The sequence below is a fragment of the Equus caballus genome, chromosome 1, assembly GCF_041296265.1.
Source record: "Equus caballus isolate H_3958 breed thoroughbred chromosome 1, TB-T2T, whole genome shotgun sequence".
NCBI classification, from domain to species: domain Eukaryota; kingdom Metazoa; phylum Chordata; class Mammalia; order Perissodactyla; family Equidae; genus Equus; species Equus caballus.
In genome coordinates, this window is record NC_091684.1 from 100,291,125 (window position 1) to 100,419,253 (window position 128,129).

General features: G+C 49.6%; 1 protein-coding gene across 2 annotated transcripts; it reads right to left on the reverse strand.

The window, feature by feature from the left end:
• Positions 1-20,644: 20,644 nt before the first annotated feature.
• Positions 20,645-95,000, reverse strand: SH2D4B (SH2 domain containing 4B). 2 transcript variants are annotated; one of them, XM_023648921.2, is made up of 7 exons: positions 93,085-95,000; positions 90,914-91,064; positions 78,098-78,245; positions 52,117-52,333; positions 48,043-48,167; positions 28,807-29,027; positions 20,645-25,135 (listed from the first exon to the last, which is right to left on the reverse strand). In XM_023648921.2, exons 1-7 carry the CDS (start codon positions 93,183-93,185, stop codon positions 25,043-25,045), a joined length of 1,056 nt encoding a protein of 351 aa, XP_023504689.1. In that variant the 5' UTR covers positions 93,186-95,000; the 3' UTR covers positions 20,645-25,042. The 2 variants fall into 2 exon arrangements, with proteins under 2 accessions (XP_023504689.1, XP_023504682.1); XM_023648914.2 differs by having other exon boundaries at positions 48,043-48,170.
• Between the last annotated feature and the right edge of the window lie 33,129 nt (positions 95,001-128,129).

The following is a 128,129-nucleotide window of genomic DNA, read 5'->3' on the forward strand; positions in this document are numbered from 1 at the left end:
CTATCTTGGCAATTTTTCTGTAAATCTAAAAACTATTTTAAAATAAAAAGTTATTACATTAAAAAGAATCTAATGGGGGCCCGGCCTGGTGGCACAGCAGTTAAGTTCGCACGTTCTGCTTCAGCGGCCCAGGGTTCACCAGTTCAGATCCCAGGTGCAGACATGGCACCGTTTGGCACGCCATGCTGTGGTGGGTGTCCCACATATAAAGTAGAGGAAGATGGGCACAGATGTTAGCTCAGGGCCAGTCTTCCTCAGCAAAAAGAGGGGGATTGGCAGCAGATGTTAGCTCAGGGCTAATCTTCCTCAGAAAAAAAAGAGAATTAATTAAAAACGAAAAAGAATCTAATGGAAGAAAAAAAGTCTTTGGGGGTTGCCTAACACTTCTAAATCCAAGCCCCTTATCTTGAAACCGCAGCCCTTGGTGATCAGGCCTTCCTGGGGAGACAGAACCCAGTGACCAGGGCAGCAAGAATGGAGACACATGGGAATCCCACTTCCTTTCACTTACCCGGGCGACAGAACAGAATTTCTGGTGGAACCCTATTCTGAGAAATGGCTCAGGCTTGGGAACGGCCATGGTTTTGATGGGCAAAATATTCTCCAAGCCTTCCCAAAAGGAGCCTTGGCATGCCTTGGGGACATGTAGTCACAGATGGAGGGAGCCTTGCTGCTCTGCTCCCTAAGCTTGAGACCTAGGGAGGCACAGCAGCCCAGGCAGGAGCCCCAACATTGGCCTAATAGGGGGCCCCCCGCCAACAAGAGCATCGAGATATGGTTACTCGTGGTTGAGTCAGATGTTAATGGCCCACCTGGATCAGACGCTGTTCCCCACCGCTGTAGCCACAGATCATTCTCAGATGTCACCCTCAATCCGTGGACTTGACCAAGCACAGGACAACGGCCCCATGGGTCCTTGCCCGAGCTTTCTCCTCTCAGGTCAAGTTCCCAGACTTCAGTCCAAACTGACTCAAAGATTGCCACAATTTTATAAGGGAGGGCTAGAATGGAATAGACGACTTCTGAGAACATTTCCAGCTTTAAAAACTTCTCTGAATTTCTCCAAAAGTCTGCACAGCTGGACTCGTAAATCCCCCTCTGCTTCTTCCTCCACACTCCTTATTTTCAATTCCTCTGCAGTCCTGCTGGAAACAGATGAAATCCCCTACAAGCCTCCAGCTTTCTTTCCACCCAGACCCCCTGAGAAGAGAATGTCTGTGCTTGAAAACCCAGTGTGGGCTACACGGGAAACGCCAGGTGGCCACACAGAGAAGCTACTTTGCCAGTTACATTTCCCTCCACATCCCCCTCACTCATCTTTTGTCCAAGAGCAGAGAGAGGATTGAGAATGAAGAGGATTCCATCAAGTCAGGCAAAATTAATTAGCTTCAATCTCAACGCTGAGCTGCCAGGTCAATTTCACAGCGTAATCACTTGGAGCTCCTGCATTAACGGGACAATGTTGCCGCATAAGCATTCAATATCCCATTTTTGGCCGTGCATGGGCAAGCCTAAGAATTAGGTACGAGCCCAGCTGCCCTCCTTGCTTTGGATCTGGGGATAATCAAATTTTGTAGAATGTTTCTCATAGAGAAACACAATAGCTGCTGTCCGTATATTTTCCTCCTCCCACACTCACCTCCCCAGCTCTGGGAAGAAGTTGAACTCCTCCGTCTGGGCCTGTGGGCAAGGCTGGCAGGTAAATTTCCTCCTTTGAGAAGGTGGCACCGTAGAGCAGAAAGCACGTGCGAGTCCCCATTCTGCTCTTAACCAACTACGTAATTTCGGGCATTTTTGCTCCACCTCTCTGGGTCTCAGTTTCCTGTCCTGTAAAACAGAAGAGCAATAGCACAGCCCTGGGTGCCCCCAGGCCTGAGAGGAGAATCAGACCAGATTACGGAGTATTATTTACACTTTGCTAACTGGACAGTGCTCTGGTCACAGAGGATCATTAGCCAGAAAACAGCAGGAAACTGGAGACTCAGCTGTTTATGCATCAGCACTGGCCCACCCATGCTGCACGGCGCCTCCCAGCCTGAGACGCGGCTGGTGGCCACCGACGTGGGTGGGGGGTTTCTCCCCAATTGCTCACAGCTGATGTTCAAGGAAGGCCCCGCCCCGTTATTCCTCCGAAACAGTTAATGTGTCTGCTGTTGGGCCTTCAGCAAAACATCAGTATGTAGTTTATCTCCAATGGCTTAAGGGAAGAAACACAGCAATCCCATAATTAACCAATGAGGCTGACAAGACAGCTCGCACATTCGCCTGGACAGCCTCGAGGAATCAGCTCAGAGCAACCCCAGGATCTGGTCAGAGATGTACACAGGGGTGAAGCAGACAAGCTTCGGGGCCAGGCTGGCTGGAGTTTGAACCTTGTCTCCACTGAGGACCCTTCACTGCTCCCTCCGTCCCCAGCGTCCACAGTGAAACCGTGGTGCTTCGTGCTTAACTGCAAAGGCTCTGAGTCAGACACAAGTGGAGCCTCTGCAGCTTCACCCTTCTGAAGTTTCTCCCCCTTGAAGTGGGAATGATAATATCCACCTCATTGGGTTGTTGAGATGCCCCTAAGGCAGCTCCTAGCATGTCGTTAATGCCCGGTATGGCACTATATGGCGACCACGTGCTGTGGACCCAACTGCAGCTTATTGACGGGCTGACATCCATTTAAGAAAACTGAAGACACAGGAAGGAAAACGTGAGGGGACTGGGGGATTGCAGTATGTGGATTACACTTAATGGCCCCAAAAGCATAGAAGGAAATGAGGCTTGGACCCCCATGGGAGCCTCTCACTATGAGGGGCAGCAGGGTGAACTGGAACAGGGACACACATGACCCTCCTCAGCATGGCTCACCAGCCTGAAGACCTCCTCCACCACCTGTGCCTGACTGGAAAGCCCTGGCCCCTGGGAGGCCCTCCCTGTCTCAACGAAATCTTCTCTGAGACCAGGGGAGGCCCTCGGTCTGCCCTTGCCGCTGCCTAGCTCAATTCTGCATCTGCTTCCACACGGCAGCCCTGGAGAAGACACCTCGTCTCCACTGAGGACCCCTCATTGCTCCCTCCATCCCCAGTGTCCACACTGAAGCCGTGTCGCCTTGTGCTAACTGCAAAGGCTCTGAGTAGGACACACGTGGAGTAAATCTGGTTTGGACCTAGTCCAGTTACTTCACCCTCTTAAGACTGAATGCCTGTTCTGTAATATGGAGAATTTAATGAAGACACCTAGTAGGGTCTTGTGGGTCATGTGACCACCAGTCTTAACTCATATTAAGCACTTACTAAATGTTAGTGATTTTTATAAAATGGAGAATTTACAGAAGATAGCTCATAGAGTTTTGTGCACAATGCAAGCACATCTTAATGCACATTAAGCATTCCTTTAAATACTAGTAATTATTAGTCATTATTCTTGCTTCAAACCCTTGTATTTATGATTCTAACACCCTTAACTATTCTGGCATGTGTATATATATCTCAGAGGCTCTCTGAAACAGTCTCGTTTCCTCCTACCTCACTGGCTGACACCGCTCACCGTCCTTTGTTAATTCAGGCTCTTCAGATGCCTCCAAATGGTGGGCCCCAAGCTTTGTCCTAGGCCCTCAAACCTCCTCTGTACACTCCTGGCTTTTAGTAACATCCCGATGCCTGAGCCCTCCAAGCATTTTAGCTCTGGCTGGGATACTTCCACTGACCTCCAGACTCGTACATCCAACTGTTCGCTTCACATTTCCGCTTGGAACTTGTGCAGTAAAGAATTCACCTGCACCCCAGAACAGGCCTAGTACTTGCCCTTGGCTTCTGGGAGGTGGTCTCTGAGCCCTCGGAATGCCATGCCTCATAGGAGTGTCTTTGTTTGCCAGAGAGCCTTGGGTGACCCCAAACAGTCTAACAATGCGATTGAGGGTGGGGGGTTTGAGTTACGTGCCACCAGCACAACCAGAGAGACTGGAAACTAAGGTCAGCCCCGTGAGCAATGAGCCATGCCTACGGGATGGAGTCCCAATAAAAACTCTCAACACCAAGGCTCGCCCGAGCTGCCCTGGTTGGCGACACTCCATGCATATCGTCACAGCTTGATCCCAGGAGACTAACGCTGTCCTGGCTCCACAGGGAGAGGACGATGGAAGCTCCCTCTTGGGTACTTCTGGACTCTACTGTGGCCTCTTCTGTTAGCTTATTTTAATCTGTACTCTTTCCTTGTAATAAACCAAAAACATGAATGTAACAACTTTCAGTGTTTCTGCGAGTCCTTCTAGTGAATTAGCAAGCATGAAGATGGTTTTAAAAGTCCCCAAACTTGCAGTTGGTGTCAGAAGTGAAGGTGGTCCTCCCAACTGTGTGCCTTCTAACTTGGTGGTGGGCAAACTCTTGTGGATATCTAAAAGGCATCTCAAACCTAAAGTCTCCGAAACAGGAATCTTGATCAGCCCTTCCAAAAAAATAAACTAACAGTATTTTTTATATCTTCAAAACATGGTTTCTCCTTGCTCACTTCCATCAAACCAGTGGAAGGAAAATAGGCATGGTGGATTTTTACAGGCCGGGACTGGAAGTGGCAAGAATTCCTTGCACTCACATTCCATTGGCTGAAACTTAACCGGATAGTCACACCTAACAGCAACGGTGGCTAGAAAATATATAAGACTTGGGTGCCCAGAAGTAGAAAGGTCTTGGTGAATAGATAGCCACCCCTGCCGTGCTTCCCATCCATCTAGGCCTAAAGCTCGATTCCTTATTTCTGTTTATTCCTGCCTCAGGTTTTCCACTGCTGTTCCCTTTGCCTGGATCTCTGCATGGCTGGCTTCTCATCATTCAGCCCTCAGCTCAACTGTCACCTCCTCAAAGAGGGCTTTCCTGGCTGCCCAATCTCAGCGGCCTCCGCTCCCCAGTTACTTTCTGACATACCCTGGTTCAATTTCCTCGTGCCATTACGTCAGCATCTGAACCTGCCTTGTTGTTTCTGCACTTATTTATCACCGGCCTCTAGGTTAGGTTAGGAAATCTCTGAGTGCCTGACACTGACAGATCCTCACTAACACTTTTGAATGAATGCTTTTCTATAGACGCTCTGATTGACCAAACGTCGTCTGAACAGTGCCAGCCAGCCCTCCGGATGAGATCTCCATGGAGCAAACACGCCCATCTTTTCTCTGGGTCTGTTTTTCCTGGGAGAGCCCATGCTCGCCTGCGCATTGAGACTGAGACCCTCCAGCCTCTTTCAGGCAGGGCCTAAAGCTCTGCCTTGTCTGACTCTCCTTGTCTAGTTGCTGTTCTGGACCTGCTGGCGAACCCGGGAGTCCTTCCTGTTAAGACTTAATTTTATCTAAATGACAGAGTTTCTCTCTGAGGGTCTATTCAATGACCTACTCTATTGGTCCTCCCACCCAAATTGGGTCAGTCCATGAATTGGTCCTCCCCACCCCACACAGAGAATGGGAAGCAAAATCCTGTTCTTTCAGCTCCTTCTGTCAGCCTTGCCCCACACAACAGGCAGACCCTGTCCTTGTTCAAGTAACTCCAGAGAGACCTGAACAGGCCCTGAGCCCACCTGTTCTTGGCATCCATGGCGAGTCTCAGATTCCTAGGGCACTTGTTCTCCTGGATGCTGCCTGGCAAGGCCGGTGCCCCACCACAGGCTCCTCCTCCACCTTTTCTACTGGTGCCAGTCACTGGGCTTTGCCTCAAACACACGGCTCTTTCACCTGCCAGCTGTGTGACGCAGGGCCTCAGTTTCCTCTTCTGTGAGATGGACATCACCTCATTCGCAGGGCTGCTGTGAGGGTTAAAGAAAATAAGATGTGTCACTCACAGAGCCTGGCACGGAGCAGGACTCCAACGAGGCAAGTTCACAGCCTCAAATGGCACACCCTTCGTGGGTTTGCCAGGTCCTTCATGGTGCCAGCATCCGGCACTGTGTGTGCTGAGGATGGAGAGTTGACTGCCCCTCCCAGAGAGGTTCAGTGTTGGGCACGTCTCAACCATCGTATCATGCACTCGCCACCTCAAACAGGAGCAGAGCCCTCACGCCCTCCAGGGATGGGCTTATGGTTTATGAAAACGGCTAAAAACTAGGTTCTGTGAGCTCTCTGCCTGCACAAGGGTCAGGGGTCAGAGGTGAGAGCCAACCAGGGTGTGTAACAGACTGCCCACCCAGGAGTTCTTACTGAACTCTTCACCCCTCTGTCCTACAGGACCAACATCAGGTTCCAAAAGCTTCCATGGGGCAAGCAAGAGAACGTGCCAGCCACCCAAGACGTGGCCCTGCAGACAGGCCTGGACACAGCGTCCCCGGCAGATGGTGGACCATGCTGCAGGACCCGGATGCTTCCATTCGCTCACCACGAAGAGAGGCGAGCGGCTTCCAGACCTGCGCGCCCATCAGGCACAGCTCGAATGAAGCCAGGTCAGGACAGGAGCTGACAGCGGCCACCTCCCATCCTCCCATCTCCCACCCGCTCAGAGGCGTCCCTGCCCTGGGGAGCTGCCTTCCGGACAGCTGCAGAGAGAAGGCCTTCACAACGATGGCTCAAAGATGCTTCCTCCAGGAACAAAGGTAGCTGGGAAAGAATGCAAGACAAAAATCTTCTTTTCATTGCAGCATTTTTTTTCTTCTCCTGTAAATTGTATCTGAAAGGTCACTCTTCGCGGTCGACGGCTTTCTGAGGAACACACTTTCTTTCTGCTCCTCAGTCATGGGGTCTGCTTGTCACAAGACAGAGAGGCTGACGCGGTGGCTGCTCCTATAAAATCTTAAATTGCAACCACGTGAATTGCTATAATACAACTTCCTGGGGCTCTGAGGTTCTGGCCTTTTTAGAAATTGAATTTATTGGCCGCTCTGCTTTCAGATGCCCCTTGCCGATTCTGGCTTTTGAAAGGGGCCATAAACCCTGAGTGCAAGGCTGGTTTTCTGCAGCCTCCCGAGAGGCGGTGATCCTTGTTCATCCATCCATATGCTCATGGTGTATCCACCCACCCATCCATCCATCCACTCGGACGCTCCTCTGTTCCCACAACAGCGATGGGCTGAGGGCCAGGCTCTGTCCTGGAAAGTAGGGAGACAGCAGTAGAAGCACAGACGAGGTCCCCGGTCCCGTGGAACAGGCATCTGGGGCGGGTAGAGACAAGTAAACCAGCATAGCAGGATAATTTTTCAGGGATGTTGCTACAACCTGGTTTAGAAATAAGCGTCTTATTCCCCCAAAGAGATAAGGCTGGGTCTTCCTTTACCTGCTGGGTGAGGACAGGAAGAAGCTTTTGTTTTCAAAACTCTGGGCAAGCGGTACCACGCTGCCCACTTCAGGCCGCCCTTCAGCCCCTGTCCTCAGCCTAGCAAGGCTTTTAAAGACACAGCATCTGGGCAGGCAGGAGGCTGGCGTCCCATGTTGACGTTAACTGCTCCTGCTCTGCAGGTAGCTGGGGAGGTGCCTGTTGTCTGTGCCCAGTGAAGAGGAACTGGGCTGGCAGTCGCTTCAATCTTGGCTGCAGGTTAGAATCACTTGGAACTTTCGAAAGTCCCCATGCCCAGACTACATCCAGGTGATTAAACTGGGAAATCTGAGGTGAGAGCCGGTGGTCAGTAGTTTTTAAATCTCTGCAGGTGAATCCGATGAGAACAGCTGATCTGAGTGCTTTGCGGTGTTGAATGTGGGGGACTGGAGGAGTGAGGCCCCAGCCCCTCGGGATCAGCTGCAGGAGGTGACGGTTTGGGTGTCTGTCCCTGCTGGGAACCAGGACCTCATCGCAGAGGCCTCCCCAGTGAAGCAGGGACATGCTGGTGACTCAGCAAGGGAAAGGGCAGGGTGGCCACCATGGATCGTGACGGCCTCATGGCGTTTCTGTAAGGACAGCCCAGAAGTGGCTGGACCTGGCTTCCTCATGAGCTGAATCTCAGAGCCGGCCTTTGTGTTATTGAGAAAAGTCAGGAGATGGTCACTTTCATGCCTCGAGCGCCACATAAGTAACTCATCTTACAGGGTGACAAGTGCTGGGAGGGAGAGGCCCTGAGAGAGGGTCACCGAGCAGGCGAGTCCTTCCCTCCCTTTACTGCACCTGTCAGCCACCCACACCTGCCCTGCCAGGTCACAGCCTCTGGGCAAGGCTGGCCATGGTTCAGAGCCTTCGTCAGGGCCCCCAGCCAGAGCGACGCTTGAACCCCAAGGTGGAGGGAAGAGGTAGGTGGGACCCAGGGCTCCAGGCCACGGAGTCTTTGGACTGCTCCTTGACTCCGAGCCCCAAGGGTAGATGCCCCCCCACAGGCTCCCCTCCTCCCGCCCTCTTGTCCCCTCTTCTCCCACCCCACACTCCAGCCTCTTTCCAGTGTTAAAGCATCCAAAATGGTGGCCCAGCCACTTTTTCTCCTGCAAAGAGGCCTCTACCCCATCCCTCTGCATGTCTCCTCATGGCCGCTAAGCCCAGACCCCAATTTTCCCCCGAAGCCTATGGCTTTCAGAACCTTCCCCTGCTTACTACTGACTATTTTATAGAAATAAGAAACTGTAGACTTGGTCTCTGTTGGCACAGCCAACAGGGAATGGATGGCAGCTTTGTAAACAACTAAATCCCAGCTCTGCAGTGGGGCAAAGATTCCCACGGCCCCGTGCTGCTCAGCCTTAGCCGCTGTTGGAATCATCTGGATGGATATTTTTAAACTAAGATGCCTGGGTTCCCACCCCATAGAGATTTTGTTTCAATTAGTCTGCAAGGGGTGGGGAGGGTGGTGCGTGAAGACCGACTTTTAAGCGCCCCCAGGTGATTCTAATGTGTGACCAGGGTGAGGACCACTGCGGTGGAGCAGACCAGCATCCTTCCTGCCTTGTCATTCAGGAGAGCATCTCTGAAGGGCCATGATGGGGTGGGACATGATGAAATAAAGCCACATCATTTATTATCCTCCAGGAGGTCTGCAGGTTCCCCCCTGGTGCTCTGTCTGCCTCCAGACACACCTCCAGCTGGTTCAGGCACTGCAGGGGCTGTCCCATCTCTATGCAAATGCAGGTCCCGGGATAAATTATCTTTGCCTGGTGTACTTTTCAGTCAGCAAACCTTTTCTGAGCACACAGGGTAAGACATGCAACACGCGTACAGACCCAGCCCTAGTGCTTCCTCAGAGAGCCCCCATCCAGCTGTGGAGATGAGCCGCTGCCCATGGGCTAACCTGCACCCAGTGCCTGCAAACTCAGGATGGCCCACGGGCTTTTGGAGAAGGGGACAACAGCGTGTGCTACAGCAGAGACGGCTTCCTGGAGGAGGCAGGCCAAAGGAAGGATGGAAAGTAGACAAGGGGAAGGCCGAGGGAGTGCTCCTAAGAAGAGGCAACAGGGTCAGGAAAGCCGAGGGCAAGAGAAGGAGCCACTGTTTGAGCAGGAGACGGTGAGAGAGATGACGAGACAAAACCGTTCTGCGGTTCGTCCCTTCCCCTAACCCTTCGCTGCCGTTGACTGAGGCTGTGGTCACCTCCCCTCTGGAGTTCTGCATCTTCCTCCTCTGTCCCCGTGCATCCCTTTCAGCTGGGGGACATGGGTGGCAGAAGGACGCCCAACTGCTGAACCCTAACCCAACCATCACCACGTCACACCTGGCCAAGTTCACAAAAACTCCTTAGTATCAGTGATCTCCAGACCAGGTTCAAATGCCCGCCACCTATGTTTCCCAAACGTCCTTTTTATAGGCCATTTGTTCAAATCCAGATCCAGCGTCCACATGTTGCATTTGGTTGACCTGTCTCTTAAGTTTCTTTTCATCTAAAAGTCACATCCCCACCCCTATTTTTTAAAGCCGTTTCCGTTTTGAAGAAGTCTGGTCCTTTGTCCTCTAGACTTACCCTTATTCTGAATTTGGCTCATAAATCCTCATATCAGGTTTAATTAAAAAAAGAAAAAGGACAAAGAATCGCCAGGACAAGTGACAGAAATACTCTCTAGGTGAAGAAATAGAATAACCCCAACACCAGCTTCCTTAGGTACCCATCCTTCAGTGTGTGGTTTGAAGTGAGAGGGAAGAGTAGGATGCAATTATTCCCATCCTAAGCCCATTCATAGTTCCAGACTTCGGGAATGTGGTGAGAAAAATAACTAATGAAAAGAAAGGACACATCAGAGAGGAGGGAAATGACGCTGAGGTGTGAGCCAGCTCAGAAGAGGTGAAGAAAAATCAAAGGAGTGAAGAAGTGTTTCCAGTGGTCCTGTCCTCACTGAAACCTCTCCTGGGGAAGAGGAGAGCCTTGCTCAGCCGTAGCCAATGGCCGGCATGCCCCCTCAGGCGAAAATCCTCCAGCAGAGATGGAATCTCAGCTACATGCTGACTCATTGGACATCCTCAGGTGAATGCATGAACCACAGGTTCTGTCACCCGGGGAACACATCCTACTGCACCTGACACCAGGAGCAAATGGAGAATGGAGGACAAAGGGTTTAAAATGTGCTGAGCCAGAAGTCAATTATGAAAAAGTCTTCAAATCATCAGACGTCTACAGTTGATGGCGGAAGCCGGAATTCTCACCGACATTTAGCCAAAAAGGAAGTTCTCTCCTCTCAAGAACATACTCAAGAATGCAGTGTGTAAAGCTATAAATGCACCATGTATTTGCTGTGTGGATGGCAATTGGGCGAAATACGACTTTTTCAGATTTCCTGTTTGAAAAGCGCAATCCTGTACAATACTAGAAAACATGAGTCTGTGTCTGAAGTCATATGGTTTACACATCCCAAATATCACGAATAAAACATAAATTTTGATCAACTCTGTTAGAGGAAACAATAGCTTATCTTTTTAATCCTTTGAATGGAAAATATTCTGAAATGACGGTTATATGCAGAGATGATCAAAGAGTATGAAGCCAACAAAAGTAGGCAGATGAAGGTACTACAGAGGTGTGCAGGGTAGTTACTGAGTAGATGTGCCATCTTTCCAGGTTTGAGGATGCTTGTGGTATTGGGCAGCTTATTCAAATTTGTGTTTGGTTGTCATTTCTTTTCATACTTTAAACATTCCCTTTTGTACCTAAAAAGAAAGGGATAAAGAAGTGAAATTTATAAAATAGATGAATTAAAGAGTGATAATTAGCTTTGCACAGTTTGATTTAACAAAAAATTCTTTTAAATAGAGTGTTCTCCCAGGGCATTTTAATTATGACTTCACAGAACGTTACGGTTTGACAAGACTTTCCAGGTGATCTTCGTACCTCATTCCTCAGAGAGCCAGGAGGAATAAGGCCGAGCAAAGGAACCCAGTCCCCAGGTCACACTGAGTTAGCTCAAGGCAAGGGCAGAACTAGAGCCCGGCCCCACCCGTCCCCCTGCACAAGGCTGCCTGGGCTTTTCTGGGAAGCTGGTCCCAGCACTTACTCCAAAACACACATTGACAAATGCCCCTCTCGTCTGTGCCACACGCTCAGAGCCAGGTCCCCCGGGCCAAGCAGGCAGCAAGCTTTTCCACCAGAGCATAATTTACCCCACACGTCGCACCCTCCGTTCTGCCAGGGTCTGAGCTCCCTACCTCTCCTTCCTCTGCTGGAGAGGCTGCCGCGGCAGGTGCTGCAGACCCAACCGAGCATCACAGGCCTGGCCGCCCTCCCTTTTACAGACTTAGTACCTGGACATAAGGTATGGGGCTACAGTGGAATGATTCTCCACATACAGGAGGAAGGAAATGTTCCACGAGGCCCTGTCCTGTGCATGCTTGACTGGACCACGGCGACCAGAATTCCATCCGCAAGGTCCCAGAAGGATGGAGCCCAGGTTGTGAAGCCCAGAGCAGTGCCTTGAAATTCAACGTGAACAGACATCACTGGGGACCGTGTTCAAAGGCACATGCTGCTTAGCTGGTCTAGGATGGAGCCTGGGATCCCGCATCACTAACAAGGTCCCAGGCGATGCTGATGCTGCTGGTTCGAGGACCGCATGCTGAGTGGCAAGATTGTAGATGGAAGGCCTGGCTTCTGGACTCAGACGGGATGGTCTGAACCCCGAGTTTTCCACTTACCAGCTCTGTGGTCGCAGACTAAAGACTTACCCATCTTGACCCTTGAATTCCACGTCTGTGAGACTCACGTGTCCACACCTGCATCTCTGCATCTTGTGTAGAGATTGTGTCAGCACCATATACAAATACCTAGGCTGGAGTCCGACGTGTAATGGGCATTTGGTAAACGGTGACTATTACCATTCTGTGAATTTTCTCCCGATAGGTTCACGTCCTTGGTAGCTGACTGCTCTTAGAGGCCAGTAAAAGGCTTGATTTACACAACCATGTGAATGACAGCATCTCAAACTTACGAACATCACAGTTTCATTTCTCAGCCCCTCACTGCCAAGGGTGGATCCACATGTAAGTGTGAACCCCAAGGCTCTTGGTCAGTAGGAGCCGAATCCCAAGCAGTGGTCTCAGGAGCCCCTGATGAATGCATATCTCCGCTCTCATCCCAATGGGAAAGACACCAAAGAAACAAGATAGATGCCTCCTCGCCACGCAGGAGGTGAGCTGCATTTCACAGGCGCTCCAGGCAGACACTGGAACGTGACCTGCAAATAGGATCTGCAGAGGGCACAGAGCCAGAGGGATGCTGTGGAGTGGAGGGTCCGGGTCCACATTCCAGCATCAGTGTTCTGTCCTGGGGCTGCTTCAGAAAACCTCGTAAGTTATGAGCCTCACTTTCCACATCTGTACAATGAGATGATGAAAATAATGCCTTCGAATTAGACGTGGAATGTGACCTGCTTTGAAAATGGTCAGCCCCCTTGCCTGGGCCCCTCTTGTGCGAGAGGGTTGGAATGTAAGATAAATCAGGACCCTTTCTCCACAGCTAGTTCTGGACCCAAGGATCCAGGAAGTTAGAGGCAGCAGACATTAAAGAAATGTTCATTTGTAAATAAAATACACTGCAGTTTATTTTATGATCAAAAAATTTAGGTCACTAGGAGCCAGCCGGTAGCGCAGTGGTTAAGTTCACACGCTCTGCTTCAGCAGCCCGGGGTTTCACTGATTAGGATCTGGGCATGCACCTAGTGCCACTCCTCAAGCCATGCTGTATCAGCGTCCCACATAAAATGGAGAAGATGGGAACAGATGTTAGCTCAGCGACAATCTTCCTCAAGCAAAAAGAGAAAGATTGGCCACAGATGTTAACTTAGGGCCAATTTTCTTCACCCCCCCAAAAAATTAACTCACCAAGTGTTGAAGGCCCATCTTCCCATCTGGGTTACATTTTGAAGCAGAGTGACTGACACGAGGCAAGTCCCATCTCTGTAGCAAAGGCCATAAGACCTTTCTGCACTGGGCCCCACCGGCTCCTCCCTCACTCCGTCCGCAATAACGCCAAACTCCTGCTGCCCTTTTACACCTCCACGCCTTTTCTCATGCCCCTCCCTTGTCCTTTCGCTCAATCCTCCCCAAACTTCTGCCTCAAAGGCCAGTCAGCCACTTGGTTGCAGCAGAATCTGTCTGGGCGACGTAGGCAGTAAAACAGTGTATCTGAGGATATCAGGGAGCTCCCAGAGTCACCAAGGAGGCTGGAGGAAGCCGCTGGGCAGGTGGGTGGGAATGGAGAGAGCACAGTGCGAAGCACAGCCAGGATCACGGTGCAGAACAGCCTGGGACCACCACCAAGCCCCGGATGCCATCGGTGTGTGGACCGACACTGCCACCCTCTAGGCTGACTCCGCCCCCCACTGCCGCCATTGTCGATCCAGGAAATGAGCTTGTCAACTGCAAGGCCAAGCCCCAGACAGATGTGTCCAGTTGGCGAGTCTGGGGACTTTGCCCTCCTTGCGAGGGAGGTGGAGAGTGGGAAAGTGGGCTTTCCAACTGCTGTGGTGGGATGCAGGGCATGCATTCCAGCAAGACCCACTCAGGGGAAGGGCTCAGCTGCCAGGCAGCCGGAAAGAAGACCGACACTGCAGCTCCTCACCAGCATCATGGTGGTGCCCAAACTCCTCTGATACACTTTTCTCTGTGTGTGTCCCACACACATACACACCGTCCCTGAACTGTGCTCCCAGTACCCCTTGAACTTGATCATACGGTTTTGTATTTTTCTGCCTAGGTTTTTGTGACTGCCTGTGACCGTCGCAGGACAGGCCCCACAAAAGGAGGCCTTGAGGAGCAAACACACACAGCCATTTGTAAAGACAGTTCTCCAGGGATGATCAGTGAGGACGGGGAAGCAGGGCAGGAAGAGGAGGAAGCTGACCGAGGAAGCAGGGGACCTCAGACAGCCGTGAAGCAGAGGCTGGCTTCAGGCTGATCCCAGAGCTGAACTCAGGACGGCAAGCTCTTTGTCAGGATTGTCCCACCCCAAGGCAGGGGGCTGTACCCACACTCCATGCCCAACAGGCGTTGATCAATGGCAGCTGGGGCTGGAGAAGGAAGGCGGACACGTGAACTCCAAGGCACGTACCTGCAAAGCCGCTCCAGGTGCCCCAGCACAAGGAGGGTGGCAGGGGCAAGATATTGAAAGCCCGACACTGACAGCAGCGCTGGTAAAACACGGTCTGGGGCGGGGGAGGAACAGAGCTGACACTGTCTGCTCCCGTGACCCCACAAGCCTGGGAGCCCCCCCAAAAACGTGCCTGTGGCTGACTTGTCCCTCTGTTCCCAGCACCCCACACAGGGAAGAGCTGAGTGGCTGTCCAGAAAATGTCCACAAAGTGCATAAACGCTGGCTAGAGGGGGCATATTGCTTCCGGGCGAAAGGAAGCAACAGGGCCAAGTGCAGACCCAGATGGGAGGCGGGCAGGCGAGGGTCAGGGAGCTCCAACCCGGATTCACAGGCCCTTCGTCATCGTGAAAACCCCGGCCACACTGTCTCTGTCAAAAGAAAGAATTTCACAGAGTTTCCGAGGTCTGGGGAGCCCTGTCGTTAGGAGGGATCCAGTGTGGAGGGAACACTTGTCTAGAGGCGAACACCCTTTGAGTCCCCAGACTCAGCTGGCTCACAACCACCCGTCCCCTTGGGAAGAGGACAGAGCTGGAGCTAATCTAGGTGGCTTCCAGAAGTCACATACAATACCCAAAGGACACGGGTGAGTTATTACGGCCACTCACTCCTCTTCACCTACCAGCAAGTGGAAGGCAGGACCGGACAGGCTCATAGTCCCCTGATGGAGGTGCTTTCACAGGAGAGCCCCCGGAGAATCCATCCAGGCTGACTCTGGAGAGAGGGCTATTTTTAATCCAAGCCTTTGAAGTGGCCAACCTCAGAGAGAGAGCAGAGCCTGCGGGCAACCTGCCTCCCCTACTGTAGGATGAAGAAGCAGGGCGGAGTGACTCAGCCAAGGCTTGATTTGGGATGCTAGAGAGAGCTGGGTCCTTCTAGTCTGAGGCATAGATGGCAGCCCCAGGAATGTGGCAGGCCACCAAGAGAGGGGACCACCCAGTAAGGCCCTCCATAGGTCACACAGCCCAGATCACGTCATCAGCAGGTCAATGTTTAACAGCACCATTGGCCTCTGGATTTTAAGGGCCACTGTGAAGGTTAACTTCATATGTCAACTTGGTTGGGCCCCTGTGCGCACATCTGTGGTCAAACATTATCCTGGATCTTTCTGTGAGGGTGTTTTTGGATGATAGTAACATTTAAACTCTCTGGTGGACTTCGAATAAAGCAAATTGCCCTCCATAGTATAGGTAGGCCTCATCCAATCCATTGGAGGCCAGGATGGAAAAAAAGACTGACCTCCCCTGACCAAAAGGGAATTCTGCAACAGTCTTCGGACCTGAACTGCAACACTGGGTCCTTCCTGGGTCTCCAGCCGGATGGCCCACCCTGCAGATTTATATGTATATGGGGAAGGCCACATGGAGGTGCCCAGAAGGATGGAACCAGGTGGTGTCACAGAGTCCCCACATGTCTGGATAGAGAGCGCTCAGAAAGCAGGCAAACCCTTTCCTATGTGGCTTTGGAGCCAGGTCAAGACTCCCAGCTGGGACCATGTGAATCTCACGGCTGGGAACTAGATGGGTCCTGTCGGGGTCCAGCAGGAGAGCAGGACGGACCCAAAGATCAGATGGGTCCACACGCAGCAGCAGATGTTGACTGGAATGGAACATCTCCTGAAAGGCAGCCCCATCACCCAACAGGATAAGTCACAGTCCCCCAGTGCTGTAGGTCCATCCTGGGAAGAAGATGGGATTGTGAACTGACTGACTTTAACCCGAAGTAACCAAGTTCTACTCAGCAGAATGGGAACTTGATATACATTAGGTCCCATTACGGAAAACTGAAGTTGCGTTTCTTACACAGCTGCCTGAGTTATGAAGATTGTAAATGTCATCATCCTCCAGAGACTGTGTGTCCACACTATCCTGCCCCACCGAGGGGATACTTACCCTCAGAAACCATTTCCTTAAAATGTCCTGATGCAGAGGCCCCAGCTCAGACCAACGGTATCGGCATCTCTAGAGGAAAAAAATTGGTGGGTTGTTTGTTTTTGAGATCTCTGGATTATTCTCAAGTGAGCACAGCTGGAAACTACTTTGGATCTCCCTTGCCTGCCTGCCACGGAATCCCGTGTATAGACGATTTACTGGCTGGACAGACATAAGCAGACGATTGAGGACCCTCCCCTCCTTGCTGGTTTGTTTTCTGTCTTTCTGTGACAGCAAAGTTTCAAATACGGCCATATCGGACTCAAGTCCAGCTATGTTAATTTCGCTTCTTCTAATTTGCCAGAAGTCACACCATTAATGTCCTCCCGTGCTCAGGTTAACCAGTGAGGAAACGACAGCCATTTTGGACGGCCATCCCCTCATTCTGCTGAAACCGAGAAACAACTACGTGGAGAGACTGGACAGAGGTGCCTGGGGGGGTGGGACCGAGGTCCCCGTGTTCGCCCAGCAGCAGAGCCCTGGTTCCTGGCCCCAGGAGGACCCTGCAGGGACCCTGAGCCACAGGGCCAAGTGGAGAAGCCTGAGGGATGCTCAGAGTGTACTGACTCCAACTGTGAGCTTTCCTGACAAATTTCCCAAGCCCTTATTGTGACTTTGTCTTTGGAGACCCAAAAAAGCAGAGAATCTGCTCCACGGGGAAAGTGGAGAAAGTTAGAAGTGGATTAAACTTTTAAACAGAGACTGTTCAAATGGTCACAACCAGGCCAGAGATGTACCAAGAATGGGCTCATTGCTAAAAATGAAATGACTGGGATCCTGGAAAACCATCAAAAGCGGCGTAACCAAGGAACGTCAGGGCGTAAAGGATGAGGCACCCGCCATCCTGGGGTCCGGTGACCACGGCCGAGCCGTCTCTCTTCTCAGGCACGGAGGGAACCAACCGTGAGGGTCACCTCGTGGTGGGGGTGCCGAAACACTACAGCCAAGTTTAAAAGCCGGAGGTTGGGTAACGAGATGTGGCTTCTGCCTTCAAAGCAAGATGAAGAGGCCCGTTAACAGACTTCGCAAGGGGACTGGAAAGGGGATTGTGCTGGATGGAGCAGGAAAGCAGACGGGGTCGCTGCCTCTGCACATGCGAGAGGACTGAGGTTGGCAGGAAGAGCTGGGACGCCGTGGGACTGGCCCTGCCCCCGTGGCCAGAGGCCCCCGTGGCCCCCTCCATCGCGGATTACAGCAAGAGTTTCAGACCCTCCGGCCTCGGCTGGTCCAGTCCCGGGGGCACCTAGCAGAGATGAGGAGGAGGAGGAGGCTTGGGGAGGGCAGGTGTCTATTTATTGCACGGCTGGCTCTGGCCCTGGACGCAGCACTGATGCTCTCGCAAAGGCCCACTGCAGGTGTGTCTCCCCTGTCATTAGGGCCTGGGGGTAACAGCTGGGACGCAGCTAGGCCACAGGCCACTGTGCTTTCCATCATGGCTCCCCGACACCCCGCCCTCGTGAGTGAAGCCTCGTCAGAGGACCCTTTCCCAAGGCTCCCTCCTCCTTCCTATTAGGGCCCTGACTAACAGACACCAACAGCCCCTAGGTCTGCCTTTCCTGGCCATCCTGGGTGTCTGGAAAAAGACAGAGTACGCATTCAATAGAACACAAAAATGGTTCCATCTCAAGAAGTAAGAAACAGAGACAAGAGAAAAAGCCTATAAGAGCCTATGAAATGTGTCTCTAACTTTTTCTCCTTTTTGAGTCACCATTGTAATTTTGAGTACAATTGGTTAAAAATTAGTGTTCAGGGGCTGTTAAAAATTTCTCGGAGAAATGGTACCTCCCTTAAACCAATCACTGAATTCCTTAATTGAGGACATAAATCTCTATTGTGAACTCTGACGGTTTCTCTTAAGCGGCTGTGTGCTACGCCGACCAGCCGGGGCCCCGCTGTTTTATAGACGTGTCAGTAAGTGCTCTGAACACAACATACTCCTCCCTGGGTGTGCGCTGAGTAATAAAAGTGAAGTTGTTCCTAAAATGATGCTGCGTTGCTGTTTCAACTGGGAGTCTGCGTCTGAAGGATGTTTCTAAGGCTGAGCATCACTCATTAGTTCCTCCAGGGCCCATTTGTTCAGAGATCATCGGCCTCCCCAACAAATGGCAAAGTCGTTAATGGAAAACCCTGTTTGTTAGGCAGACTTGGGGAGGTGACTGTTCCTGAAACAACATGCTAGAGTCAGACCCTGGGCTCCCAGCTCACAGATGTTTCTACGGATTTAGTTATTTACTGAATACTAATTTTCGTATCTCCGTGTAATATTTTAGCTGTTTTGTTTGCTTATAAGCTTTACAAATGCTTCTTACCTTCCATAAATCCTTAGAAACTGGAAATGAGGGGAGAGACTTGATTATCCCAAAGAGCTTTCTGTAGTTCTGTTCAACATCCACCTACCAGTAGAAACATGAGGCTGCAAAGAATACACATTCCACACGTAAGGGGGTGGGTCCCCCCTCTTATCAAACTGCTCAGCAACTGCCCAGGGAAAAAAGAATCATTAAAGAATGAAAAGGCAAATGAAGCAATAATTACAGCCAATCTGGTCAAGCCAAATGGAAAACCCACCAAAAACCCGTGAAGATGTGAGAATAAACAGCAAACTAACCAGGGACATGCCAGCATAAGACACAAAAGGTAATCGGCAGTGTACAATATTGATTAAAGGAGTCGGGAAAAGATACAGGAGGAGTAACCAAGTTATGGCGGGTCTAGGCTGAATTTTTGGTCAACACCCAAGTTATTGGCACAAATTGCTGTTGCCCCAAGGGCTTGAAGAAGATGACTGAGAATCTGGGCAGAATGTGTCCCTGGTGATGAATCTGGTTGTGCAAATGTTTAGTTTGTATGATAAGGGAAGGGTAAATTATGCTAAAAAGCTCTATCAGGGCTTCATTCACACGCACACACACGCAGGTGCACAGCCCGCCTTTGGGTCTGAATGACCCGTGCATCACAGTCAAGGCTTTTTGCCCTGGAACACACACACGTAGACTCTTACGCAGCTTCGTGCTCCGTACCGAGCTTGTGCCAGTTGCTGCTTCTTTCTGGAAGCCTCTTTTATTCTTCTTCTGCCTTTTAAGTTCAGATTTATATTGATGACCCCCGAAGAATTACTGTTCCCACTATACTCTGCTGTCTCCTCCTGCCTGGGGGGCAGAGCAAGGAGGGGTGTCCACGGAGGGGAGAAGCCCTTGGGGAATGGGTTAAGGGTCCCCCATTGATGAGTCTGCTGGCTGCCTCGTTCTGCTCCTCAGGCCTCCTCTTGTCAGCCCCCATCTAGGGGGTCCCTTTGATTCCCGGGCTTCTGACATTGGTTGCCCCCAGGGTAAGAAATTTCCTTTCAGAGCATCAGCTGGCACACCTCTGGCTCTGCAACCTCACCATCCTTCATTTACACAATCTCCCAGGGGATGAGCTCAGAAGCCCAGCAAGTCCATGAGCGCATCCTCTGAGATGAGGATGTCAACGGACACACAACAGGGATGGACACAGCTGCTCTGAGTGCAGTCGACGGAGAGAAGACTTTCAGCTCTTATTAAGGGCTATCAAGGACCCCACGCTTTACAGCTGCTGTCTTTCTAAAGCCCACCAGCTAAAGGGCCCTCAGAACACATATGTGACCACAGCTAGGTTTATTAGCTGGGTGCAACAAGGGAGAACACATATCAGAGGGGCCGTGAAGAGCTCAAAAGGTGGGAGTTAGAAACGGCTACTCATTGAGATGGGGGAGCTGGAGTTGATCAGAGAATGGCCTTGGCAGGGATTGGTCAGAATCTGCAAACTGGGGAGTGGCTGGAGCACCCAGAACTCTCTAGAACATGAGTCATACAGATAGACACCCATATTCACAATGGTATTACCCACAACAGCCAAAAGGTGGAAGCAACCCAAACGTCCATTGACAGATGAGTGGATAAACCAAATGTCTGTAGACACAATAGAATACTATTCAGCCTTAAAAAGGAAAAGAATATCTGACACATGCTACAACATGGATGGACCTTGAAGAAATTATGCCAAGGGAAACAAGCCAGTGATAAAAAGACAAGTGTGTATGATTTCACTTAGAGGAGATGACCAGAGTCATCAAATTAATACTGACAGAAAGTCGACGGCTGGTTTCCGGGGGCTAGGGGGAGGGGAGAAAGGGGGGTTGTAGTGTAATAGATACAGAGATCCAGTTTCGAAAGGTGAAGAATTCTGCGGATGGATGATGGTGATGGTTTTACAACGATGTGAACGTACTTAATACCACTGAACTGGACACTTAAAAATAGTTAAAATGGTAGATTTTATGTTACGCATATTTTACCACAATTAAAGAAAAAGAGAGTCACGCAGAGTTACCGTTGGATCAGTTCGCCTGACGTCCTGTTAAAACACTCGGGTCTGCACAGCTGGCTGTGAGAGTCTGAGCTTAGTTTCTCCCGCGTGCTGTGGCTGAGTCCAGTTTATCTATTTTGCAAGTTCCTGGACAGTTTTGCCAAGTGGCGATTTCTGTTTCACGTCTCAGTTCCCCCATCTCAGACTCACTGCCGGCAGAGCTGTCTTTGAGTTTTTCAATCTCATTGGTTTGTTTGTTTATTCCTCTTAATAACTGAAAGTAGCAGATTCGAGATTCCAACCCAAAGCCTCTGTGACGCCCAGCCTGGGCTTTTCGACTGCAGGTTCCCCTAAAGGCTAAAGAAGGTCTTTGAAATCCGTGCCGTCAGTTTGTCCCTAATCCATAACAAACGCAATTCAACAGCGTCGACCGTTCCAGGCACCGTAAAACACACAGGTCAACGCGGCACTGCCCGACCTCCAGGACCTCACTTTCGAAGGGCGAAACAATGCTACACGGTCAACGGTAGGAAAGGATGATGAATTCTAGAGAGCGAACGACCCTGTGCCCACGGAAAGCATCTCTGCAGCTGCGACAGAACTTGCTTACATTTGGTGAAAACGCTTTGACAAAGAAATCAGCTTCCTTTTTGATTACTAGACATGAGATTCACATTTAAGACGGGAACTCTATTGGAAAACATAAGAGTTCCTTAGGGTCCTCGGAAGCATAAATGACCATGTGAGAATCTTTCCTGAGCGTATATTTAGATAAAGCGGAGAAAGAGAGTAAAATAATTCCCAGCATATGCACCATAATTGAAAGCCAGGGTCTGCAAACGTTTTCTGTAGAGGCAGGGCAGTGAATGTTTAAGGCTTTGCAGGCCACGCGCAGCCAAAGACACCGCATCAACAAAGGAGCGGGGCTGTATTCCAAGACGACTTTCTTTATGAACGCTGAAATTTGAATTTAATGTAATTTTCACAGGTCATAAAATATTATTCTTCTTTTTAATTTTTTCCAACCATCTGAAAATGTAAAAAACCACTCTGGGCCCTCAGGCTGTAGAAACACAGGCGGGTTCGGTAGGAACGGAATCTGGCCCGCGGCTGCAATCTGCAAACACCTGCTCTCATGCTCGCTTCTCAGAGTGTGGCCCATGGTCCAGCGCATCAGCAGCGCCCAGGAGCTTTTAGAATATCGATCCACCAGAGAAGCGGCCCTGGGAGGTTCTCAACCTCTCTGTACCTCAGTTTCCCCATGCGTAAGATGGAAATGATAGAGTTGCCTCTCTCAGCACGGTTGTGAGAATTACACACACACACACACACAGCTTCAAACAGTATTTGTCATTACTCTTACAAACCCTCACATTATGTTATTTTTCATGGCCAGCCTCTGAGACAAGCATTGTTTACCCCATTTCACAGAAGAAACTGTGGCCCAGGGAACCGGAGAAGCTTGTCCAGGGTCACAAAACAAAGGTCTTTCTGCATCCAGATTTAATTCTGAGGATAATGAAGAGTTCAAGGGTACCAAAGGCGGACACACTGCCCAGGCTCCAGGTCCCATGTCCACATGTCCCTCTTAATGCCCACTCCCAGTGGCCTCCTTCAGCCCACGCCCCTCAGAAGCTCCCCCACTCCCCCATCACAGCTCCCCAGCCCCACCACGCCAAGATCTCCTTGAATCCCTACCCCAAGCTACCCTTCCGTTCCTTAAAATTTATCTTCCCTTAAGTTGCAGAGTGCTTTTTACAACTTCTCTTTCTGGTTATAGATTGTAAATTCTCCCTCTGCTGGGTCTTGTAGCAGACTGTTTTTCATTCTATTTGTAGGGCTCAGGGAGAAAAAAAAAAGGAAAAAAAGGCAATTCCTTTATTTGAGAATCCTGACATTTATTAGCATAATAAAACTCTCAAGATGAAATTGCAGTTTTCCAGACAGTAATTTCATTTTCAGGACAACCTACAGGGAATTTATTTTAAGGCCAGGTAAAACCTAAAATATATGAGACATGCAGAAAGTGCAGGCCCCAAATAAAATGAAATAAATGTGTTAGGCATGGAAAACGCAGCTGTTGTCTCCCACATGTTAATTAGGGGTGACAGAAACAACAGCTCGGGGATTCAGGTTCTCAACCTGTCTTGGTTGGCTTTCAAAGCTGCTTTGGAACAAAAGCTTTCTTCTAACACCTTGAGAATCATCACATCATAGCCCCCTGACACGTCACCGCTGAGCACGATATCGTTGCTGCTGTCACTGTGTCGTCGTCAGCAATACCTTTCATCTAGACGGGCTCCCACGTTTATCATTTAACTGACCGGCCAAAAAACCTAGTGAGGCCCATACAGAAAATTTTCTTCTGTGATATGGAGCTTTAGTGACATTAAATGACTTGAACGAAGTCACAAAGTCGGTAAGTAGCTCGGCCAAAACTAAAATTCAGTTCCTCTGGGTCTAACAGAAAGAAGGTAATGACAATAATCATCAGCTATGGTTTTAAAGGGTGTTAGAGTTCAGAAAGCAGGTTCCTGCCATCACTTCGTTTTATCCGGTCAGAGGCCCTGGGAGACAGGCAGACAGGAGGGATGTCATGGACCCAGGCTGGTATTATTGAGCACATTTGTACAATACGTCCTCACCTGGCTTCCCCAAAAGGCAGAGCCTGCAGCAAATGCTGATGTGCTGCATAAATCTTACTCAGGAGTGCGATCTCTGGGAGCCGGAGGGAGAGAGAAAGGCGAGCGAGGCAGAGAAGGGGCAAGATCAGGTACTGATCTGGCCATGGCTTGGTTTCCTCATGGCTGGTTGCTGGATCCTGAACTGTCTTCTAAGAGGCCACAGAGAAGTGCCGCTCAGAAGAACCCCCCTGAGAAGGAGGAATGGAGACCAAGAAATCTAGCAGCCTCTGTCTCTCACTGAGCACAGGCTCACTGAGAGGTGGACCTCTTCCTGGCTGCACGGCATCTTATGCCTCTGCAGCAACAGGAGGTGAGAGGCCCAGAGCACCACATGGGACAAGGCACCACTGCCTGTGCTCACATGACGCTGATCAATACAGTGGGGAAAGCACAGCCCAGGCAAAATTGATGGCAGTGGGGATGACTGGGGTGAAACAAGCAGCCAAGGATCTGAGGAACAGGGGAGGCCCGAGGGGAAGCAGAGTATAAGATGTTTGATGCAGCCATCAAGTGAAGTAGACCAGTTCACCGACATCCAGAGTCCATTTGTCCTCTGACTCTCACCAAACGCAACCCTGCGATCATTACAACACTAGTAAGTTTCAGCGTGGGAATTTGGACCAGGTCTGCTTGATTCTAGAGCCCGTGATAGTCCCATCATAACCTGCTGTCTCCATGTATATGTCCATAAATATGAAACATGAGTATGCACAGACACCATCCCTGAGAGTTACTGGAGTTCTTGGGAGAGTCTTCTTGTTAATAAGAAGAACATACTCAGATTAAGTGGACAGTAGACTACGATCTAAAGGACTACAGGGGCAGAGGTAACCATCTGAGTACCCCACACAACGAGGGCCACATCCTGGAGGCCAAAGGCCTTACCAGACGTCTACAAACCACTCTTGGACTTATAATTCACCCCAGCTCTTAGGCACATCTGTAGGAAGACATGAAACCACTGCCTCAACATTGCAGAACAGAGCCAAGAGGTGATTCCCAGACCAAGGAGGGCTGGCAGAAGACGAGGAAAAAGGAGGCGGGGCAGATCGGTCATCAGTTCTGGAAGCTGGGGCTCAGGAGCCTTGGGTAATTCCAATGATAATATCAATGAGGATGGTAACAGACACCATTAAAGATGCAGCATCTATGTCTTCCATACAAAGCCTTTACGATATTTCTTCCGTAACCTCCATGACTTTATACACAGTGACAAATAGGAAATAACTTACTAGAAATCATGGCTGACTGGTGTTGGAAAACTTTCAGAAGAAGTGCATTCATTCAACAAACGTTTATTGAACGTCCACCATGTGTTCAATTCAGAGTTCGGCACTGGAATTACTTGGATTATTAAAACATGACCCATGTCCTCTGCGAGCTCAGTTTAGGGCAGTCATGACAAAGAGACTTCATCTTCTGAGGTCATATCTAAACTCTTCATGAAAGAGTTGCATCAGCTATTAGCAATTTCTGTCCTAGGCACGGGGTTGGGGACCACAAGCACCTATGCCATATATTTCATAGCCCTTGAAATATATAAATCTACTTGTTCCTCTGGATGGTGGTGGAGCTTTCAAAAGGCCATAAGGATTCGAGCTGGGAAGTTCTTAAGTGGAGTTCAAAATAGGATGCCCAAAGGAATCCAATTGATAGGGAAGGAAAAAATCATTCAAACAACAGGTGGTAGTCTGGTGGGCTGTCCCTCTGTCCACAAGGCTCCTGCAGCAACTCTCCCCCTGAAACAGTGATAATTTCCTCCTAAAAGGAAAAAAGAGAAAAAGAAAAATTCATTTATAATCCAGAAAGGGGAATAAACATCCACCCGAGAGAGATTAGTTCAAGAGAGAAAGACTAAGAATATCTATCTGCCTCCTCCTCACTCTAACTTATAGAAATGACAGGAAAAAAATATGCTTTTAAAAAGAAATGAATCCACAAAATATGGAAAAATCAGAAGGAAGGACATCAACAGAGCAAAAATGTTGAAGAACCCTCAAAAACCAAAAGGCATACAGGATGAGATAGTCAGAGGAGTTAAGGTGGGGCAGGGGCTAGAGGAAGTGTCAGCAGGGCAGACTGGGGGACCCCAGAGAGCAGAGTTCCTTGCCTCAGGCAGGTCAGGAAGCGAGGGGAGGCACGCAGTTCCTTGCGAGGCAGAAAAGATCCAAGAAATTCACACTCTCATGCCCAAGATGAGCTACCCACCATCAACCCAACCCTTACAGTACGAAGAGATTCCTTGGGAGGCAGAAAAGATCCAAGAAATTCACACTCCCATGCCCAAGATGAGCTACCCACCATCAACCCAACCCTTACAGCACGAAGAGACTGCATCTAGGAAACAGCAGCTGTACCCACTGATGGAGAAACAGGAAATCCACAGTTCAAAGACCCCCTTATAGCCCAAAACTTATAAACATTTAAGGAAAATCATAACCATAAAGGAAAGTGCTAAACTCAACAACAGAGCCGACTCCCAAGAAAATATCAAGCTTATAAAACAAACAGGAAGAGCCTCTAAGAGACGTGTATTTAATCTCCTCGGTGGAATGAGAAGATACATCATCCGTGAAACAAGAATGGGCTATTTCAAAAAACAGAACCAATTAAAGGAGCTGGAAATGTAAAAGATGCCCGTTCAAATTAAAAGAAAACTTTCAACAGAAGAACTGAAGAGGAGAATAGACACAACTAAAGAGCAATTTAGTCGCCGGAAGAATTGACACATCAATAAGAGAGACATCAAAGAAGAAAAATGGATGAAGGATATGAACAGACAATTCACAGAGGAAATCCAAGTGGCCACTAAAATACGAAAGATCCTCAGCATCAGTGATAATCAGAGAAATGAAGCTTAACAACAGTGATGGACAGTGTCTGCCCATCTGATGGGAAAAAATTAACATGACTGATCATCCCAGTGTTGGCAGCAGCGTAGGGAAATGGCCTCATCCACTTTTGGCAAGAGCATGAATTGGTGCTTTATCTTTGGAAAGCAATCTGGCAGATCTTTTCAAATTAAAACGCGCATAGACTCCTATCCAGCAATTCCAGTTCGAGGGACCCACCCTAGAGAAATACTTGCACACGTGCCCAAAGTGACACACACAAGCAAGTCTCGGCAGCGAGGTTTGTGACCACGGAGACCCGAAAGCTGCAGACGTGGCCTTCAGAAGGAGGACGGACAACTAAAGTGTAACATGCGTCCAAACCGTGGAATACCACAGAGCATTTACAAGCATGGGGTACACGTATGACACGGGAAGACCTCACGGATGTATTCCAGTAACAGCCAGCATGTCCTGATAACTTACAAACGTGGGTGTATTGTTTCAGCACTTTGCACAGAGAAAGCTCCTCGAATCTTCACAGTGACCCTACGAGGCAGCACTGTTACTAACCCATCTTACTGGAGAGGAGACCAAGGTACAAAGGTCTGAGCAGCTGCCCCAAGTTACACACAGAAATGAAGCTGAGATTTAAAACTTGGCAGCCTAATTCCAGGGACCATGCCTTCAAAAAATACACTCTATGATACATTAACGATGCTAAAAAAAAATCAAATTTCTGACCTACTGGTAAAGGATTATCCAATTATGTGAAAAATAACAAAACTATGTATTTCCTCACGGATGTAAATTTCTACATTAATGCCCAGGAAACACCTGAACAAGTATGTTACGAGGCAAACTGATAATTCAAGGTGGAGGATGAAAACGGAGATTTGAAACAGATGAGCCCCTCACCTCATATTGTGTTTGATTTTTTTTAGAATGTAATCATGAATTAAGCGTGTAATTAAAATTTTAATTTATAGAAGCTGGCCACCAGATCTCCAGGTGGGCATAAATGCGATCTCTCTTTAGTGTCAGGAACTAAATCGGCCGTCTCAAGTCTTAGATCTGGGAGAGAACACAGACCTTCCAAGACATCTTGGCAAGTGTTCCTCTGTGGAAACCTGTCCACAGCATCTCTGAGAAATGGATGTTTGCCCTTCGCTTGAATACTTCCAGGGACAAGGAGCTCATCACTGCTCAAACCAGCTTATTTTGGACAGAGGAAGCAATGTGGCATAGAGGAAAAAGCTCAAGCTTTAGTGGCACACGACCTGAGGCTTGACTCCTGGACCTGGCCGGTACCAGCCCTGAAAACTTAGACAACCTCCTGAACCTCCCTGCCTCAGTTTCCTGATCTGCAAAATGGGACTAACATGCCACCCTCAGAGCTATCATGATGACTAAAGGAGAACCTGGATGTGGAGCAACAGGCACAGTGCTCGACACAGAGAAGGTGCCATATCCACACCCCCTGCCCTTCTCTCTCCTGGAGTTGTCACAAGCCTGTTCCCAACACAAGCAGAATTCTGCCTTGACCTGGTCAGTCTAGTTTTCCAGTATTACCCAGTATTGGTAAATGGGTGAATTTCTATGAACTTATAAGGTCAGAGCCCTGGGGACATCCGTGAAGAAAAAGCAATGCAGATCCAAGAGTCCACACTATCACTATTACTATTGCAAAAACCCAATGACACAGGCAAGCAACTCTGTGAACTTTTTACAACTGCAAAGCTCAGGTGATGGTGGGTCCCTGAGCCACCACGACTCAGTCCCTTGGCATCCCTGGGTCCTGCCTCTGGGTCACCGAGCTCCCCCTCTGGCTTCCTCCCAGTTACTCCCAATGCCAGCAGCCACGTGAACACAGAAGTCACTTCTCTCTACACACGCTGTTTGGAAGGCGACATCCCTCTGGATGCGAGGTCCACGCAGGGAACAGAGAACAAAGGAACAGAGAACAAAAACAGTTCCGGGCAGTAAGGACTTCCACACCACGTTATGGTTGGCGTGCTGTTAGGGACACTCCCTCACTTAATGCTCATGGGCCCTGAGCTAAGTATTAGTCACACCCGCCTGCCCCATTAGGAAACTGAAGCTCAGGGAGATGAAGTGACCCGCCTGAGGCCACACACCTAAGTGATAAAGCTGTAGCTGGAACAAGAGACATAACTCGATGAGAAAAGCTCCTCTATCCACAGAGTTGCTCTCTAGGTTTCAGCTCATCTACGAAGCCACCAGGGGCCTGCCCAGAATGTCCTCAGGAGGGACCCCTGAGGATGAAGTTGGACAGAAGGCTGGTCAACCAGCTCCTGAGAGCTGACAGCAAGGAGCACCCAGGTACTCCAGGTGAGAGGGCGCCTGGGGAGCCTGCACCGTCAGAGGGCAAGCCCGACAGAACAGTGGGTCCCAGAGCCTGGTCTAGCCAACCTCTGGTCTCTTCTACCCGACACTGCATATCCCTGGGACCCTAAGGACCTTCTGGGGCTTCCTGCTCACTCTCCATCCCCACCTCTTAGCATGCCTGCAGCCCGGCTCCCCGTCCAGCTCAAGTTTCTGCCCAGGTCGTCTCCCCATGAGCCCCCCGAAGAGGGATACCTTGTGGAAATCAACAAGATCGGTGAGTGTGGCGTGGCGACTGGTGTCTACCCCCAGGAAGCTGTAAAAGTCCCCAGAGGCGTCCACGAGAAAGTGCTTGAACCCATTCTGCAGGCGGTAGGAGAGGGTGTAACCCCAGATTTTCTCACTGACCCGAACCAGAAACGCTCCCTCAGTCATGTTCTCCAGGAGATGCTCTGCATCTTCTCGGCTAATAATTCCTGGTTTAAAACAGAAAAAAAAAAATGTCAGCAGGTTCTGCCACCCCTGCACCCTCAGCCTCCCCCACTCACCCAGCCCCTCATCCTCCGTGGAGGGTTTGGGGAAGGGAGGGGCTTTGGGGGCTGTCTGGCTCTCGCCTCATTTCACAGAGGGCGCATCTTGGCCCAGAGCAACCAGGCGTGAGTCTGGGGACCACAGTTTCTACTAAGACCCGAGTTTAGCATGCTTTTCTCCAAATTAAGCCACACTAATTTGGATTAATTGGGTAGGCAAAGAATCGGTAATGAGGTGGACTTATAGCACCTATCGATTACAAATACAAGTCAACACACACTGCCCTGTGGACAGCTTTAGGAGTTCTGTTTTAATGACGAGACCAGGACGACTCTGGATTCCTGACTCAGTTGTCTCTCCAATACCCGTGAATGAGCGCCTGAAAACGGTATGTCCTCTTAAGAAGTAAAAAGACTTCCTCCGTCTACCTGTGGACGCTGGGCAAACAGTTTCCTAACAGGGGCACAAAACTGAGCTTCACTCCAGCTCAAAGGACGAAACTCGTTCAGGTTCTGCAGTCCTTCACGGTGCGGTTTCAAGTAGGAAAGGCGGGTCTGCCGTGGAGTTGTCGGTATGTCAGTGGCAAACCCCCGAATGCTTGGAGGAGCTGCTCTCGTCTGAGCAGGGCAGTTTACTGGATCAGGTCTGGAGGCCGGGCCGTGGGAAGATGCAGGCAGTCGGAAGACGCAGACTACCTGCCAACTCTGCCCCTGGCTCTCTGATCTTCAGCCAAGCACTCAACTTCTCCAACGTCCTTTGACATCTAAGTGATCATCTCAACCCTCTACTTCAAAAGCAAGTGACCATTTGGCTAATCAGGGTCTTTGGTTGTTCCATATAAATTTTAGGATTCTTTGTTCTATTTCCATGAAAAATGTCATTGGACCTTTGATAGGCATTGCATTGAATCTGTAGATTGCTTTAGGTAGTGTGGACATTTTAGCAATGTTACTTCTTCCAATCCATGATTGTGGAAGATCTTGCCGTTTCTTTATGTCTTCTTCCATTTCCTTCAGTAATGTCTCATAGTTTTCAGTGTACAGGTCTTTCACCTCCTTGGTTAAATTTACTCCTAGGTATTTTATTCTTTTGGTTGCGAGGGTAAATGGGATTGTATTCTTGATTTCTCCTTCTGCTAGTTCGTTGTTAGTGTATAGAAATGCAACTGATTTTTGGATGTCGATTTTGTACCCTGCAAATTGACCCTCTTTGTTAATTATTTCTAATAGTTTTTTGGTGGATTTAGGGTTTTCTATATATATAGAATCACGTCATCCACAAAAAGTGACAGTTTCACTTCTTCCTTTCCAATTTGGATCCCTTTTATTTTTTTTTCCTGCCTGATTGCTCTGGCTAGGACTTCCAACACTATGTTAAATAAGAGTGGTGACAGTGGGCATCCTCGTCTGGTTTCTGGTCTTGGATAGCTTTCAGTTTTTCTCCATTGAGTATGACATTGGCTGTGGGTTTGTCATGTGTGTCCTTGATTATATTGAGGTACTTTCCTTCTATATTCATTTTATTGAGAATTTTTTTTATCATAAATGGATGTTGAATCTTGTCAAATGCTTTCTCTGCATCTCTTGAGATGATCATGCAAAGGAATCCTGAGACAAAAGAACAAAACTGGAGGCATCACAATCCCTGACTTCAAAATATACTACAAAGCTACAGTAATCAAAACAGCACGGGACTGGCACAAAAACAGACACACAGAATAATGGAACAGAATTGAAAGCCCAGAAATAAACCCACACATCTATGGACAGCTAATATTCGACAAGGTAGCCAAGAACACACAATGGAGAAAGGAAAGTCTCTTCAATAAATGGTGTGGGGAAAATTGGACAGCCATGTGCAAAAGAAGGAAAGTAGACCATTATCTTACACCATCCACAAAAATTAACTCAAAATGTATGAAAGACTTGAATGTAAGACCTGAAACCATAAAACTCCTAGAAGAAAACATGGGCAGCACACTCTTTGACATCTGTCTTAGCAGTATCTTTTTGAATACTATGTCACACCAGGCAAGGGAAACAAAAGAAAAAATAAACAAATGGGACTACATTAGACTAAAGAGCTTCTGCCAGGCAAAGGAAACCAGGAACAAAACAAGAAGACATGAACAGGCATTTTTCCAAAGGAGATATATGGATGGCCAATAGGTACATGAAAAGATGTTCAACATCACTAATCATCAGGGAGATGCAAATCAAAACTACACTAAGATATCATCTTATGCCCAATAGAATGGCTGTAATCACCAAGACAAAAAATAACAAATGTTGGGGAGGTCGTGGAGAAAAGGGAACCCTCATCCACTGCTGGTGGGGATGCAAACTGGTGCAGCCACTATGGAAAACAGTATGGAGATTTCTCAAAAAACTTAAAATAGAAATACCATACGACCCAGCCACTCCACTGCTGGGTACCTACCCAAAGAACTTGAAATCAAAAATCCAAAGTAACATATGCACCCCTATGTTCATTGCAGCATTATTCACAATAGCCAAGACATGGACGTAAACCAACTTCCCAATGACTGATGATTGGATAAAAAAAATGTGGTGTGTATATATATATATATATATATATATATATATATATATATATACACAATGGAATACTACTCAGCCATAAAAAAGACATAATCATCTCATTCGCAACCACATGGATGGTCTTTGAGGGCACCATGTTAAGTGAAATAAGCCAGACAGAGAAAGACAAGCATTGTATTATTTTACTCATATGTGGAAAATAAACAAACTTACAGACAAAGACAACAATTTAGTGGTTACCAGGAGGGAGGGGGGGAGGATGGGCATGAGGGGGAGGATGGGCACAAGGGGTGCAGGGGCACATTTATATGGTGTTTGACAAATATTAATGTGCAACTCAAATTTCACAATGTTATAAACTATTTAGAGCACAATAAAAAATTTTTTTTAAAAAAACACAACCCACCAACTGGGAGAAGATATTTGCAAACCATATTTCTGATAAGGGTTTAATATCCAAAATATATAAAGAATACATACAACTCAACAACAAAACAAACAACCCTATCAAAAAATGGGCAGAAGATCTGAACAGACATTTTTCCAAAGAAGATATACAGATAGCCAACAGGCACATGGAAAGATGTCCAACGTCACTAATCATTAGGGAAATGCAAATCAAAACCATAATGAGATATCACCTTACACCTGTCAGAATGGCTATAATTAACAAGACAAGAAATAACAAGTGTTAGAGAGGATGTGGAGAAAAGGGAACCCTCATACACTGCTAGTGGGAGTGCAAACTGGTGCAGCCACTATGGAAAACAGTATGGAGATTCCTCAAAAAACTAAAAATAGAAATACCATATGATTCAACTATTCCACTGCTGGGTATTTATCCAAAGAACACAAAAACACTAATTCGAAAGAATACATGCACCCCTATGTTCATTGCGGCATTATTCACAATAGCCAAGACTTGGGAGCAACCCAAGTGCCCATCAAGGGATGAATGGAGAGAGAAGATGTGGTACACATACACAATGGAATACTACTCAGCCATAAGAAATGATGAAATCCAGCCATTTTCAACAACATGGATGGACCCCGAGGGTATTATGCTAAGCAAAATACGTCAGAAGGAGAAAGACAGATGCCATATGATTTCACTCATATGTGGAAGATAAACAAACCCACAGATAAGGAGAACAGATTGGTGGTTACCAGAGGGGAAGGGGGTCAGGGAGGTGAAAAGGGTGAAGGGGCACATGTATGGTGACAGAGAAAAAACAGTCTATTGTGGGCGAGCAACTTCTGTCTCTACAGAAGTTGAAATATAATGATGTACACCTGAAATTTACATATTATAAACCAATGTGATATCAATAAAAATAATAACAATTTTAAAAAGCACATTATGACTTTCAAGTCAGATAAAGAATTTAAAATCATTTCAAAACTGAGAAGAGCAGTGGAAACATTGGCTCTTGTTATCATCCGTTACTTCCGGGAAGAGGTGACTTGAACATTGTCTGTTCACACACCCACTTGTTCACCCTCTACACACATTCAGGGGGATTATTTGCTGTCAGTGACACAGCAGAGGGCAGAAGGTAGCTGGCTGCCCGTCCCATGGCCCTGAGGCCCCACATACTGCGGCTTCTCCCCATCTTCAGTGCTGCTCCCAATTCACCGAAGACCCACTCCCCTCCCATTCCTCTCCGACTTGACATAAGTGACAGGACTTTCCTCATGCCCAAAGCAGAGGACACAGAGGCAACTACACTGTCACCTGTCCCCCTTTTATCGACAACCAACACAACTGGGGGCCACCACTTTACTCCTTCCCCAGGACTTATCAGGAGGCAATCAAGCCAGCTACCCCCTCCCCAACCAGGCTACACATGGAGAAAACCTACATGGGGAGAGACAGAGGGAAGGAGGCGGGGAGCTCTCCCACCCAGGGCGCCTGAGGCATCAACACAGGATTCCTGGGGCTGCCCCATGGAGGCCTTGGTGCCTTCAGCCAGATGGGTGGTGACAGCCAACAGAGGGCCAAAAGGGCCCACCCAGAGCTGTCCAAAGACCCAACACTGCCCCTCCCCCCCCCGCAACACCAGGAGACCTAGACCCTAAAGGGGGCTGGAGGGTCGGGGAGAGGTAAGAGGAGACGGGGGAGAGTCAGGACTGGGAAGAAGAACCAGATGATGTCACCCCATCCCGAGTCCATGTACCCCAAGCTGAAGCCCAGCCTAGACTGGAGCTGGACCGGCCGAGCGTCACTTTGGGTGGGAGACTAAACAGTCCACTTGGAATATGACTAACATCCGACTGTGACCAGTACCCCCGGCCATGACCTCTCTGCCATCTAAAACCTTTGAAGGCCTCCCACTGGCCTCCAGCAGAGTCTGGGCTCAGGAACAATGGACGCCGGGCTCCGGGCCCCGCCCCTGCCTGCTTCTCCAGGCCCATCGCCCGCTCGCCTCATGCACCGCTCCCGGCTGCCCACCACAGGCCCCCTTGTGCAGCGCCTCCTCCTCATTCCTGGCCCCCTGGCCCAGCTGACCCTGAGTCCTCAGCCAAGGACTCCTCTCTTCTCCAGGAAGCACAGGCCGCCGGCTGCCTACAGTCTACGTTCGTGCAACTTAGAAAGAGACATCCCTCCTCTGAGGGGTTGAAATAGAAAAGGGCGGCTTTCTGGGCCAAAACGGCAAAGCTTACTCTTCTGCATTCCAACCCTTGTCCCTGCAACCAGCCCCCCTGGCAGGGTCCCTTGATTCAGTGTCCAACCTGCACAACCTTCACAGGAAGTCGTTTCCAGCTCAGGCTGCAGCACATCGGAGGCCCCCACCTTCTCCTGTGCCCTCTCCCCTTCATCCTTACAGGCATTTCCTCCAATAAACCTCTTGCCCTTCTGCTTCTTGGAAGACCCGAACAGACCCCAAGTGCCTGGGATGTTGGGGGGTTTGTCTGGGGCAGTGATCAAGCATGTGGACTAAAATCACAGCTCAGGGACCTGATCAACAGGTGGCCTTGGGCAGGTGACTTAAGCCCCTCTGAGACCCAGTTCCGTGTCCTCATCTATTAAGTGGTACTGATAATACTACCTGCATCACGAGGCTGTTTGAGAATTCGTTAAAGGAAACCATGAATGTGCTTATCGTGGAGCCTGGTAACACAACGACTATGTGACACACTGTAGCACATTTGCATTGGATACACTGTGTCTTACACATGTGCCAGCACTGATGTCACTTTGTGCTGGTAGCAGCGATGGGCATAGCAGTGGCAGGCTGTGCCCCCACGCCAATCTTCTCAAACAGAGGCTGCTGAGGGTGACGTCCTCTGAAGGGCACTGCTGGGATCTCTGGGCCCCAACCTGGGCCATAGAGTCAGCCGGGCCCCTCCCAGGAGAGTCTGCAGGCATCTGAGAGAATAATAAGCATCTGTGGATTCTGCCTCCTCTTTCATACTCAGCTGGAAATCCAAACTGTGATTTGGCCCAAGAAGAAAGGTGAGACAGCCTCACGGCTCAGGATGGCAAAGACCATTTCACAGAAAACCCAACCCCCAACAAAATGCCGCTGGTGGCCAGGAGCCCTGCAGGAAGCCTGCGAGGAGAAGCTGTCAGGTTTTCCCACCCCATTCGCTTTGCCCTCCCCATCTGCCTCTGCCCTGGATTGCCTCTAAGCCAATTGTCCTGGGAACTGGGCATCAATCTTACCCCACCCCACCCCACCTCTGCCCCTCCTAAACACTCTACCTCTTGGCCGAGGAAAGAGGGCTGGGCCTCGCCTCACCCATTCTGGCTGGGGAGTGAGCACTCCGTTGGGATCACAGAAACTTCCTAACTTGCTGACGACCAGGGCTGGCTGAGGGATGCAGCCCAACCAGCCTACGCTCCGGGGTGGCTGCTCCGGAATGATCATGGGAGAAGCCAACTGCAGATTCTTTCTGAGCCACTTCTCACCCAGGACAATCGGAGACATGTTGTTTCCAGGGAGATTTTCTCTCCTCCCTTCCTTTCTTCCCTTTTCCTTCCTCTCTTTAATAAACATTTATTAAGCAATCTCTGGAAGCCAGGCCCCATGCTGGGCACCTGGGAGTCAGCAATGAGTGACACACAGTTTCTGCTCTTGAAAACAAGGCTCACAGTAGCCGGTGGAGACAAAGGCCAGGTGGGCGTGGGCTCAGCTGCTGTGGTGGCAGCTAGGGGAGGCACCCCCCACCCCCCCCCAGCAATGAGCCCAGGATGGAAGTGTCAGTTAGACTGAGAGCAGAAAGGCCAGGACAGAGGGACAATGCAGGGAGTGCAGTGGGCTGAAGGAATTAGCACACGGTTCTTTGTCGCTCAAGCAGGAGCTGGACAGTGGTGAGATGCAGTGGTAGGAAGGGGTCAGGCCTCAAAGTGCTCTCCACGCCGTTACAAAGATTATGGACTTAATTCTAAGGGCAACGGGGAGCTACTGATGTTTCCCAAACAGAAGAATGTGAGAATGTTCGAGGGTGGAAGATGGATCGAAGGCGCATGGACTGGAGGCAGACAAGCCAGGGATGTGAGCTCCGAAAGGGCTTCCTCATCTACGGATTGCTCCAGAGCTGTGTTTCCACAGTTGTAGCATTGAAATCCAGCTCCCAGACCAGCAGGCTGCTGGAAATGGCTTCCATCTTGAGGCAGAGAGGCAACGGGACACACTGAGGGTGACAGAAGAAGCCTCATGCCAGAGTCAGCACGGGGCACCATCTGGGGACTCTGTGGCCCTCATCTCATTTCGTCTTCCTAACATCCCTGTCCTCATCCGTTCATAACGGAGGGTCCGCAAGACAAGTGACTTACCCAAGGCCACACAGCTACTAAGTGGTGGAGCCAGAATTTGAACTCAGGTCCTTGGACTCCAAGTCCAGTGCTCTTTGCCCTACACCATGACATCTCAGGCAGAGGACAGCAAGTGCAGTGAAAGACACAAGAAGGAGGGGACTAACGGGGCCTGTAGAAGTCAGAGCAGGCTCTGCAGAGGCAAGGAAGGGGGATGTGAAGGGGGCCCGGAAGGCCGGGCAGACTCTGTGTAAGCAGTAAGTGGTGGTGCAGGGATGAAAGGGGAGCAGAAGGGACAAGATGAGTGAAGAGTCACAGTGAAGGCTAAGAATGACACATCCCCGGACATTTAGATAATGTGATACAAGAGACGCTGAATCTAAGTGTCAGCCGGTTCAGAGACATGGAGACGGAGCTGAAGGTCTAAAGCACGTACAATCTGAATCCCGAAGAGCAGAGGGGAGGAGACAATGTTGAAAGAGCGAATGGTTGAGAATCAAAGACACATCACAGTGAAGCAGCCCCAAGCTCCTCAGAGTCTCACTCTGTCAACCAGACAAAAGGCAGATGACCCGCAAAGAGTAAACACAAAGAGGAAACAACCGGGCTGGTGGCCGACTTCTCAGTGACAACAACAGAAGCCAGAGCACAATGGGCCACTATTTCCAGTGTGCCGAGAGAAAAATTAGTGTGAGCCCACCTGTCAGCAAAGCCTCAAGCTGGCCCGGGACTCACCTCCCAGCCCCTCCTCCACTCCATCCAGGGCCCTGAAACCATTAGCTTGGAAGTGGACCTCAGGCACCAAATGAGCTGCTTGTAGTTCTCTGTTAAGGCTTCTCCCGGGAAAGAAAGAGACCCAGATGGGCCAGACACGACGTTTTACGTTTTATGGGTCTCAATTCATCTGACGTGCATATTTCTTAAGGCTTTCGCCGGTCCACGGCTCCTCCATTAGTGCTCAGTTCTTTCTCATTCATTTTTGTGACTTTCCTCTTTTATTGCCATACTTCCCAGATGATAGCATTAAGGAGGCTGGAATTATTAAGCTCTTCATTCTCAGTTTCTCAAAGCATCCTAAAGCGGCAGAGATTGTGATGAATGGGTTCAAACGCCTTCATTTTTTATAACTCCAAGTGAAATTCAACCATGGCTAACCGGTGAGACAAGGGTTTCACGGGACAAGCTTCTTGGTTCCAGATATATTCACGCACAAGAGGGAACATCCCGTGCCCGCGATCGTCTGCTCCAAGATGACAGGCCAAGTTCGAATAACTAATGCGGCCGATCACGACAGAGGGTTGCAACCACTCAGCAAAACGACCTCTGAAACTGGCTATGCAAGGATCCTGTGCAGCACGACCCCAACCGGGCATATAAATTTATTATGGGACTCATGCCAGTCTCGCCGACAGGCCCCACAGTGTCCCTAGGACAGAGGACAGGCGACTTCCCTCTCTGTGGTGGACATTGATTGGTTCCGCCTGCCCAGGACCACTGGCCCTTCTTCTGGCCATGTGACCAAACCAGACCCAGTAAGGGAGAATACTGGGACTAATCCTGGGACTGGAGAGAAAAGTGTACCCTCTCTTCTGCTGGATTTGAATCTAGGAGAACGCGGGCACTCGAGCACAGGCCCAGGCACTGCTTGAGAAAGAAAACAACGAGGTGAGTGGCAGAGCTGAGAGACGGAGAGAGGAGGTGCCGAGAACTTAAGCTCCTGGGATCAAGCAAAGCCTGAAGCTGCCCCTCCGTTTGGGTTTCTCCGTCAACTGAGCCAGTAAATTCTCTTTTTTGATGCTACAGGTTTGATTTTTTTCAGTTACTTGCAAACTTCCACAAGGGCAGAGAAATTATTGGTTTCATTCACCACATGCCCGTGTGTGCCTAGCACACAACAAGAGCTCAACATCAACAATCAACAAACCAATTATTTAAATGCCTCGCTCAGGATCCTGCCTCCGAGAGGCCCCGCCCAGGCAACATAACGATCCCAAATGTGGACAAGTCGGTTTCAGGCCATTTACTACATGAGGACTCTGCAGGCCGTACGGAGACCTGAGCAGCCCCCTTCAGGAATTCCGTGGGGGGCTGATGCCAGCCTCGAGGAGCAGACACCTCCCCAGCTGGGACTAAGACATGGCGGCTGAAACAGCTGGCAAGGCCCCAGAGACAGCTGGGTGTCTCCTAGAGGAAGAGCCGCCTCTTCCTCCTCTGGAAAGACACTGACCCCCTGGGTACAATGTGCCCCGGGACAGTCACTCAACCTTCGGAGCCTCTAGCTCCTCACCTGTGCGACGAAAATGGCTGCATCGCATCGCGGATGAGAGCGTGGACCATGCAGCCAGACTAGCAGGCTTGGGATCCTGCCGCCCCATGCACTAACAGTGAGCCACGGGCAGGTGGCCTCGCTTCTCTGCTCCGCTTCCTCATTGTGAAATGGGGCAGGTGCCAGAGGCAAGTGCACAGTGATGTTGAAGAATTAAATAAGTCAATGTACGTGAGATGCTTGGAGGAGAGCGGGCATCTGTGAGCCCTGCATACCTATTACCCCTCCAGAGAGCCATGTGGGGCACAAATGAAACCCTGAAGTTCAACGTTTACTCAACACAAAGCTGTCACAAAGCAAAGATTCGATACATTATCAGTTAAAACATACAAGCCAGCATGGCCCACAGGTGAGGCCAGCCACCCTGAGGAGCGGTCCAAGGTCAGGCGCCCCCCTCCAGGGATGCCACCGTCCCAGCGGTGCCTCTGTGCACCTCCCAGTGGACACAGCCCCACACAGAGCAGAAGGCCTGGAAGCAGAGCTGGGGACCAGGATCTCAGCCACACACCTTTGTGCAGGACAAAGTGTGCACATCCATATGGCAGCCCCACCCACGACCACCTCCCACAGCAAAGGGAAGCCCCAGACGCTCAGAGGTCCTCTTGGGGAGAAGCAGGGAGGGGAGGAAAGCCTAGAGGCTGGTCTCCCTACAGGGACCAAGTCAACAGAAAAAACTGCACCATTGAATAGGATGACGTTAAACAAAATGGACTAGAGTTTTATCCCCACTACCTGGAGGGGAAGAAGGGGGCGGCGATAATTCTTGAGATCCGAGAAATTGTGGAGAAGTAAAGGAACTTTGCTTTTTCACGTTTTCTTTGCACACAAGCTTGAAACACAGCTGCAGGAATGTCGATCCCACCCTGCTGTCTGCAGGGGGCAGATAGTGTCCCACACATCAAGACCACAGACGCAAGCCAGGCTGACCCCTCCAGGAAGCGGCCAGGGGCTGTCGCATCCCTGTGTAGGGGACGCGCTCTGCCTGGTGTGCACCTGGGGGCTGGTGGGGGAGCGTGAATCATAACAGCCAAAAGCAGAATCATTATTTTAAATGAAACCTGTAAGCAAGTGACTCTGGCAGGCGAATCTGTAAAGAATGTAATTACTAAACAGAAGGTGCTTTGAGTCTGATAAACTTTCAGTAATTAAGCGTGAATATTAACGTGAGTCCTCATCTCCAGATGAGGCTTCTCAGCTACTCCTGCGACCGGACTTTGTCCTCCAGTGAATGTCAAGGCCACCACATTCATTTCTCAGAGAAGCAGCGAAAGAACGGTTCACGGTGGGAAGCGGAGGGGAGGAAAGTGTGTGATCTGATGGAAGCCTCATCAGACGGGACAAGCCAGGCCTTCACCGTCCTGACAAGGGGCTGTCTGGCCTCTGTTTACAGCCCCGGCCACGGGTGCTAACGACTCCTGGACGTCCTTTATTCCATCTCAGAAAAGTAACTGCTAGAAAGTTCATCAGACTGAACCAAAGCCGGCACCAGCTGCCCAGCGTCCCGGCCCTGAGGCCCTTACAGGTCGGGCGTGTAGTGGTTTGAAGACAGAGCTGTGCCCCCCAGCCTCAAGTCTCCCTTCTCAGTCCTGTGAACACATGAGGCCGAGGGCTGTGGTCTGAGCAGGAGCCCCAGGGGCCAGGGCTGGGATGAGCCTGGGGCTGGATGGGGGAAACCAAGAGCACAGGGCCCGGAGCAAGGAAAACCCAAAGGCAGCTTCCTGGAGTTGAAGAAGGTTCTAACCTGTGAGGGGACCTTCCCCGAGTTAGGGAGGCAGGAGGAACCTTCTGTAACCACCAGAAATACAACGGGACCGTCCGAAGTATATCAAATCATTGCATCACCAGAAATCACTGTTGATCGCTATTCTGTGTGCTTTTTTAAAGCCAGATAGAAAATAAGAAATCAGTTCTATGAAATCAAATCCACATCCCCAGGTCCTTCAGCCTCTGAACTTCCCACACATCTTTGCTACCCACATCTGTGGATCAGAAACAAAGCACCCAGAAGAACATCCCAACCACAGGCGGGAGGCAGACCAGGCACAGAGGGTCTAAGCTCAGAAATGCAGAACCAGGGACGGCTGAAAGCAAAGAGTTCACATCTCGGGAACGCACTGCAGTCCACGCCTTCCTAAAGCAAAAAATGGCTCCGCTCTTCTTTGCAATCCTTTTCTGAGACTCTACAGCCAGTGCACGATTTTTAAAAAAAAGAAGGAAGAAGATTCCTTTATTTCTCAGTTGGAACAGCTTAAGCTGGAACTTAAGAGGAAAGTAGGTCAAGTGACCCACTTTTTTCTTCTTTAGAATTTTTGCATCTGGGATCAGACCTGGTGGAAATTTTCCCTCCCGAATTCTGCCCAGGAGAGGAAAGTCAGACATCGGACTTGACGTGACGGATCACGAGATGCTGGTCATGCCCCTAATGACCTATGTGTACCCCTCGCAGCTTTCAAAGCACCGTTCAAGATGAGTATCGTATTCCTAACAAAAGAAAGTTCAGGCTTGTGCTTTTTTACAGAAACCTCAATAAGTGTCACCTTCCTCTTGTGCGCTGTCATTTGATGTCACCTTTCTCTTTACTTCCAAGTGACGTCAGTGGCGTGTCCCAAGGGCAGGAGCCGCCACTTTCATACTTCCAGGCCTGATGTGCCTCCCCAAAGGCGGCCGTGGTTCCTTATTCCATACGACAAATGGGAGCATTCGCTGCTTGCCAGGCACGTTCTAAACACTTTGCAAACATCATGCTCTGAGTCCTCATAGCACCACAATGCAGTGGCTGTTGCTATTTCTCCACCTCCGTTTTCTTCAGCCATCCTTTCCTTAACATGGATTCGGTGCCTGAGTCCACACCGCCAGGTCCCCACTCCGGCTGCCACTTCTCAGCTGGTCCCCAAGCCTCACCCTGGGCTCGCATCCTCCCCCTGATCCTGGAAGCCAAGGCCCAGGGCTGAGCTGGCTCACTCTCTGCACCTTGGCCCCTGACTCCAGCCCCTGAGAGTGGTCCCGAAGAGCAACAGGGCATCCCCAGACTTTCCCTCCAGCTGGGGACGGCGGCAGCTCCACTCTGCAAGATCACAGGAGGAGGAGGGGTGAGACATAGAATAAAGATCTCAGGCTGTGTGTAAAGGAAGTTCAAATGAACATCTGGGGGGATTGTAAATCCAGAGGGGACATGTTTTTGCCCCAGTCTCCGTCCCTGGAGAGCAGTGTATTCAAGGAGCCGCCAGAATGGAGTCAAAAACCAGGAGCCAGGAGCCCTCATCTTGCCCCAGCTCCGTGCTTACTGCTGTGTAAACAGGGGTTGGTTTCTCAAGCTCTCTGGGCTTCCACGTGGTCTCCTGTAAAGGGCTGTCCATGCCCGGCTCAAGGCAGCTGAGAGTACCCATGAGACGGTGTCCATCAAACTGCTCTGAACAGCGACAGCCAGGCGGACATGCCAGACCACACAGCAGCATCGTGCCAAGTTCCACGCACGGTCAGCCCTGCTCAGCCCCCAGGCCCTTCCTGCTCTGTGCAGCTCTGAGAAGAGGCGGCCTCCCAGAGCAGCAAGGAGACGGGCCGAGCCAAGAGGCCATAACCACTCAGCCTCCGCCTCCCGGGGCACAATCTTCCCACCTTGCCGGGGGCCGCCTCCTTGCAGGACAGCCTGGGGCGGGGGTCTGCCCCCCGCCCACAGGACTCTGGGCAGGCCATCCAGAGGGCTCACCACCGCCTGCACCTTGGCTCCTGGCCCAGAAACACCACCGGCAGCAGAGAAACAACGAGCAAGGCTAAAGAGAACACCTGGGCCCTCAGCCCACAGGCTCCCAGGCACCCAGTCCATGGCCAGCCCCACACCCCGGCCAGCATTCCAGGTGCTCCTGACCCCCTGGGCAAACAGGAGGCTCGGCAGGGGCAGGGCCAGGGATCTTGCAATGATGCCGGCAGAACCCACCCTCAGAATCACACCGCATAGCAGGCGCCAGGGCAGAAAGCAGCAAGGCCGCCCGCTCCCCAAGCCAGGGGCCCACAGGCCGTCTACAAGGCCCCACAGTGAGCTGTAGCCATCAAGAGGTCCTTTCTTCAGAACTCCCAGCCCAGCCCCTGCTCCATCCTCTCTGATAATCTCCCTCAAGATAAAGTCCCTCAAGACAGGACTCCCGAGCCTGAGAAGAGGTGGCTCTGCCCCCACCATCCCACCACAAGGCTCCTCTTGTCCCAGACAGACATTCCCCCAGGGAACCGCTAACAACAACCAGTATGACCTCTATTTCCTTCCCATCCTCCGGACACATCTGGACACACTGCGGTCAAGAGCAAGGAGTCTGCAGGGCTGGGTGACTTCTAGAATCTCACCACTCTGTGACCAGCACCATCCCTCTGCTCTAAACGGCTCTGGGGAGCCAGGAGGCGGCGCCCATGCCACTTGGAAGCTCTCGCTTCACACAGAGAGCCCCCGAGCTGCTGCGCTCTCCGTAGACCGTGCTGTCTGCACTGATGGGGGCACCTCCTCCACGGCGAAGACCCCGCTTCATGCTCGTGAGAAACAGGATGATGACACCCACCCAGGCGCAGGTGAGGCCACGCCTGGGAGCCGCTCCCAGCACCTGTGCAGCATCCCACGGGAACAGGTCACCAACACCAACCGCACCACCGGCTGCACGGCTCTGGACCCTACCAAGCCCTAGGGACGCACACAGGACAGCCAGCGGGCTGTGGCCAAGACCGTCAGCCCCGGGGCCACGCTGAGACTGTTTTCTGGAAGCAAAGCTCATGAAGAGGAACGGGTTCCGACTGAGCCAGTGTTCAGACAGAGGATGCTCTTAACAATTTTAGATACATGTTGAAGTCCCAAAATAGGCTTTTTTCCCTCAGCCAAGCTTATGTGCAGTACTTTTCCCAGGAGAATTTCTGCATAACCAGAAGTCTCCCTTATGGCCCCTGGAACCTGACGACGGACAAAGGAGGAGTGAGGGATGACTTGACTGCTTTCTCTCCCTTTTTAACAGAGGAGACTTTATGGAGAAGCCCGTGGTCCCCGTGGGAAGCCATTTCCCCCCATCCCTGTGCTCTGAGCCCATTTCCCCAAATGCTTCCCAGAGGAGGCGGGGTCGCTGGTGGCCCACCATGGACTCAGGGGACATCATCACCGACACCGACGTGGCTCGTTATGGTGGACAGAGCACCTTGGTGGGATGATTTTCATAAGCATCCTGTGAATTCAATGTTCTAACCCCTGTCTCCCAGACGGGGAATATGAAGGACACCCCCAAGGTCACAGAGCTGCTGGGTCCTAGGGGGGCCCCACATCTTCAGACTCCTTGTCCACGTCACTCTTTGGATTATAGCACAACACACGCAAATGCGTCTGCGGGCAGGTAAGTCAACACAAGTCACAGTACTGTGTCATTTTTAACCCGCAACTAAAATCCAGCTTAGTCAACTTGGAACGTCTTACTTGGGAAAGAAAAGATTCACATTGGGGTTGTAATCGGTGGCGTTACGGGCTCCAGTTCTCCTTCCCGCCCTCTCCTCACACCCTCTGATGGACGGCTTTGTGGTTCCTCACACGACAGGAGCAGACTCCGCTCCCCACCCTCAGCTCGGGGATGTATGGTGGTCAGCGGCACGAGGTGAGGGGACGGTGTGCTGGTTCGAAGACGAGACGTCAAGATCCCAGCATGCACTGCTTGCTCTCTGGTCCCGGAGAAGAGCAGGCCGGGGCCAGCCCACAGGTCCCAGGAGGAGCCTGAGAGAGACACGGGGCAGAGCTGCCCCAGTGAGATGCCCAGCAAGACCAGCGGAGAGAAGGGCCCCCAGCCCGGCCACAGCAGGGCTGCCCTGACATTCAGATGGTGCAGGCAGCCTGCGGGGCAGCAGCCTCCCTCTGTGTACTAGGACGGGGGCGTCCTATCTGGGATTCTGTCGGGAATTCCCACACTGGGAGACAAGCTGGACCCTACCAGTCTTTGGTCCAGACTTTGGGACCTTACATATGAGCGAAGTTAACTCTGAAGAGTGTGGAAACCAACTTGGGGCTGCCACCTTTTTGCTTTTCTGAGCAAAGGCAACATACAAAAATACCACTGCTGGAAGCCAGCCCCGTGGCCCGTGGTTCAAGTTCTGCACGCTCCACTTTGGCAGCCTGGGTTTGTGGATTCAGATCCTGGGTGTGGACCTACTGTACTTGTTGGCCATGCAGTGGAGGGATCCCGCATACAGAGTAGAGGAAGACGGGCACAGAGGTCAGCTCAGGGACAATCTTCCTCAAGGAAAAGAAGAGGAGGATTGGCAATGGAAGTTAGCTCGGGGCCAATCTTCCTCACCAAAAAAAAAAAAAAAAAACCTACTGCCTACAATTACCATCAATTCATAAAAGATAGGACATTTTAACACTGAAACCAAGGAAAGAAGATCATCTTAGAACCACGCAGTCCTTTGCAAGCAAAGAAGAGTTCGGTCACCCTCCAGATGTGAGTTTTGTTCTTTCATTCTGTCACAGATCAATGAAAACTTTGTCACTGACTAGCTCCAGGCTGGGGATGAGCAACATGACCGCTTTACAGCAGAACTGTCAGAAGAATGCGAAGTCAGTTATATAAGCCACGAGAATGAAATCACTGTTCTGTCTGTCCTGTGACAACACAAAATTGTAGAAAACAAAGCTAAAGACGAGTTTGAGCATCTCCGTCCTGCCTTCTCCTCTGGCTGCCACAAGCCCCGTGGAGCGACCAGCATCCCGGCTACCCCCACCGCCACGCAGACGCCGGAGATGCTGGCGCCGTGCTCCCACGACGAGGACACGTGAAACAGAAAGGAAGTCAGCAGTTCCCACGGAAGCTCCCAGGGGCTCCAGGACAGGAGATCCCAAGACCAGCTCCAGGCACGTGGCTCCGTCACCCGCAAAGGCCAGCTGTCTTCCTTCTGAGCCCTAAAGGGCCACCCCATCCTTCTGTCAGATATTCGGAGGCCGGAGAGAGGGAAGGGCCCCAGAAGTGGACAGTGGTCACAACAGACTCTGTCATCAATGAAACCGTCAACACCCCAGATGCCAGGCCGGCCCAAGAGACAGGAGCGACAGCGGCAGGTGCCGGCTCCAGACAGAACCTCAGGAGCCAACACATGACTGGCCAGGCCACCTTTCAGTCCATCATGGGACGATCAGAGTTTCCAACAGAAACAGCCCCTCAGCCTGAGGGCCGGATAGAAGGCCACAGCCAACGCCCAGTGGGCATCAACACGGGTAAGAAATGAGGCTCGGCTGGCGGAAGTCACTGAGACTTTGGGTCACTCGTCACCGCGGCACAATCAGGCGTAATCGGACCGATACGTCGGCGGCGAGGGTAACTGAGCTGGAGAGCTCAGCAACAGGGGCCACGGAGAAAGACGGCGAGGGTCTCGGATGTGCTTCTGCGCCCCACCCCAGGCGGGTCAGCAGCAGACGGGAGGGCTGAACGTGGGATGCCTGAGCCTCAGCCCCGAGGAGCCCAGAGCCGACCGCGAACGCAAGCCTGACCTCGCCTGGGGCACTGGGCTTCCTGGCTGCTCCCAGCTTAACCTCCCCATCAGGCCCCATGGGGACTCACACACCACCAGGGCCCAGGGCAGAGAAGCGAGGCTGCTCTTCAAGACTGGAGAGAGCGGCGTCTGTCCCCCTCTGACACTGCACTGCACTCCCACCGTCATCCGTGGTCCCCAGGGATGCTTACAATGGCAGGTACCAGGGAAGACGGACCAGGTCCTCAGCTTTGCAGGCTTACACGCAGGAAGGGGAACAGACAATAAGCAAATTGCAAGATGAATACCCACTAGGTAAGCAGCTTTAAGGAAATGAGCAGGGCGAACTGAGAGAAACTGGAGAAGGTGAAGGGTCCATGGAAGGCCTCTCCAAGGAGGGGACACTTGAGATGAGAAATGAGAACGTGTCAGCCATGCACAAAGCAAGGGAAACAGTGAGCAGAGCAACAGCAAGTGCAAAGGGCCTGGGGTGGAGAAGGAAATGGCCCATTGGAGGAACAGGGCAAAGCCAGAGCTGTGGATGGACTGTAGAGGGGCCAGTGAAAGAGAGAGACCAACGAGGACACTTCTGCAGCCTGGACTGGGTGCTGCCATCACCTTTGGGGCCTCGGGCAGTCCCTTCACAGGGCCACATCGCAGCCACCCATCTGGATATGCCTGTGCTTCACAGCCGACAAACTCTCCGGGCTCCTGCAGGCGGGGATGCGGGTGCACACAGTCGTGCTCGCCGTGGCACAATTTCCTCTAACCCTTCCAGCTGCCTCTCCCAGAGCTGGAGTCGTGCCCAGAGCTCGCCTGCGAACGCCTCCCTCTCTGGCCACCGCGACACCGGGTTCACCTCTCCATCCGGGTGCAAGTGCGAACACACTGGCCAGGAAGCAGGTGGGCAGCGAACACGGCCAGGGGAAGTGCAGGCCACAGTGGGGGCGGCAGCGGGCAGGAGGGAAACTAGTCCTCTCTCTCCAGAGCAAGTCTCAACTGAAGCCGCATCCTGCCTCCATGTCTGAGGCCTCGAGGCGGTCGGATGGCTGGACTGGGGCCCTGAGGCTTGAGATGTACTCCTGAACTCGACCCTATGAGTCTCCTGTGACCTTCTGTGAACCACCCGCCCCTCCCAGGCCTGTTCTCTTGTCTGTGAAATGACGAGATCAGAGACTCCAGGAGCCTCCGGGCTCCAGGGTTCTGTGTAGACGCCTCCGGCCTCTTTGGTCAGCCATTCTGTCACCTAACCGACAGGCGTCTGCTCAGAGCCTGCTGTGCGCCGGCCCACGGCCAGCATCTGGGGCACAGGCCCAGACCACGGGGTGCCCTGCCCACCGGGAGGTCAGGGTCCACGACAGCTCACTGTCTTGTGAGCACAGAGAAGACGCCTCTGAGGAGCCCCAGACGGCCAAGGAGGCTGCGGGGCGAGAGGCAGGCTCGTCCCACCCGGCAGAGGGAGCGGAGCACCATTCGGGATGTGGAGTGAGCCCACTCCCAGACTCTGCCCAGAGACGTCGTGCCCCGGTCTCTAGGCCTCAGTAAAGGTCACTTGGTGTTTCAGCGTGTGCCCCCCAGAAATCCACACTTGTGCCGAGAACTCAGCACCCTCAGCAGCAAACAAAGGACAGACGCGGGACCTCTCCCCACTCCCCTCACCAGGCGAGCCAGGACAGCCGAGTCCCAATGCTGGGGGACGGGCCAGGCTTGGGGGCAGAGCGGACTGAGCAGAGGCTCAAGTCCCCAATGACAGAAGGCCTTCAGGACCTCCTCCCAGCCCCAGAGAGATGCAGGGACGTGGGAGTTATCTGCCCTGGGGGCCCTGAAGGCAGTCCTACCGTGGAACCAGGGGGCAATGGCTTTGGTGCTCCTCTCGAAGCCAGCTCGGCGAGGCAGCTGCTCCTCCTTAAACCAGCGGACGATGGCTGCTCTGGACACAGGACGCAGGGGGCGCTCCCAGGCCCTGCTGAGAAGAGAGAGGGGAGGGGGAGCATCGGGGAGGGAGGAGGGAGGGGGAGGGGATGAGGAGGAGGAAGGGAGGAGTGGAGAAGTGGAGGAGGAAAGAAGGAGGGTAGGAAGAGGGAGGAGGAGGGAGGAAGAGGGGGAGAGAGGGGAGGAAGAAGGAGGGGAGGAGGGAGGAGGAGGAGGGGAGGAAGGAGGGGGAGGAAGGAAGGGGAGGAAGGAGGAGGAGTGAGGAGGAGGGAGGAAGGTAGAAAGAAGGGAAGAAGGAAGAAAGAAGGGAGGAGGAGGGAGGAGGAGGGAGGAGAAGGGAGGAGGAGGAAGGAGGAGAAGGAAGGGGAGGAGGAGGGAGGAGGGGAGGAGGGAGGGGGAACAGGAGGCAGGGGGAGGAGGGAGGAGGGGAGGAGGGAGGGGGAGGAGGAGGGGGAGGAGGGGGGAGGGGAGGAGGAGAAAGAGGTGGGAAGAGGGAGGAGGGAGGGAGAGGAGGAGGAAGGGAGAGGAGGGGAGAGGGGGAGGAGGAGGCAGGAGGAGGGAGCAGGGAGGAGGGAGAAGGCCACGGTGAGATTGAACACCCAGGATGCCCACACTGGCTCCTGTGGAGAGAATTCGCTGAGTCCAGGAACTTGAAGGCACTTTGCACACTAGCACGAAGCACAGCACAGGACACGCCAGGCACACGCCAACCACGTGTTGAGCTGACATGCAGCGAGCATGCTGCCTCCAGCCCTGGGCCCAGCAGTTAAGACTTGGCTCTCACACCACGGCCTGGCCTCCCGATCAAGGAACTATCCCCGTCTGTCCGCTGTCACACTGTGGCGGCTGCATGTCACTGTGATGATGGAAGTTCTGCCACCGGGATTTCACATTCCAGCAGGTCCCCCATGGGGACGGGCTTCAGTGGAGCTTCCAGCCTGAGACAGACCAGGAAGAAGGACCTGGCCACCCACTTCCGAAGAAAATGGGCATGAAAACCCTGTGAATAGCAGAGAGCCCTGCATGATAGAGCGACACAAGGGGAGCAGATGGCACAAAAGACCAGAGAGATCCCCACTCTGCTGTCCACAGGCCTCCAGGAGCTGGAATTGACTTGATGGCACTAACGACAACGACGAGATCACACTGCGTCCATTTATGGTCAAACTACAAAAAAATACAGCATCTGAGGACAGGCCTTTGACCCAGCTCCAACAACCACAGCCTCTCCGTTTTCCCCACCGAGTGAGAGAAATCTGGTAAGCTCTCACTTTGCCGCTGTATCTGCCCCTGGAGCACTGGCATTTAGCACCCCCACTGTTGTCACCGTTTTCCATAAAATAAACCTCAGCTGCCACTTCCTTGCAAACCCCCGAACGAGTTCATATTTCTACTGCCTTAAAACAAACCCACTCACACACACAGAGCAGTGGAGGGTGTGAATTTTAGAAAGGATGTCACGAGAAAGACAGCAGGTGAGGTCCCACCACATGGCTCACAGCCATCATCGCGGGAGTCGGTTCTCAAACGTCCCCTTTCCTGCTGCCGCCTCTGGGCTCCCCTCACGCCCTCCCTCCAGCCCTGCTCCTGCGTGTCCGCCCTGAGGGACCGGCCCTTCTCAGTAACCCCAGATGCCGTTCCTCTTTATCAGGCAGCACAGGACAGCTGCCTGGCCTCTGCCTTCTTACTCGCTTCCCCAATAAATAACTGTGCTGGGGGTAGGGGGGGCGGATCCGCCAGTTTCTAGGACTCATTCTCCTTAGGAGGCAAGAGAAGGTTAGAAATAAGAGCAAAGGAAACTCGTTCACTCTTCTCTCTCCATTTCTAAGCAGAGAATCTGATTCACCAGAACATAAATGCCAGGACGGGATGCTCCACAGGGCCACCGGGCCAGAAGCCTCGCTCCTGGGCCTGGAAGCCCGTCCCTTCGACAAGCCGTGTCCGCAGCGCTGAAGGCAGGCCCACGGGGCAGCCACAGGAGCGAGGCTGAGGCTCGGCCTCTCCCGGGACCTGGATCTCACGGCCCCGGGTCCCCCCGGCTCAGGGTGGCGGCCACGGCTCCCCTTCTGACCACTGCATGCAGCAGCCTGGAGCCAGGGGGTCCCATGGTTCACACACCCGGGGCCTGAAGGACAAACCATCTGTTTCCTTAAAAACAGCAGGAGGGGAGGAAGGTTTTCTAAATCCTCAAATCCAGGAAACATAGAATCCGACCTCACAGAAGTCAAGAATTCCCAGGCGACAGAAACCTTCACGGCAAACGTCAAAAGACAAATGAGAAACTGAGAAAAAAGCTTATCACAAACAAAAAGGTCCTCGTCCCTAATATCTCAGGACTTCCTGGGAATGGATGAGGAAAAGACCAAAGGCACAGTGACAAAGCAGGGAGGGGCATGAACAGACAAGGAAACAACAATGGCTCCTAAATATGTACAAACCCTTTGCCCACTCACAAGTAGAAAAACAAATTTAAACCTCCACTGAGACATTATCTGACAACTCACTGCGGGCGAGGCTAAAAGGTGATGCGTTCACCGGGCCCACCCTGCGGACCACAGGTTGACGATAACCATTAGCACACCCTTGACCAGTGACCCCACCTTTGGGAATCTCCCCCACAGACGATAATTGTCTGTGTGTAAAATTAATGTCTACGAGGTTACTCATTAAGGGCAATATTGGTAATAACCAGAGATTTAAAACACCAACAATGTCCATTAGTATCGTCTTTGATAGATGAATTATGACACATCTCTGCAGTGGAATACCATGCAGCTGTAATGAGAAAACCAAGTAAAAATAAGTAGCTAAGAATTGATATGAAAAGACCTCCAAAATACAGTTAAATGGGAAAAAATCAAGATGCAGCACCATGTGCATAATATGCTACCTTTCATGCAAAAAAACTAAAATAAAACAAAAAACAGGGGCATAGAACTTTTTGCATTGGCAACTGCAGAAGGGCACTAGGAGGGTGCACAGACCAGGAAGGGCGGCTCCTGTGGGGGAGGGGAACAGAGGAGATGGAGGCAAGGATGTCAGTCAGCCTCTTCTCCATATGTCTTTTCAACCACTTTATGTGTTTTGGGAGTCGCATAAATGACAAGGGAGGGAGGGCGGGAGGAAAGGAAGAAATGCAGATGTAGTCAGCATGCCCAAAACGGCAGGGGAGGGAGAAGGGGAGGAGAACGGGGTTATGAATAATCCCAAATCCCACAAAACTCTGACAGCCTTCCATTATCTGGGGATGGAGGGACGTCCTGCGGATTAACCACGGCCAGGGAGCAGGCTGGCTCTTGGTCCAGCCCTCCCTGGGGCCGCAGCTGCTCACAACCATGGTGCATGTAGGAGCGGGGGACCAACCTTGGGGCTGGCCCAGGGCGGGCCCAGGCGGAAGATGGAGAGGCTCCAGGCTACCTCTTGACCTCTGTCCTCGCAACCATGGGCGGTCACTTGAGCGCCCTCGCCAAACCCCTCTGGAGACTCGCTGTGTGTGGGACCCTCCTGCACCGACCCACGCTCATCGGCACACCCGTTCTCAGAACCCGGGACGCATCAGACCCCCGTGGGTACAAACCGCGGCCGGCCCTGCTTTCCAGGCTGCAGGCCCTATTTAACCCCCCTGAGGTCTTACATCACAAGCTCTTCACCTGGGGTCTTGCGGACCTTTAAGCGCTTGAAAGTATACGCAAACATCTTGGAGTATTTATGTACGCACACTTTGGAGGGAAGAGCGCGCAAAGCTTTGTTTAGATTTTCAAAGGAATCCTAGACCCCAAAAAGGTTAGGACGCCCCACTCCAGAGTCAGAGACCTCCCATCCGGACTCCTCCCCTCCCGCTGCTGCCGGTTACACAGACTGGGATGCTGGGGCCCGCAGAGCGGACGACTAGCCCCAAATTGCACCGTAATTCGGTGGCAGAGTCGAACAGGATTTCCGCGCTGCGAGCCCCCGCCCCCGACGCGGAGCCCCCAACCCACCTGGCAGGCACGGCGAGGGGTCCCGGCGGACCAGGCCCTGACAGGTGGTGGCAGAGTCTGGCCTCCTGCTCGTGGCTCTGGCCGAGCTCTCGGAACATGGAGCTGAGGCCGGCGACCGTGCCCTTCTGGATGGCGCGCAGCGAGTGGCGCCGGTATTCGTCCCGGGCGCGCTGGGCACGGCGGCTCCGCTCCTCGTCCGCTGCCTTGGACCGACGCACTGGAAAGGGATGGAGAGCATGTTCGCCCAGCCCCGCCACCCGGGCTGTACACTGTGCAAGCAGGGGCTGGGCGCAGGCTGGGAGCCCCGGGACTCACCCACAGTCCCAGGACCCACCTGGATCCACCCACATGGGCTGCATGGAGGCTCAGAGCCCCGGAATAGCAGGGCAGGCAGAGCCCTAGCCAGCTGACCCCATGGCACTTTAGGGTTATCTGGCTGTTCCTGCCACCCTGTTCCAGGATGAGCCAGCAACCTCTGGACGGATCCATCTCCACGTATCTTCCTTCCTGGGAGTGCCCTGCTCAGAGTGGCCTCTCCAACCTGGTGCCCCTCCACCTGGGCTCAAGGGCACCTGTCAAAGTGTCGGCATGTCCAGACACCACCCCATCGCCCACATGACTGTAGGCTCTCTCCGCCTCAGGCCTGGGCTCTGGGCTTCCCTGCCATATCTCGTTGTAGCCTCTTCCCGAGGGAGGAGGGCACACCACTCTTTCTGCACAGAAGCCCAGCCTCAGGGAGGTCAGTAACTCGCCCAACGTTAAAGAGCTGATCAGGGGTAGGGCCAGGCTGGGAACGCAGGAGCATGTGGCTCTGAAACCCCCACATCTCTTCCCACCACACAGACCCCACCTCTCAAGTTTCCTTTGTTGTAAAATCACGTGTCTGACACCAGAGCCTTTCCTACAAAACCCGAAAGATCATTTAAGACGATCCAGTCCAAGCCTCTCATGTTCCTCATGGGGAAACTGAGGCCCAAGAAAGGGTAGTGATTTGCCAGCAGGGTCAGTGGCCAAGCCAGGCCAGGAACAATCCTTTCGGTGATCACAGGACGAGCTGTTGGGGACACTGGTGTCCCCCTTCTGACACCCTTTTTCTGCGGTTTCCAGCGGCCTTGGCATCTGGGGGGCGAGTGTGTTGGAGGGAGCGGGGAGAGGATCCTCTGATAGCTGTCACTCCACAGGTTTCCAGACCCCAAGACGCCCTTCTCTCCAGCCTCCCGGCTCTTTGTCTTTCTCGAGGCTGGGCCCCGCCTCAGCCAAGTGGCCTTGGAAAGACACCTATGCATCTGTCACTGCTTCTAAAACTCAAAAGGGAGTCCTGGACCTGGGAGACGGCCATGGGAGGGCACAGGAGGCAAGGCCTAGAATTAAAGCCAATTATTTTGTAGTCTGATTGCATCTTGTCAGGCCCCCGTCTGCCTCGAAAACCCAGCCCTTCTGTGGAGGACTCTGAAGCTGGCCATGTCCCTCTGATTGTGTGTGACCCGTGATTGCACTAGCCAAGCAGGTCACCTTCCCTGCCCCGAGTAAACCCATGGTCTATTTCAGTTCTAACCCCATCCACACCCACGCAGCGACACCTACAACCTCCCCAGCCAGAGGACTGGGCTCTGCTGTGTTTGGAGGGGCCAGCGGGTAAACAGCCCTGATCTACTGCTCAAGATGTCCGAGACCCTTCCTTGAAACATAACGTCCCCCAGGTCTGAGGGAGGCCGCGTGGAGCCTGACCCTCAGAAGGCATTTGTGGAACAGAGGTCACAAGGTCACACGCAGAGATTTCAGTGGCTGCGGGCTCCCTGGGGGCAGGCGGGCAACTCTCCTTGGCCCACTCGTTGCTGTATTCCGGTTCCTCGAGCACAGTCGGCAGGCGGTCCACATTCTGGGACGACTGTGCCGGGTCCTAGCTGGGTACAGAGACGACAAGAACAGCCCTTTGCCTCAAGGCACTCAGAGCCACGCTGGGGAAATAAGATGCATCAATACCCCTAACGCAGTGAAGACGGCGACTGGCAGAGAATCTCAGGGTTCAGGGGCAGCAACACTCCTGTTCCGCGAGGAAGCGGGAGCCATGGCTGAAGACGGGCATCTGGCTGGGTCTGGACAGGCCAACAGGAGTTTCCCAGAGAAGGAAGAGAGAGAAAAAGCCACCCCAGGGAGAAAACCTGGGTTCGGTGCCCCGTGGCCTGTCTGTAAGTTCCGGATCCTGCGAACGCCACGCCCGCCCTGCACAGTGGTGAGAGGCCCAGCAAGGCCAGGACACCGGGAACGGGCTTTGTGTCACAAGATTGCAAACTAAACACAGAGGCCTGTGCCCTACAGAGGCTGGCGACCTTGCTGGTGACCCCGAGAGACAGCGACGCTCACGGACGCCAGGCAGACAGGTTGCAGAAGGAAGTCACGTGCAACCAGGAAGTCACGTATAGGTTCTCGCAACTCAGCCAGGTGAGGCCCCTAGCCGCCATCACTCAGAGACGGAGCCCAGCCTCCCCCAGCCCTGCCCTCAGCCCGCTGTTCTCTCCCCAAAGCCTGCAGGGCTCTACGGCACCCGGGACAGAGGGTGAGCTCTTCCACCCACCTGCTTTCCCAGCCCCGGCGCCTCTGCACTGCCCCCACTCTGCACCTGGCTCCACAAAGTCCTCGCTGCTCTGTGAACCCTCCTCTGAGCAGCCGCGTCCATGTCGCAGTCCAGCCACCCTGCAGGCACCCAGTGAGGACCAGACCTCCACCAGGCCTTGGCAAGCCAACCCTGCTGCTGGCCTGGCTGTGGACAAGGACTGACGTGCGGTCAGACAGGGCACGGGCAGCTCCAGAACAGCTGTCTTGTTCTTTTCCTCTCCCTGCACCTTTTTTTTTTTCTTGAGGAAGATTAGCCCTGAGCTAACTTCCACTGCCAATCCTCCTCTTTTTGCTGAGGAAGACTGGCCCTGAGCTAACATCTGTGCCCATCTTCCTCTACTTTATATGTGGGACGCCTACCACAGCATGGCTTGATGAGTGGTGCCAAGTCTGCATCTGGGATCTGAACCGGCGAACCCCGGGCCACCGAAGCAGAATGTGCGTACTTAACCACTGCACCACCGGGCCGGCCCCCCTGCATCGTTTTTCTTTGATATAATTGACATATAACCTTGTGTAAGTTTAAGGCATTCAATGTGTTGATTTGATACGTTTCTATACTGTGACAATTGCCACCATAACTGACACGTAACCCGTCACATAATCCTCATTGCTTTTTCACGGTGAGAACATTTAACATATAGTCACTCAGCAACCTTGCAGCACGTACTACAGCAGTATTGGCGACAGTCACCACGCTGGGCATCAGATCCCCAGAATGTACTCATCTTTCAACTCAAGTCCATGCCCTGTGACCGCTGCCCCCCAACCCCGTTCCTCCCCAGCTCCCATCTTAGCCCCTGGCGACCCCCATCCTGCTCTGTGTCTGTGAGATCCGCTTTTTCAGATTCTACGCATACGTGACATCATGCAGTATTCGTCCTTCTCACTCTGATCTATCCCACTTGGCGTAGTGCCCTCGAGGTCCATGTATGCTGGCGCCAACGGCAGGATGTCCTCCTTTCTCGTGGTGAATAACATCCCACGGTGTTCACGCCACATCCTCGTCATCCCTTCATCCGCTGATGGGCACTTAGTTTCCGTCTTTTGGCTCCTATGAATATTCTGCATGAACACGGGAGGGCAGACGTGTCTCCAGTCGCCTGTTGTCATTCCCTTTGGATGTGTACCCAGACCTGGGATTGCAGGAGGACGTGCTAGTTTTGTTTTTAACATTTTGAGGCACCTCCACACTGTCTTCCACAGCGGCTGCGCCAGTTTACGTTCCCCCCAACAGTGCACCAGGGATCCCCTTTCTGCACAGCCTCGCCAGCACTCTATGCCCGCTTTCCTCAGAAAACCCCGAATGTCCCCAGGCCTCAGTCTGCACATCTGCAAATAAGAACGATGTGAATGGCTGCCTCAACGAGTTATTAGCAAGATTAAATAAAACATATAAAAACACTGCAAACTATGAAGTGCTTTGGAAAAGTAATGTCTTATTAAGTCCGGGCTCTGACCTTGATCCTGTCTCCAAATCTGCCAGAGCCTGAGTCTGAGGCCAGGCTGCCTGGGTTCAGACCCCAACTGCATTCACCAGCTGTGTGACACTGGACAAGTTACTTAATCACTCTGGGCCTTTGTTTCCTCATGAGAAATATGGAGATAGTAATAGTCCTCATAAAGTTGTTACGGAGATTAAGAGAGCAGATAATATAAACCACGTAGAACCGTGTCAGGTGCCTATTAAGCACCACAGGAAGTGTTAGCTGAAATTTTTATTTTCGTCAGCCCTGGGATCGCCACGGGTGACAGGGAGCCGTGAGCAGCTCTTGGCTGTCCAGGGTCGGGAGGCGCCGTGATTATCAATAACCTGGCATCTGCTCTGGGTCAGTTTTCAAGCAGCTCACCCTAAATGATGCTTCAAAATCTTAAAAGGTTGCTTTAGCTCCTTCTCAGAATCAGGGGACGATTCGGGCTGCGTCCCATGCATCTGCCAGAACTCATGGAGGGAAAACAACCAAGACGGACATCCGGAGCCACATTAGGAGCTGCCACAAGCATCCTGTGCCCCGAGCCAGCACATACGGGACTGTCCTTGTGCCCCGGAGGACCCACCACAGAGGTGAGGGCCAGACGGAGCCCCCTGCTTCCTCCCACGGCCACGTTCTGACGCCACGCAGACCTGTCCAGCAGGTGCAAGGGCCCGCACTGCACGTAGAATAAAGGGGCACGTGGCCGTTCCCGTTTCTAAGGTAGGTCCCCGGTCTCCTTTCTCCGTCTGTTATAGGGAGCGTGAGCTTCATCTCACAGAAACACTGTGAGGACGACTGAGACAGCACGAAAACGCTGAGGGCCTCCCATGAGAGCCTGGAGTTAGACAGTAAACATGGACCACCCGCAAGGAGACGCCACCTCCCACCCATTAGGACGGCTGCTATAGACAATTTTAATTTAAAAAAAAACAGAAAATAAGTGTGGGCGAGAATATGGAGAAATTGGAACCCCTGTGCCATGCTGGTGGGAATGCAAAACGGTGCAGCTGCTGTGGAAGACGACACGGCAGTTCCATAAAAACTAAACACACCATTACCATGTGATCCAGAAATTCCAGTTCTGGGGATACACCCAAAAGAAATGAAAGCAGGGGTTCAAACAAATATTTGTCCACCCATGTGCACAGCAGCATTATTCACAGTGGCCAAAAGACAGAAGCAAGCAAATGTCCATCGACGGAGGAATAGATAAACAGTGGAATATTATTCAGCCTTGAAAAGGAGGGAAAGTGTGACACCTGCTACCACACGGATGGACCTTAAAGACATGGTGCGGAGTGAACATGCCAGACACAAAAGGACAACACTGCATGATTCTGCGTCTGTCCCACATCTACTTTGAGTCGCTGTGTTCACAGAGCAGAGGGCAGAGGTCTCCGGGGCTGGGCTGGGAGGATGGGGACTTGTCATTGAGTGGGGACAGTTTCAGTTTGGGAAGATGAAAAAGTTCCGGAGATGGACGGTGGTGATGGTAGAACAACAATGTGAACGTGCTCCACACCACTGAACCACACACTTGAAGATGGTTAAAAGGGTCAATTTTATGTTGTACTTTTTACCACAATAAAAAAATGGGCATTCTGGCGTCATGAGCACTGCGCTGGGAATCAAAGACCTGCGAGGTGTCGCCGTCAGCTATGTGTGTGCCCACCTCCACCCCTCAGTCCACCCGTCTGTAGATCGGAGGGGACGGTCCCTTCCAGCTCTGCCCTCCCACCACAAGGACGCTCCCACCTGCCCAGCCTGGGTCCCTCCTGCTCAGTAAGAAGCCGGGGGTCTCCCAGTGTCTGCAGCCCAACCTCACGCAGACAGACCTGGGAGCCAGCCGCCGCGGGCGTGGGGATGGGGGTGCTGAGCATTCTGCCTCGCTCTGCTCCTAGCTCTCTGTCTAGCCTACGGCAAGTCTTCACCTCCCTGGGTCTGCGTTTTCCCTCCGTGGAAAATAAGGGCAGTGCCATCCTTCGTCCAGGGCTGCCCAAACTGCTAGGCTGTTCTGGGATCATGTCCTCATCCGGGCTCGAGGCTCCAGCTCAGTCTCGACACTGAAGAGAGACACCAGGAGTTGGTTTTCCTCTTCGCTCCGGAAACACAGCCAGGCTGGTCGCGGCAAGAGACAGGGTTTCTGTACACCATCGTTGGGCGGCCTGTGGACGTTTATTGAGTATGTGTGTGTTTAGCGCCCTCTCTGTGCCAGCTCTGTGCCGCACGCAACTCCAGGGGTGAGGGCACCGCACGATCGTCACCAGTTGGCACAAGTCCTGGAACAGCCTTCTGGCAGGTGGCACTGCAGCGTCTGGAGGAACAGGTGACTTTTTCTCAACCTCACGAGGTCACTACATCAGCCAGCTGCCGGCTGGTGCCAGGAATGCAGATGCCGCCAGGAGCAAGGCCCAGTCGCTGCCTCCCCGAGAGCTGACTATCTGGCAGGGGGAGCATGGGAGCAAAGGGTGAGGGGAGCAGCCGGTTGTGTGCACGGTGCTGTGGGGCCCGGAGGAGGGACCCTGATCCACGCAGAGAAACCCTGCGGAGAAGGGCAGCTGAGCTGACACCTGGTGGACCCCAGGATTCAACCAACAGAAGAGAAGGCATTCCAGGCAGAAGAGGCTCAGGGCCAGAGGCTCAGAGGCAGGAGGGAGCTGGGGCATCCCTCTTGGAATGGGTCAGCGTGGGGGAAGGGCGGCCCCTGTAGGGTGGGTGCAGGAGGCTGGATGAAGAAACAGAAAAGGCCATTTAGGAGAGCCACAGACGCTGGCTAAGGAATTTTAATGCTTTACTAAAGGGCGATGGGGAGCCACCAAAAGGCTTTAACGAGAAGAGCGGATGCCGTATGCACTTTTCCAAGCTTGATTGGGCTGCTGCGTTGGGAACAAATCTAACAAGAACAAGGAGGAAGACTCGGAAAACAGAAATCTGGGCAAAGAGCAAGGGGGGCCGAAGTGAAGACAGGGCCTGGAGAATGGGCAGGCGGGGCGTAAGCTCAAATACTCAGGAAGTAGGATCCGTACAATTTCCTGAGTTTGGGGATTGGTAGGGAGCAAAAGCGACAGACCTGAAGGACAGCAGGGTCTCTGCGTCCGACAGCCAGGCGATGAAGGACGCTGCGGGGGAGAGAGGACGGGGTTGGACGTGTGGAGGCAGAGGGGCCGTGGGGTTCCAGGAGGAAGGACCCACAGGGCACGAGGGTGTGCAAGATCTTTAGTTGCCGCTCTTGACGAGACCCCTCTGGTGAGCTTGCCCTGGTTCCCGGGCCCCTCCCCGCTGGGCCCAGTGCTCTATGGAATTCAGACAATCCAGCGACATCCTACCGAGAAGCCAAACTCTTCAAACTAGCATCAGTTTGCAGTAACCTTTGGGCGAATAGTATCACGTCCCGGAAAATTAGGGAATAATCCTGTAAACAGGAAAAGGCACCAAGAAAGATCTAAATTGTGCAAGTGTGCAGATGCGTTTAAGTTCGGCTCCATTTCCTGCTCCACGTGACCTGGGGCAACTTGAACTCCCATGTCTGTACTTTTTCTCCTCATCTGAAGGATGGGGGCCTCATAGACATAGATGAGATGGTATGTAGATGGGCTTGGACGGTTCCTGGCACGGGGTCAAGGGTCACTAAATGCATTTACTGTGGTTGTTACCATTGTGTGCGCCATGAGCTAAGGGAACAGAACGCCCTGGTAGAAAGGGCCCACCCCGTTTAGGCTCACGGGGTGGAGGTGGGGAGTGGTGCAGGGCTGGGAGCTCCTGTCCAGGAAACGGCGATGCTTCCTGACGCCCAAGGAAGGGACACGGGGGCCCAGATGTTGAAGGATATACGCACGGCCCCTGGTGACTCAGCCGGCTGGGGCAGCCGTCCCCTGAGGAATGGAGGGTTTGGCACCATGACGATGGACCCTGAGAGATGAGCCTCAGGGAACCAAGGAGGCCCACCCGCAGGCGAGCAAGGCCAGGAGAGGGCTCGCTCCATCCTGACCCCAAGGCTTCTGAGGGTGGCTCCACCCATCCTCGCCCTGCTTGCCATGTGACGGCTGCCAGCCATGAGCCCTGTGGCCACCACAGCAACCGAAGGGACTCCTAAGGCCAGAGGGCTCCCCACGCCAGTGGGAAATGCAGTGACTTCACTTCAGCTGACATACAGCCCCGAGGCATTCCTGAGCAGTTCAAAAGCGGAGAGACAACCCTAAGCAGGACACGAATGGGGCATGTGGGGCTCAGGCTGGCATTATTCGAGTTCTAAAACCAAAAATAAGTGGAGTTTGAGGAGCAGTTCGAACCAGTTATGTCCACAATCGCCCATCCCTTCAGTGGACAGAAAAGGCCCTTCTTTCACGTCATCCTTCAGCTCTCCTTCCAGCCCTGAATTCCACTCTGCCCCACCCCAGTCTCCAGACCACGCCCCGTCTCCACAGCCTGTCTCCATCACACAGCATTTCAGAATCACCGACGTTAAACCCAGACCCCGGGGCACGCTCCTTCCTGACAGCGTATAGCAACATAACTGGACTGCAGCCCGGGCATAAGCACACATTTGCTCGCCCGGCTCTGACGACAGCTCAGCAAGGAGTGAGGCTGCTGGAGCACCGACAGCTGGTCAGGGCCCCGACCAGAATCACACAGTGCAGGGAGCCGGGGGGTGAACACAGGCCTGGCCGGCGGCTGCAAAACACTGTTCACACTTTAATCAAACAACAACAACAATGAAGTTCCAGTTTTTGTAAATAATCTCATTTACTACATCGTGCTGGCTCGTCTCTAAATCTCGGGGAAACGAGATGTTACCCCTGCAAGCTCACAGTTGAGAAATTATGAAATGAATTTCTGCCTGATACACTCGGAGCTTCTCAGAAGCCCGAATCCAGAGCCTGCTGTGCTGTTTGAAACGAGTAACTACTCCGCCTTCATGAGATAGCGAAGGGAGCAATTCCCTCTTCTTCCAATTTGTGGGATTTAATTTGGGTGTTTTATCAGAAACCGCTGCTCCCGGTAGATTAATGGCCCGTGATATCTCTCCTATTAAATTAATTGACTGCAGAATGGTTTTGCAGGGTTTGAATGACAGGCTCCGGAATGGAGCTCATCCTTCTTTAAGAAAGCATAAAATGAGGAACCAAAATCACAGCGCCCGAATTATCCCGTCTTTTCTCTGTTCTTTCAAAGGTTTTTCCATTTTCGGTGGCCACACAGAACATTAGTTAGCAAACAGGCAGGACCTGGGCCAAACGATTTCCGTCTCCCACAAAACACCAGCCCAGCCCATAACTTTCCATCTCGTCGCCTAAAAGAGGATCGCTTGGTGAGTGACAGCCCCTTACAACTTAGAAAGTTCTTCAGCTTCCTCCTCTCATTTCACCCTCCAGACAAGCCTCAGCTCGGCGTCATCACCCTCTTTTTACAAATGCAGAAACGGAGCATCTTAGAGCTTGCTCAAGGTCCCATCAGTAGGTGGCAGAGCTAGGACAGGACTCCCAGCCCAGTGCTCCTTCCCCCACACGACAGTAGCCAGCCTCGTGTGACTTCACGTTGTAATTGTTCACTGCTGTTTTTTTTTCAGTATAACCTTTGCTCTGACTTCTTTTTCCACCTCTCTCTTCATCTGTTCTGAATTTAAATGAATAAATTCGTCTTTAGCTCTGGCCCATCTTATCTTCTAGCCTCATTTTCATCATTTCCCACCATCAACCCCAGGCTGCAGCCACAGCAAAACGCACGCCATGTCCTGCGCACACAGTTGGCCTTGCCTTTGTGCAATGCTGTTCCCCCTGCTATCATGCCCTTCCCCGCCTTCTTTACGCCCTCCGCCCTGCTTTTCCCAAACCAAATGCCATTTCCTCCACAGGGCCTGTCCAAATGCTCTAAGATTTTGTAGCAAAACATCACGGGATTTTTGCATCTGTGCTTATCAAGACTGGCTTGTCATTTTCTTCTCTTGTATTGTCTCGATCTGGCTTTGGTGTGAGGATAATGCTGGCCTCATAAAATGAGTTTGGAAGTATTCCCTCTCTTCATTTTTTTTGCAAGACTTTGAGATGGATTCATATCAATTCTTCTTCAAATGTTCAGTAGGCTTCACCAGTGAAGCCGTCTGGTCCTGGACTTTTGTTTGTTGGGAAGTTTCTGATCACTGATTCAATATCCTTACCAATTAGTCTGTTTAGATTTTTCTCTTTCTTCATGATTCAGTCTCAGTAGGTTGTATGTTTCTAGAAATTTACCCATTTCTTCCAGGTGATCTAATTTGTTGGAGTATAATTGTTCATAGTGGTTTCTTATGATCCTTAGTACTTTTGTGGGATAAGTTTCAATGTCTCCTCTTTCGTTTCTGATTTTATTTCTTTGTGTCTTCTCCCTTTTTTTCTTAGTCTGGCAGAAGGTTTCTTCATTTTGTTCATCATTTCAAAAAAACAACGCTCAGTTTCATTGATCTTTTCTATTGTTTTTCTAATCTCTGTTTCATTCATTTCGGCTCTGATCTTTGTTATTTTCCTCCTTCTGCTAACTTTGGGCTTTGTTTGTTCTTCTTCTTGTTCTTTGAGGTGTAAAGTTAGGTTGTTTATTTGAGATCTTTGTTTTCCTTATGTAGGCATAATTGCTATGAACTTCCCTCTCAGAAGGGCTTTTGCTGCATCCCATAAGTTTTGGTACGCTATCTTTCCACTTCATTCATCTCAAGATATTTTTTTATTTCCATTTTGATTTCTTCTTTGACCCATTGGATGTTCAGGAGTGTGTTGTTCAATTTCCACATATTCGTGGATTATCTAGTTTTCTTCCTCTTATTAATTTCTAGTTTCATCCCATTGAAATCATATCAAGTGTCTTTTCTGACTACAATCTTCTTCAACTTGTTAAGACTTGCTTTGTGGCCTCACACGTGATCTATCCTGGAGAATGTTCACGTGTGTTTGAGAAGGATGTGCATTCAGCTGCTGTTACATAGAATGTTCTCTACACGTCTGTTAGGTCCACTTGATCTAAAGTACAGTCATATGCAATATTTCCTTATTGCTTTCCAGACTGGATGATCTACCCATTATTGAAAGTAGGTTATTGACATCCCCTGCTATTATTGTATTGCTGTCTATTTCTCCCTGCAGATCTGTTAATATTTTCTCTGTATATTTAGTTGCTCCAATGTTGAGTCCAGATGTATTTATGATTGTTATATCTTCTTAATGAATTCACCCTTTATCATTATACGATGACCTTCTTTTACTCTTGTTACTGTTTTGGCTTAAAGTCTATTTTGTCTGATATAGCTACAGCTACATCTGCTCTCTTTTGGTTTCCACATACATGGAATACCTTTTTCCATCCAAGAAGGGAGAGTATTCAGAGAGACCCCGTGGAGGAAATGGCATTCAGTTTGGGAAAAGTGGGGGTAAAGAAAGTGGGAAGGGCATCTTAGCAGAAGGAACAGCATCAATAAGTGCATTTCAGGAAGGAATCCTGAAATGCTGGAATGGATGCATCACAGGCAGGAATCAATGAGCATTCATCGCCTCTCTGTGGCAGTCGTGGGCACAGATCTCAGGAGGCCCCGTGAGGCTGATGGCCAAAGACGTCCCTCCTCCATCCTGGTTTTGGAGGACACTTAATCCACAGGCCAGACACTAGGCCAGGAGTAAGGAAAAATGAGACCTTCATTGCACAGGATCCCCCAACCTGCCTCCTGAGTCTGAGCTTCAGTTTCCTTATCAGTAAAGCAGAAATGACTCCACTCTGCTCCACGGCTGTTCTAAGCAGATGAGTAATGACGTCCTAAGGCTTGTGAACGCTCAGAGTTTGGGGCACTCAGTTGAATTTAATGAGGACATAGTTATCGGTAATATTTGGCAATTCTTGAAACAATTCTAACCCTTATGAGAATGGGCATGAAACACTTAAAGAGCAGTTATCAACGAGTAGGTGGAACATTCTCCCTCCCATGCATTTGCCCTTGAAGAAACATGAGCTTTGAACCCAAAGTTTGCATTTGTAATGTTAGGTCTGAAAGGAGGAAGTGGCTGTTACAGAGAGACACAGATGCCACAGCCAGAAGTGGTCAACAGGGGAAAGAGGACATGGTTCTGGTCAGGGACTCCACCTGTATTTTCCTCCCCAGCCCTAAGGGCACACCAGCACCCAAGCAACAAGAAGTGGAGACTTAAAAGCAAAATCCCATTGTAATTTCAATGACATACACACGCATTCCAGAGAGTAATTCCATTCCTATTCCAAATCGAGGATCCTTCTGAACCAGTCATTTTGCTGTCTCCAACAAATCCTGACAGGGGCCCCTCCCTTCATGCCCTGGTAAGGACGAGCTGAAGAGCTGGATGGACTCACTTCTCTGGTGCTCCAGCAGGTGGACCAGGAGAGTTTGCCCCTGCTTACACTGCTGGGTGGGCCCAAGATTCAGTTCTATCTGTATGACACAATCTCTTGTGCTCTCAGTGATTCAAAGTGCCTAGTACAGAGATCACTAGGGAAGAAAGGAATTTTCCCTAAGAAAAGAAGACTTTAACTTAAGGGAAGCCACTCAGTCAAGCCAGTAGTGTTCAAAATGTATCACAGAGAAACAAAGAGTTTCATGGAAGGGCTCCTGAAGCCACAGGCGATGGGAGAATACACGGGGCTAAGGGACCAAGGGCCCCCACATCCTCTTCACCAGGCCATTTGTTCACACCGCTTTACCTGTGGGCTTCAGCAGAAACAAGTATGAGAACAACAGCCCTATGGAGGGCCTGGTTTTCAAGCTCTCTTATGACTATGACATCAAGTCCCTGGGAAAGGAAGACAGAAGGCATGGTTGAGAGATGAGGTGTGAACCATGCAGGCCTTGGTGCTCTAAGGCTTCTGCCTTCAGGATGATGTCCACTCAGGGCTCAGGCACACACCCCTCAGGCTGCCATGGCTCAAGGACCTGCGATCATCTGGTCATCCTACCTCATTGCTGAGAAGTAGGGAGGACACTAGGATCTTAAAAATTGCAATGGCCTCGGGGCTGGCCCCATGGCCAAGTGGTGAAATTCACATGCTCCACTTCAGTGGCCCAGGGTTTCACTGGTCCGGATCTTGGGCATGGACCTAGCACCACTCATCAGGCCATGCTGAGGCAGCATCCCACATAGCACAACTAGAAGGACCTACAACTATGTACTGGGGGGCTTTGGAGAGAAGACAAAAAAAGATTGGCAACAGATGTTGGCTCAGGGCCAATATTTAAAAAATAATCGCAATGGCCTCATGGTGCAAAAAAATGTAAAACATGAAATTAAAATTAAATAAAAATTTTTAATAAATTTCTCACTTTTTCAATTTCTATTTTGCTTGTTTCTTTTCAAGAACTTGATTATATATTAGGTCACATGGAATTTTTAAAAATCTAACACAAAAATAAATACTTCCCACTCATCCCCTTCACCAGCAGACCAGTGATGTCTCTGAATCTGCTCTGAGAAGTTCTGGGTGTTTTAGGATGGGCCTTGAATTAATTAAATATAGATTTAAGAGGGTATTGGTGGAAAAGGTGAATTAAAGATCTCTGAAAATGCTCTCCTCCGTAAAAGCAATGACAACACTGGCAAAAATTGTCAGAATCAACTTTCTCAGAATGCTAGAAATTAACCAAAGGCTTGAAGCAATATGGGGAACATTTATTCGAGAAAAATGTCTCAAAATGAGTGAAGAGCTTAAATTATTAATTAAAAATAAACTTCCCACAAAGAAATTCCAGGACTAGATGGCTTCACTAGTGAATTCTACCGTGTGTTTAAAGGTGAATTAATTCCAATCCTTCACAAACACTTCCCCAAAAAATACAAGAGGAAGCAACACTTCCCAACCCATTCTTTGAGGCCAATATTACCCTGCCACCGCAACCAGAAAAAAATCACAAGAAAGGAAAACTAAAGACCAATATCTCTTATGAATACAGATGCAAGTCTTCAACAAAATATTAGAAAACTGAATTTAGCAACATATAAAAAGGGTTATACACTATGAACAAGTAGGATTTATGCCAGGAATGCAAGATTGATTCAATGTATGAAATTCAATGAAATATTATACCATATTAATAGAATAAAGAACAAAAAGCACATGATCATCTTAATAGATGCAGGAAAAGCATTTGACTAAATCTAACACCTTTTCAAGATAAAAATACTCAACAGTCTATGAAAGAACAGAACTTGCTCAACCTATAAAGGTTATCTACAGAAAACCCACAGCTAAGATCACAGCTGAGTGGTTAATTGGTACTTAAGTATGAAAAACTGAAAGCTTTCCCCCTAAGATCAGGAACAAAACAAGGATGCCTGCTTTCACCATTTCTATTCAACAAAGTATTGGAAGATCTAGCCAGTGCAGTTAGGCAAGAAAAAGAAATTTTAAAAATCTAGATTGGAAAGGAAGAAGTAAAACTATCTCTGCTTGCACATGAAATTATCTTGTAGATAAAAAAAATCATAAGAAATACACAAAAAAATCTATTAGAGCTAATAAACAAGTTTAGTAAGGTTATAGGATACAAGATCAATATACAAGTCAATTGCATTTCTATACTCTAGCAATGAATGATCCAAAAATGAAATTAAGAAAACAATTCCATTTACAGTAGCATTAAAAAGAATAAATAATTAGTAATAAATTCATCAAAGCAAGTACAGGACTTTCTACACTGCAAACCAGAAAACATTATTGAAAGAAATTAAATAAGACAAATGAATGGAAAGACATCCCATGCTCATGGATTAGAAGAAAAAATATTGTTAAGATAGCAATACTCCCAAGTAACATCAGCATCATGGTGTAGTGAGCTGTTCCCTTGGTCTCTCCCCACAAGTTACAACTGAACAGACAGTCATTAACCAGCAGAGGATTGCATACAAAGCACAATAGGACATCTGAGAGATCCACACAGCCATACATCTGAAGGTGAGGGAGACGAATCCCCAGGAAGCAGTAGGAGGTGAGTGGATCTCTCCCCCTCCATGGTGGCAGCGATCTAGGTGGTGGGTCCTCACACAGCAGCTGGTGCATGACTGTAAGAGGAAGCAGGGGGCAGCCAGGACCACACCAGAAAGCTTTCACTTTCAGAGTTGCAGCCCAGCCGCAGAAGCACCCACCATGCCATGATGGCCCCATCCATGGGAATGCTCCCCACCAGGTGGTGTGGCTCAGCTCCCAAGAGGGAGCCTCCAACAAGTGCAGCAGCTCAGGAAAAGCAGCTGTGAGTGCAGAACCGGCCATGCACACAAAATAAAGTGCCCCTCCACTCCTGCCTAGCACACCATTTCAGCTCGTCCCCTACCAAGGCAGGGGTCCCTCACCAGAGCACCTGCACGTGAGTGTGTGACCCACTAAGAGCCTGCAGCCGGTGGGAAAATGCAGAGAAGCCCTATCAGCACAACTTTCAGCAGACACAGTGGGTTCAGAAAACACAGCTCCTGTCCCCACCCCCCGTACCCAGAGGTGGCAGGTGGAATCTGAACCTGAAACTACTACAAATGCCTCAGCAAAGGATCAGTTCATCAGACATGATGAAAACTACAGTAACCCTTCAGAGATGAAGGAAAATGATGAGTCTTCAGAAACCAATGCTGAACTCACAGAAATGTACAATCTAAATGACAGAGATTTCAAAATAGTTGTCATAAAGAAACTCAATGAGTTATAAGAAAACTCAGAAAGACAGTTCAATGAGCTCAGGAATAAAATTAATGAACAGAAGAAGTACTTCACCAAAGAGACTGAAGCTCTAACAAGAAAATCAAGCAGAAATTCTAGAGATGAAGAACACAATTAATGAGATAAAAAATAATCTAGAATCCTTAAATAATAAAGCTGATGTTATGGAAGACACAATTAGTGATTTAGAGGACAGAAATATAGAAATGTTTCAGGTAGAGGAGGAGAGAAAAGTAAGATTTTTTAAAAATGAAGAAATTCTTCAAGAAATATCTGACTCAATTAGGAAAAGCAACATAAGAATTATAGGTATTCCAGAGGGAGGAGAGAAGGAGAAAGGAGCACAAAGTTTCTTCAAAGAAATAATAGCTGAGAACTTCCCAAAGGTGGGGAAAGAACTGGATTTACAAGTACATGAAGCCAATAGAACTCCTATTTACATCAATGCAAAAAGACCTTCTCCAGGGCATATAATAGTAAAACTGGCAAAAGTCAATGACAAAGAATACTAAGGGCAGCAAGGCAGAAGAAAGTAACTCACAAAGGAACCCCTAGCAGGTTTTCAGTGGATTTCTCAGCAGAAACATTACAGGTGGGGCTGGCCCAGTGGCACAGTGATTAAGTTCATGGGCTCCACTTCAGCAGCTTGGGGTTTGCTGGTTCAGATCCCGGGTGTGGACCTACACACCACTCATCAGGCCATGCTGTGGCAGCATCCCACATAGAAGAACTAGAAGGACTTACAACTAGGATATACAACTATGTACTGGGGTTTGGGGAAGAAAAAAAAAGAGGAAAATTGGCAACAGATGTTAGCTCAAGGCCAATCTTCCTCACCAAAAAAAAATCTTTAAAAACAAAAAAGGAAATGTTACAGTCTAGGAGAGATTGAAATGATATATTCAAAATACTGAAATACCAAAACTTTGAGCCACAAACACTCTATCCAACAAAACTATCCTTCAGATATGATGGAGAAATACAAGCTTTCCCAGATAAACAAAAGTTGAGGGAGTTCATCGCCACTAGACTTCCCTTACAAGAAATGATGAAGGAAGCCCTCCAACCTAAAAGAAAAAGGCAAAGATTTACAAAACTTTGAGCAAGGAGATAAATAGTCAGACAAAATCAGAAAGTTCCAGTTCTCTATCAAAACAAGTTAGCAAACGCTTAATTATAAAATAAAAGTTACACCTGGCCCCATGGCTGAGTGATTAAGTTCAAGTGCTCCGCTTTGTCAGCCCAGTGTTTCGCTGGTTCAGATCCTGGGCCTGGACATAGCACTGCTCATCAAGCCATGCTGAGGCAGCATCCCACATGCCACAACCAGAAGGACCCACAACTAGAATATACAACTATGTACTGGGGGGCTTTGGGGAGAATAAGAAGAAGGAAAAAAGAAGATTGGCAACAGATGTTAGCTCAGGTGCCAAACTTTAAATTTAAAAAAAAGATAAAGGGAAAGAAAGCATCAAAAAATAACTCCATTTAGTCGCAAACTCACAACGCAAAACAGAAGATTTTGTTGACAACAATAACTCAGAAGGGGAAGAGGAAAAGGATGGAACCTGCTTAGGCTAATGGAGATAAAAGGCTGTCAGAAAATGGACTATCTCATCTATGAGATCTTTTATACAAACGTCATGGTAAATACTAAACAAAAAATCAGAGCAGAGCCACAATTAATAAATAATGAGAAAACTATCACAGAAAACCACCAAACTGAGAGGGCAGTCAGAAATACAAGGGAAGAGAAACAATGGAAATATAGAACAACCGGAAAACAAGAAATAAAATGGCAGTATTAAGCCCTCATATATTGATAACCACTCTAAATGCAAATGGATTGAATTCTCCAATCAAAAGATACAGAGTAGCAGGATGGATTATAAAACAAGACCAACAATATGCTGCTTCTAGGAAACACATCTCAGCTCTAGAGACAAACACAGGCTCAGAGTAAAGGGATGGAAGATGATACTCCAAGCAAAAGAAAGCAGGTGTAGCCCTGCTTATGTCAGACAAACTGGACTTCAATATAAAAAAAGACAGTGAGAGACAAAGAGGGGCAGTATATAATGATAAAAAGGACACTCCACCAAGAGGACATAATACTTATAAATACAGATGCACCTAACATGGGAGCAGCAAAGTATAAAAAGCAACTGCTAACAGTTCTAAAGGGAGAAATTAATCACAACAGAATAATAGTAGGGGACCTCAACACCCCACTTATATGAATGGATAGATCATCCAGACAGAAAGTCAACAAGGAAACAGTGGATTTAAACAAAACACTTGATCAGATGGACTTAATTGATATATATAGAACATTACATCCCAAAGAGCAGAATACACATTCTTCTCAAGTGCACATGGAATATTATCAAGACAAGATAAACAATATATTGGGAAACAAGGCAAGCCTCAATACATTTAAGAAGATGAAAATCATATCACATATCTTCTCCAACCACAATGCTATGAAACTAGAAATCAACTACAAGAACAAATCTGGGAAAGTCACAAATTTGTTGAGACTAAGCAACATGCTACTGGACAACCATTGGATCAATGAAGAAATCAAAGTAGAAATCACGAAATACCTAGAGACAAGTGAAAACGAAAATACAGCATACCGACTTTTATGGGATGCAGCAAAAGTGGTCCTTAGAGGGAAATTCATAGCAACACCAGCCATCCTCAACAAGAAAAATCTCAAATAAGTAATCTTCAACTACACATAACAAAAGTAGAAAAAGAAGAACAAATAAAGCCCAAAGTCAACAGAAGGAGGGAAATAAGAAAAATACGAGCAAAAATAAATGAAATTGAAACCAAAAACACAGTAGAAAAGATCAACGAAGATAAGAGCTGGTTCTTTGAGTAGATAAACAAAATTGACAAACCACCAGCCAGACTCACAAAGAAAAAAGAAAGAAGGCTCAAATAAATAAAATTAGAAATGAAAGAGGAGAAATTACAATGGATGCTATAGAAAGACAAAGGATTATAAGAGAATACTATGAAAAACCATATATCAACAAATTGGACAACCTAGAAGAAATAGATAAATTCCTAGACTCTTACAACTTCCCAAAACTGAATCAAGAAGAAATAGAGAATCTGAATAGGCCAATCACAAGTAAAGAGATTGAAACAGTAATCAAAAACCTCCCAAAAAATAAAAGTCCAGGACCAGATGGCTTCTCTGGAGAATTCTACCAAACATTCAAAGAAGATTTAGTACCTATCCTTCTCAAACTATTCCAAAAAATTGAAGGTGACAGAACACTTCCTAACACATTTTATGAGACCAACAGTATCCTGCTACGAAAACCAGATAATGACAACACAAAGAAGGAAAATTACAGGGCAATATCGCCATGATCATAGATGCAAAAATCCTCAACAAAACATTGGCAAAGCGAATACAGCAATACATTAAAAGGATCATGCACCATGATAAAGTGGGATTCATACCAGGGACACAGGGAGGGTTCAACATCCACAAATCAATCAATGTGATACACCACATCAACAAAATGAGGAATAAAAACCACATGATCATCCCAATAGATGCAGAGAAACATTTGACAAGATCTAACACCCACTTACGATAAAATGGGGATAGAGGGAAAGTACCTCAACATAACAAAGGCCATATATGAGAAACCCACAGCCAACGTGAGAAAACAATGAGGAAAAACTGAAAGCCATCCCACTGAGAACAGGAACAAGACAAGGATGCCCACTCTCAGCACTCTTATTCGACTGGAGGGTTCGGCCAGAGAAATTAGGCAGGAAAAGAAATAAAAGGAGTCCAAATTGGAAAAGAAGAAGGAAAACTCTGACGGTTTGCAGCCGACATGGTTCTATACATAGAAAACCCTAAAGAATCCATCAGAGTAACTATTAGAAATAATCAACAAATACAGCAAAGGTGGAGGGTACAAAATCAACTTACAAAAATCAGTTGCATTTCTATATTCTAATAATGACTAGCAGAAAGAGGACGCAAGAATGCAATCCAATTTACAATCACAAAAAAAGAATCAACTGTCTGGGAATAAATTTAACGAAGAAGCTGTAGGACCTACACAATGAAAACTCTAAGACATTATTGAAAGAAATCAATGGTGATATAAAGAAATGGAAAGATATTCCATGCACATGGATTGGAAGAATAAACACAGTTTAAATGTCCATTCTACCTAAAGCAATTACAGATTCAACACTATCCTAATCAGAATCCCAATGACATTCTTCATAGAAATAGAACAAAGAATCTTAAAATTCATGTGGGGCAACAAAAGACCCCGAATTGCTAAAGCAATCCTGAGAAAAAAGAACAAAGCTGGAGGCATCACAATCCCTGACTTCGAAATATACTACAAACCTTTATTAATCAAAACAGCATGGAACTGTTACAAAAATAGTCACACAGTTCAATGGAACAGAACTGAAAGCCTAGAAATAAAACCATACATCTATGGACAGCTAATCTTCGACAAACGAGCCAAGAACATACAATGGAGAAAAGAAAGTCTCTTCAATAAATGGTGTTGGGAAAACTGAACAGCCACGTGCAAAAGAAGGAAAGTAGACCATTGTCGTACACCATACACAAAAATTAACTCAAAATGGATTAAAGACTTGAAGGTAAGACCTGAAACCATACAATTTCTGGAAGAAAATATAGGCAGCACACTCTTTGACATCAGTCTTAGAAGGATCTTTTTGAATACCATGTCTACTTGGACAAGGGAAACAGAAGAAAAAATAAACTAATAGGATTAAATCAGACTAAAAATCTTCTGTGAAGGCAAAGAAAACCAGGAACAAAACAATAAAACAACCCACCAACCAGGAGAAAATATTTGCAAACTGTATATCTGACAAGGGACTAATCTCCAAAATATATAAAGAACTCACACACTCAACAACAACAAAGCAAACAACCCTATCAAAAACTGGGCAGAAGTGGGGCCAGCCTGGTGGTGTAGTAGTTAAGTTTGCACACTCTGCTTGGGTGGCCTGGGCTTCACAGTTTCAGACCCCGGGCACAGACCTACACATCACTCATCAAGTCACGCTGTGGCAGCATCCCACGTACAAAATGGAGGAAGATTGGCAGAGATGTTAGCTCAGGACCAATCTTCCTCAAGCAAAAAGAAGAAAAAAATGGGGAGAGGATATGAACAGACATTTTTCCAAAGAAGATATACAGATGGCCGATAGGCACATGAAAAGATGTTCAACATCACTAATCATTAGGGACATGTAAATCAAAACTCCACTTAGATATCATCTTACACCCATTAGAATGGCTATAATCACTAAGACTAAAAATGGCAAATGTTGGAGAGGATGTGGAGAAAAGGGAACCCTCAAACACTGCTGGTGGGAATGCAAAATGGTGTAGTGACTACGGAAAACAGTATGGAGATTTTTCAAAAAACTAAAAATAGAAATACCATATGACCCAGCTATCCCACTACTGGGCATTTATCCAAAGAACTTGAAATCAACAATTCAAAGAGACTTATGCACCCCTATGTTCATTGCAGCATTATTCACAATAGCCAAGACATGGATGTAAACCAACTTCCCATCAACTGACGAATGGATAAAGATGTAGTATATATATATATACAATGGAATACTACTCAGCCATAAAAAAGACAAAATCACCCCATTTGCAACAACATGGATGGACCTTGAGGGTATTATGTTAAGGGAAATAAGACACACAGAGAAAGACAAGCACCGTATGATTTCACTCATATGTGGAAGATATACAAACACATGGACAAAGAGAACATTTTAGTGGTTACCAGTGGGGAAAGGGGTTGGGGGGTGGGCATAAGGGGTAAAGGGGCCCATTTATATTGTCACTGACAAATAGTAAGGTACACCTGAAATTTCACAATGTTATAAACTATGATGACCCCAATAAAATTTATTTTTAAAAACTACAATGAGATATCACCTCACACATGTCAGAATGGCTATAATCACCAAATCAAAAAATAACAAATGTTGGAGAGGGTGTGGAAAGAAGGGAACCCTCATCCACAGCTGGTGGGAGTGCAAACTGGTGCAGCCACTATGGAAATCAGTATGGAGATTCCTCAAAAAGTTGAAAATAGAAATAACACATGACCCAGCTATCCCACTACTGGGCATTTATCCAAAGAACTTGAAATCAACTATTCAAAGAGATTTCTGCATCCCTATGTTCATTGCAGCATTATTCACAATAGCCAAGCCATGGATGCAACCCATGTGCCCTTCTACAGATGAATGGATAAAGAAGATGTGGTATATACACAATGGAATACTACTGAGGCATGAAAAAGACAAAATCATCCCATTTGCAACAACATGGATGGACCTTGAGGGTAAGACGTTAAGTAAAATAAGCCAGACAGAGAAAGATCAATACTACATGATTTCACTCACATGTAGAAGATAAACAAACACATAGATAAGGATAACAGATTAGTGGTTACCAGAGGGGAAAGGGGCTAGGGGTGGACGAAAGGGGTAAAGGGGCACATATATATGGTGATGGACAAAAATTAGACTATTAGTGGTGAGCACAATGCAGTCTATACACAAACTAACAAACAATAATGTGCACCTGAAATTACACAGTGTTATAAACCATTATGACCTCAATAAGATAATTGAAAAAGAAAATAAATTTCTGGTTGCTCTGCCTGTGTAATAGATCCTGATTCTGAACAGTTCTCTCCACCCCCACTGCTAACCTTCTTGCCCAACCATCCTCTCTCACCTGGATTATGCAACATCCTCCTAACTGTCTGCTCGCTTTCCCCCTTGCCCCACACAGCAGGCAAGTGCCCCTTGAAAATATAACTCAGATCAGGACACTCTGGGCTCTGCAGCTTGCTGTCACACTTGGAATAAGACTCGAAGTCCTGACATACCCCTGGCTGCTCCTCTGACTCACTTCCTACCTCCTTCTCAACCACACTCCGCTCCAGCCGCACTGGCCTCCTCGCTCGTCCTCTAACACGCCCCAGTCCCTGCACGTTACATTTCTTTTTTTTCACTTTGACTTTCTGTTTATTTTTCAACTTAAAAATATGTCCCCTCAAATAAAACAACCACAACAATAAAACCAAACACATCGTCCCTACCCACAGTCTGGAACTTTTCCTGTAACTTTTTTTCCCGCCTTATTGAGATATAACTGACATATAACACTGTGTAAATTTAAGATGTATAATGCAATGATTTGATATATGTATATATTATGAAATTATTAACGCAATAAAGTTAGTTAATAATTCATCACCTAAAAAAAAAAAAAAGAGCAATACTCCCCAAATTAATCTATAGAACCAATGCAATGACTATCAAAATCCCGGCTGGCTTTATTGCAGACATCGACAAGTTAATCCTAAAATTTATACGGAAATGCAAGGGACCCAGAACAGCCAAAACAACCCAGGAAAAGAAGAGCAACCTCGGAGGTCTCATACTACCCAATTTCAAAACTTGCCACAAGGCTACAGTAATCAAGATCGTGTGGTACTGGTATAAGAACAGGCATAGAGATCAATGAACTAGAACAAGAGTCCACAAACGAACACATCTTGGGTCAACTGATTTTCAACTCAGGGTACCAAGGCCATCCAAAGAATGTTTTCAATAAAATGGCGCTCGGACAACTGGTAGCCACATGCAAGTGAATTAAGTGGGAACCCTCCTCCCACAAACCTTAACTCAAAGTGCATTGGACACCTAAGTGTAAGAGCTGAAACTATAAAACTCTTACAAGCAACATGGGTGTAAATCTTGTGACCTTGGGGTAGGCAGTGGTTTCTTAGCCACAGCACAAAGCACAAGCAAAGAGAGAAAAAATAGATAAATTCGACTTCATCGAAATGGAAAATTTGTGCTTCAAAGGACACTACCAAGAAACTGAAAAGACAACCCACAGAATGGGAGAAAATATTTGCAAATCATATATCTATAACGAATGCCATCCAGAATGTATAAAGAACTCCTTCAGGTCCACGAAAGACATAATTTTCAAAACTGAGCAGGGAACTTGAATGCATAATTCTCCAAAGAAGTTATACAAATGGCCAAATCACACATAAAAGCATGCTCAATACCATTAGTCATTAAGGAAATTCAAATCAGAACCATGAGTTATCACTTCACATCCGCTGGGGTGGCGAGACTCAAAACAAGCACTGACAGGGATGTGGAGAAACGGGAGCCCTCACCCACTGCTGTGGGAACATAAAATGATGCCGCTGCTCTGCAAAATGGTACGGGCAGTTCCTCAACACGGCAAACATAAAGTTCCCATGACCCAGAAATGCTACTCCTAGATACATACCCAAGAGAACTGAAAACACATGTTCCCACAAAAACATACATGAAGGTTCAGAGCAACATTATCCATAACAGCCAAAAAGTGGAAACAACCCAAACGTCCATCAACTGACGAATGGATAAACAAAAACGTGGAATATACACACATTAAAATTTTATTCAGCCATAAAAAGGAATGAAGTCATGACACAGGCTGCAGCGTGGATGGACCTTGAAAACATGATGCTCAGTGCAAGAAGCCAGACACAAAGGGCCACATACTGTTTGATTCTATTTACATGAAATGTCCATAACGGACAAATCCAGAGAGACAGAAATTAGATTTGCCCTTTCCAGGGGTGCGGTGGGGGGAGGAGTAACTGCCGATGGGCACCAAGCTCCTTTTCATGCAGAGGAAAATGTTCTGGAATTGTCTAGTGGCGATGGTTGCACAACTTTGTGAGTACACCAGAAACCACTGAACTGTACACTTTAAAAGGATGAATTTTATGGTATGTGAATTATATCTTAGTTTCTTTTAAAGTCTGTTTAAGGAAGCTGGCATGTGGTTAAGAAGTGCTGAGGACAGGGGACTGGCCAGGAGGAGGCACCTCGCAGCTCTGCTCTCCTCACTGTGGCCCTAGGTCCAGTCGTCCCTAACGTGCACCATGGCAACAGCCTCCTCTCGCTCACACCCAAACCCAGCCTGAATCATGCTCTCACCTTCAGAGATTCCCACTGTCCACTCGTGTTAATCACACCTTTCTATTTTCTGTATTTTTTGACGTTTTCACATCTGGGGCCTTGGTGACCCTAAAGAGGGCTGGCCGATCCCTAAAGACAGTACAGGACTCACCTGCAAGCGAGCCCGTCACACACAAACCACCCAGTCCAAACCCCGTATCCCAGCCACCTCCTTTGTGGAGCCCTCACACTCGGGGTCCCTGGCCACCTGCCTCATCACCAGAGGGCCAGGATCAGACAGCCGGAGCAGCCGTCTACCCCGGAGCCTGCTGAAGTCACTCACACCAGCCCGTCCTAACCTGCTCTCCCCTCCTCGCCTTCCCCTTCCCAAAGAAACCACGATAAAGGCTCCTGCCCACATCTCGCGCTGGCTCCCTGCTCCTGACTGACCCTGGTGCTTCCCCGTGGGGCCCTGCATGGTGTGCTCTGCCTCCTGCTTCTGGGACCCTGCGAGGAAAACCCTCTTCCTGAGCCACAGTCGTTTCTGTGTCTGCATGTCTTACCATCCTGATGAAAGCAAATCCCGGGGACGTATTCAAACACCACCCTCCAACCCCATCCCACCCAACTTCCCACCACCCAGGACACTCTCCGAGCTTTGCGGCTGCCCACCCCTCTCCAGCTTCCTAAGCACAGCACACGCTCTGTGGCCGTGCCTTACACACGTCGAGTGCTCCCTCCAGAGCATCCTCTCCAGCCTCTCGGTCTCAGTGGCTCCCGGGCCACCCTCAAGCCTCACATGACAGCACCTCATCTGGAACCCCCACAACAGGCACTCTGCTCCATCGGTACATGGTTCACTCTCCCTCACAGCCCTTAGCCTGTGTGTCCATCTCCTGCCCGGCCGGAGAGGCCCTCCTAGACGAGCCCCATGGTCCCTCATCTCTGGATCCCCAGGGCTTAGCGCAGAGCCAGGAAATTACCGGTTACTCAGTAGGGTTTTGTTTTTGGTGTTAGGAATATGCCCTCCAGCCTTTACCCTCTGACTCCTCAGCAGGACCACGCACGTGGCTGGCCCCGGGCTGAGTGAGTGAGCTGGAACGAAGACTCAGCAACTCAGTGAGTTGGGGGAGCAGGGGGCAGGCAGGCCGGGCGGTACTCACGCTGCTCCTCCCAGGCGCGCTCCTCGCTCTCGCTGGCCGGGCTCTGCAGCTGCGCCCGCTTCAGGCTCCAGTAGAGCTCCTTTGCCCTCTGCTCCTCCTGGAGGCGAATCTGCTCTTCCCCTCGCTTCCTCTCCTCTTCCTCTTTCCTCTAAAACATCACAGGGACAGAATGGGGTCAGGCGACAGCCACACTGTGAGTCTGCGGCAGGCAGGGCTGAGCCATCTCCGGTGGGGTCGGCCCCCGCGGCCGCTCCCGTCCAGGCCTCTACGCACATGAAATGCAGGTGGTTGCAGCTTGTCAAGGCTTTGGCAAGGACCAAACGGGTGAAATGCCTGGAACAGTTTGTAAACTGTGCAGCCTTCTGCAAAGATAAGAGGACTCCGGGCCATCTGTGACCACCCTTCCATTCTGGGGGACAACGGAGGGGAGGTACGGGGAGGGTACCCAGCCTTTCTGGAGGCCAATCAAGCAGGATATGGTCATGGCCTGACCTTACGTCCAGATAAGATAGTTCAAAGAGAAAGTAGGTTTGGGTGCCCCAAATCTCCAATTTTTGTCCCATTTTTAAGCTCCAAAAAGATCAAGTGTGTGTGTGTGTGTGTGTGTGTGTTTTATTCTAACTTTGTTCACATCAAAGTAACATGCACCTGTCAATCACGCATCAGATACGCACAGGCTTGTTAGAGAAAACAGCAATTCCCCAAACCACTGCTCCCCACCCTACCCCCCCACCCCCCTGCCCCGGGCCGAGCCCACCGTTGTCAGCTATGGCAGCCTTCTTTCATGTGGTTACCTCCGTGTCTCAGTAACGCTGCTGATTCTTAACATCGAGTCTAGACATTGACCGCCTTTCTTTTTTGGTCCATAAGTATTTAACCCTTAGATGTCCCACACAGGTACACATCACACTTGTCCTCTTCTCGTCCTCAAAATAAATTTATATCACGATTTGTGGCTAAATCAGTACTTACATAAATACAGTTCACTGCTAAGCCAACTAGGGCGCTAATTCCACCAATTCTAAGGAGCACATTTTTTAACTTTCTAACACAACCTCTGAAACGTGGACGGGTCCCACAACTTACAAGTTGCCTTTTTAATAGGCAAGAGCTTTTTCTTTCTTCTTAAAGGAATGATAAGTTTTACAGTTGAGGGTGTCTTACATTCAGTAAAAGTTGGCTGGATGATGGCTTTTCCTTTCAAATAATTTTTTTTCCTGAGTTACTTATTGTTTTATCTTGAAGTTGAGTATTGAATTTTCCCAAACTGCTCTAAGATCTGTAGCAAATCTTTCTCTGTGTTTAACCAAGTGCTTTTTATTGTAAGAAATAACACAGAAATTACCTTTTTCCACAGGACATCCCCACTCCCAGGTGCCGTCTTTCCTCCTTCTCCAGTCTCAGCTGGTTGCTATCCAGGCCTCCCGTCCCTCCACCCGCCCAGAACTCACATCTCAGCTTCCCCGAGCTGAAGCCCCTGTTTCTTCCACGTTTTCTTTCTCGGCCGTGTCCTCATTCTGCAGAGACACGCCTCACAGTGCTTTTCAGGGAAAGACGCACAGAGAGTCACTTCCTGAGTCTTGGCTGAAGACATCTACACGCCACCCTCAGATGTAACTGCTGATTGAGCTGAGCATTACATTTGATTCAAAATCATTTTCCTGCCCAATCCGGAAGACCTTACCTCCCCGTCTTCTGGCATCCGCTGCTGCCCCTGGGATCCTCCTTCTTCTGGGGGAGGTTAATTTCCCTCTTTGTCACTGATTTTGTGAACTTTTTACGCGCCGCATCTCGGTGTGGATTTCCTCTCACTGACTGTCCTTGGCCCTGGGTGCTTTCAATCCGGAGTCTCGGTCTCTCCAGCCCAACACATCCATGCTTAGGATTCCTCTGACCATCACGCTCCTCTCCGTTCTCCTTCTCTTTCTTGAACTCCTGTTTGTCAACTGCGGGACTTCCTGAGCAGATCCTGCAAGTGCCCTAGCTTCTCTCTCATTTTCTGTCTCTTGTCTTTTTTGCTCTGCTTCCTGGTTGATTCCACTGACTTTATCTTCCAAACCTTCCGCTGACTTTTTCATTTCGGCTGCTGCCTGTGCCGTTCCCAGGCCCGGGTTCCCGTTCTGTGGGTGTCCCTTTTCGCTTCATTGCACGCTCCACTCGTTTCATGGGTGCGATAGCTCATTGCTGAGGAGCTCCGAGCTCTTTCTCCCCCACATTCTGATTTAGGTCTATTTCCTCCATTTTTTTCGCTTTTTGTTTGCTTTAAAGTTTGCTTTATCTGGTGCCTGTGGTTCGTGTTGAGGCTCTCCTCAGACAGCTGAAGTTCCCTGACTGTTCACATGCAGGAGAGAAGAAGGAAGGATCTGGACGGACACTCGGCGTGTGTGGACAGGGCATCCTCGAGAGCCAGCCTTCACTCTGGGATGACTGCATTTCACGGGGGAGCCCTCAAGTGTAAGGCTCTACGGGTCCTTTCTCTGAGACGATTCCATGTCTTCTCTGTCCTACCTGGGTGTTGTCTGACCCCCAGCGTTCCAGGGGTCAATGGGGGAGGCAGGACGGCCCTTACACCCAAGCAAGCAGGGCCCCACACTTCATGGGAACCCCACGCTTTGAATGCCTTCTTTGTGAATTTCCCCCTCAGGTCCCCCCAGGACGGGCTGGGGCAGAAGTGCAGTGCAGCTGAGGTGTCCCAAGCCCACAGCAGGTCCCCGAGGAGCCCTCGTCCCTGTTTCTCCCCTCCAGGGGCTCTCTGACCCTCTCCTCCAGGCGAGCAGTTGATCACATGCCCCAAGGAGTCCCAGGATTCGTACTTCTGGAGTCATCCTGGGGCCTGGTGGCCACACCACGGTTCCAGGAAGGTGGCCTGGCCAGAAGATGGATCCTTATGGCCAGGACAGAATTTGATCACAAGATCACATGAGATCAAGTCACCAGAATAGACCTAACCGGCTGATTTTATGTGGCTCAAATTGTTAATATAGACAAAGACCCCACAAAAATGTTTTTATCAGCCCCATACCCGCTAGGGGCAACCCTGGCTGTAGGTCCCACTGTTCAGGGTTCAGACCTTTGCTTAGTCCTCCTGTTTCCCACCTGCCCCTCACCTGCTCGGTCCCTTCCAGCTCCCCATCTCCTTCTGGTCAGCGGGGGGACACAGCAGCCTGGCAGAAACAGGCGAAAACGGGGACACGAGGGTCCAGCCAGCCACACACTTGACTGGTCGCCAGTCCCACATTCTCAGCCCCACCCCTCACTGTCTCTCGTGCCTCCAGGCCCTGGCCTGTGGGGGTTCTGGGCTGGGCCCCCTTCTAACAGTCACCCCACTGAGCCCCCAGCACGGTCCCTCTCCTGCAGCTCCCAGACTTGTGTGGGCATCTTCTCAGCCATTCTCTCCTCTCATCTCACTCCTGGTGTTTTATAACTTTTCCCATCCTTTGCTTCTATTTTAATGGATCAACAAGAAAAAAGGGCAGACAACTGTGAGTTTTTCATCCCTTGTTTTAAAAGACACAAGGTTTTGTTGCCTCTGAAATGGCATAGATTGAGGACTTTTCTCCACCTCAACGATCAATTTTTTAATTCTAAAAAGTAGACAAAATTACAACTTCCTAATGATCCACTCTCTAAGAGTTGGGAATTAAGGACTGAAGAAGGTAAGTGGCTTCATCTAGTTATTCACCAAATACTTCTTCAGACTCTAGGAGGCTCAGCCTGTTCTAGGCTTGGGGATACAGCACAGAGCAAGGCAGACACCGTCCCCATCTCTTGGAGCTCGCCTTCCAATGGGCAAAAAACACTCAACAAATAAAAATCAAGAAGTATCAGAAAATAATAAACAGTGTGCAAAGAATTAAGACAGGGTAAGTGGTAGAGAGAATCTCGGAGGCTCCTTGAGTCCTCATGACCAGAAGTCGTCTCCGAAGGGGTGACGTATGATCTGAGACCCAAACAATAAGAAGGAGGCTGATAAGTGAGCATCAGAGAGAAGAAATTTCCAGGCGGAAGGAGCCACAATGCAATGTCCCCAGCATTGTGACTGGGTTGGGTGTGTTTGAGAACAGAATTATCCACTGTGGCCAGAGGGAAAAAAAAAATCAAAATTCTATTTTTGATGAGTTTGAGATGCCGTCCAACATCCGAGAGGCCGTTAGCAGTGGGGCGCGTGAGCCTGGGGCTTACAGCCTAGGTGAGGCTGAAGATCTTGACCGAGAGATCGTCTGAGTTGGGAGGATATTTCTCAGCCGTGGGACTTAATGCTGTCACTGAGAGAAAGAATGTAGATCAAGAGGAAACAACCACAGGGCTTTGGGACACACCACCATTTAAAGGTTGAGAGAAAGAGTTGGAAGTAGAAAAAGAGACTGAGAAGGAGGCCAAGGGGTGAGAGGAAAACCCAGAAGGGGCGATGTGCATTGGGGAAGCCAAGAGAAGGAAGCATTTCAAGTGAAAGGGAGTGGTCAGCTGAGCTGCAGGCAGCTGAGGCATTGCAAAAGATAAGGACAGAGAAGCCGGAGGCATGATGGGAGATCTTGTCACCAGCAGCCCTGGGGGAGTGGAGGGTCCAGGCTACACGGGGAGGAGGTGGAAGTGACTGCAGACAACCCTTCCAGGGAGCAGCAGCTGGAGGGGAAGGTGGGGTTAAGAGGGAAATGGGGAGGGTGAGTGAGTTTTAAGATGGGAAATATTAGAACAGAGAGTTAGTGACGGATGCAAAATTGGAACCGAAGTCTGTGTGACTGTAAAGCAGAATAAGTCGAGTTTCACTTCAAAGTCGGATCTTACTTTCATCGGTCACTAGCGTCTCAGCAGCACAAAAAAGTCACTTCTCCCACTGGCACAGCACTTCACAGTTTACACTGTAGGTTTCCCATTCCTCCTCCAGGCCTCCCTAATCTGACTGTGGTCACCACATCGCTCGGTACACAGGGCACCAACCAAGACAGCTGCCACCCAGGTGCTTCGGACCTACCCCCCGCCCACGGGAGCCTTCCAGGTGTGAGAAGGTATCAATAAAGATACAGACAAGGCTGCCAGAGCCACAGGGCTCCACCCCCTGCTCCTGCTCCTGGTCCTGATAAGGAGTACACTAGCTTGCTCAGGCTGCCATGACAAAACACCACAGACCAGGGCACTTCAACAGCAGACATGTGTTGTCCCACACTCTAGAACCCAGAAGTCTAAGCTCAAGGAGTCGGCAGGGTTGGTCTCCCCTGAGGCCTCTCTCCTTGGCTTGTAAACGGCCATCTTCTCCCTGTGTCTTCACGTGGTCTTTCCTCCACGTTCACACATGTCTGTGTCCAGATTTCCTCTAACTATAAGGACACCTGTCATATTGAATTAGGGCCCACCCTAAACACCTCATTTTAACTTAATTTCCTCTTTAAAAACCTTATCTCCAAACACAGTTACATCCTGAGATGCTAGGGGTTAGGATTTCGACGCACGTATTGTAGGGGGACACAATTCAGCCCATAACAAGGAGACTGCAACCCCAGACAAGGGTCATGTCAGGCGTACAGGGGACAAGGGGCATTTGACGGCCCGCCTCAAAGAACCATGCGGTGTTCCTACTCCAACCAGCTGTGGGTGCAGGAAGCAGCAAATGGAATGGCAGCGCCCACACCCCCACCCCCTGAACCTCTAGCAACCACCACTCTCTCTTCTCTACAACTGTTTCCATTCCACGTATAAGTGGCATCACGCAGTGCCTGTCTTTCTGTGTCTGGCTTATTTCACTGCAGTATAACGTCCTCCAGGTTCATCCATGCTGGCCCAAATGGCAGGATTTGGCCTTCCTTTTTAAGACTGAATTATATTCCACTGTATGTGTATATATATATATATATATATATATATATACACTGCATATTCTTTATCCATTTATCTGCTGATACACACTTAGCTCATGTTTGGTGAGAAGGCGTGAAGTTTCAGTTACGCGAGATGAATAAACTCTGGAGATCCAACGTACAGCGCGATGACTGTAGTTAATACTGTATCGGATACTTGAAATTTGCTAAGGGTAAATCATCAGCGTTCACACCACAAAAAAGAGGTAATTAGGTAAAGCAATGGATATGTTAATTAGCTTGATTGTGGTGATCATTTCATGACGTGTACATGTATCAAAATATCACATGGTGCACCTTAAATAGATACGATTTTTATTTGTCAATCACATCTCAATGAAGTGGGGAAAAAAATTACTACCCCCAAATAAATAAATAAATGGCAGCCCCTCTGCTCACTGGATCCTCTTCGTCTGAGAGAGTGGAGGACAACGCCCAGGGAGCCTGATGTTTCCTCCGTCTCAAAGGAAAATAACCAGCCACTTCCTGTGACAAAGGAAGCTCTCCACAGGGATGGGGACGACAAAAGAAAGCATTTTGTGACTGCAAATAAAGAGTGTTGGATCTTTCTCTCTGCGGTTTTGCTAAAATGCTCCACCCTTGGCAGAAACTCATTGTCGTTGCTACTACCCGCATCCTTTGGCCCGTTTGTGATCATTGAAAAAAAGTCCACTTTTCTTGTGTTTGGCACCCAAGAGCCAGCGCAGCCAAAAGGCAGACCTGCGAACACTCCCTTCCCCCTCTGGGATCGACTGCCTTTTTCCGACAAGCCCAGCTCTGAGCTGTCCTGCTGACTCAGTCTCTTTCTCCTGAAAACCCATCGGTACCAGCACCGGAGGAGTCTCCAAGGCCCGTGGGGTCCACCTCACTCTGAGGGAAAATGTCACTGGGACAGACACTCTTTTCTGGTCGTTACTGTTGTTAGCCTGGCCCCAATAACACCGCTGCCTTTGTGGGATGATGCCCTCCAAAAGGGTCAGGCCCCTGTCTCTCCTTCCTCCATCACCGGTTCCCAGCAAAGGCCCAGCATACAGTAGGTATTCCATAAACGCTGATGGTAAGAGTGGGTGAATTATTGAATAGATGAAGACAAGACAGGGTTTGTGATGACCCATGACAGGAAAGGGTAAAGGACACCATGTCGTCTTGTTGACGCCAACCTTGTCCAAGAGACACTCAGGAAAAGTCTACAATTTTCAAGAGAAAATTGAAAAGTGGAAGGTTTTCCCCCGACTTATAACTTTATTGGGAATAAGGTAACGATAGTTTCTATTGGTGAAGAGGATGTCACTATGAGGCCAAAATGAACTCCAACCTTAAAAGAGAAAAACCTAAAGGAGAGCAGCCTTGAATAGAAAATGGAGAAAAATCAAAGGACACCTTCACTGTGTCAGCTGTGTCTGTGCCTTATGGGGAAACTGGGAGGAGGTCGGAGCAGGAGAGCAAGAAGGAGGGTCCCGGGACCCGAGGCAGAGGGAGACAGCAGGGTCCTTACTGTCCCTGTTCTGTGGTCTTAAGCAGAGGAAGAAGCACCCAAAGCAGGCTTATGAGTAAGGAAAGCAGAAAAAAATACAAGTTTTATCCGGCCTCGTGATGTCCTTTTTGCTAAAGGAAGCCTTTTATGTGCATGTGAATTGCCTTCAAACGGCGCCAGCCACAACAAAGCCGTTTTTACAAACCAGTTTCCAGCTGTATCTTCTATTTTCAAGTTCCCTCTTTAACCCCACACAAGATTCTGGGATTTTCCCCCCATTTTCTAAAAGGAACTTTGACTATCATCATTCCTATGACCGGGAGAATCTGCAGAAGCTGCCTACATGCTCACCAGAGGCTGCCCAAAGCCAGCCCAGCCAACCTCCCTCCACCACCAGCCTCCTCACTCAGGTTCCCTCCTCCACCTCAGCCCCTAGCCCTTCTCCCAGTTCTGGGCAAGGGGAAAAAAAAAACCTCCGCACAGCCAGGCCAAGCTCATTCTCTCCTCCAAGACCGCACCTCCTTCCAGCTCTCCACAGCCAGGAGGGTGGTGCCGTCCACTCATCCCTCCGCCTGGGGCTCAGATGCCCCCGCTCTTTGCTTTCCCTCGTCCCAACATCAAATTGATGCTACGCCTTGCTGCCCTGACCACCGCCCTTTCTCTGTGTCCATCCCCGTCTCTCTCTCTCCATAGCCACAGACATCATTTCCCATGGAGACCAGTGAAAAATCTCCTAACTGGCCTCTCCCTCCCCAAACTTCCACCACTGGACCTGCACCATCACCACCAGTTCTCCTCACGAAACTTGATCCAACCACGTCCCTCTGCATTTGGATCCTCACAGCTCTGCTCTGCCCACAGAGACCAGCCCACCTCCTTCAGGCAGCTTCGCTCCAGGGTCCACAGCCTGCCCCTCCAGGCTTACGTCTGGCTCCACCCATCACATGCTTTTTGCTCTCCCCCAGCAGACCATTCATCAGTCCACTTATCTGCCTTCCGTCTCCTGTCTTTGCTCGCGCCCAGATTCCTGGAGGAACTCCTATGTCCTCCACTGTAGTCCCTATGGCGTGGGTGGGCTGAGGGTCGCTCATGGAGTTATCTTCTCTCCCCAGCACCCGGTAAGCCCTTTTTTTTTTTTGAGATCGTATTGGCTTATAACATTGTGTAAATTTCCAGTGTACATTATTATAGTTCTGATTCTGAATAGACTGCATTGTGTTTACCACCAATAGTCTAGTTGTCATCCATCACCATATATATGTGCTCCTTTACCCCTTTTGCCCTCCCCCCACCCCCTTCCCCTCTGGGAACCACTAATCTGTTCTCTTTCTCCATCTGTTTGTTTATCTTCCACATATGACGGAAATCATACAGTGTGTGTCTTTCTCTGTCTGACTTATTTTGCTTATCATACCCTCAAGGTCCATCCATCTTGTCACAAATGGCATGATTTTGTCTTTTTTATGGCTGAGTAGTATTCCACTCTATATAAATACCACTGCTTCTTCATCCACTCATCAGTTCATGGGCACTTGGGTTGCTTCCACATCTTGGCTATTGTGAATAATGCTGCAATGAACATAGGGGTGCATAAGTCTCTTTGAATTGTTGATTTTATGTTCTTTGGATAAATACCCAGTAGTGGGATGGCTGGGTCGTACAGTATTTCTATTTTTAATTTTTTTGAGGAATCTCCATGCTGGTTTCCACAGTAGCCGCACCAGTTCGCATTCTAGTCAGCTTTTTGAGAGCAGGGCGTGTATTGCTACCACCTCCCTCCTCCCCCCAAATAACCTGCATATAGGTTCTCAGGGGAAAAAAGGGTTAAATCAGATTGATGCTCTTGGCACATTGCTGCATGCAAGACTCACATTATGTTAGAATCTTGGTGTTAAAAGATGCAATAAAAATCATCTAAGTCAATCTCTAATCTGATGCATAAATTCCTTCGGTGAAGCCGTTTGTTATCTGAGTAAAAACAAACTTCCAGAAAATGTAGTGGCTTGAACAACGGCCGTTATTGGCTTGTGCTTCTGTAGATGATTAATTTCGACAGGGCTTGGCTGGTGGCCCTTCGGCCCCACGTGGTGTCCGCGGAGGTCCGTCACTTGGTCGAGACGCGACGCTGGAAGAACAAGAAGCCCAGTGAGGGCTGTCTGGTGCCCAGTGCTCCTCCACCGGCCCCTCCTCTCTCGCGGGCCGGCCAGTTTCCTCCCAGCACCGCCATCCAGGCCAGCAGGGCTTCCCACGGGGCAGCTTCTGGAGGGGGCAGTGCAGGAGGGGTGGACGTGGAAGCTGCACGTCTCTTGCAGCCTGTCCTCGAACATCACACACAGTCATTCCACTGCCCTCCACAGATCACAGCTGGACGCAAGGCCACGGGACTCAGGGGAGGGGAAACTGAGCCCACCTCTCAAAGGGGGCAGTGAAGGACCCACCGGCAGCCCCACTAATCCACCACAGAGAGCTTTTCAGAGACTGTTCCAGCCTGCGCGCCACCGTTCCCTGTGATGAGGAGGAGCTCACTGACAGATGCTCTGACAGACAACATTCCAGCTGCAACCTGGCCTGCAGCTGGAGTCCACGCTCTGAGGCCCCTGCAGACGCTGCCTAACGAGCCTCCGGGCCTGCAGACACGGCTTGTGTCTCTGATACCAAATCAGGATTACTATGGGTTTTAAAGTTTAAACATTCACATTGAGCAAATTAATTTTTAAAACAGAAACAAACACAAAACAACCATAACCTTCTTTGGAAATGATGCCCGAAGCCCGCATTTGGGGTCCTCAGTGACCCTGAAGGCCTGGCCAGATGACCTCACTGAACCCTCCGTGAGCCCCAACACAGAGCACCCCACAGTCGATCACCGAGCTTCTCCACGAGACCACCAGCCAGGAAACCCCCACTGGGAGCTCAGTCCCTCCATCACCTCCCTGCGAACTAAGCCCTAGGACCCGGGTTCCACTGAGCCGCCTTCCCAGCCTCTGCACTCAGCCCACATCGGGAAGAGCGAGGCCAGAGGCTGGAACAGGGGCCCGCTGTTAGAGACACAGAAAAGGTACTGGCTTTCTTCCCCAGAAGACTTAATCCATCCCATGCAAAATCTAACAAGATAAACTAAATCTCTCTCCGCCATGGATGGGGTTTTAGATACTATCATGGAATCATTGTTAATGTCAGCAGGTGTGGTGGTGATTACTGTGGCTGTGCAGGGAGATGTCCGTATTCGTGCGAGATGCGCCTGAAGGACTTGACCAGGAGGCCGCAGAGCAAGGCTCCCTGGACAAAGCTGGCCTCCGTCTGCTATTTAAAATAGAGTCTCATTGGTGCACAGCTGCTTGCATTTGTTTCCATGCTGTCACGGCTGCTTACTCGCTACCACGGCCCAGCACAGTAATTGTGACGGAGACAGTGGGGCCCACAGAGCCTGAAGCATTTACTGCCCAGCCCTCTACAGAAAACAGTTGGCTAACCTCTGGGTTAGAGTGTAAGATGTCTGCATCCTCCTTTCCAATTGTTTAGCAAAACAGCAGCAACAAAAAAAGTGCACATATATATATGTATGTATATACATATATAGAGAGAGAGAGAGAGGAAGAAAGAGAGAATGCAAATGTGGCAAAATATTAATAATTGGTGCATTTAAGTGGAGAATATATGAGCATTCATTTTATTTTTCTCTCAACTTTTCTGCAAGTTTGAAATTCTTTTTAAACATAATGTTTTGACATTAAGTATTGCTTCATTTAAAATGCAAGGGAATCTCCTAAAGAATATATAACTTAGAGAAAGTTAAATAAGGAGATCAATAAATAAAATCACTATATATAAGTATATAACTAGCAACTGCAACAGGTTTTAAAGTAATGAGAACAAATACATTCACAACAGCAACAAAAAATATTAAACCTAAGGTTTAACTAAAAAAGAAATGTGGAGCACTTAAATAAAACAATAAGTTTACGAAAGTCCAAAAGATAGATGCACGTAGGTTTGTATAAGTTATTGTGGATGTTTGCGACTGGGTGACCAGTGCATTTACAGGTGTTGAAAAAACAAACTTTATCAAAGACAAAAAGAAGATTTGCATAACAGGAAGAACATACACATTCCTGAACAAGAAGGTTCATCGACTGAATATCGCAAAAATGTCCAACTTCCACAAAAACAGCTCTATGTGGTGCAATTCCAATGAAAACCACCGTGTGGTTTTTTTGTTGTTGGGGAGAGGAGGATAGCGACAAAATAATTCATATGTGTCTCTATTAGAAGAAAATGGACATTTTAGGAATGAAGAGCAATGAGAGGTTCCTACCTTAACACATGTTAAGATTTATTTTAAAGCTACAATAATAAGTCAATCTGGCTCAGAAATAATCAGGCAAAGAAGAAAAATCCACGAAGAGATTCATAAGTAAGTGAGAAGTAAGAATGAAGCCAGCAAGTCCAATGAGAGGAGAGGACAGACCTCATAGTAAACAGTGTTGGGACCACCAGTCAACCATCTGGAAGAAAACAGAGTCGGAGCCCGATTATCACACCACAACCCCAAGAGAAGGAAAATTAAGTGCAAAGAAATAAAATCACGAGAGACAGACAAAAAACTGTAGATTCGTATTTCTATAAGCTTGTAGTGGCACAGATCTTTCTAAGCATGAAACAAATAATAAAGATTGACATCGTTGGCTAATAAAAATTTCAATCTTCTGCACACCCAAAAGCACTACAACTAAAATTAGGAAAAAACAACAACACTGAGAAAAACATTTGCAACAGAAATGATCTTAAGGGGCCAATATCCTCACTATCTAATCATTTTGGGGGAAAAAAGGTTTTCAAAACTCAAAAATGGGCAAATGCCATTAATACACAATTGTTGGGATTCAGCATGATGATTATTTTCTTCTTTTTGCTTACATGTATTTTCTGAATTTTCTACCCCCCCCCCAAAAATGTATTTATTCCTGTAGCAAAAAAAAAAAATCTCAAAATAGAGACCATGTGCATTTTTCATCTCCTTGAAACCTCCAAAAACCTCAAGGTGGGTGTTGTTATTACACTAACATTACAAACAAAAAAGTGAAGGCTCAGAGAAGTTCAGCAAGCTTCCCAAGGTCACACAGCAGTAAGCATAGAGTTGGAACTGGATCCTAGGCTGGTCTGACCACAGACTCAGAACTTCCAGGCCTCCTTTCAGGATGCTTGGTTTGGGAGGCAAAGGCCTGAGTCCTGATCCTGCATCTGTGCCCAACTACAAACAGCCTTGGCAAGTCTCTTCCCCTGTCTGAGCTTCAGTTTCCTTATCTGTACAATGAGAAGTGGATTAGCCCAGATGTCAAATTCCTCCCTGCTCAGACATTGCCGGATTTCTGTTCTCATACAGCGCTCAGAACCAACCAATGGCCAAGGGCTGGTGCAAACCAGAAATCGGCCCAGTGGCCCGGGAGTCGGAGGATGCGGCCGCACACAGACGCCCCCTAGAAGGCTCACCTTGAACTCTTCGTGAATGCGCTCCTCCTCCAGAACCTTAGCGGCCTTGCGGTCTTCCATCTCCACCTTCCACTTCTCCGCCAGGATCCGGGCTTTCTCATTGGCCAGAGCATCCCGGAACTTCTTGGTGATCTCCGCCTCCTTCTGTCTCCTTCCGAGAGAACCAGCGGTATGAGCTCGCGTGGGAGACCGAAGGACCACAGAACGACAGAACTTCTCATAAAAACTATGAGCCGCCGTTCTTTGTCCATCAGAATGGCAAACGTCTAAGGTCGAAAAACTCAACGTGGGCAAAGGTGGGGAGAAATAGGTGCTCACCTGTATAGGAAAAGAGACTCAGAAAGCCCATTTCTCACTCAAGTTTACAAAGGTGTGGGTGGGAGGTGTTCATCAGAGGGCTTCAATAACGCAAAAAACTGCCAACAACCTGAAAGTCCATTAACAGGACCAGTAAGCTGAGTTTCTCAAGTAAAGGAAGACCAGGCAGAATCTTAAATGACGTCATGGGTCGATATTAATCAGCTTATCAAGGTGTGGATAAAGCCGATTATGCAGCACGCCTTGCCTTCAATGCTCGTTGAGGTCATTTCAGGTGGTGAGTGTGGGTTGTTGCTACAATTTTACAATTAAAACGCTGTCGTTAAAAATTGGGTGGAAAGTGTTGGAGTCAACTTCACACGGATTTCCAAGTTTGGCAAAAGAATGTTGAAAGTGGTTATGCAAGAAGTCTGACTCCGAATCTCTCTGGGGCTCCGCCGTCCATCTTGCATGAGAAACAGGGGCAACACGAGGAGGACAAGTGGACAATGAAGTGAACCCAAACTGCTCCCCTGTCCCGGGTCAACCCCAGGAGGGGAAAGCGAGGGCACTGTTGTATTATGTCGTGAACTGGCACTCCGTCTAGGTGGAAGGGCCTTGTGACGCCCACGGCACAGATGTGAAGACTGAGGCCCCAGGCTAGCTCACCTCTAACAGGTGGACGCGGGATTCGAACCACAAGGTCCTCCTGAGGCAAGACCCAGATGATGCCGGGTCACCGGTCTCAGCCGGGCTCTGACCAGCCAGCGGCCGCTGGGGACCTGCCCCTCCACCCGCCCGTCCTCCTCCGGCCTGGACCCACCAGCGGATCTGGGTAGTTTCCTCTCGCGCATCTTTGCAGGAAGCATTTTTGCCTCATAACTAGTTGCCATAAGGCAACTGGTTGGGAAAAATAAAATCGCGAAAAATAAAAGAAGGACACGAATTAAAGAGGATGTAATGAAATGTGAAAAAACGGACAACAAAATTAAAAAGACTTTATGGCGAAATACAAAATATTTGAGGACATTTAAAACGTTAGTATGCAGATGCACGGTGATGCTGTGCCAACAACTGACTCTGTTTCGTGTGTGGACGGTACCTAACCAAGCGCTTGTCCTGTTCTGTGGGAAACGGGGGTCAACGCTGTGCCCTCGCGAGGCCTAGGCCGCCCCCTCCAACGCAGCATGTTTCAAATAAGAAGCCAACTCTTGGGGCTCATTGTCCTCATCCATCAGCTTGATGAAGCATCAATAACGTGGCCAATGGGAAGAAATGCGAATCCTTTTAAGACCACCACCAGCACGTCCACCCCTCACCGTATGGACTGCTATGAGGCTAAGATTAAAATCCTATAAAAACGGAGTAACTGTGAGGGGCTGGCCCGGTGGTGCGGCGGTTAAGTGCGCATATTCTGCTTTGGCAGCCCAGGGGTTGCCGGCCCGGATCCCAGGTGTGGACATGGCAGCGGTTGTCAAGCCATGCTGTGGTAGGCGTCCCACATATAAAGTAGAGGAAGATGGGCACGGATCTTAGGTCAGGGCCAGTCTTCCTCAGCAAAAGGAGGAGGATTGGCAGCAGATGTTAGCTCAGGGCTAATCTTCCTCAAAAACTATAAAAAACAAAATAAAATAAAATTTTTAAAAATGAAGTAACTGCGAGAAGTTCCTCGATGGAGAAACGAAATGACCAAAGTAGAAACAGCCAACCAGTTATCGAGTCTTTTACATCTAAATTGCCTGGCGGCCAATTAGTTACAGGGTGAAAATGCCTGTGGCAAAAATGCTTACAGCCAAGATGCTTGGACCTTACAGAACCCAGGGGAAAAGACCCTGTAGACACAAGCGGGCGGCCCCCACCCCTGGCCCACTCACCAGAGCTCCTCGGCCTCCCTCTGCGCCTGCAGCCGCGCCCGCTGAGCCATCAGCTCCTCAGAGATCTCCTCGTAGGGCTTGTCACCGGGGCCGTCGCCCATGATCCAGACCCAGACCTCGCCGTCCGCCCCCAGGAGCCACTGGATGTGCTTGTCGCTCGCTGCATCAGGACAGAAGGAGGAACAAGGGAGAAGAAGAAACAGGCCGCATTCTCATTGGTAAGGACAACCCAGTTGGCTGATGGCGCTCACCCGCCTGTCACACCCCCCTCCGAAGGCTGTCATCTATGGAAAGGATCCCAGAGAGACAGCAGCCCCAGCTCCCTCCCTCCGACTCTTTCTGGGGAGCAACACAGCAGCAGAGTCAGCCGCCGCAGCAGGTGTCCAGGCCCGGTGCCTCCAAGACCCATAGCAGAGATGCTCTCTCCTGCCCACCTCTAGAAACACAACTGGAGACACTGGAGTTGCAAACGAAGCAGCAAGGTCCCTGAGTCTCCCTGACCCACGTCAGCCTGTGACGTGAGCAAGAAATAAACCTGCGTTGCAGGAAGCCACTGAGCTTTCCAGTTTGCCTGTTATAAGAGATCCTGTGAGCCCACGCCTAAAACGGAGGCCTCTCCCCAAAGCGGGGTGCTGTGGAGACAGAAACGGACCCTGCATGTCACTGCCGTGGCAGCTGGGCGGCGAGTGAGGTGGAGCCGGACAAATGGCTGGAGATCCGTGGGACACAGGAGCAAACATCTGGTAAACTTGTCGGACACTAGCTTAAGAGGCAGCCGCTCCTGCCTTCTGAGCTTGTGGCTCTGAGGGAGGTGGCTGGAAAACAGAAGGCAGGTGGGGTGTGTTGGTTGCCAGCAGCTGTGTCAGGCAAGGTGTTAAGAGAAGAGAGTTCAAGAAAGAACAGAGGGCTTTGCAAGAAGAAATGAAAGGGGATAGAGAGAATGCAGAAACTTGCATCTTTGTAGGATCAGAAAAACCTCCTGTTTCTAGGGTCCAGGTGCAAGGGATGGGCTATTTAAAGGTTTTGCATGGCAGAGCCCAGCGAGACTTGCAAGGTGGATAGAGTGACCTTGGGCACAGAGCGCCGCGGTGGCCGTGAGAACGTGCTCCACAGACATGGAGCTGCAGGGACATAAGCAACCTGAGCTCTCCAGCTCCCACCCTCCCGGCATTGCCCAAGGCCACGCTTCCCACAGGTGGCTCCTGCCTTTGCCCAAGCAGGGCAGGCTCCTTCCTGGGAGATGCCGGACTCCTCCCGGCAGGCCTTCCGTGGACGGCACGGCTGCTGGAACCCCTCTGTCCACTTGCTCCCCACCTCCTTGCCCCAAGGTCAGAGCTGCGTGGCGGTGTGAGAGCCCTCCCAGACTCCGCCGGCCCTCTGCCCTCTTTCTCTCACAGGGTTTTCTTAGCAAAACTCTAGGGGTCTAATCCCACCCGCGTCTCTGCTCCTCAGAGGAGCCAGGCCGCCACAAACACACAGAGTGCAACCCCTCGCACTCACTTTCAAAGAGGCTGAGGGAGGCGTCATGGGGTAAGGAGGCGACGAGGTGTAGTCAGTCAGTGGAATACGTCCAGAAAAGACCCTTAGCCATGGTTTCTCGGGACACGGACGCAAACAGATCAGGAGCCTCCTAGGTTTTTGAGTCTGGACTAAGAAAGCCTTTGGATGCTCAAGACTTAACCTTTGGGTCCCCGACCTCGATAAGCAGGAGGCTGGTCTCAAAGGCTGTACTGGCCCAAGGAAAGGGTGATCCTCAGCGTTCGGTTCAGACGAGGCCATGGAACAAGGAACAGGAGGGGGCCCTCGGGGGCACCGTCAAGGCCGGCCCTTCACTGCCTGTTGTGGGGGGCGCACCACAGAGCTCGACCTGTGGGACTGCAGGGCATCGCAGACAGGGCCTGAGCGCGCACACTCCCTCTTTCCCATGGTGGGCATGCTGACCCGGAGCCTCCACTGCGTGTCGTGTCTTAAACGTGGGGGTGTCCAGATGTTATGTCTCTTTAGCCACATCCAGACCTGACAAAGACAAACGCCCCCACAGACTGTGGACTCAAGGCTGGATGGTGGGGCAGAAGGAGACTCGAGGGCATCCCCCTCAGGGAGATGATGGGTGTATTCATATGGAGGAGAAGAACCAAATGTGGGAGGGACCAGAATGACAATCTGTCAGGGACCACGCCATGCCAGCGCCCGCTTCCTCTCCTGAGCCCTCAGACGCCTCCTTTCCTCAGCCTCCTCCGCCCCCGTCCCTGCAGGCTGAGGCTGTTGCAGCCGGTGCGCCTTCTCCACATTCTGCGTCTCGTCCACCCAGCTGGAAACAGACAACTCCAAGATGGTGGAATTGCAAGAGAAAAGCATTCAGATCTGTGAGTTGATGTTAGAAAGGGAGGCACAGAAGGGCTACCCAACCCGCATCACGCTGTGATTACCAGGAAGCAGCCCCTCCTGGTGTCAGTCCACTGACATGCCAGGCGTTATCCACTGCAGAACTGCAAATATCGGAATTGCAGATACCCATCGCAAATCAAAATTGATCCCCCCGACTAATATAGGAGGGCATTGCTATTTTTTAGCATGTTGAAAGCAATATAGTTACAGAGAAATGGGTTTAATTGTGACTGATGGAAACAGGGAGGCAACCGCGATTAGAATTATAAAACTTGCAAATTAATAGTGGGGGAATTAAATGCTAAAAGGCTTACCAACAGGGAGAAATGTGTAAAAGGAAGAGAAAAAACAACAAAAACGCGTAGCTGTCACAGCAAACTTGGCAGTCACCTGCCCACCACCCCTTCCTGCCCACCTTCCTCCCTGATCAGAAAATCTGATTTGTTTAGAGAGTAACAGAAACCCCTCAGTTTCGGGAGAGGCAAGTTTCCACTCCAGCCTTGAAGGACACGTAAAATTGGTCGAAGCCGTCTTGTAATATTGTTCTCGTTGGCAAGTGACCAGCCTAGGAGTGACCGGATGTCCCCGTTTCTGACAAAGCAGACATGGGCAGAATTCCCAGCGAGGGGCTTCCCTTCTCCAAACAAAAGGTGAAAACTCCTTAGGAGAAACCCCTTGAGCCTTTGCTCTTTTCCCTCGCCGCCCTCTTCCTCCCTGGGATGAAGTGATCGCTGGAGTTGTGGAGAGACTTTTGCAACCATGAGGAAGAAAGTCACAAGCTCAGGATGAGTAAGCGGAAGGACAGAAGGAGATGGATCCTCAAGGATTTTGTCGAGCAGCTAAGCCAACAGTGCCCATCGCAGTATCCTCCAGATTTCTCGTCATTTGAGAAAAATACAGAACTTCAAGGAATAAAGCTCTGTAACTATTAAATGACCTATGATAATATAAAAATGTGGGTTTTATTTAACTAAGCAATTATTAGCCTTGTATTCTGTTACGTATGGTCAAGCGCATCCCTAACTGATACAGATAACAAACGAAATAACACCGAAGCCCAAAGTATACTTGTTACCACAAAAATGTGAACAGAATCAATCCCCCTATTAAAAATCTGAGACTGTCAGATGTGACTAAAAAATAAAATGCAACTGTGTATTATCTAAATAAAACACACGTTTAAAAAAAGAAAAAGGTTAAAAACAAAGAGCTGGGCAACAACAGACAGTGCCAAAAGCAAAAAGAAAGCAGAAGCAGCAATCTCAGACAAAGCAAATTCAAGGATAAACGTGTTCAACAAAAGACAAAGAAGAGTCTTACGAGAGAATAAAAGATGCAGCCCACAAAGAGGATATAACAGTCATGAGACTCTATACAACACACAGCATGGCAGACAACTGCATAAAACAAAACTCCTAACAAGCAGGGAGGATTTGAAAATACATACGTGCCCATGATGGGGAGTTTTCCTACATTTCTTTCAGAAGTTGGTTTTAAAATAGACTTTAAAAATTAATAATATAGAGGATTTGAACGATATAGTCAATAAGTTTTATTTAACAACTAGAGAACTTTATTCCTTAAACATTGAGAACATATATTTCACGTTTGATCTTGCAATTTGGAAAAAAATTATATAGGCCATATTCTTTAATAATAATACAAAAATTAGAACTCAGTGGGGGATAATACCCTTTAAAAACCCTGATTGATGTATTGGGGCCAGCCCAGTGGCGTAGTGGTTAAGTTCACATGCTCTGTTTTGGCGGCCTGGGGTTCATGGGTTCGCATCCCAGGCGTGGACCTAGCACTGCTCATCAGGTCACACTGTGGCGGTGTCCCACATAAAGTAGAGGAAGATTGGCACGATGTTAGCTCAGGGCCAATCTTCCCCATCAAAAAGAAAAAAATCCTAACTGATGTATAATCAAGAAAATATCTCCTAGATAACCCATGAATCTAGAGGAAATCAAATTGAAATGACACATTATGTAGGGAGGGAAAATGTAGCAAAAAATATACATGCACAGGTAACCATGAGCTTAAAACAAAAATATAATATATTTTATATTGATAATTAAAGGCTTAATGGCTTTTCTTTTTGATGTCCCCATGAAGATATACCTCTCTTCTCCAAAGACGTAACAATAATAGATACAAAATAACAAGAAAAAAATGCACAGAAATACAAATATGTATCTTGTATGGAATCTATACCAAACAGAAGTGTGAAACTCCAGGCTTCCATGTGGGTCTGGAAGCAAACAGTGGTCACCAGGAATGTGACTCCTGCAGGGAAAACAGGAATGAAAGTTCTCCGAGTGAGACAGGGCCTGGACAGGATCAATACTGAAGCCAGGTGCTGGTAACGAGCTCAGCAAGTCCCAGAAGCAGCCAGCAGCCCGTCATGGCTGCAGCAGAGAAGCAAGAAGGAGAACTGGAAACAAAGGTGGAGAAGTGGCAGTGGTCCCACTCTGTGGACACCTTCGGCCATGGTACGGACGTCGGATTTTATTCTGAGTGAGATGAGAAGCCTCTAGAAGTGGAGGGTGGGGCAGGTGACGTAATGTCATGTGTATTTCAAAATGCTTGCTCTCCCCGTCGTGTGGAGAGCAGACGGGGGACAAGCAAACCCGCAGGCAAGTTAGCATTTGTCATAGTGCAGGTGAAAGACAACCATTTCTTGGACACAGGTGGTACTGGTGGCGGAGGTACAAAGTGGTTAAGATTTAGGATTCATTCTGAAGGAGAAAGCAGTATTTGCCTAAATTTTTAGATACGAATTGTGAAAGGAAGAGAACAAGAAAACTCCAAGGGTTCCGCTTAAGCAACTGAATGTATGGTCACGCTACCGAAATGGGTAAATGGAAGAAACAGCTTGGAGAAATCAATGTTTCTGTTTTGGCCAAATTGAGTTTGACGTGCTTCTTAGACATCCAACAGGCAGCTGAAAAAAACAGAGTTGAGAGGAGAGGCCAGAACTCAGATGGAAGTGTTTGGAGTCGTCAGTGTGTAGCTATTTAAAGGCACAACACTGGGTCAGAGCAGGCGCAGAGTGAGAATAGACAGAAAAGAGGAGAGGTCCAAGGAGGAAGGCTCAGGACACCCCCACATGCAGAGAGGAGGACGGCCCCAGAGGAGACAAGGACAAAGCAGCCTGTGAGGCTGAAAAAACAAAAGACAGCAATGTTGCAGAGGCCACGGGAGAAAGAACTTCGGGAGTCAAGGAGAGAGCGACTGTGCCAAGGCTGCTGATGAGTCGATGGGATGAAGGCTGAGGACGGACCACTGGCTTCCGCAACGTGGGCACCGGTGGGGTTGACAACAGTGGTTTCAGAGTTTGTGAAGACGAAGACTTGGAAAGTTAGAAACTTGCAGAGGAAAATATAAAAGCAGATCGTTATAACTTTGGGGAAGGGAAGAGTTTCTTCTCCGAGACATAAGAAAAAAGGACAATAACGTAAAAGAGACAATGTTGATAAATTTGAATACAGAGAAAAGCTTAAAATTTCTACACAACGAAACACACCATAAAAACAATTAAAATCAAGCCACCAACTGAGAGAAGATACTTGAAGACGCATAACTGTCAAGTGATTGCAACAATTAATAACAGCAGCAATATCAGCTAACAAGCACAGAGGGCTGATCCACTAGTCACGGTTCAACGTATTTTACATCTATTAATTTATTAGTGTCTAGAACAGTCTTTCTCTACTGGGGTCCTCTGAGAGAAATAAGCTCTACAAGACATAATTGGAATGATGATTTTTCTCAGTTCTCCCAAGGATGGGAGAGAGTACTAATACTGTACAGACAGTATTAGTCTAGACGCAATGTAGGAAAGTTAACGCACTACATTCAATGCATCGTTTAGCTAATCAGATAATTAGCTCTCAGCATCCCCTTTACATTCTTTAAAAATATTGAGTATCTCAAAGAGTTTTTGTTTATGTGGGTGATATCTGTCAATATCACCATATTCAAAATTAAAACTGAGAAAAATTTTAATATGTATTTATCTAAAATAATGGTGAATCCATTACATACTAACTTACATAACGTTTTTATGAGACAGCTATATATTCTAAAACAAAAAATATTTCATTTGAAGAGTGGCCTTGTGTTATATTTTTTCAAGTCTATTTATAATGTCCGGGTAATAGAAAGCAGCTGGATTCTCATACCTGCTTCTGCATTCCCTCTGTTGCAGTACATAATTTTAGTTGAAGTATATAAAAGTAGTTTTGATGTTGCATGATATATAGTTGGAAAAGAGAAGAAAAGAGAAAAATTAATAGTTTTTCAGATATGTATCGATAATCTTGTTTGACACTGTACCAAAACTCAAACGAGGGGTAGGAGGTTATTCGTGATGTGGAACTTGAAAGAATATCAATGATTTTACTGTACTTTATTATACTAAAATTCTTTGGTCATGGTAATTTCTTAGTTTTGATCAATGCACCACAGTGATGTAAGCTGTTAACATTAGGGGAAGCTAGGGGAAGCATATATGGGAATTCTCTGAACAACTTTGCAACTCTTCCATAAGTCTAAAATTACCTCAAAACTAAAAGTTTAAAATTTTAAAAAGCAAAATAAAATAAAAATCCATTGAATTATTTAGCACTTGGAATGGATCTTTTACTCACGTGCAATTTTGCAACATTATTCATTGGTCCTTTGGAAAATATTGGCTCACTAAGTCTAGCAGGTCTTCCGAATGTGGACCCATTTTATTTTACAATGTTAGAAAATCATCTTCATTAATATCATTATGAATCTCATAAGAAAAGCCTTTATGTATCGAGAATCTAATAAGCTCATTGTGGCAGACACAAGTTTTCCAAAAATTTCTAATTTTTTCTTGAAAGCTGGATTTTGATCATGGGCATAAATTCTGTCAGTTGTTTTCCTTGAAGTGACAGATTCATTTTATTCACTTTCAAATACCCAAGTCTGAAAAAAGATATAGTTTGGTCATCAGTCTTCTTTCAAGGAAAAATGGTATTCCATGAATAAAGAGGCTAGTTCAGCAAGTAACTCAAAAAGTCACACAGTGCTTTTCCTGAGGAAATTCATCATGCTTCAACACACAGTGGAATGCTTTATGCACACTCCCCATTTTGTCCTACAATAAAGTGAATAAGCTTTACCCTTTCATCAAGGAGTGAAACCATCATTAATTTTACTGTGAGTGTGTGACAGTGAAAAGATATGATGACTACTACAAATGCTATTATTTACCCACCAATTGTCCTTCCATCCTCCTACTGCTTCCTTCCTCTTAATACTCTGAGTTCAATCAAGACAGCAATATATTTGCTTAATATTTTCATTTTCTGCCTCCACTCCAGGGAAGGGCAGCTGTGTGACAAAGTTCTGGCCAGTGAATGTAAGTAGAAAGTTGTGAGAAATTTTTCTGTCCTGATAGAGACACCATCCACGCTTTCTTCCCCATGTTCTTCATGGCTGGAACAAACATGTGATGCTAAGAAGCACAACCACCACCTGAAGACCCAAAATGCTAAGCTGAAAACTTTCCTAACCTAAGGAAGGAAACAGGCATCCAGGTACAGCAAGCACAGAGAGCACCAAACAAGATAAACCCAAAGGGGCCCACACCAAGGCAGATTGTAATTAAATGTCCAAAATTAAAGATAAAGACAGAATCCTAAAAGCCACAAGGGAAGGCAACAATTTACATACAAAGGAAACCCCATAATGCTATCAGCTGTCTTCTCAGCAGACACCTTACAGGCTAGAAGGGAGTAGCATGATATATTTACAGTGTTGAAAGGAAAAAACCTACAGCCAAGAATACTCTACCCAGCAAGGTTATCATTCAGAATGGAAGGAGAGATACAGAGTTTCCCAGGCAAGCAAAAACTAAAGGAGTTTATCATCAAGAAGACAGCCCTACAAGAAATGCTGGGAAAGTGGGAAAGAGAAGACCACAAATAGGAATTAGAAAATTATCCCCCCAAAAAGGCAATGAAATCACTGATAAAGGTAAAAATACAGTAAAGGTACCCAATCAACCACCTATGAAGATAAGATGGAGGTCAAAAGACAAAAGTACTAAAATTACCTATTTCAATGATAAGAGGGTAACAGATCCACACACACACAAAAAGAGGTTAGATATGATATCAAAAACATAACATGTGGGAGGAGGGGAGTAGAAAAGTAGAGCTTTTAGAAAGGGGTCAGAGTAAAGAGACCATCAACTCAATATAGACTACTATACATGTAGATCATTATATAGAATATTATGTATGAATCTCATGGTAATCACAAGTGATAAACCTATAATAACTACACAAATAATTAAGAGAAAGGAACCCAAACATAATACTAAAGAAAGCCACAAGGAAAGAGAGCAATAGAAGAAGAAAGGAATAGAGAAGAACTACTAAAACATCCAGAAAAAAAAGGAACAAGATGGTAATAAGTACAGTCTTATCAATAGCTACTTTAAGTGCCAATGGACTAAATGCTCCAATCAAAAGGCATAGGGTAAGGGGCAGGCCCGGTGGCGAAGCAGTTAAGTTTGCACGTTCTGCTTCTTGGTGGCCAGGGTTCACTGGTTCAGATCCTGGGTGCAGACAGGGCACTGCTTGGCAAAAGCCATGCTGTGGCAGGTGTCCCACATATAAAGTAGAGGAAGATGGGCATGGATGGTAGCTCAGGGCCAGTCTTCCTCAGCAAAAAGAGGAGGATTGGCAGTAGTTAGCTCAGGACTAATCTTCCTTAAAAAAAAGAAAAAAAGGCATAGGGTGACTGCTTGGATGAAAAACCAAGACCCATATATATGCTGCATACAAGAGACACACCAGACCTAAAGACACTCACAGACTGAAAGTGAAGGGACGGAAAAAGATACTCCATTAAAATGGCAATGAAAAAAAAACTGGGGAGGCAGTACTTATATCAGACAAAATGGACTTTAAAACAAAAGCTATAACAGAGACAAAGAAGGGCACTACATAATGATAAAGGGAACAATCCAACAAGGAGATATAACACTTGTAAACATCTATGCACCCAACACAGGAGCACCTAAATATAGAGAGCAATTCTTAACAGACATAAGAGGAGAAATAGACAGTAACACCATAATAGTAGGGGACTTTAACACTCCACTTACACGAGTGGATAGATCAGCCAAACAGAAGATCAATAAGGAAACACTGGCCTTAAACAACACATTAGACCAGATGGACTTAGTAGATACATACAGAACATTCCATCCAAAAAACACAGAATACACATTCTTTTCGAATGCCCATGGAACATTCTCCAGGATTGATCATATACTAGGCCACGAAACAAGTCTCCATACATTTAAGAAAATTGAAATAATACCATGCATCTTTTCTGACCACAAAGGTATGAAACTAGAAATCTACTACAGGAAGAAAATCAGAAAAGCCACAAATATGTTGGGATTAAACAAAATGCTACTGAACAATGACTGGGTCAACGAATAAATAAAAGGAGAATTAAAAAAAATACCTGGAGACAAATGTAAATGAAAATATGACATGCCAAAATCTGCGGGATACAGCAAAAGTGGTTCTAACAGGGAAGTTTATAGCAATTCAGGCCTACCTCAACAAACAAGAAAAACTCCCAAATAGACGATCTAACAGTGCACCTAAAGGAACTGGAAAAAGAAGAATAGACAAAGCCCCAATCAGAAGAAAGAAGGAAATAATAAAAAATCAGAGCAGAAGTAAATGAAACAGACACTAAAATAAAACAATACAAAAAATTAATGAAACCAAGATCTGGTTCTTTGAAAAGATAAACAAACTTGACAAACCCCTAGTTAGACTCACCTAGAAAAAAAGAGAGATGGCTCAAATAAATAAGATCAGAATTGAAAGAGGAGAGATCACAACGGACACCTCAGAAATACAAAAGATAATAAGAGAATACTATGAAAATCTATATGCCAACAAATTGGATAATCTAGAAGAAATGGATAAATTCTTAGAAACATACAACCTTCCAAAACTGGGCCAAGAAGAAGTAGAGAATCTAAACAGACTAATCACCAGTAAGGAGATTGAAACAGTAATCAAAACCTCCCCAAAAATAAAAGTCCAGGACCAGACGGCTTCCCTGGTGAATTCTACCAAACATTCAAAGAAGACTTAATATCCATTCTTCTCAAACTCTTCCAAAAAACTGAAGAGGAGGGGAAGCTTCCTAACTCATTCCATGAAGCCAACTTTACCCTGATACCGAAACCAGACAAGGACAACACAAAAAAAGAAAATTACAGGCCAATATCACTGATGAACATCGATGCAAAAATCCTCAACAAGATACCAGCAAATTGAACACAACAATACATTAAAAAGATCATACACCATGATCAAGTGGGCTTCATTCCAGAGAGGCAGGGATGGTTCATCATCCTCAAATCAATCAACGTGATACACCACATTAACAACATGAAGAATAAAAATCACGTGATCATCTCAATAGATGCAGAGAGATCATTTGACAATATACAGTATCCATTTATGATAAATACTCTAAATAAAATGGGAACAGAAGGAAAGTACTTCAACATAATAAAGGCCATATATGACAAAGCCACAAGGGAGAAAAACTGAAAGCTATCCCTCTGAGAACAGGAACCAGACAAGGATGCCCACTGTCACCACTCTTATTTAACATAGTGTTGGAAGTGCTAGCCAGAGCAATCAGGCAAGAAAAAGAAATAAGAGGGGTCCATATTGGAAAAGAAGAAGTTAAACTGTCACTCTTCGCAGACAACATGATTTTATATATAGAAAACCCTAAAGAAACCACCAAAAACCGTTTATAAATAGTAAATGAATACAGTCAAGTCGCAGGATAGAAATCAACGTACAAAGCTCAGTTGCAGGCCAGCCCAGTGGCATACTAGTTAAGTTCGCATGCTATGCTTCAGGGGCCTGGGGTTCTCCAGTCTGGATTCCAGATGCAGACCTATGCACTGCTTCTCAAGCCATGCTGTGGCAGGCATCCCACATATAAAATAGACGAAGATGGACACAGAGGTTAGCTCTGGGCCAATCTTCCTCAGCAAAAAGAGGAGGATTGGCAACAGATGTTAGCTCAGGGCCAATCTTCCTCAAAACAAGAGAAAAAACAAAAACAAAAATCAGTTGCATTTTTACACAATAACAATGAAGTAGCAGAGAGAGAAATTAAGAATACAGTCCCATTTACAATTGCAACAAAAAAGAATAAAATATCTAGAAATAAGCTTAACCAAAGAAGTGAAAAATCTGTACACTGAAAACTATAAGACATTGTTGAAAGAAATTGAAAAACACACAAAGAAATGGAAAGATATTCCGTATTTCTTTGGATTGGAAGAATTAACATAGTTAAAATGTCCATACTTCCTAAAGCAATCTATAGATTCAAAGCAATCCCTATCAAAGTTCCAACATTGTTCACAGAAACAAAACAAAGAATCAAAAAAATTTATAGGGAACACCAAAAACCCCCAAATAGCCAAAGGTATCCTGAGAAAAAAGAATAAAGCTGGAGGTATCACACTCCCTGATTTCAAAATGTACTAAAAAGCCATAGTAACTAAAACAGCATGGTACTAGCACAAAAGTAGACACACAGATCAATGGAACAGAATCAAGAGCCCAGAAATAAACCCACACGTCTATGGACAGCTAATCTTTGACAAAGCAGCCAAGAACATACAATGGAGAAAGGAAAGTCTCTTCAGTAAATGGTGTTGGGAAAGCTGGACAGCCACACGCAAAAGAATGAAAATAGAACATTACCTGACACCATACACACAAATCAACTCAACGTGGATTAAAGACTTGAATATAAGACCTGAAACCATGAGACTTCTAGAAGAAAACATAAGCAGTACGCTCTTTGACATCAGTCTGAGCAGCATATTTTCAAGTCCTGTGTCTGACCAGGCAAGGGAAACAAAGAAAAATTAACAAATGGGACTACATCAAACTAAAAAGCTTCTGGACAGCAAAGGAAACTGTCAACAAAACGAAAAGACAACCTAACAATTGGGAGAAGATATTTGCAAACCATATATCAGATAAGGGGTTAATATCCAAAATATACAAAGAACTCATACAGCTCAACAAAAAAAAACCAACAATCCAATTAGAAAATGGGCAAAAGGTCTGAACAGAGATTTCTCCAAAGAAGATATATGGATGGCCAACAAGCAGATGAAAAGACGCTCAACATCATTAGCTATCAGGGAAATGCAAATCAAAACTACAATGAGATATCACCTCACTCCAGTCAGAATGGCTATAATTAACAAGACAGGAAACAACAAATGTTGGAGAGGGTGTGGAGAGAAGGGAACACTTGTTCACTGCTGGTGGCAGTGCAAACTGGTGCAGCCACAATGGAAAGCAGTATGGAGTATCCTCAGAAAATTAAGGATAGATCTACCATATGATCCAGCTATCCCACTGCTGGGTATTTATCCAAAGAACTTGAAAACACAAATCTGTAAAGATACATGCACCCCTATGTTCATTGCAGTATTGTCCAGAATAGCCAAGACTTGGAAGCCACCTAGGTGCCCATCAAGGGACGAATGGATAAAGAAGATGCAGTATACATACACAATGGAATGCTACTCAGCCATAAGAAATGATGAAATGTGGCCATTTGTGACAACATGGGCGGAATTTGAGGGTATTAAGCTAAGTGAAATAAGTCAGAGGAAGAAAGTCAAATACCATAGGATCTCACTCATAAGTAGAAGATAAAAACAACAAACAAACACACACATAGCAACAGAGACTGGATTGGTAGGTACCAGAGTGGAAGGGGGAAGGGAAGAGGGTGAAAGGGGTGATTAGTCACATGTGTGGTGAGGGATTGTAATTAGTCTTTGGGTGGTGAACATGATGTAATCGACATAGAAATCAAAATATAATCATGTACACCTGAAATTTCTATCATGTTATATATCAGTTACCTCAATAAAAAAATAAAAAGAAAGAAAGAAAGAAAAATAAAGAACCACAAAATTACATTAAAATCGGGTTGCATTATTGCTTACAAAATCTATATTACAGTACAGAAATATACAAGCATGATCCACATTGAATTTATAATAAGGGTTAGAGATGGGGAATGAAATTTTAGAAAGGCATTAAAGTGGGTCTCAAATGTATGTATGAAGTGTTTAAATAAAAACAAAGAAAGCACTAATGTTAACATTTAATAAAGACATTATGGGGCCATGAGTATTTATTATATTATTTCCTATTTTGCCCATATGTTCAAATATTTTATAATGAGAAATTTTAAAAGCTTTATTTAAAAAAGATGGAACATGAATAAACTAAGTTTTCAATCTGACATTAAAAAGAACAATAAAATAAGGTAAAAGTAAGAAAAAATTAATGAAGAAAAACAGCTAATATTAGTGAAATGCAAAGCTTATATGTTATAAATACAACCAAAACATATGTTATTTGAAAAATGCAATAAAATGAGAAACCACCTGGAATGCCTAATTAAGTAAAAAAAGAAATAAAACAAAAATATATAGCATTAGGAGTGATAAAGACAGTGTAAAATAAGAAATGATTACATGAGAATATCATGTGCTATTCTGTCTTAATAAATTTGAAAATATAGATATAGGTACAGGCATGTAGTTGTGTATTTTTAGTTGTGGGTCCTTCTAGTTGCGGCATGTGGGACTACGTACCCGGGGGCTTTGGGGAGAAAAAGGAAATAAACAAAATATCTTTAAAAAAAAAACCTGCTCATAACAAAAGCCTGGAAGACATCACTGGTGAATTCTACCAAATACTTAAGGAGGAAATAATACCAATTCTACACTAACTCTTCCAGAAAATGGAAGAGGAAAGACTATTTTCCAACTCATTTTTATGAGGTCAACATCATCCTGACTTTTAACTAAAGACATTTCAAGAAAACTACAGACCAGGATCTCTCACAAACCCAGGTTTTAAAAATTCTTTATAAAGTATTAGCAAGTTGAATTCAGAAATATATTTTTTAAATAACATATCATAACCATATAGGGTTTATCCCAGGAATTCAAGGTTGATTCAACATTTGAAAATGAATCAAAGCAACCTGTTCTATCAGCAGACTAAAAAAGAAACAACTGTGATTATCTCAATGCAGAGAAACATTTGACACATCTAACAGTCATTCCTAATAAAAATTCTCAGCAAACTAGGAATAGAGGGGAAGTTCCTCACCCTGATAAAATGCAGGTATGAGAAATCTTTGGTTAACATTAAAATTAATGATCAAAATACTTCCCCCTAAGATTGGGAACAAAGCAAGGCCGTCTCCCCTCACCATATCTATTCAACATTGTACGGAACATCCTAACCAGTGCAATAATGCAAGAAAAAGAAATAAAAGGTATACACATACCGGAAAGGAAGGAATAAGAGTGTCTCTTTTGCATATGGCACAATCATCTACCTATAAAATTTCAAAGAATCTACAAAAATGGCGATTTGCACCAGTAGGTGATTTTAGCAAGGTCACAGGAGATAAGGTGATCAATATACAAAAATCAATTGTATTTCTGTAGTTTATCAACAAAGTGAAAATTAAATTTTAAGATACCATTTACAATAGCATCATAAAACACAGAAGGAGACCAATTTAACAAAATGTGTTCTCTAATCCACAAAACATTGCTGAGAGAAATCAAAGACCTAAATAAATGGAACAATATGCCTTTTTCACAGATTGGAAAACTCAACTGTATTAATGTCAACTCACCCCAAATTGGTCTACAGATTCAACGCAATCTCAAATTTCTAGCAGGCTTCTTATGGCAATTGACAGGCTGATTCTAAAATATATCTGGAAAAGCAAAGGCCCTGGAATAGCAAAACGATGTTGAAAAAGAACAAAGTTGAATGACTCATACAATTTAGTATCAAGATTTACTATAAAGCTACAGGATATGTGGTGTTTGTGTAAGGGTAGATACATACATCAATGAAACAGAATGGAGTCCAGAAATAGACCCACACATACGGTCAATTGCTTTCCTTTTTTTTTAATGAAGATTAGCCCTGAGCTAACATCTGCTGCCAAGCCTCCTCTTTTTTTTTTTTTTCCGCTGAGGAAGATTGGCCCTGAGCTAACATCCATGCCCATCTTCCTCCATTTTAAGTGGGATGCCTGCCACAGCATGGCTTGATGAGTGGTTCCACATCCGCACCGGGATCCGAACCAGTGAACCCTGGGGCGCTGAAGTAGAACGTGTGAACTTAACCACTGTGCCACCGGGCTAGCCTCATCAATTGCTTTTCAACAACAGTACCAAGGTAATTCAGTGGAGAAAGAATGTTTTATCCCACCAAAGAGTACTGGAAAAAATAGACATTCATAAAGAAACTAAAAAGAACCTTGACCCTATCTTTGCACCATATATGCCCACATTCCAGCAGCCAATGAGTGGGAAAGGTAACAAGATCCCCCTTCATCTTCCATTTTCCCTCCAAAGAGAAAGAGTGCTCCGGTGCCCGGAGCCAGAGCCATCAATATCCACCGCATTGTCTTACCCAGTTTCCTTCAGGGCCCAGCTGCGTGGTCACGGCCTCCAGAAGTGGCCCAGGAAGACGTCCCTTCTCTTTGACTCCTCCGCACTTACATGGCAGCAATTTTCCTATTCCTTAAACCCACTTTTTTGGGTAGTTTTCATGTGAGTGTGTGTAATGTGCCAGAGAGAGGGTGCCCAACAGTCCCAGTTTGCCTGGAACCGAGGGCATTCCCCAGATGCAGACCTTTCAGCTTTAAAACGAGGAAAGTCTGGGTCAAGAAAAACAAGATGGTCCACCCTAAGCGGAGACATTATCAGCTTCCCCATCACACCCAGCTTCCCTCCCAGCTCTGCCGGCCACAGCTCATCACCCTGAACGGCAGCATGGCCGCCTTCCCTGTGACCCCCACCTCTGCTCACAGAGGTGACGCCCGCTGAACGGAATCTAGACTGAGACACGGAAAGTGTGGGCGTCACTTGATGATAATGGATCTTGGAGGTGGAAGCCACATGGACTCAGATCCGGGATAGCATTGGTGGGGCTGTGTTTGCCGTTCTTGGATTCTGGGAGGTACCCTGGAAGAATGCCCCTTTCCCCAGCACGGCTTTACCAAAATGTTGGGCACTCCAACCAGGTGGAAGGAGTCTAGTGCGCAGACTCAGCATCTCTCGCAGGAGATGCACGCCGCACACAGGAGGTGCTCACTACAGGTAAGCAGATCGATCACAGGCTGTGATGGTTCATTTTATGTGCCAACGTGGCCAGGCTACGGTGCCCCGCTGTTTGGTCAAACACTATTCTAGATGATGTGGGTGGGCCTCATTGAATCAGTTAAATGCCTTAGGAGCAAATAACTGAGATTTCCCCAGGAAAAAGGAATTCTGCCTCAAGACTGTAACATAGAAATCCTGCCTGAGTTTCCAGCATTCTGGCCTGCCCTACGGATCTCGAACCTGCCAGCCCCACAATCGTGTGACCCAATTCCTTAAAATAAATGGATAGATAGATAGATAGTTAGATAGATGACAGATAATAGAAAGATAGATGATAGAGAGAGAGAGAGATGACAGATGATAAAATAGATAGATGACATGATAGATGATAGACAGGTAGATACTCCTAAGGGAAGGGCACTTCTGATGACATGGTCCCTTCCAGTGAATCCCGCAGGGAGGCGGCTGCCCTGACAGGTGACACGGGTGTGTCATGATGTGTGAACATAGGTGCCTTTTGTTCTAAGCTGTGAACTTAAACCTTCCAGAAAAACCAGAGAAGAACTCATTGTGAATGTGATAAATGTGCTCATGGTAATGTTTACCAGGTACTTACAACAAAGGGGGCTTTACGAGACCATCCCACTTCATCTCCCCACAGATCTGGGACAGAGGTCCTATTGTCAACATGCCCAGTTTACGTAAGAGGAAACTGAGGCTCAGGCAGGCTTGAGCAACTTGCTGCGGTCAAATTATAAGTGGAAAGTAGCTACCCTTAGTTAGGGAGTGGGCAGAGCCAAAACCCGAACGCAGACACCCTGACCACGGGGCAGACTGCCTCGGGCACAGGCGACGTGAAGGCCAGCAGTGTGGGCGAAAGGTCCCTCGTCAGTAAAGCCAGGTTCCTTTATGTTGCATTCAGAACTGTCTTTGCTGCGGGTCGGCAGCACAGACACGGGGTCAGGTGCACCAAACCATCCATCACTCCCTCCAGCCTTGGGCCTGCACAGTGGTCCCTAAGATCCAGGCCACGTCTCTCACGGAAGCCCTGCTCCCTTACGAGAAGAACAAGAGAGCAACCCCAGATCTTGCATGTGTGTTGGCCTCGGTGTGGTCATCCCTGGGAATCCACAGGCCCCCGCCTCTAAGGCCAGCTGCCCAAGAAATCTAGACCCCAAAGTCTGATGCAAAACCTGGGTCCCAACGGGAAAACCCTCAGAAGCTCTGCTAACGTTTACATGAGAAAAACCTGGAAAGCAGTAACGCCAGCCAGCCACCGCGAGAGTGAGCCAAGGGCCAGGCGGCTGCCCACACCTGTGCTTCAGCCCAGCTCCTCTGAGCTGGAGCTCAGCCGGCCGCTCGTGTTTCAGGGAGTCAGGAGATAACCAGCTGGTGGCCTTGCGAGGGCGGAAATGGCCCCTGCTGACCCCAGGCTGGAAGGGGGAGCTGGGAGGTGGCAGAGGCGATCACCCCGGAGGCAAGGGGACAGAAGTCAGCCCCCGGCAGGCGGGCGGCTCAGCCCAGTATCCCCCCAGCCCTGCAGCAGGCAGGGGAGGTGCTTCCCCCCAGAGCCCAGCAAAGCTCCGTCAGTCCGTCTGTTCAAACAGTCCTGGGGCTTCTGGCAGCTGCCGGGAGAAGCAGATAGGAGACGGAGGTGAACTTCACTGGAACTCGAGTCTTCTGCTGGGCCACCGACCACTGACCGATGTGAGGCCATGGGCTCCGGCCTTCATCCCATGCCCCACCCCATGGGCCCAAGCTCTTCCAAAACCTGCAGAAACAATGGAAGAGGACGTGCTCTCTGTTCTCTTTGCATCCGCCCCTCCGCCGGCTGGCCATGCAGGAGAGCAAACAGCTCCCTTCCCAGGCCCTCACCACACCACCACCCTCGAACCTCTTTGACTCTTGGCATCTTGTTCAGTTCGCATCACTATGGTTTACCATGAGGTTGAACACCGGTCCATGCGGTCATTGTGGCCTGAAACGTCACTGCTGTGAATGGCTTGTGCACGTCTTTGCCTCATGCTTCTACTGTTTGTCTTGCACGGGTTGGTTTGGAGAACGTTGTTATGTTCCGTGGACACTAAGCGTCTGCCTGTTATATGTTGCAAATATTTTTCTCTCTTTTATCTCATTGTGTTCTTTTTTTAAACTCAGTTTGGTATCTTTTATCACAGAGATTTTTTTTAAGACAGTCATATTCATCTTTATCTTCTTTGTCATGTGTTATTTTAAGAAAGCCTTACCCCCCCATATTGTCCCATGTTTTCTTTCATTGCTTTTATAATTTTGTTTTGCTCTGTAACCGCCTGCAATATCTTGTTTCCACCGAGGGAGCTGCTGTGCAGAGGAGCATTGCATGCTGTGGGAAGAACAGGGAACCTGAGCCCGGCAGCCCAGACTCAGATTCAAGCCCCAGCGCCACGCGGCTCCTGGAGCAGGGTGCCTCCTTCCTGAGATTCAGTTTGCTCAGCTCCAATGGGGACAACAACTTACTTCATTGATCTGAAGACACATATTTTCACATTTCTGAAATCAGGATGTGTCTCACAAACAACAGCCTCCCATGTTTAACTTACAGCTTTCTTCCTAGTATATAAATAATAGCGTCTTTCAAGGGCCCGGCTCCCAGGTCCCTAAGCGGGTGAGATAAATAGGGGCACGTGAAGGGCCCAGGACGGGCCAGACACAGAGGAGGCGCTCCCTCTGGGTGGGTTCTCAGGCCTTGCCCTGCTGGCCACCTGACCCTTCTCAGCTTCCAGCACCCGGGCCCCCTCTCCAGGACACCCTCAGACTCCCCTAACAAAAGCCTTCAGCTGGACAAGGCCACGCCTCAGTTCTCTCCTTCTAGATATAGAAAGCTGACAGTTAAGGGCGCCACATAAGGTTGATCTTTCCCCAAGGAAACTGCCCGTCACCCCTGGGGACACCCAGGCTGCCAGGCACCAAGAGCCATCACGGCAGGCGCCCCACGTCCCCTCCCAGCAGCCTCTGCCGGGCGAGTCAGGGCCTTTCCAGCTCCTGAAGGTGCTGGAGTGGGAGAAGGGGAGCCGTGGACCCTCGGCCAGTTGGAGCCACCTCAGTCAGGAGCCCACCACTGGTCTCAGGGAGGCAGGGAGGAAAAGGGAGTGTGATGCCGGGCTGAAAGGAACCGGAGGCCCAAGGCAGGTGCCACGCAGCAACGTCGCACATGGCCTCCTTCACCCTCACAGCCCCCGGAGCCCCCCGCCCATGACAGATGAAGGAACAGAGCTGCAGGAAGCAGGTGAGAGGGCTCCACCCACCAGCACTGCTGTCCACCTTTCTGTCCACCACACGGAGCCAGGACGTAGGGCTGGGGAGCCAGAAAGTGGGGGCCCATCAGGGTCAAGTCCACAAACCTGGGGGGAGCACCTGCTGCGAGGAAGGCTCACACTGGGTCTCACAATCTAGGCAGGTGGAGCAGAAGGACATGACCCCCAGCCCCTCTCTCCGTGCCCCAAACTACTGGGAGAACCCACACTATTCATATACACACACAGAGCTCTCAGAGACCCTAGATTCTTTGTTCCACCGCCTTGCCCAGGAGGGGCCCCACACCAGCCACACAATCACAACCGGGGCAGTCCCAGGCCGTGCACTGTGTCTCCACAGCAGGGCTGGTGTTCAAGGCCAGGACATCTACGCTGTGAAAGGGAACATGATGAGGCCTATGGCTCAGGACCAGCAAGCGAGGCTGCCGTGGTTACTGGATGGTCGAGAAAGACCACATCCCATGGCTTCCATGAGGGCATGGACCAGGCCCACCTGGGGCCGATAGGCAACAGGAGCGGCTTGATGCTGAGACACAGAGAGGATGCTAAGGAGGGTGTCTCCCCCCACCTCTGAGTCAGGACTGCGGCTGGGAGCTGCCAGGCGGAGCCTGCAGGGAAAGGCAGGCCTAGGATGGCAGCCGCCTCCTGATCCTAGCTGTGGGGAACGGAGGCAGCAGGGACTGGAGCCCAGCAGGACCCCACAGGCTGGAACAGGGGGCAGACCAGGGAGCCAGCGCTGGAGGCGTGCGGGGGTTCTGACCCGGGGCTGGCTGTGTGGGTGAGAGACAGAGAGGAGAGGAAGCGCCCCTCCCCGAGTGTGCAGGCTTGGTTCACAGCGTGGCTGGTGTCGGCCACATGAAAGGAGAAAGCATGAAGGAGGGTGGGGAAAGATGTCTGGTCTCCAAGCAAAGGATGTCCAGGCACATAAGGAGGTGGTCACAGAGGAACTGGTTCGACACTGATGGAAACTGTCAGTCATGGCAGAACGGACAGGTCCAGGTGAGGAGGCCTCCCGGGTCACAGCAGCAGTGTGAACACACGTGACCTGCGTCCTGTGTCCCAGGCAACACCCAGCTCCAGGCCAAGAAACTGGGAGAGGAGCAAGTGCAGAGGGTCCTGCGGGGCTGTGAAGGCTGTGACTCCTAACACGGGCGTGCGATCTCGTGGGGGCAAAAGGGCTGAGAGGGAAGAGATTGCAAAGGTCAGAACGACACTGGAGGGCTCGGCTCCAGTCTAGCAGGAACAGGACACTGTAACGCTCCTCCCCGGGGTCTCAAGGGAGGAGCGCAAATTCCCGCCAAACATCCGATTTTGCCAGAAATGCGGCAAAACAGCAAATGCTACGGGAGATGAGAAAACATCCCCAGCAGAAGGTCTGCCTCTTCCCCATCAGAGCAGAGCATCCTCCCCAAAGCATAACGTGAAAACAGAGACAGGCCCACACCTTCAGGGCAGCAACGCGCGCCAGCTGTGACCACCATCTCACCCCCACCTGTTTCGGTGTGGACCCCAGCTGTGTGTCCCAGCAGCAACAAAGCCCCGAGCTGTGTAAACCAGAACAATCCGTGTCACCACTGTTTCCTCCTACCCTCTCAGGCACAAGTGGAGAGAAGGGACACTCTTGGGGACAGGGTGCCCCCTGCCCTGCCCGTCCTCCAGGCCTGAGCCCTAGGCCCACTGGGAGCCGGGAAATGTGCCCAGGAAAGAGAGGGTGGCAGGAGGCCACAGAGGACGAGCAGGATGGGGGGTGGGCAGGAGGAGGCCAAGCAGCATTCTGGCCGACCAGGCCCGAGTCAGCTGGGCTCAGGGATGCAAGGGGCTGGTACACAGCTCAACGGGCCACACAGATGCTTCCTCCTGGACAAGCTGCAGGGGGTAGTGGGGGTGCAAAATTGGGAAGGGGGCGCCTGCGAAAGTAAGGAAGAGAAGAGGCCCAGCCAGTGGAGCCTGTCCCCACGCACTCCTGCCCGAGCCTCAAGCAGCCTCTCTGCTCCGGGCCTGGCCCCTGGCGCTCCACCTGGCTGTGTCCCCCTGAGCTGCTCAGCTCACCAAAGGCAGCATTGAGTGACATCGAACAAGGGGACAAAGGAATGAATGAATGAACAATGAATGCGTGCACAGATCATCCGTTGAATGAAATCCGAGCTCAGAAGGGAACAAATGGAGAAACATCAGCCATGGGACCCAAGGTCAAAGTCACGGGACGCACGTGCCGACTCCATTTCTGGGCATCCAGGTGACTTTGGATGGATTGTGTCACTTCTGCAAGCCGTGGCTTCCTCGTCTGAAATGGGTCACAAGGCTACGGGGGCATCCAGTGAGGGCAGGCCCCTGGTAGCGTAAAGCCCACAGACCAGGTCGGGGCGGTGGCATCATGATCCTAGGACGGGGGCAAGCACTGTGTGTCCCGGACCTACAGCCGGAGGCTCCCCAGGGTCTCCCCAGACAGCTCCAGGGACAGGACTGAAGCAAAGGGCTGAGGTCTGGCAGGATCCCACCCTGGAATCCACACATCCCTCACTGTGTTTCCTCCTCTTTTCCATTCTTTATAAATCAGAAAACTAATTACCCAGAAAAGAGTCTTCTGCACCAGAAACCCAAACGAGTTTAATGCATAATTTATACACGAATGTAGATGTCAACGTGTGACAAATGGCCGTAAAAATATTTTTGCAGTTAAATTTCGAGGCATCTGTCTTCCTCCCAGAAGAGCCACTGGACAGACGACGGGAGGCCCCGGGGCCCAGGCCGGGTGGGGCTGGAGAGGCAGCCTGTCATGTTCACCAGCTAGCGCTGCAGCCGCCAGCACAGCCCCGCCCGCAAGGCCCCCGCCTCGGCACCAGCCACACGCCGCCAAGGCAGAGCTCTCCCTCCTTGGGGTCCTGCTGTCTCTTTTTCAAAACAGGGATTTAACAGTATGTGCCAACTCTGTGCCAGACCCAAAGATGGAAGACAGATGGAGGACGGTCTCACACTCCAGTGGCTTTGAGTCCCCTGGGAGAGCTAGGCAAGCAGGTGACGAACGACAATGACAGCATGGCGTGTGGTAGGGCACGGTGGGTCCTACATGCCAAGCAGCCGCAGAGAAGCAAGGACTTCCCCGTGCTGGGAACATCCCCGAATACTCCGGGGGGCAAGGGCTGGTCGTGGAGGAGCTGGTCAGGGGATGGACGCAGGCACACCTTCACAGCAGGAAGAACTATACACGCAAAGGCAGGGGCTGGCGCAACCACGGATGGGTGAGCGCGGCCTGTGGCACATGGCAGGGGCTGTCCCTCAGGGAGCCTGGCGTGGAGAGCCCGAGCCAGGTCACCGAGGGGCCTGGATGCTCAGGCCAGAAACAGGACTTTGTCCTGGATTGAAAACTGCAAACAGACCAGGTCTATACTTTGCTCTGGTGAACGGTATGGAGGCCATGAGGAGCGCTGCTGCGGGGAGTGAAAGAGAGAGATGAAAGGGCTTTGCAACCCAGAAGGTGTGGCATCCACATAAAGCACCCACCCCCGCTCCCAGCAGGGTCTTGAGTCGGGTACCAGGTCACCACAGCCTGACCACTCAGCTGCGCCTTTACCCGCAGATGCACCAGGCCCTGGGCATGACCGGCACCTGACTGCACATGACCCACCGGAAACATGGCTTGGGGCCCTTGCTTCTTGTCTGCAGTTGCTGCTGCCATTTGGGGCTGGTCACTCATTGAGCAGGACGTCCCTTGACACCCTCTCTCCGCATGCCCAGTGGGGCTCCAGGCACAACCCAAAGCAACCTCTCACAGCCTCGTACACGGGGAGAGGGGGGACAGGGCATTGGGCACTGGGCTGACTAGCTGAGGTCCACTGGGCCGCACACACAAGGGAGGCAGGAATAGCACATCTTGTTGCACCCCGTCCCTCTGTCCCAGGACCACGGATGAGGGTCAAGAATACGCCCACTCCCTCCCCAGGCCACCACCAACTGTGTCTGAGCACAATCTGAGACCCCAAATGTATCTTCCCAGAACTTGGACCTCCCACAACAAGACAAAGCAAGTCCCCCTTCCCCAACCCCATCGGGGTCCCTGGGTAGTCCCCTCTGCAGCCTTGGAACCCTACAGACCGGGTCAAAAGTCAGAGGCCAGGACTAATGGGACCGGACGTCCACAGAACAAGGGTTTAACGCCGCCAGCCCTCATCACACCAGTGCCCATGACCGGACAACAGAGCCCGGCATCAACAATTCTTCCACCTCCTGGGACGCCAGGGGTCGGCCCCTCGGTGACTCCAGCCACCTACCTCGCTTGACCGTCGGGGGCCTGAGGCCCTCGGCCTGGGCCAGGGCCTCCCAAGCCTCGCGTTCCCTCCAGCGCCTCAGCTGCTCCTCCCGCATTTTGTAGAAGAGGATGTGCTTCTGCACATTGCTGAGCTCGGCGAGGAGCTCGGGGTCGATGTACATGTCGTGCAGGATCTGCTGCAGCATGACGCCGCCCGGGACGCACACACCGGGAAGGCCGGGCTGGGTGGGACTCTCACCCCCAGGTCCTCACGCCCAGAGCCCCTTCTGGGTGCAGCATCCTCCGTCACTCGGCCTCACTCCCAGCCAGCGACAAATTCCTCTCCTCTGCCCAGGACGGCAACGGAGGCCAGGCTGCAGGCAACGGGAGGCAGCCGGACCCCACAAGGGGAGCAGGCACCACAAGCAACTTAGTCTTTGTGTTGGGTCACCAAGCTGTGCATCCCAGCAGCGCCAGCGTCTTGGCCTGCCCCTCAGTTCCAGGACAACGGGGAGGGTCAGAGCCTCCAGCTTCGCAGGGCGATGCCCGGGCCCAGCCCTGCCTGGGCTGGCAGGTGTCGAGTGATCTGTCAGTGGAAGGTAACGATGACACCAGTTGTATCAATGACAGTGCCCGGGCCAGCCAGGAACCGATCTCTCCCCGGCAGGTAAGAGGAGGAGGAACGGGCAGCCTCGCCTGCTGATTCCACGTCCTTTGAGCCAATTTCGAACAGGCCAGAGGAGCCAGCCAGGAGCGGCTCGGCTCTCAGCCCCTCTCGGTCCCTGCTCCACCTCGCCAAGCTTCTTCTTTTCCAGGACGTCTGGCACCCTCAGGTAAAACTTTTAAAACTCTGCCTGGGGAGAGGAGAGACCTTTCCTTTCCTTCTGACTGTGTTATAGCCAAACAGAAAACCAAGTGGAACCAGGAGGGACCCTGAAGGGGCTTCATCACAGAATTCGAAGACACAAGGGAGGGGGGCGTCCTCTCCCGTTTCTGGAAGGAGGTTCGAAGGCTTTGCAGGGGCTGACACGTCAACCCTCCGGGGCTCAGCGCTGGCTGCTGATGGTTTTCTTGTTTGTTGCGTGTGTCTGCGGATCATGAGAAAGAGTGAAACCGAGTCTTCTCTGTGCCCTGAATCTGCCGTGCTCTGGACAGAGCCGTGTTCTTTTAGGGTGGGTGGGAGCCGCTGTCGCTGGGACCAAAGCTTGGTCGATGTGTGCTCAGAGCTACTCACTGCTGCCCTTGTACTCGGACAAGGATGTCGGGGTCCAGAGGAGGTAAGTGACCAGCCTATGCTACCCACTAGACAAGCTGTTGCATTGGGGCCCTACTCCATTTCCAAACTACATCCCCTGGCAACTGAATCTTGTGACGGTTGGAAAACCTACCGACCGGGAGAAAACAAACGCGTTTGGCTGTGTGGCCTGGCGGGACTGGTGATCCGCGAGTCCCCTCCCCGGCCATGAGACCAAAGGTGGGTCAGGCGCCTATGGCGGGTGGCCGCAGGGGTGGGCGGGCCCTACTCTCCCTCTGCAAGTTCACACAACAGGAGCACCATCAGGCGGGTCCAGGTGAGCTCTAAGCCCGCAGGGTCAAAAAGAGGTGTGGGGGCCAGGCTGCCCCTCCCCAAGTCTAGCTGGCTTGTCCCAGCGCCACCCAGACCTTGGGGCCTCAGTACCGAAGCCCCGCCGGCACTGGGACCTGCACGCCCCCCGGCCTGGGCCATCCTGCTCCGCCCGCGCAGCGACCCCTGCTCGGCGCCCCCCACCCCGGGCTTCTTAGACCCGGGCCGCCCCGCCTCGTACTTCCCGGGGCCCAGACCCAACAGCAAGAGGGGGCGGCTGGAGCGGGCATGAGGCCGGGTCCCCGCGGGGTGGTGACACCGACGGGGGTAGGGAGGCAGGCAGGAGCGACCCGGCCAGCACCCCGCTCTGTGCCACGGAGGTGGGTGGGGTGCTTCCGGGAGCCCGGTGCAGCAGGCAGGGAGTGGTCAGGGAGCTGAGCCAGGGGGTGCAGCCTGGCTGGGGCAGGGACTCGTGTCCCTCCTACCAGCCACCCGCCAGTCCACCTCCCTCCGCCGGGTCCACACTCCGGTCCACCTCCCTCCCTCTGCCCGGGGGTGCCCCTGGCGGTGTCTGGGCTCTGTGGGGACCAGGGACGCGTGGGACCCAGGCGGAGGGGACACGAGCCCTTCAATGGCCGGGCCCCCAGCGTGACAAAAGAACCCAGCGGTACTGCCGACTAGAAACGAGTGAGCCCCGGATTCAGACACGGTTTTCTGCCTCCTTTGCGCTGGTTTGGTCTTGTTTTCTGTCCCCGGCCGGCGAGATGCATTTAATTCTGCATTAACTGCACATTGACGCGCTCCTCCTGGGCCAGAGGCGATGCCTGCAGCCTCGGACAAGGGGCTGGAGACCACTTGGACGGCCTCCGTGGGGCGCGGCAGCCAGGACAGGACGCGACACCTGTCACAGAGAATGGGGTCCACCTGCCTGCCATGCAGCAAAGATGTCCACTGGCAGGGAAAATGAAAGGGCCGCAAGCGGAGTTGTGTGCATAGTGTAATCCGTTTTTTAAACTCGATATGTCTCATCACTTTTATGTAGACAAAGGGAAAAAATGGAAGAACACACGCGGTTTCTTGCTTCCTTCTTGGAAGGGGGAGAGAGACCCCTTTTAAAAACGTGGTATCATTTTATACGAGTAAGGTATACCTACATAATCCATAGCACTGAAATAAAATGTATTTCAAAAGTCCTAAAATGCGAATGGAGGTCAGTGCTGGTGGGGCAGAGACCGGCATGCACAGCCCTGTCCACATCACCCCCACCCTCACCTCCAGGGAGGGAAGTGCAGGCAAGGCCACCCCTTCCTGGCCTGGAAGGTTGTGACGTTGGGAAGGATGAATCGTCCCTATCTCCCTATCACCCGAGGCCCTAGGCTGGAGAAGAGCCTCATCCCCGCCCCCCCAAAGCCCCTCTCTGCTCTCCCTCCATCCAGGCTCCACCCTGCTGGCTTCCTGCAGTTCTGCAGACACCAGGCAAGCTCCCTCCCCAGGGCCTCACAGGCTGTCCCCTCCGCCTGGAACCCATGAGACTCAATCACCTCCTTCATGTCTTTGCTCAAATTTTAACTCCTCTGAGCTCCTGGTCCTCCCTTATTCTGCTGGATTTTCCCTTCTCGTTTACTTTGTAAAGTATCATTTTACTTGCTTGTTTGTGCTTTGTCTCTCTCCCTACAAGATAACAAGCATGAGGGCCGGTGCCTCCCTAGTGTCCCTGGGGCCTAGAACACTGCCCGGCATGCAGAGGTGCTGGACAATAGCTGTTGGAGAAGAGGAAGAATGAAGGAACTCTCCAAGTGGAGTTGGCCAGAGCCGTGCGATGCTGGGGAGGCGTCCAGAACAGGACTCTGGAGAGAGGTTGCTGGACGCTGGGACCTGAGAGGCGTGGGCAGGTGGACTCAGTCTGGGGGCATCAGGTGACTGAGGGCCCTGCCACAGAATGCCGGCCCTGCTGGCCCCCCAGGCCCCGACTGCATGGCTCCCTCAAAGGCAAGGCCAAGCGGTGGCCAGGGAACCCCGCATCTCGGCCGTGAGCACCATGGGCGCAGCCACCACACAAGGATGGGCCACAGGAGGGCTCTCCCACCTCCACTGGCACAGTCACCTGGGGCAGCAGCTCCCACAGCACCTTCAGGGGCTCCCCGGGGCTCAGCTTTGCAATCCAAGGGCTCAGTGAAAGTCTAGCGTCATTTCTGCCTTGTCAGCAGCTAAGCTCCGCTGAAAAATCACGGCCATAACAATCAATGTGTCCCCTAGGAATGCAACCGTGACTCAGAAAACACAACGTGAAGAAGATCCTGTTCACAAGAGGAACCAGATAGGAAATCCCGGGAACGACTTGAACAACATGGGGTTCTGTATGAAGAAAAGCAAGAACCCTCACTGAGACACACCCAGGCTTTAAGCCGGTGCAGGAACACGGCACGTTCACACTGAGAAGGACCCGGTACCGTGAAGTGTTCAGTTCTCGTCTGTGTCAGTCGGCCCTCAGATGGCTCCCGACCGTCCCCACCTCCTGGTGTTCATGACTTGTGTGGCCCCGCACACGTGTCAGGGTTGAGCCAGAAGGGATGGCCTGTCACTTTAGAGATCACTAGAGAGACATTTCAGCTTCCCTCCCCGGTCCTCGCTCTTTCGCATCCCTGACTCTGGGGAAACCACATCGTGAGCCCCACGCGGGAGGAACTGGAGCTTCCTAACTGTGAGCTGTGAGTGCAGCAGAGGATCTGGACAGGGGAGACGGCAGCCCTGTCAGTGTTCCACTGCAGCCTCCCAAGGGAGCCGGAGGCACCCAGCAAAGCCAATCCGAGACCCTGACCCGCAGAAGGGGTGGGAGGTGTGTGTATAGACGTGCTGTTTAAAACTACCAAACGTCAGGGCAACCTGTTATGCAGCGATACGTAACTAATACGATCTCCAATTAATTTATACATTTAATACAATTTCAAGCCAAACCTGAAAATTAACTGGGAAGTGGGGAGAGGATTGACGAGATGATTCCCGATTAGCCAAAAAAATGAAAGATGTGACCAGCCTAGAAAATAATGAGGAATACTGAATTCTAGATTGCCCGTAGTTCACACTTATGGAATCAAAGATTTCACTCCTGACACGAGAACAAGCAGACGGAAGTGAGAAAGCCTAGACACAGCTCCAAATACGTATGTAATTATTTAGTGGATGATAAAAACGGCAGTTAATAACAGAGGGGAAAGGATGGATATTCGTCCAGTAATCAGAGTGGGAATAAATAGCCAGATCCTCACCTGTGACCTGTGACCCAGCCAGGGCGTCCCTCGGTGGTCTTGACCTCTGGGGCTTCTGTGGCACAGCCAAGAATAACTAGTGCAGCATTAGTCATCATAGTGCGAATTTCGAAACACCTGATGGATTCAGTAATGGGGTTTAGCGGAATAAATCGTGGCACATCACTAGGATAAAATGCTATACGACTGTTAGAATTGACATTGAGAAGGGTATTTGCTGGCATGAAAGGGTCCTCATGACGTATTGCTAAGGGGGAAGCAGGTTGTAAAATCTTATGTGTAGGACGGTCCCAGTTTTACGTATCAGGAAAAAGAATATTTTAACCCCCGCTGCCTTCTAAGGAGAGTCAGCAGGTGCTATTGGAAGGAAGGGCCGTGTCTGGAAACCTTGCTAGGTTTGCAGGTACACATTTGGGAGGCCAAGTGGGGGTGAGCTGGGGTGCTCCACATACACAGGGCTGGAAATCGGGGTTCCTGAGCGGCAGAGCTGACAGGGGAAGGAGAGAGGCAGACGAGGCTGTGGACCACCCTGCCCGAAATCTTCATCAAAACGATTTAACTCGCAAAATGTTTGCTGTGAGTAGATTTTTTATTTAGAAAAAAAGAAGTGAAGTTCATCCAATTCTGCCAGGACAGAGGAGGGACAAAACAGAGACAGCCAGGGGGGCACAGGAGTCAGAGGCATGGGCTGCTGGGAGCGCATTGTTGTCCGTGCTCACAGCTGGACTCCTGGAGCCCTGTGGCCAGCAGAGCGAACCCTGCCTGGTCTTTTGTGCCATCCTCTCCCCTTCTGGCGCTCTATCAGACAATGCCCCTGCTACTCACAAGGTTTTCATGGCCAATTTTTTCAGAAACGTGTAGCCAATTCCTTCTTCCTAGTCTGTCTTAGTCTGGAAGCTCTGCTGAAGGCTGTTGACCATGGGTCACCCTGCTGGTATTTGAAATCCCGGTGGCAGAGCTTTCAGCATCACAGCAACACGCGGCCGTGAAAGGATGACCTACAGACGGGGGGTGGTTCCCGGACCGGGAAACGAACCTGGGCCTTGGTGGTGACAGTGCCGGATCTTAACCACTAGACCACAGGAACAGGAGTCCCCAGAATTAGCAGAATTCACGGGGAGGACTTGGGGCTTTCCCCACCATGGAACTTGTGGGATCCTAGTACCTCTGAAGGGCAAGGATACCCACACTGACATTTGTACACAAAAACCCAACAGTATCATTTATGATCGCAGCCGCAGTGCCCAGGGCTGCAGCCAGCCAGGCCAGATCCATGGGCAGTGCTCCTCGTTTCCATGACTCATTTACTCCTTTATCCGGGCGAACATCCTCTTCTGTATCTGGGCGAGCATCCTCTTCTGTATATGGGTGAGCCATCCTCTTCTGTATCTGGGTGAGCATCCTCTTCTGCACACGGGTGATCACCCTCTTCTGTACATGGGCGAGCATTCTCTTCTGTATATGGGTGAGCTGTCCTCTTCTGTATCTGGGTGAGCATCCTCTTCTGCACATGGGCGATCATCCTCTTCTGCACACGGGCGAGCATCCTCTTCTGTACACGGGCGATCATCCTCTTCTGCACACGGGCGAGCATCCTCTTCTGTACACAGGCAAGCATCCTCTTCTGCACACGGGAGAGCATCCTCTTCTGTACACAGGTGAGCATCCTCTTCTGTATACCGTTGAGCTGCACAGGGCTTCTGTCAGCATTAAATGGATGCGGGAAGTTACGTGAGAGTCAGCCAGGCACATAGTAGGTGACCATGTGAGTCTGTTTCCCTGCTGCTTAATCTGGGACCTGGTTCCTCACTTGGTGAATCAAAATATTAGCTGGGGGTGGTGAGCTGTTGTAGCTAATTCTGTCTACGCAGCAAGCTCCCCCAGATTCCCATGGTTCAAAGCAAAGTACTGAGTCCTGGACCAGCATGTGACTCAGGCCCAGGATTGATAAACACACACTGGGTGAAGTGGGCTAATTTTCTGCTTTGGTTGCTAACTTGGTGGCTGGCGGCCCTGTTTCCCACTGGGAGAGGACCTGCCTGCCGTAGGAGGAATGAGGCCAACATGCAGTGAAGGGGAGGCTGCAATGGAGAGAGACGCCTTGTGCAGCGTGCAGTCTGTCCTAGCGCGCCAGGCCCAGTCCCTCTGTCTGTCTGTGAACGTCCCCCGGCCCTCCCTGCCACAGGAGCCCGTCAGCCCCTTTTGCTGAACCTTGTGTGAGTTAAGGTCACTGCAGCCAGTGTGCCCTGACCACCCCCGTGGCTTGGCTTGCTCTCCATTGGTCTTGCCAAGGCTGCTGCAGAGGGGGCCAGGATGGGGCACCAGGAAGCTGAGGGACCTGGGCGGAGCATCCCTCAGGCCCTTCCTGAAGGCCCGGTTCCCACGGGAAGTCCTCTCTGCCTGCAGCCACTCCACCCGCTTGCTGCCCAGCCCCTCTCCCTCCCTCCGGGAAGCCAGTGACACAGCAGAAAAAGAGGCGGTTTCTGGAGGAGGCGAGTCCAGGCTCCCAGGAGGTGCAGTCCTTCCTGCCTGCACATGGCTGGTGGGGCAGGAAGCTCCTGGGGGCGGAGGGCATGCTGAGCCAGCTGCCCTTCCCCACAGGACCAGCCTGCACTTGCCTGCCCCCACCCCGACCTCTACCAGAGCCCCAGTCCTGCTAATCCGAAAGCACTCGACTCCCCCCAGCCCCCTGGACCGAGGCCCTCAGCACAGGTCTAACAGAGTGACCAAGTCTCAGCCCAGGAGGGCCGCTTACGAACTCCACGGGCAGGAGGCAACTCTGAGGCCCCTGACGGCACACAGGCTGAGGCTCCGCCAGGCGGCAGCCACCCACCGAGCCCCTCAGGCCTCCAGGCTCCTACCAAGGACCACACGGTCCACCAGCCCTGCCTGCTGCCCCTCCCAGCGGCAGACAAGTTGCATCCAAGACACAGGCCCGGCCCCAGCAGGCCCGGGAGCATCCTGACCGGGCGAGAGGAGCGCCCTTCCCTGCAGGCCACCCTGGGCAGCCCCAGGCTACAGGGGAGCCCCAGCCGTGCCCACACCTCCTAGAGGACAAGGCTCACGCATCCGACATGCCCAGGTGTGGCGGCAGGCACTGGGCCCAGGGCTCTCCTCCATCTCACTTACTCCTACCAGACGTGAGGCGGGCAATTTACCATCCAGGGCAGTTCTGTTATCACGTCCCACAGCTGCTAATGCACACAGCATTGAAACCCAGGCCTTCTGAGCCCTGACAGAAAGGAGGGAAGAGCTCGCCAGCCAGGGTGGGGACTCCCACGCCCCGGTTTCTCAGTGCATCCATTACAGATTCTCTTTTTCATGGGAACCCCACTGCCCGCAGCTCCAGGAGTTGCTTTGACTCCTCCGAGAGGGGATATAAACTCACTTCAAAATGGAGCTGTGCTGGTGTAGGGGAGGAAGGCACATCCTACACCCTCTGGGCCCTTCTGGCTGGGCTGCAGATTAAATTGACATGAGACAGAATAACAGGAGAAAACCAAACAAAGCTTTATAACATGTATGCATGGAAGACACTCAGGAAAACTGAGTAAGTAGCCCAAATGGCAGAGGCTCCCATCTTAAATACCATCTTCAGTTACAAAGGAGGATGTTGGGGGTGGTGATTTGGGGCTTCATAGGGGAGGAAGACAAGTCACATGGAAATGGAAAAGCAAATGTTTGGTAAAAAGAACTTAGGTAAGATGGGCTCAGCAGGGACCCTCTGAGTCTACCAGATACCCAGAGTTATCTATGGTGATGGCCTGTCCTAGGATGGCCTTTATCTTCAATTTCTTTCAGGCAATAGGGAGAATCTTAAAGTTTCTTTCAGAGTCTTTTGTTCCTAAAAATAATGAAGGCAAGGCAAAGAGACACATGTTGGGGTGGCCAATTCTGATCCCCCACATTGGGAAAGAGATTCAAACGCACGCATTGCCAACAAGAGTCCCAGGCATCGTTCAGAAGAAAAGAGGGGAACGACACTGAAACCCATCCTGTTTCCCAGGCAGTGAGGCACTAAGATGAACTTTTAGTCCCTTTCAGACCAGGTGACTGACATCTTGTTGACCGCGGCGGAGCCGGATTCATGCTCAGAGCTCAGGTGAGACCCACACTCCTGGACTTGGCCGTGGGCGTGCTGGTGCCCTCAGCTGAGATGCAGGAAACAGGAGCAGCAGAGTGGGGTGTGGGAGGGACGTGGGGCTGGGGGAAGAGACGACAAATTCGGTTTTGAGTGTGGCAGTTGACGTGTCTGCAGGAGTGGACAGGGAGCTGGGCCTAAAGCAGCTTGGCCAACACCAGGCTCTCTGGTCGCAGACGCGGCCCAAGCCATCCATTTACTACTGAGAGAGCAGCCGGTGCCCCCAGACGCCTCCCAGGTGGCTGACCCTTCCCCAGGGCACCCGGGGGGTACCCTAACCCTCAGGCTACCCTTCCCACAGTGAGACTGGCTCCTCGGATTCCCTGCCTGGGCTCTACTTTAAAAAGCGAGCTCTGTCAAAGGGAGACCGAGTGGAAGGAAATGTGGAACAAGCAGAAAGATGTTGGTTGTCTCCACTGGAAAAGTGCACTGTGCAGCGCATATCTTTCCAGTCATCTGATCCTGGCTCCGGGTTTGCCGGGCCTGTCAGCTGCTTTACAACTCTGTACATCGCAGAGTTAACGCAAAATACTCCATCTGCAGACGCACAAACAGCATGCCCAAATGAGGCTCACCTGACCCCACTCGCCGGAAGAAAGCCAGTCTCAGCGTTCCTGTGCTCCCTGTGGATCGATGGCACCTTGTGACTTCTCCTTGGAACCAGTTGTTAGTTTTACCAGCTCCCTCGTTTGATCAGTAAGTGAATAAAATCTTGGACACGTGCATATGTAATATTTATCTGAGCGATGCTTTATTTTGCTTTCTAACAAAGGGCACAGGAAGGATCACTGCCTCTCAGAAATGGGAAGACTCGCCAGGGTCCACGCAGCACAGAAACTGGCTCCAACCCCTCCATGTCACCCCCAACAGGAGGGAGGCGTCTAGTCTGGGTTTGCACACCTCCAGGGACGGGGTGCTCAGTCCATCCTAGAGGCCTCTCCAGTTCTTTCCGTATAGGACCACAGCTGTGCTGATTTTAAAAAACAGAACAAAACAAAACAGCAGATCTAAAGCCAAAAGGAAACACAATGGCGCCCCCTGCTGACAGATGGATGACGGTTCGGGCCCAAGGAATCAAATCATCAGTGCACGGCCTCAGCCCTGGGCTCCTCAGAGGCGCATGGGGCTGAAATGCCGGAGGACACAGGTGGCAGTGCCACCAGGAGGCGAAGCACAGGGTGCATGACGGGCTCCCACTGCCTGAGGACAGAACTGTGATGGAGGCACCTGACCTGCTGCCTTTCCCAGCCCGCGGGACTCACAGGTTTTTAGACACAAAGGTTTTCTCCTGGGAGGGGGCCGGGCCAGCACAGTGGGGTCCGGGCACTGTCTTACACACGTCACGCCCCAGGGGCTCCAGTCCTGCTGAGCCTGCCCACCACAGACATGGAGTCCTCCCCAGGGCAGGCGAGAGGTGGATGGGCCCCCTCTGCAGACAGCCTGGACCCCTTGGCAGGCGAGGGCCAACCTGCTTGCTCCAGGGGCGACGTCTCTGGTTGTATTGGTTTCTGGCAGGACCCAGGTCCGAGGCAACCCCTCCCCACACCCCGGCCCTGTGATGCAGGAAGCAAAGACCTCAAGGAGCTCTGCTGAGGCTCCAAGACTTGAAGCCCATCCCACAAGGACAGGCGTGGATCCTTCCATGTCAGTCCAGGTGGAAGCTCACAGGTGGGGATGCCACCCCTGGAACCTCTCAGTGACCGAAGCAGCCGTAACTTGGGGGCCCGCTACTTCACCCGCCTCCCCTCATTCAGTCCTTGGAACCACCCCACATCGGGGGGTTATCCTCATTTTACAAAAAAGGCTCAGAGAAGTTAAGCAACTTGCCAGAGGCCACAGGGCTGGTGAGAAGCAGGTGACTGAGGA

Coding starts and splice junctions, on each gene's coding strand:
- SH2D4B (XM_023648914.2), bottom strand. CDS start 93,185: ATGGGCGACGGCCCCGGTGACAAGCCCTACGAGGAGATCTCTGAGGAG. Junction 78,246..90,913: donor GCATTCACGAAGAGTTCAAG/GTGAGCCTTCTA, acceptor GTGATGTTTTAG/AGGAAAGAGGAAGAGGAGAG. Junction 48,171..52,116: donor CCCCTCGCCGTGCCTGCCAG/GTGGGTTGGGGG, acceptor CTCTCTTCTCAG/CAGGGCCTGGGAGCGCCCCC.